The sequence below is a fragment of the Amphiura filiformis genome, chromosome 19, assembly GCF_039555335.1.
Source record: "Amphiura filiformis chromosome 19, Afil_fr2py, whole genome shotgun sequence".
Lineage (NCBI taxonomy): Eukaryota > Metazoa > Echinodermata > Ophiuroidea > Amphilepidida > Amphiuridae > Amphiura > Amphiura filiformis.
The window spans coordinates 31,999,404-32,143,582 of NC_092646.1; the positions used below are offsets into that span (position 1 = coordinate 31,999,404).

The 144,179-nt window shown below is 37.7% G+C and overlaps 4 protein-coding genes across 7 annotated transcripts in view; all 4 read left to right on the forward strand.

Moving 5' to 3' along the window:
• LOC140141184 (uncharacterized) overlaps positions 1-5,902 on the forward strand; it is an 11,600-nt gene extending 5,698 nt beyond the window's left edge. For 3 of the 4 annotated variants that reach the window (XM_072162979.1, XM_072162981.1, XM_072162978.1), the window contains exon 2: positions 2,287-5,902. In XM_072162979.1, the coding sequence (XP_072019080.1) occupies positions 2,469-4,394 (1,926 nt within the window). In that variant the 5' untranslated portion in view covers positions 2,287-2,468 and the 3' untranslated portion in view covers positions 4,395-5,902. The remainder of the gene's footprint in view (positions 1-2,286) is intronic. The other variant, XR_011857371.1, reaches the window with a different exon arrangement.
• Positions 5,903-12,468: 6,566 nt separating this feature from the next.
• LOC140140500 (uncharacterized) lies at positions 12,469-39,628 on the forward strand. Its single transcript, XM_072162257.1, is given in 5 exon segments — positions 12,469-12,562; positions 14,349-15,323; positions 24,579-25,577; positions 38,285-39,120; positions 39,214-39,628. Coding segments are annotated over 4 exon segments (2,793 nt in total). The 5' UTR covers positions 12,469-12,562; positions 14,349-14,528; the 3' UTR covers positions 39,377-39,628.
• A 7,507-nt stretch (positions 39,629-47,135) lies between these two features.
• LOC140141186 (uncharacterized) lies at positions 47,136-48,761 on the forward strand. Its single transcript, XM_072162983.1, has one exon. The coding sequence runs from the start codon at positions 47,207-47,209 to the stop codon at positions 48,344-48,346; it is 1,140 nt and encodes a 379-aa protein (XP_072019084.1). The 5' UTR covers positions 47,136-47,206; the 3' UTR covers positions 48,347-48,761.
• Positions 48,762-52,898: 4,137 nt separating this feature from the next.
• LOC140140501 (uncharacterized) lies at positions 52,899-115,133 on the forward strand. The gene is made up of 8 exons (XM_072162258.1): positions 52,899-53,085; positions 55,199-55,316; positions 57,377-57,540; positions 85,572-85,700; positions 86,204-87,659; positions 95,533-96,294; positions 105,776-107,028; positions 111,948-115,133. The coding sequence occupies exons 5-8, from the start codon at positions 86,331-86,333 to the stop codon at positions 113,257-113,259; spliced, it is 4,656 nt and encodes a 1,551-aa protein (XP_072018359.1). The 5' UTR covers positions 52,899-53,085; positions 55,199-55,316; positions 57,377-57,540; positions 85,572-85,700; positions 86,204-86,330; the 3' UTR covers positions 113,260-115,133.
• The last annotated feature ends 29,046 nt before the right edge of the window (positions 115,134-144,179 follow it).

Sequence of the window (144,179 nt, forward strand, 5' to 3'; positions counted from 1 at the left end):
CTATTTCTTATGCAAATCACACATTGCTTTAAGGGGTGGGGTATGAACTTTTGGACAGTATTTATTGTGGGAAATTAGAGCACATCAGACATATCGAATTGCATTTTGAATCCGAAGAATGTCCTTTTGATATCAAATAATTTTGATTTTTTGAAATTCGCAATGTAATACACAAATTGATATTTTTGATATTTAACAGTACTCGAAGTAAACTTTATAAATCTGATGATTTAAACTTAAGGTGTATGTAGGTGGGATGAAAAGCCGATGATCAATTGAAAATTTTGACGTTTCGTATTGAAGATATGGATTTTTTCCCCAAAACACCAAAAAAAATTAGGCCTTTTTGGGAAAAAAATCCATATCTAATAATCTTCAATATGAAAGGTCAAATTTTTCAATTGATCGTCGGCTTTTACTCACAGCTACATACACTTTAGAATATGTCATTAGATTTATACAAATTTACTTCGAGGACTGTTATATATCAAAAATGTGAAAAATATCAAATTTTAATAATTTGTCATAAAATTGGTATTATATCATGAATTTCAAAAAATGAAAATTATTTGATTTCAGAAAGACATTCTTCGTATTCAGAATGCAATTCGATATGTCTGACTCATGTCCCACCAAAAATACTGTCGAAACGCTCAAAACGCTCATTCCAGATCCCTTAAGCAGCTAAACTGATTTCACTTCACATTGAAAGACCTAAATACGATATTCTTTTCTTGACCTCAATTCACTTTACACCCCCAATGCCCCCCCCCCCCAAATTCCTGGCGGCGCCACTGCTTGACCTATACTAAGTACAATTTATTCTTGGACACAGAATGGTTTAGATTCATCAACTGTGAACTATGAAGGGGATTCCAGTCCCTGGGGGGGGGGGTACTCAAGTTTGGTTTTGGTAGGGACGTGCTGCTGAGATTTTGGAAGTAGACCCATAAATATACCAATTTTTCAAGAAATTTGGACCCATTGATATACCAAAAGTCAAATTGTCTGAATTTTTACAAATTTTCCCAAAATTTTGGAAAATTTTGGCTAGATTAAGGGAAACTTGGGCTGTTTTCCGAAAAAATTGAGACAATTTTGAAAAAAGGACCCATTCATATACCAAAATAGGCTTTGAAAAAGGGGTCATTGATATACCAGAAGGCTGAAAATGCTAGCCATGTTTGCGGCACGTCCCTGTATGGTCATTTGTACTGAGTACCCCCCCGGGTTCCAGTCGCTCATGTGTCACTTAAAAAGTGTGCTGTTACTCCCCTTTTTCAGGTTTACCTTGCTGTTGGAGAACTATTCGATTTCCAATTGCATCAGTTTAGGCACATTTGACACCCTGATCATCCTTTCAAAATTTTGGAATTAAAATTTTATTTGATTGGTGGAATTATTTTGTAAAAATATTAACAAAAAGAAACCAAGAGGAAAAACGGTGTAGGAGCTGCGATTTAATCCCTATTCCAGCAAAATACAGCACTAATTTTTTTGGAATTAAAAAAATAATTGTTCTGGCAAATTAAGATCCTAATCCCTTAGTTCTAACTGGCAATTTGGACAATTTGAGGGAAAATAGGCTTAAAAACATGCAAATTTGCATATTTTCTTACAATTGTAGTCACAAAATTCTAAGACTTGACACAACTTGAAGTCTAAGCATTCAGAATCTTGATTGTAGGCTAAGAGTGAGCTCAAAATTTTAATATTTTTTGTTATTTTTAATAATTGGTTATATGGTAAATATTAGACAATGTTAAAAGTGTTTCCAATCCATACTGTTTATTATACTGTAATATATTGAAAAGGTGCCCCATGAACGTGGGCTCATAATTATTGCACAGCCCCTTAGAAAGACCCACAAAACGTTCATCTGCATTTTATCCCTCCTTAGGTTTTGGTATTAATCTTCCAATCAAAATCTTTGATATCTATTAAAGGAGTATTTCGTGATCCTAGCATCTTCTATTTATGTCATTTTTCATTAGATAACCACGAAAAAACCTATTCCCAAAATTTCAGTTGATTCCGATTTTGCGTTCGCGAGTTATGCATGATTATGTGTATTACACTGCTCCATAGACAATGCGTTGTAATTTCGTTCTGGTGCACCAGAACAAAATTCAAATTTCACGATATCTTTGCTAAACGAATTAATCTGCAAGAAATATTTTGTACATAAACATTATGTAGCCATAGGTTTCCAGTGATATGGGCCTTGACGAATTCCATACAGACAAGTTATAATTTTAGAATATGATGATATTCTTTATCTTTCAGATGCTGTGATTATTATTAGTCAGTCTGCAGTACATTCGATCATCACCAGGATACAGTGAGGTACCAACCCTGATTTGTCTTGTCCGATTCTTTACTGAAGACGGAAAGAACTGACTTGGTCCCTGCTGAATATCGAATGATATTTAAATCTACCACAAGACAAAATATTGACCACATTTAAAATGAATGTAAGAGTTTTAAAACCATTGACTTGTAGATTTTGTGGAATCTACCTCTATTCTCTGAATAGGTTGAAAGGTCACTATGACAAACATATGATCAAATATGTTAATGCTGCCAGAAACAAAAAGACTAGAGAGACACTTTGCTGTAAATCATACACTAAAACTCACACTAAAGAGAAACCCTACCAGTGCGAGTATTGTAAAAAATGTTTTACACAATCTGGTAATCTTAAACGTCACATCAGAACTCACACAAGAGAGAAACTCTATCAGTGTGAATATTGTCAACAATGCTTTCCACTTTCTAGTCATCTTCAAAGACACATAAAAAAAACTCACACTAAAGAGAAACCCTACCAGTGCGAGTATTGTCAAAAATGTTTTACATACTCTGGTTCTCTTAAATGTCACATTAGAACTCACACAAAAGAGAAACCCTATCAGTGTGAATATTGTCTAGACCGTTTTGCACAACCTGGTGCTCTTAAATACCACATCAGAACCCACATGAGAACTCACCCCAAAGAGAAACCTTATCATTGCAAATATTGTCAGAAATACTTTTCACAACCTAGTCACCTCAAAAGCCATATCAAAACTCACAGTAAAGAGAAACCCTATCAGTGTGAGTATTGTCAGAAGTGCTTTGAACAAAATAGCGATCTCAAAATACACAGAAAAACTCACATCGAAGAGAAGACTTACCAGTGTGAGTATTGTCACAAATGCTTTGCATATCCTAGTAGTCTTAGGACGCACATCTTAAATCACACGAAACCAAATCAGTGCGAGTATTGTCAGAAATGCTTTGCACGCGCTACTTGTCTAAGGAGACACATTCTAACTCACAAAAAAGAGAAACAATATCAATGTGAGTATTGTGATAAATTCTTTATACATCTCGGTAATCTCAAAAGACACATTCTAACTTGCACCAAACCTCACACTATACAGAAGCCTCATCAGTGCGAGTACTGTGGGAAATGCTTTCCACATTCTTATAATCTCAAAATACACATCCTAACTCACATCAAAACTGAAGATAGAGTGAAACCTTATCAGTGTGAGTATTGTCAGAAGTGTTTTGCAGAATCTGGAGCACTCAAAATCCACATCAGAACCCACACTAAAGAGAAACCCTATCAGTGTGAGCATTGTCAGAGATGTTTTGTGCAAAGTAGTCATCTCAAGGACCACATTAGAACTCATAGTAAAGAAAAACCCTATCAGTGTGAATATTGTCAAAACCGGTTTTCACAGTCCAATGTTCTTAAATACCACATCAGATTTCACTGTAAAAAATCATTACCTCACACTAGAGTGAAACCATATCAGTGTGAGTATTGTGGGATTTTTTTTGCAGCATCTGCAAAACTTAAACGACACATCCTAATTCACACCAAAGAGAAACGATTTCGATGTGAGTATTGCCAAACATGCTTTGCACGAAGTAGTGATCTCAGAAGACACATCAGAACTCACACTAAAGAGAAACCGTATCGGTGTGAATATTGTCAAAACTGTTTTGCACGAGCTTCTCATCTTAAATGTCACATCAGAACTCACACTGAGAAATCCTATCAGTGTCAGTATTGTCGAAAATGTTTTGCGGAAAACATTGATCTGGAGAGACACATCAGAACTCATACTATACACCAATCGGAGAATATAAAAGGAAAACCGCATCAGTGCGAGGTTTGTAAGAAACGTTTTGCAGAGTCTGGGAAACTAAAACGACACATGATTACTCACACCAAAGAGAAACCCTGTCGATGCGAGTATTGTCAGAAATGCTTTACACAAAATAGTGATGTCAAAAGACACATCATGAGGAAACACAAAAGTGAAACCTTACCAGTGCGAGTATTGTCAGAAATGCTTTTCACTGCTTTGGATTCTGAAACAACACATCCGAACTCATAACTAACTTTTATTATATCTAATTAGCCTTAACGAATTCCAAACAGACAAGTTTGTTATGATTTCAGAATGTTATTCTTTATCTTTCAGATGCTGTGATTATTCTCGAATCTGCAGTATAATTAATTCTACAATCACGACCTGGATATAGGCACCAACTCTTGACTTCTCTTGTCCGATTCTTTACTGAAGATACCTTTAATGAACTGACTGTCCATCATAAACAAGACACAATGTTGAACACATTTAGAATGAATGTAAGACTTTTAAAACCATTTACTTGTAGATTTTGTGGAATCTGCTTCTATTCTTTAAATAGGTTGAAAGGTCACGTTGACAAGCATACGATCAAATACGTTAGAGCTACTAAAATTAAAAGAACTAGAGAGACACTTTTTCGGTGTAAATATCTTCAGAAATCTGTCAATCTGAAGGGACATACGTACACCAAAAATCTCAAACAACACATCAGAACTCACACTAAAGAGAAACCCTACCAGTGTGAGTATTGCCAGAAATGTTTTACGCTATCCTCTACTCTTAAACGCCACATCAGAACTCACACTAAAGAGAAACCCTACCAGTGTGAGTATTGCCAGAAATGTTTTACGGTATCTGCTGCTCTTAAACGTCACATCAGAACTCACACTAAAGAGAAGCCTTATCAGTGTCAGTATTGTCAGAAATGTTTTATACAATCTAGTAGTCTTAAAGATCACATCATAATTCACACAAAGAGAAACCCTTTCAGTGTGAATATTGTGGAAACTGCTTTGCAAACAAAAGTAATCTGAAAAGACACATCAAAACTCACACGGAAGAGAAACCATACCAGTGCGAGTATTGTCAGAAGTGCTTTACACAAAGTGGCGATCACAAAAGACACATTAAAACTCACACCAAAGAGAAACCTTTCCAGTGCGAGTATTGTCAGAAATGCTTTACACTAATTTGGAATCTTAAAGAACACATCAGAACTCACACCAAAGAGAAACCCTATCAGTGTGAGTATTGTCAGAAGTGCTTCACACAAAGTAGCGATCTCAAAAGACACATCCTTACTCACACCAAAGAGAAACCTTACCAGTGCGAGTATTGTCAAAAATGCTTTGCCCGTCCGTGTAATCTTAAAAGACACAGACTAACTCACGTGGTTTAGAAAATCTAGTCTTCTCTTAAAGATCACATCATAACTCGCACTAAAGTGACAACCTTGTCAGTGTGGGCATAACTCACACTGAAGCAAAATCTTAAAATTGTCAAATATTTTGCAAGGAATACTAATCTTGACGATAAAAAGAAACCATTAGTGTAAGTTTGGTAGACTGTCCTAAACTACCGGTACTAGATAAAAGGATCAGATAATGACAATCCTGATTTGAGTGTTTCTTAGTGTCATTGGACTTGGGTACCATTCAAGTGTTCCGTTGTTTGTAATAAATTGCACCCATGGCAATACATTGTGAATAAATATATCTTAAATAAAATACCATGCTTTTAATGGATTTTAACTGCAATTGACTAAATATTGGTAAATAGTAAAACACAGAAAAGGTAAAAGGACAGATTGTTATGGGGGTTATGGACATGATGAGTTAGTAAGTGGAAAATGTTGAATGTCAGGTCAAGGTCATCCAAGGTGAATTGAGTATAGATTGTCAGATTGTGGAAACCAAGGTCATATCAAGGTTAAAGTTCTGATAATAGATAGTTGGATTGTCATGAAACTTGGTTGATATGAAATCCCTTAAGCAGCAAACATTCTTAAAGGTTGTCTGAATATAGACTGTTGTATTGTTGTAAAACTCAGAGGATGATTTCAATTAAAGCCATTTGTTCAGGTATGAATTTAAATATGTAGACCTATTTAGCACACATTTTTCAATTCCGCTTTCAGCATGAAAATTTTGAGTATTTCCTAGTATGTCATTGGTGGTATTTACCAATATATGCCAATATTTCGCACCCGGTTAGTTGTACCAAACATTCAAATTTACTAGCATTCAAAGTACTTGCAATGTAAAATTATGAAACATGATCTTCATCCATGGCGTTGTCTTTTTAAAGACATTTCTTGTTGATGTATAATAGTAGCCTGGAATGTTCTTTACCTATTAAAACCAAAAGGAACTGTTTTTGGGTTACTATGTTTGAAAAAATCATTTTAATTAACAAAAGGTGTAGCTTTGGAAATACCCCAAAATGCCATTTTCCCGAAATAGATTAAAAATTCCATTAAAAAAGAGATATTTCAATTTTTCTTTTTGAAAGCATTAAGTTACATAAAATAGTGGAAACAAATGGGCTCAAATTTGATTGCAAAGGTAAAAGAGGTAAATTTATTTGGTTGCAAAACCCCTTACATCCACAAAAGGTGCGATATAAAATAAATAGGAAGGCTGGAAAATTCTTTTAGTTTCTATTCATCAACACTTTATCCAAACCCAAATTGAATCAAATCGAACAAGTAATACTTGCACAATTAAAAAAAAAGCTGTTTTTCTCAAAAAGTCAAAAGTGGATGTAAGGGGTTTTGCAACAAACCTCTTCATATATGTATGTGGTTACAGTTTTGGTTAAAAATGCTCTCAAGTGAACAGTAAATTCTAAATGCAACCAAACTTGGGTCGTAGCTGCACTATGTATTAGTGGTATCAAAGGTCACATACGGAAGGTCATTTTGAGGTCTGCTTAAAAATAGGCTTGAAATGAAAACCTATATACCAAACTTGGGTCATAGCTACACTGATGGGAACTCTAGTGTAATAGTGTTGTTTTTAAAGGTCACACACTTAGGTCTAAGGTCATTTGAGGTAAACTTGTAAAATAGACTGAAAAGAGAAAATCTGGTCTCCTGTGAACAGTTCAAATCCAATTGCAAAAAAAAAAACACGTTTTGATGAATCCAATAGCGTATAGCCAGCACTTTTGCAGAGGGTGGGCAAAGGGGGGGGGCAAACATTGATGGCTAAAAAGTACCAAAAGGCCTAAAATTTCAAATATATGGGCGGCCACCATCGAAAGACTATTGCCCGCGGAATAGTTCAGTTTTTTTGTAATTCTTAATAAGGAGGGCATAGCTAATTCAATGACTGCATTTTTACCAATCAGATGACGGGAATCTATAGGATATTAGGTACGGTATACGGTATATAATACATTATAATGGGGAGACGATGGGGGGGGGGGAAATATTTTGTACCAAATATGAGGTCAAAAAAGTTTTTGGTCAGTTAAGAGGGGGGTCAAAAAGTTTTGGGTTCACGAAGAGGGGAGGTTAAAATTCTTTTCACACGAACATTTTTTTCCATTCCTCACCAAAGTATTTCTGAACACTCCCTAATTATAGGCTGAGACCATTTCATGGTTCAGCAAAAATATCATAAAGTATAAGAAATTGTAGCTAATGTTTGGCCTTTTATATACTCAAAGTTTTGAATGCTTAGACTTGTGCCAAGTCTGAGAATTTTGTGACGATACATTTGTATGCAAAACGGGTTAATATTTTTTTAATCCAAAACGGAATGTAAGTATTCTGGAATTTGAAATTAAAAAAAAAATAATTGTATAGTTTGAAGAAATCGCAAACTGCCGGCGCCCAGTGAAAAAGAAACGCCATTTTAACGAAAAAGCCCTTGGTATTTGAAATTTAGAAAATAATTATCATGCGGTTTTGAAAAAATCGCTTGCAACCTCCAATTTTACCCTCCTCCCAGGGCTCATAATTGTTTCACAGCCCCCTATAATTCACCACCCCGGGGTACACGATATGATTGTTGCCCGGATTGTTGCACCACCCCTATAAAAGTAACCTGTTCCTCAGACCTAGTGGTGTACGCCCGTATGGTAGACGAGCTTGCACGAAGGGTGCACTACATACACTGAAGGGGGCACAACACTAAATCCTTCCGCATTTGGTGTAATTGGTAGTCTCAACAGACACATCAAAATTCACACTAAAGAGAAGCCTTATCAGTGCGAGTATTGTCAGAAATGCTTTACACAACGGAGTAATCTCACAAGCCACAGCAGAACTCATACTAAAGAGGAACCCTATCGGTGTGAGATTTGTCAGAAATGCTTTGCGCAAAATATTGATCTCAAAAGACACATCAGAACTCACACTAAAGAAAAACCCTATCTGTGAATATTGTCAGAAATGTTTCGCGGAACCGGGTACTCTCAAAAGCCACATCAAAACTAAACACTAAAGACAAACTATCAGTGTGGGCATTAATTGTCAGAAATGCCAGAAATGCATGAGTAGCGATCTCAAAAGACATACACCCACTAAAGATTTAAGGGAGTATTGTCAGAAGAACTAGAAATGCTTTATACTGCCTGGTTATCTCAAAAGACACACACTTACTCACGTGGTCTACTCTTAAAGATCATAATCAGAACTCTTACTATAAATAAAAAAGCCTATCAATGTGAAATCAAACTGAAGCCAAATCTTATAATTATCGGAAACATTTGCAAGGAATACTAATCTTTTATAGCGCCCTATGTTCATGAAAGGCCGGAAACCATTTTAGTGTAAGTTTTGTAGCAGAATATCGAGATCTCCAGATTGGTGCCACATACAAATGACTGTTCTACATTATACCGGTACTCAATAAAAGGATCAAGTGAGTGACAATCCTGTCAACCTCACACACAGAGCTGTGCATGGTATTTGGTCTACTCCAAGGGTCGATCGATCTACTGCACATTGCATAGGCCTCCACCTTTGCTGGTACAAAAGCCCTTCCCACCCATACACACACTAAGCCCGTACGCAGGATTCTTGGGGGGGGGGGGGGTGCTGATTTTGATAAAGTGTACCTAAAGGGGGAGGGGTGTGAAAAATGGACTTTCCAAAATTTTGACCTTGACCCAAAAATCATGTTATTGTGACACTGTGACTGCTGTATCGATGTATCCTTGGGTCCATCCTTTGAACACGCCACCAAATGGTGCTGGATTGACTATACTTCAAGATTTTTTCCAACTTCATCCCCCCCAATGTCAAAAAGAAATCTACGCCACTGGTCCTACGTGTGTGGGGTGGATGGGTGTGTGGGTGTTAGTAACAATAATATAATTCCATACTTTGATAATTCTCAGGCGCTACCTGTGTACAAATTCTGAGCCCGGAAGCTGCTTTCTTTGATGAGAAACGGCCCGCCCTTTGTTTTAACATTTGGGGCCATGGGACCCATAATATTTGACTTATGAGGCCCATGTACATAATTATGTTGAAGTATAATTCTCAAGTGCTATCAGTAGACTCAAGCTGGGCACTGTAGCTGCTTTATTTACTGAGTAACGGCCCCGGTCCCCGCACTCCGTGCATCCGCGGGTATTCATGCTCGTCGAAAATTTCGCGAAATAAGGGGTGTTTTCAGATGAAGAAACGCGATTCGCGAAACACACAAAAAAGGGGTGTTTTTTCAAACCATGTGTTCACGAAATTGAAAAAAAGGGTATTTTCATCGAACAGCCTACGCGTTTCTGCCAGAAATGGGTAAATTAGAAATAAAGTTCGCGGTCTAGCAAAAATAGGGGTATTGTCGAAGGGCAAATAATTCGCGAAATCGCTAAAAAAAAGGGGTGTTTTTCCCCTAAAAACTTCGCGAAATGAGATGCAAAAGGGGGTGTTTTTAAAGTTCACCGACAAGCATGAATATCTGCGGCCCTATGTTTTAGCGTTTGGGGCCCTGGGCCCATATTATGTGACATATGGGGCTCATATATGTACATATAACTATATAATTCTCAGGTGCAATCTGTTTTCAAACTCTGAGCCCTGAAGCTGCTTTATTTGATGAGAAACGGCCGGCCCTTTGTTTTAACATTTGGGGCCCTGGGGCCCATTTATGGGGCTCATGTACATATGTTGAAGTATAATAATAATTGGGGGGGGCAAGAAATTTTGGCGAGACGAAAGGGGGGGCAAGCAATTTTTGGCAAGCCGAGAGGGGGGGCAAGCGGGGGCTGATAATTATTGCACAGCCCCCTACTGAGTAACGGCCGGCCCTATGTTTTAGCTTTTGGGGCCCTGGGCCCATATTATGTGACATGTGGGGGTTATATATACATATGACAATATAATACTAAAGACCTATCTGTGTACCAAATCTGAACCCTGTAGCTACTTTATTTGCAAAAGGCACATCTACTACTTAGGGCCCATACATATGCCACATATGAGCCCTAGTCATCTTATACTTATAGAGCTAGGCTTGTCGATCTGTTGCACCATATTTAACATTTGGGCCCCTGGGGCCTATAATATATAACATATGGGACTCTTGTATATTTGTAAATATAGAGTACCCCTAGGGCTATCATGCAGTGTACCAACTCAGGGCCCTGAGGCTGCTTCATTAGATGAGAAACGGCGTGCTTTGTATTTTTATATTTGGGCCCCTGGGGCCCGTGACCTTTGACCTCTGGGGCCAAGATGGGCAAAAGGCACTTCTACGAGGTAGGGCCCATAAGTGTACCCCATATGGGACCTGGGGCCCTTGTAGTTTTAGCGCTATAGTCGGGTATCTAACAGGCTTTAATGTGCATCCCCCCATGACTCTACCAAACCAACTTTTTTAGCTTCCTTTTTTGGTCCTATAACACATTCAAAATGTTAAAAAAAATAATTCCCGGCACTCCGGCCATATTCAAGGTTAAAGGTCAACACAGTGGTCAAATTTCAAAGTTGCTCAAATCTGGTTAACAAGCACACTAAATTATTCCTCTCATTGCAAGGATTCAGAAAAGGTATAGTTTGACATACTAGTACCTGCGACTTACCGTTCTTGAGTTAGGCCTATAAGCAAAAAGGTCAAATTTTGAGTGCTGGTCAGTTCTTTTGGCCACACAGGGGCCAAAAATTAAAAATGCTCTGATTTCAACGCAAATGGTCTCAATTGCTCGTCATGCAAAAGCAAGTCAAAAAAGGAATCGTTTGCACTGTCTAAAATGCTTCGTTATTGACAAAATTGGCCATAAAGGTCAATCCCCCATTACAGCCTACCGGTATTGACCACAACCTATGTTGTGACATTTCCTAGGTAACGAAACATCCTACATGGTTACAACTATTCCTTATTTGACTTATTTTTACATAACAAGCAATTGAGACCAATTTCGTTCAATTGGAGCATTTTAATTTTTTGGCCCGCGTGGTTGTTCAAACTATACTTTTTCTGAATCCTTGCAATGAGAGGAATAATTTGGTGTGCTTGTTAACCAGATTTGAGCAACTTTGAAATTTGACCCCTGTGTTGACCTTTAACCTTGAATATGGCCGGATTGCCGGGAAATAGATTTTTGTTAACATCTTGAATGTGTTAGGCCTATAGGACCATAAAAGGAAGCTAAAAAAGTTGGTTTGGTAGAGTCCTGGGGGGATGCACATTAAAACCTGGTAGATACCCGGCTCACTAGTCTTGACAGAATATTGGGTTTGATGGGAGAAGGAGGAGGAGGAGGAGGAGGAGGAAGTGGAGGAGGAGGAGGAGAAGAAACCATAGGATGGCAATATACCCGTCCATGCTTCGCATGCGAGTATAATATCGTCCTGCGGGGTAGAAAACGCGCCGGGTAAAAAAGTTAATATTTTAATAGAAGCTTTTCAATGGAGAAGTTATTTGGTGGTTTACGCCCTTAACAATAAAATATAGAGCGCCGCCACTGTATGACCAAACAATATTAGGCCAAATAAAAAAATAAACATGTTTCACGTCCCCTCCCGCTTCCTTTTTTGAGGTTTCCTCAAATATATTTTTATTTTTTGAAATTCAGTTATAACTTTTCAAAACATATGTCTAGGAAGTTGGGATGCATTCTATAGCCTTGTTAAGATACAAGAAACACTTTAGGAAGGTTTGTGATCATTAGAGGGGTGTAACTCTCAGAACAACAAATAAAAAGGGCCTCCTCCTTTTTCCAGGCATTATTGTATACGCTAAAACAGCTCTAAGTATGGGTATTTACACCAATTTTGCGATAAAAAATAGAAAATAAAAAGCCCCCTCTTCCTCCTTTTTTTCAAAAACCCGGACGTGAAACATGTTTTATTTTTTACTTGGCCTTACTTGTTGAGAGTATCCTGGCAGCTTCACAATTTTCGCCAACTTCGTGATGCGGTAATCTTTTCTTTTCTTCATTTATACTTCTGGAGACAGGTAAATTGATAATAAATTAAATAATAATAATTGATCATGGTTGGGCTGGCTGTCAACATGGTCACCCGATATCCAGTACGTAAAAATTTGGTAAGCTTATCTGTAGTATAGCCCAGGCCCAGGGCATTTGATGTATACTGTACGATGTAATAGTCCGAATAATCAGACCCAGAACAAAATATTAATTTCTGACATGATCGTGTTCTGGGTCTGAACTGTTTCCATTCGAAATCTTGATGCCAAATTGTAGATATGAGAGGGAAACCTCAGTTAACACATTTGCTAGTCAGTCAAAATGGCCTAAACCGGCAATGTATGTTTACATTGAAATTTAAAAGAACCGCTACTAGCTCAAGGAAACCTACATTTGTTGTCTATACTTCACTTGACCCAAATACATGATTTTTTTTTGGTGATGAGACACTTGCACATGGAAGGGAATTTTAGAGGGATTTTGATAGCAGTTCCATTAAAAAAAGCTGCTGGGTCAGTCCATGTCAAAACAGACTGAGTGTACACCCACCCTCTTGGATTATGCTCTCCTTTGGCTCAGGGGTACCTTTCATGGACCCCTAGGTGAGGTCACAAGAAATAAATTCAAATTCAATTTCGTTTCCGAATGGCGGGCCATCTAAGTTTGGCGACCTTGACCAAAATTGGGAATTTAAGGTGTCCAAATGACAAAGCGCTCTCTTTGAGAGGCATTTTCTTCTTAATTAAATTAGTTGTGACCCTCTTTTTGAATGTGGTCACTCACTGGCTGTGTCTGAAATGCCTAATGCCAAAAAAGATTGATTTCGGAATTTCGTTGGGATTTCAGAGGGGGTCAAAATCAGCACTTCATACTGTTCAATCAAATTATCTTTGATTTTGAAGGACCCATGATAATGCTACAGTGCACTTATAGGTCCTAATTATGTTCAGAATGGATTAACCATGTGCCAATGTCTATGAGCAATTCAAAAAAGAGAAATTTCTAGACCCCTACAGAATTTTAGGCCCCCCTAAAGTGGTTCAGCCACAAATGGCGCTTAAAATCGGCAAATTTTGACACCTAATAACTTTAGGTGTACACCAGATATGAATTTCTAGTCTTTTGCATCTGAAAGAATGTAGTCTTATGTTACTAGGAACATAAGATTTGTTTTGTATTTTTTGTGTTTCAACCTGATTTCAACTAACCTCTTGGTTGAAATCGGGTTGAAATCAGGTTGAAGTCCATCAGGTTGAGGTCCATTTGCAAATACAACGTGATTTCAACCTGATTTCAACGTCGAAATTGATTTTGACGTCGAAATTTCAACCTGATTTCAACGTGATTTCAACGTTAGTTGTGCCCACTGGGTAGACTGTCACTCAGTCCATTGGCAAAAGTTTGCCAATGCTCAACCCTTCTGTCTGCAAGCTTTTTAATATTGCACTGTTGTATTGACTTTGAATATGAGATGTATTTATAACCAAGTATAATGGTTCTAATTGCCCTTCTTTGTATGCGCTCAAGATCACTAGCTTGTTATGTAGCTTTGCCAATGACATTAGACATTTAGAGCGAAAGGAAACACAAGGCAAGGCAAGTCAGGTTAAAAGATTTGGGAAAAATTAGTTTCGGAAAATCAACAGGAAAATGTGAACTTCAGTCACAGCCATTAGATAGGACCACATGAGTATCAATATGTGTATAAATAATTGTGTCCTTAGGTTTTGGTATTAATCTGTTAATCGAAAAAATATAACGAATTCCTCACAGACAAGTAATAATTTCAGAATATCATTCTTTTTCTTTCAGATGCTGTGATTATTAGTCAATGTGGAGTATAATGCTACTATCACCACCAGGATACAGGTACTTAATTTCTCTCGTCCGATTCTTTACTGAAGACATCTGGGAAATATTTGACTTGGTCCATGCTGAATATAGAACTATATTTATATCTACCCCAGGACACTATCATTGGACACATTTAAAATGAATGCAAGACTTTTAAAACCATTTACTTGTAGATTTTGTGGAATATACCTCTATTCTTTGAATAGGTTGAAAGGTCACGTTGACAGACATATGAAGTATGTCAGAGCTGATAGAATCAAAAAGACTAGAAAGACACTTTTTCGGTGTAAATATCCTCAGAAATCTGTCAATCTAAAAGGACACACGTACACCAAAGGGAAGGCTTATCTGTGCGAGTATTGTCAGAAAAGTTTCAAGCAAAGTAGTAATCTCAAACAACACATCAGAATTCACACTAAAGAGAAACCCTACCAATGTGAGTATTGCCAGAAATGTTTTACGCTATCCTCTACTCTTAAACGCCACATCAGAACTCACACAAAAGAGAAACCCTATCAGTGCGAGTATTGTCAGAAATGCTTTACACTATCTAGTCATCTTCAAAGACACATCGGATCTCACACGAAAGAGATACCTTATCAGTGTGAATATTGTCGAAACTGTTTTGCACACCAAAGTAATCTCAACAGACACATCAAAATTCACACGAAGGAGAAACCACACGGGAAACCACATCAGTGTGAATTTTGTCAGAAATGCTTTACACAATCTAGTACTCTTAAAGATCACATCAGAACACATTCTAAAGAAAAACCATATCAGTGTGAGTATTGTCAGAAAGGCTTCACACGAAATAGTGATCTCAAAAAACACATCCGAACTCATACAAAAGAGAAACCTTATAAGTGTAAGTATTGTCAGAAATGCTTTAAACAATCTAGTCATCTAAAGGTACACATCAGAACTCACTATTAAAGAAAAACCATATCAGTGTGAGGTTTGTCAGAAATGCTTTACACAATCTGGTACTCTTAAGGTTATTAATTATTTTAAACTGTTGCGATTTGGTAGTTCACAGCATCTTACGAATGGTAGTGAGCTTTGGCAAAAACTGCATTGCTCAATTCAGACCCTTGCTTGAATACGCGTGCTCCGTTTGGGACCCCCATACAGCATCGGATACTCATAAAATCGAGATGGTCCAACGTAGAGCCGCAAGGTTTGTTACCAGAAATTACAAAAAATCACCAGGTACAATGACAAACATACTGCACCAACTTGAATGGCCCACACTTGAACAAAGAAGACTGGAATCACGATTAACCGTTATGTTTAAATCAAACAAGGTCTCATTGCCATTCCCATACCGGATTATGTTCAGAATCAGACAGCATCCCAAACCCGCCAATATCATCCGGCCAAGTTCAGAGTCATGGGACCCAAAAGCAATGCTTTAAATTCAGTTTTTACCCACGCACCATTCTGGACTGGAATTCATTGCCAACTTCAATACTCAATATTCAAAATATCAATGGTTTCAAAAATGCACTTGTAGATCTAAGGGTGTAGAGTAAGGTAATTTAAGATTGTAGTTTTGTAGTGTAGTATTTGTTTTTCATCCAGTGCCATGTTATTTCTCAGCGTGATATTGCTTCGGCAACTTTACTGAGTATTTGTATAGAAATAGAAAATAGCGAGCGTGTAAAATATCACATATATGGTCGAATCCAACCAAAAGTGTCCACGGGCCAAAAATAAAAGTCCGAAATTAAAATGTCTCCACAATTTTTTCCTTTTGCCCATTGATTGATGACATATTGGCCTTATAGGAACCAAAAGTGCCATTACTAATCTTGAAAAATAAATCCAGGACGTGTGATAGTAAATGTGATATCAAAACCCAATGTTACCTACGAATACCACTAGGATGCTTTCACTATCGCAATACTAATCAACCTAAAACAAATGGAATATTCCCATTAACGCTTTTTTCGTGTAATGTAGACCACAGGGTGTCAGGAAAATGCTAGCTCAACCAGAAAATATTTGTTTTTATTTTTATAACGCGATCAATATGATCTTAGTCAATTTATGCTAGTTTATTTTTGAAAATGAAGTTTAGGTCAGTTTCTGTATTTTATTTATCAAATGAGTATGAATCAATTTACACATTGTATAAGAACGAGTAGGATATATGTTTTCAAGAATATTAGGAATTATAAGCATACACCTAACGCTTTATACAATGAAAAGGTGAACAAACCCGGGTATTCGTAGGTAACATGAGTGATTTAACAATATCTATATTGAGTTTAGAGATTTAAAGTTTGCTATTATGGTAATGAATTAATAAAATGGTAGTTTTAGATCTCTTTCAGATGGTACGTCCAAATGAATAAATGCTATTACCTTAGATCAACAATTTTTGATGCTTTTAGCAAGATTTTGACCACTTCATTTTGATATACAAGTAGTTAATCAGCAATTTTACATAATAAATAATTGTTGAATGAATCCGTATATGGGTAATAATAGTGTCCTGGGGTACCGCTTAAAGTTTTTGACAATTAATTTCCATTGGTAGCGACACTTCATTACACATGTCATGTATTATGCTGTATTCGTAAGTAACATTTCAGTATTTGTAGGTAAGAATTAGACTTTTGGTGGATATCCCAATCAAAACTTCATTTTATAAAGCACTTTGAATGTATCATTTTCTTTATGTGCGTTTATTGATACTTTAGACCCTATCATGTATTAATAATGTCGGTTCACAGCGGTTGAAAGAGTATTGAAGTAAGAAACAAAGGCACTAAAGTGACTTTAATTTGCTAATTGCACACAACTCGCTTAAAACCGTTATTGCAGACTTGTGAAGTCCATCTTGGAGTCAGTTACGTCTTGTGGCCTTTCGTTTGAGGGCGACTACAATTAGCTTTATACCAGGGTCCATCATTATGTTGTCTAGATCATGAGACAATGAGAACAGTCGTTTTTCCATGGTATTCGTAGGTAACCTTAGCGAAAACGTCAAAAGTTACCTTCGAATAAATCAATTTGGACACAAATTACTCAGACACCAGAAGGTCGGTAAACATTTAAAATGAAGCACACATGACAGTTGACAAATCCAAGTATTTATCCCTTCTAATCTTCTTTGAATCTGATTTTTCTTTCAAATGAGCAGACCGTCGTCTATTTCAGTACATATTTTTCAACAATTAAGCCGTATTCAGTTTTGCATGGTGGGCATGTATGTGAATTCGCAACTTTCATTGACATATGATTTGATAGCAAACATACAGGCCTTCGTTATGTACCAATATGGGCATTGGCATGAATGGCGGTGTTTCACAATACTGTCATGATGTCAAATTGTATTCGTAGGTAACATTCGGTTACCGAAATTTACCTACGAATACTTGCTTTTATTGTTGACATCTCAGAAATATTTAAACGCAGGCTATTGAAACTTGGTAGAAATAAAGAGTGTATTACCCTGCACCTATTGCTTAACTATTGTTTACTATTCTCTCACTTTGTGGAAATGACACAGCTTTTAACATGTATTCGGAGGTAATGCATATTTTTTACCAAACCTACCTTTGTGCCATTTAGAATTTCTGGCAGCTAAACACAATAATAAAGATGCCCGAATGCAATGCATTTCAGTATTGGACATATCAAAGCTTGTATCAATTGCGCATTTATTAGTGATTTCCATTTTTAAAGATATATCTAGTGCTATGAAAAATTGTATTCGTAGGTAATGTAAAAAATACCACTCAAAAATGATCACAAAAAATTCATAATTATGTACAAATATGTGAAAAATTGAACAGGCAATCTTTGAATACACGCCTTTCAGGAAATCAATTTAGATTCAATCCAATGACTTCTTTTCATAACTGATTTAGACGTTTTAAAAATACTTTAAGAAATATTTTGAAAAAATGGGTAAAAATAGCATGTTTTGGGGTCTCTGTGTCTAAGTTTTTCACAGAAGGGGTCTTATTATATATGGCGCGAAGCGTATATTCAAGGCGAATAAACACAATACAAAAATGAATGCCAATTGATTAATACTTTTAAGTTATGGCCCTGAACATGCCGTGTACACTTTTCGTTGGATTCGACCATATACTTTTATAGGTGCTACGGTTCTTGAGTTACGTTGTAAAGAGGGCTGAAACAACAACACTTTTGTAAAACGTACATAACTCATAAATTAAGCAAGTTTGCATAGTATACGATTTGTAGAATGAACTTTTGCAAAACATCAAGGTGTTAATTTTAATAATATATTGATCTAGGTAATGCCAATCGATTTTTACGGTTGCTTCGACCAACAATACCTCGTCTACCCTTAAAAATCACATCAGAACTCATACTAAAGAAAAACCGTAATCAATGTGAGTATTGTCAGAAATGCTTTACACAATTTAGTGAACTCAAAACAACACATCCTTACTCATAACTAGTCATAAAATTCAGTATCGGAAACATTTCGCAGAATTTTGGAAACTCAAACCACATATCGATATATCCTAACTCCCGGTCTACGAACTCGCACACGGTTGTTTGATGGGATCATTTATTAGTTTTTCAAACAAAACATGTACAACCAAATTTTAGGCCTGAGCAGCTAAATGTGATATCTTGCAAATGTATACAGATGCTTTTGAGTCATTCTCAACTTCAATTTTCCCTCTTTTACAAAATTATTCACTTTTATAGCATTTTTATAGCCTTTTCGGATATAAAATGTATCTATTAATGACAAAATTGGTGGCGCTATTTAGTGACTGGAAGTTACTCTTTCAAGCTTTTAATACAAATAACTCCTTCTTATCGGCTTACTGTATTTTGCGAAACGAAACAGATAGTTAAGGTGTCCCTAAACCAGTTTATAATTTGTATGATTTGTTATTATTCATGTGTTTCAATGACCTAGATTAAATTATTAAGGATTTTTGAGTTGATGTAATAAATTTACCTTATCCGGGTATTATAGTTGACTCATATCCCGGGCTCATATCATGCATTAATTTTTTTTTCAAATTTTTGTTGTTGTTGTGAAACGTGTGAACATAATGAAGAGCTTTGTTTCAAAACCCGTTACATCCACTTGCCCAATTTTGAGAACACGTCAAAAATCATCAAAATAATCACTGATATAAGGTGTTTTTCAACAAAAGCAGTTTTTGGCGGGATGCTCATCCTACCCAAGCATCCCGCCAAAAACTGCTTTTGTTGCAAACCCCCATATATCAGTGATTTTTTTGATGATTTTTTGATGTGTTCTCAAAAATGGGCAAGTGGATGTAAGGGACCGTTCACAAACACTTGTAAGGGGGGGCCTGATGCAAAAAGGGGGGGCCCTGAAAATTTTTCACCCTCCTAAGGGGGGCCCTGAAAAAAATGACCATAATTTTTCCTGGGAAAATGGAGTTTATATGCTTTTCTATGGGGTTGACCGATAATTTTCATGTCAAAAAGGGGGGGCCCTGAAATTTTCGAGGTCTGTAAAGGGGGGGCCCCGAAAAATTTTCGCGATAAAATTTTTTTGCATCAGGCCCCCCCCTTACAAGTGTTTGTGAACGGTCCCTAAGGGGTTTTGAAACAAAGCTCTTCATATATGAATGTGAAGAACTATCCACAGGAAAATGAGATATCAAATGAAACAGAGTTGTGTGTCATTACCGCGGATACCATCACCAACACCATGAGCACTTTGAATGGTAGCTATACGTACCGTTACTGTATACACAGAGATATTATTGGGTCCACTGAACCTTGGGGCACTCAACATTTGACTGGATGTTTCATTGATGTAGCTTTGCCAATATGGCATAATACTGATAATAGGAGAGTGAGAGGAAATTAGGGAAATATGGCAAGGCAAGGCAGGTCGGAATAATTGGTAAAAAATAAGGCTGGCATTTGCGGGCGGGGTATTTGAATTGAATTTGAATGCATTTTGAAATCATTAAATAGAGTATGACATGAATACAAAGTATCAATTTTCATATTAAAAATACAAAATATCTTTTTTTTAGGTCAACCATGAATGATCCTAGCATTTAGGTCTAGGTCCAGGGACACTACAAAACCGAAAAAATAAAAAAATTTGTGGCCATTTTTTCAGGTCCCTCTTTAGGAGGGCCCTCTTTTTGCATCAGGCACCCCTTACAAGTGTTTGTGAACGGTCCCTAACCGACAGAAAGTTGTAAACTGCAGTTATAATTAAGGGCCACAAGATGTGCCTTTCCCCAGGGGGGGGCACTTCAATTTGAAATGGATATAGGTGTAGGGCTGGCACTTTTGCACCCAGGGGCATTCAGTGAGAGCAAAATGTAAAAAATATGGGGTCAATGGGTGAGAACATGACCTTTTTTCTAAATGGAATCTTTGGGTGAGAACCGAAACAGCGCCACAAAAACCTCGAAAATCAAATTTCTAGTTCTAAATGGCTTCAAATTTCTTTGTTTTTTCAAAATAAGTAACACAATCAGTGATAAATGAAAGTTGCTGTTCAAATCGAACTTGTAAGGGTCTTTGGGTGACAAATGGAAAAATAAGGGGTCTTCGGGTGACAGAGCATGTGTTCGTAAAAAAATATGGGGTCTTTGGAGGACAGCGATGCTGAAAAGGGGGTCTTAACAGCCCTACATACGCGTCACCTCCAAAGTTGGAGTGTCTCCCCCGCGCTGTCCCCTCCTTGGGTTTTGGTATTAACTTTATAATCAAAACCTTTTTTGTCTAATTAGAGAATAAACGATAGGAATTTTTGTTTTTACTGTCCTCTACTGTGTGATAGACAACAGGTCCAATATTTTATTACGATAAAAATAATGGACATCTGCCTGTCGTCTGTCACACGATAGTATAAAAATTCCTATTCTTTATTCTCATTCTTAGTCCGTTAAATATTATTTTTATAACAAAACATGTTTTATTTTTCAAAAAATAATAAGTTACCACCATGAAAACTCTCTGTAATAAACAAAACATGTTTACCATTTTAGTACGTTGCACGTATGCGATCTTGTTCGCGTATTATTATAAAACCTGCAACATACTCTTGCTTCGACAAGCGTCTTCCACAATGACCCTGGTGCTGTCATCTACGATGTTGTAGACCGCATGCAGAAAACCAATAAAAGTTAATGCTAACAAGCTAAGCCAGTTGGGTAGCGCGTCATAGGGGCGGGGGCACGGCGATCTGAAATTTTAAAAAATCCCATAGGAAAATTGCCGAAAAATGGCTTGTGGTGCAACCCAATCAGACACGGTGCCACCCAATCGTGGTTGGTGCCCCCCCAATATGATGACCCATGCTACGCCACTGAACTAAGCCACTCCCACCTACTAAAAATGGGCCTTCACGAATTCCATATACAAACAAATAGTAATTTCAGAATATGATATTCTTCATCTTCCAGATGCTGTGATTTATTAGTCCGTGTGCAGTACAATTCGATCATCACCACCAGGAGAAAGGTACAACCCTGATTTGTCTTGTCCGATTCTTTACTGAAGACGGGAAAGAACTGACTTGGTCCATGCTGAATATCGAATGATATTTAAATCTACCACAAGACACAATGTTGAACACATGTAAAATTAACGTTAGACTTTTAAAACCATTCACTTGTAAATTTTGTGGAATATACCTCTATTCTTTGAATAGATTCCCTTACCAAACATGAATGCCTATTTGGCATTCTGTAGGCATTCGCCAAGCCCTCGAGTGCCAAGGATAGCGCTACTAGGTGGTCACTAGCACTCAGCAGCTAATGAATGCCTATAGAGCTGGTTCACAGGCATTCCGAATGCCTCACAAGAATGCTACCGAATGCCTATTTACTCATTAAGCCCTCGTTAAAGCTCAATACTATTAACTTAGGCATTCCTATAGGCACTCAGTGGCATTCGGATAAGTCATAGGCATTCGGTTAAAAAATTCTTAAGTAATAGGCATTCCACTGAAAAATTTCTAAGTATTAGGCATTCGGTTAAAAAATTCTTAAGTAATAGGCATTCCACTGAAAAATTTCTAAGTATTAGGCATTCGGTTAAAAATGTATAAGTAATAGGCATTCCATTCAATTAGGCATTCTGCTAATAGCCTTGACTAGCATTCCTTAGTGGTTGACCCAAGGGTCAAACAGGTGCATGATGGGAATATATTTCTAACTGCCATTTTGAACTGGTGTGAATGCAGAGATGATTGAATCTTAATCCTTTCATGTTTCCAGCTTTATTATAGGCCTTATTTTTCACTCTTTACATTTGGGATGTTAAATGACAATGCATATTATGTGGACAACATCATACATGTATGGGATCCATGTATAGTTATCTTTGTGTGCAATAATATGCCACAATATGGATGGTGTAAGGTAAGCTTAAATATGACTAGATGTAACTTTGAATATAGGTTTTTATGTAGGCAGTTTCTTGAAATATGGAATGGTCTGGTGTTAGGGAGGAGCTAGTTAGCATATTGGGGGATTATTAAAACATTAATAATAATAGTGTACATTTATACCACGCACAAATCCACTAAAAAAAGCACTCATATGGCGCAAAATTAGGGGAATTGTCTTTTTTTCACTTCATTTATTATGAAGGGAATAGTTTGGACCTCCACAGTTGTTGATTGTTATTTAATTTTTTTCCAGGAGTCAATTTGGAGAATTACATCAAAGAATAAAAAAGATAAACAATACTGAATTCTAAGCTGGTTTGACAATTATATCGTTCAACCAGAAGAACTTGGAGTCACATCTCCGGTAGTGTCTACACTAAAAATATCATAGACTTGACAAAGACAGACGCTGAACTAAAATGCCTCTGCGTCTGCCACAATGGATAAAAAATGGAGTATATTCTGGGCTTACCATGTGCGATTTTCTGCAGTGCAGTATATTCCTATTCGTCACTCTCGTATAATTGCTTAGCCAGCATAGCTATATAATAATACAGTGGTTCAAGTGCTTCACCTGTAAGTGGTTGGAATACCTATAAGCGGTTGGAATGCCTATAGGCAGTTGGAATGCTTCTGAGGCGATTGGAAATTTCATTGGCGGTTGGAGTGCTTCATAGGCGGTTGGAATGCCACTAAGTGGTTCGAGGGCCTAGCTCATTTACATATTTCGCCTCTGAGGAGGGCTTATGAACCACTTACGAACCACTAGTAGCGGTTGAGGGCTAAATAAGTGGTTCGAGTGCTAACCTGTAGGCGGTTGGAATGCTTCCGAGGCGGTTGGTATGCTTCCTAGCTTTTGGAATGCTTCCTAGCGGTTGGAATGCTTCCTAGGCGGTTGGAATGCTTCCCAAGCGGTTCGAATGCTTCCTAGGTGGTTTAAATGCTAGGCGGTTTGAATGCCTCCTTGGTGGTTCGAATGCCTCCTTAGTGGTTCGAGTGCTTAGCTCATTTACATATTTCGCCTCTGAGGAGGGCTTATGAACCACTTACGAACCGCTATAAGCGGTTGAGGGTTAGCAAACAGGCGGTTGAGTGCTAACAACCGCCTATTAACTCAATGTTATAGTATTGGAGGCATTCACCATTTAGGCATTCATTACCGGTTCTTTACCATTCAATGGAATGCCTAGTGAGTGCTAGGGGAATGCTAGTTTTTTAGGTAAGGGTTGAAAGGTCACGTTGACAGACATATGATCAAATATGTTAGAACTACTGGAATCAAAAAGACTAGAGAGGCACTTCGGTGTAAGGGGTGGTGCAATAATTATGTGTACCCCCGAAGTGAATTCTCAAAATGGTCTGCCAAAATCGCTTGCCCCCCTTTGGCCGTGCCAAAAACCTTTGCCCCCCCTTTCGACGTGCCAAAAACCTTTGCCCCCCCCCTTTGACGTGCCAAAAATCTTTGCCCCCCCTTACACATGCAAGATTTTGGGGAACCCGAATTTAAAACCTTAAATTGTCTTAACATATAATGCGAAAAGCAGCGAGCAGGAAATTTTGCATATTTGAACGTGTTAGTAACGTTTTCCTCGCCTTTTTAGGGCGTAATATAGAAACAGTGCCCAAAATATCTGTGCCAAAATTGCTTGCCCCCCCTTTCGACCTGCCAAAAATCGCTTGACCCCCTTTTGACCTGCCAAAAATGCTTGCCCCCCTTTTGGCCTGCCAAAAATCTTTGCCCCCCTATAATTCACCCCCGGGGTACACATAATTATTGCACCACCCCTAAATATCCTCAAAAATCTGTCAATCTGAAAGGACACCTGTACACCAAAACTCACACTAAAGAGAAACCTTATCAGTGCCAGTATTGTCAGAAATGTTTTGAGCGAAGTCGTTACCTCAAACAACACATCAGAACTCACACTAAAGAGAAACGCTACCAGTGTGAGTATTGCCAGAAATGCTTTTCACTATCTAGTCATCTTCAAAGACACATCAGAACTCACACAAAAGAGAAACCCTATCAGTGTGAATATTGTCGAAACTGTTTTGCACACCCAAGTAATCTCAACAGACACGTCAAAACTCACACAAAAGAGAAACCACATCAGTGCCAGTATTGTCAGAAATGCTTTACAGATTCGGGTACTCTCAAAGCCCACATCAGCAGAACTCATACTAAAGAGAAATACCATCAGTGTGAGTATTGTCAGAAATGCTTTTCACAATCTAGTCATCTCAAAGATCACATCAGAACTCACACTAAAGAGAAGCCTTATCAGTGTGAGTATTGTCAGAAATGCTTCATGCGAAATAGTTATCTCAAACAACACATCAGAACTCACACTAATGAGAAACCATATCATTGTGAGAATTGTCAGAAATGCTTTACGCAAAATATTGATCTCAAAAGACACATCAGAACTCACACTAAAGAAAAACCCCATCAGTGTGAGTATTGTCAGAAATGCTTTTCACAATCCAGTCATCTCAAAGATCACATCAGAACTCACACTAAAGAGAAGCCTTATCAGTGTGAGTATTGTCAGAAATGCTTCATGCGAAATAGTTATCTCAAACAACACATCAGAACTCACACTAATGAGAAACCTTATCATTGTGAGTATTGTCAAAAATGCTTTACACAACGGAGTAATCTCACAAGCCACAGCAGAACTCATACTAAAGAGAAACCCTATCGGTGTGAGATTTGTCAGAAATGCTTTGCGCAAAATATTGATCTCAAAAGACACATTAGAACTCACACAAAAGAAAAACCCTATCTGTGAATATTGTCAGAAATGTTTTGCGCAACCGGGTACTCTCAAAAGCCACATCAAAACTCACAACTCACACTAAAGACAAACCGCATCAGTGTAGGCATTGTCAGAGGTGCATCAAATTCACACAGTAGCGATCTCAAAAGACACCAACACCCACACTAAAGATAAATCTTAAGAGAGTATTGTCAGAACTAGAAATGCTTCATAGTACAGTATACTGCCTGGTTATCTCAAAAGACTCGGGCACATACTCATGTGGTCTACTCTTAAAGATCATGATCAGAACTCTACTAATAAAAACGCCTATCAGTGTGAGCATTGTCAAAACTCACACTGAAGCCAAATGTTATCATTTAATATCAGAAACATTTAGCAAGGAATACTATAATCTTCAGCGCCCCATGAAAATTGTTGATGAAAAGAAACCATTAGTGTAAGTTTTGTAGCAGAATATCTCCAGATTGGTGCCACAACTGACTGTTCTACATACACTACCGGTACTCAAAGGATCAGATAGTGACAATCCTGTCAACCTCACACACAGAGCTGTGCATGGTATTTGGTCCACTTCAAGGGTCGATCGATCTACTGCACATTGTATTGGCCTCCACCTTTGCTGGTACAACCGCCCGTCCCACCCATACACACACACACACTCAGGCCCGTACGCAATGATAATTGTTTGGGGGGGGGGGGGGTGCTGATTTTGATGAATTATACCTTTTTCCAAAGGGGGGGGGGGTTGTGAAAAATGGACTTTCCAAAATTTGGACCTTGTTTGGACCCAAAAATCATGTTATTGTGACACTGTGACTGCTGTATCGATGTATCCTTTTGGGTCCATCCTTTGGTTCCCTGCTGCAGGGATAACCCTTCATAGTTCAGGTGAAACATGTAGGTCGGTCGTGTATACAAGTTGGTGTCCGTTCAGGAGCAAAATGATAAGCTGTGATTGTTTATTATAATTAAAAGGATATATGCAACAATTAATCAATTTTCAGAATAACATAAAATGGTGTATTTTGATCTGGTCAACAAATTGGGTTACCGAAGTGCCGGGCCTGCAAGTGACGTTGTTCAAGCTTGTTGAGCCGGGAGGGGGGGCACACATTCTTGGGGCACTTTTTAAATAAAAAGCTCTAAAAAGGCTTAGGAAAACTGCATGGAAACACTTAAATATGCAAATTTTCCTGCTGGCTGCGCATGCAACATGTATATAGACCATTTAAAGTTTGCAAATTGGGATCCAACAAATTTGGTATAGGCCTACTATATGTATGCAGGGGGGGGGGGGCAAATATTTTTATCGGGCCGAGAGGGGGAAAGTGATTTTTGGACCGAGAGGGGGTGGCAAGCGATTTTTGGCGAGCCGTTTGGAAATTGGGGGCGCATAATTATTGCACAGTCCCAAGATCAAGTGAACTATACTTTAGCTTACTTTCTTTTATTTAGATCATGTGTATTTCAATAGGATGTCTATTTAGTGGCGTGTTCCCTTAATCTGCCCTTAAGGACGCATTAGACCAAATCACTGCACGAAAGGTGCAATGAACTGGTTAAAAGTAGGCCTACTACTCCGGGCTACTACTAGTACTAGTATATGGCTAGTGGAGGCAATGCGGTGTCCTTTATAGGGACCATGTTCTTCGTGAGGTTGGCGTGTTCTGATTAAAATGAAAAATGCTAGCCTATTAAAGTCATAATGTACGATCTTTTTTCAGAATTTACCTTTATTTTTTTCAAAACCGATTTTTTGGCATATTTGTAATACACATGTTCTAACTTAAATCTATGAGCAAACTGTCAAATTCGTCCCATTTGTAGTAAAACGGGACGATTTTCTGTTGGTCCGACATAAAGTCATAATTTTTTTAGATTATGACTTTATGTCGGCCACGATCGCAAACCGTAGTCTCCTACAAAACTAAGCTTGGTTACGCTCCTCCACATGTGGAGGGAGCGTAACCAAACTGGCCGCGTAGGAGACCAACTCTGAGGCCGCACTCGCTGTCCTAATCCAAATAGTGCGAGATGTTTCGAGTGATAGAGGTGAAGTTTATGATGTTGTTTCTTTGCAAATTCCCAATGTTTTTCGCGTCCAAATGTATTGGGAACTTTCATAATGATTGATGCATATTATCATTTTAGAAGAAAAAAAGAAAAATCCAAAAATTTAAAAAGATCGTACATTAAGGCTTTAATGACTAAAATAGATAAGAAATTATACAAATCGATTTCACAAGATAAGTAGGCCCTGTCCGAATTACTGCTAATGGAAGAAGTTTTAACGCTAGTTTCGGCATTGAAATAGCGGCGCCGCTTTTTGTAACTTTTTAATAAAAAACTGAATCTGTTAAGTTAACCAAAATTGAAGCTTAAATGAAAATTTAGTCCTTAGTTAATACAAGGATAAGAATTGAAAAATATCGTCCCGCGGGGGTAGAACGCCGGGTAAAAAAGTTAATATTTACGTGCTTTTCAATGGAGAAGTTATTTGGTGGTCTACGCCCTTAACAAGAAAATATAGAGCGCCGCCACTATAGACGAATCCAAATTCACGCATTCATATACCTTAATCAGTGGCGTGTCCAGGGGGGGAGCTTAATGGCTGCCAAAGTTGGGTCCCCGTCGGCTCAATCTCACATAAAATGTGAAATAATGCGGCCTTGGAGGGTATTTTAAACTGCATTCTATCACCTGTGTTACACGTAGACAAAGAATAAGGCCGTATAAAATTAATGTTTTGGTTCTCGTCCAGAGGATTTCCATGAATTGATGAGGGAGGAGGTGTTTTTTTTTTTTTTTTTTTTCAATGTCAAATTAGCATTGTCAGTTGTTTTCGTTATTTTCCAACAGTGCTCGAGGTATCGATGAGGCCCTTTTTTTTTTTTTTTTTTTTCAAATGTGAGATTCTGAGGATAAACCCCTAGAGTACCACAAAAAGACTTGGAAGTGATGCTTGTTCTCTAATAAACTTATTTATATGTATGAAGATTTCATAAATCATTCCAAAGTCTAAAAAATTGAAAAATCTAAAAAAAAAAAAAATCTGACAAATCCCAGAAATTGAGGAGGGAGGGACGAGAACCAAAATATTAATTTTACACGGCCTAATGACAGAATACAACACAAAAGAATCTAATTTTAAGCGGGATTTTAAGCGGCTTTAATCCACCCAATTGGGCAGTCACTACACCAGTGTGGTGCATGCGGGGACCCGTCGTGGCCGACCAAATCCTGACCATGACTTGGCTGAGGTATTTCGCTCCAGACTCACTTTCCATGCAAAATGGTCGTATTTTATAGTTCCTTGGCTCGTTGGATTCGTCTATATGACCAAACATTAATTGAACGAATCAGCTAGCGAGTTGAGGGCGCACACCACCAAATCAATGCGCCATTCAGGCGGCATAGAAGCGCAACACGTGACGTACGAGGCTGGCGAAGATACATGGCTGATTGCCCCATTCAAAATACACGGTTAGCAATTACAAATGGAAAATTAACATACTTGTAGTGGGGTACTTTGTCGAACCCCGACGGTTTTAGAGTAAGATAATTTTGCTTTGACACCACATAAGGGGCGCACCATTAGATTTCCGGGGGGCATGGGAGTTTTTGAAAAAAAAAACTTTGCCCACTAGTGAGAAAAAAAAAAAAAAACTTTGCCCACTAGTGAGACGAAAAAAACCAAATTGCCTTACTGATGAGTAAAAAAAAAAAATTTCCCCCACCCAACTTTGTATAAAAATATACATTAAAATTGAAAAAAAAATAACTTCCCCGCCAAAGGCGGCGAAAAAAAAATAATTTGGTGCTCTTGGAGGCGACAAAAAAAAAATTCTGCCTGACCCAAACTCCCATGCCCCCCCCTGAGAATCTAATGGTGCGTCCCTAACAAATTTAGAATTGTTTGTGAAGATTTCATGAAATTGGCGATATCGTTTCCATCACCGCCTGTGTAACCCTAATGAGTTCCGGTAAAAACAGAATAATTTTTGAGGTAGTTTGAGCCTCTCTGTGGATTTGTAAGGGGCTGTGCAATAATTATTTACCCCGGGGTAAAATTTCAAACGGCTCGCCAAAAATCGCTTGCCCCCCCCTCTCGGCCCGCCAAAAATTGCTTGCCCCCCCCTCTCGGCCCCCCAAAAAACTTTGCCCCCCCTTGAACATGCCAAATTTTTGGGATCCCAATTTGCAAACCTTAAATGGTCTAGATCTATGTTGCGAGCGCAGCGCGCAGGAAAATTTGCATATTTAAGCGTTTCCGTACTGTTTCCCTAAGCCTTGTTAGACCGTTTTATTAAAAAGGCGCCCCATGAATGTGTGCCAAAAATCGCTTGCCCCCCCTCTCGGCTTGCCAAAAATTGCTTGCCCCCCCCTTTCGGCTCGCCAAAAATTTCTTGCCCCCAATTTTACCCCCAGGGCTCATAATTATTGCACAGCCCCTAATCAAAAAGAGAAGCATGTTACAGCTTAAATAAAAGATTAAGACCTATACATGAATTTGGATCGCCCAAAAAGTTGCAAAACACAATTTTAAAATAAAGTAGGCCCGCGGATTGAAAAATGGCCAGAAACGGGTTTTCAGGGTATAGAAGGGGTCGAAAATGGTCATGGTGCTGTTTGAGCGCCCATATCTCGAAAATTAATCAGAAGACAACCCGTACATTGAAACATATATTAAAATTTCATCGATTTGCAATCGATTGGTAGTATTTTTATGGTCAAATTGTCAGTGCCGAAAAGGTCTGAAATCGTGCAGAGAAAAGGCGTGTTTTCATGTGTGTTTCAATGGGACGCTGCATTGGTGGTGTGCGCCCTTGAGAGTATCATAGCCTGGCATGCAGCTTCACAACTTTCGCCAACTTCGTGATACGGTATTAAATATTTTCTTTTCTTCATTTATACTGCTGGGGGCATGTAAATTGATAATAAATTAAATAATAATAATTGATCATGGTTGGGCTGGCTGTGAACATGTAGGTATCCCAGGCAAACCTTAGTTAACACATTTACTAGTCAGCGAAATTCGCCGAGACCGGGCGCAAACACAATGCATATTTACATAGAAATTTGAATTTTTTTCGAGAATAGGTTGGTGAAGGAAACCTACATAAATATGTTTTCTATACTTCACTTGACCCAAATATACGATTTTTTATGGTGATAATCAAGTCGCACATGGAATTTTAGAGGGATTTTGATAGCAGTTCCATTAAAAAGCTGCTATCGCCATGCGATTAAGATCTAGAAACACCCCTAATAGCCGTTTTGGGGAATTTTGCAAGCAGAATCTTTTGATGAAAGTCAATCTTTGACAAGATGTAACTTTGTTACGGAAAGTGCTATGACAAAAATGTTTTCAGTTTTGGCTTTGTTTACTCAAGGGCTTTAATTTGATATGTAAAATGATGCAGTTTGATGGCAAATTTGAATTCACCTAGGATACCTAGAACATGGTCATCCAGTAGGCCCCCTACGTTAAAATTTCGTAAGCTTTATACTAGTTTTCAATCGTGTGACTTTGTACTTTCGATGTGTTCGATCACCACGGACACCACCTTAAGGGCGTAAACCACCAAATAACTTCTCCATTGAAAAGCACGTAGAAATCCACTTTTTTAAGCGGCGTTTTCTACCAGGCGTGACAATTTTTTTCACTTTTTAATGTCATCCCTGTATTAATTAAGGACTGAAATTTCATTTAAGCTTCAATTTTGGGGAACCTTATAGATTCAGTTTTTTATTTAAAAATGTTGAAAAGCGACGCCGCTATTTCAACGCCAAAACTAGCATTAAAACTTGTTCCGTTAGCAGTAATTCGGACAGGGCCTACTTTTCTTGTGAAATCGATTTGTATAATTTCTTATCTATTTTAGTCATTAATAGGTTAGCATCTTTCATTTAAATCAGAACATGCCAACCTCACGAAGAACATGGTCCCTAAGGACACCGCATTGTCTCCAGTAGCCATATACTTTTAACCGGAACTCATCACCATTGCACCTTTCGCGCAGTGATTTGGTGTCATGCGCCCTTAAGTTAAGGGGACTCGATCTTTTGTGCGTAATTATAGAGGGCCAGGGGATTCACTCTATCATTAAAAAAATTATTTGAAGAAGTCAAAGAGCCCTAGGAATAAAAACTGTAGTGTAATTCACGCCAGATACAATTTCTTTATACAACAAAAATGAATTTTTGTAATCGATCAAAAAACAAACGTTTTATATCAATTTTAAATTTAGCCTGAAGTCGTAAATATGGTACCTCTCGCCCTTTTTTAGGTCAAGGCTATTTTTACCATTATGCAGCGAACCATTGTTGAAGCTATTTCACATACATGTGCAAAACATTCTAGAGAAAGAATGAGGACATATAGTGTTGAAATATCTTTTGTTGATTTCGAATGATAATGTCATGAAGTCGTAAATTTTAAGGTCAAATTCCTGAAACCAAAACAAAACATTGCGACGCAGATAATTCCCGACTTACGCAATTTCATCATCACATCAGTGTCTTTAATATTTGTTTGAAACCTTTCCCAAATGCTACAAAACGTGTCTTTTTTTAGTAAACAAAAGGCGAAAGATGGCATTATAAGATTTATCTTTTATCATTACACTCATCCGCTCAACTGCCACGGTGGCCGAGCGGTAAAGCGGTAGACGCGTAATCGAAGGAAGTTTAGAATCGCTGGTTCAAGTCCCAACGAAGCCTGTGGAAACTTTTTTTCTTCAAAATTCATGATTGCATTCCGAAATGAGTCACTTGTCCGTAAATTATGTATAGTATCCTTAAGCCCCAATTTCTATTTGTTCCTGTCCTGTTATGTTCAAACCAATTATACATGTATTTGTAGTTAAGGTAATCATGACCGCACATTTTATTTACACTGAACTTTTTAACATTTTCCTCATCATTTAGTATAATTTTATTGTTACCGAGTCTGTTTTGGATGGTGGATCAAATGAAGCGGAGTTGTGTGTCATTACAACGTATAACATGGCACCAACACCATGAGCTTTTCGAAAAGCAGCTTAGTATCAGTGACAAACTTAGTTTTCAGTTTTCTACTGGCCCTCGGGCCAGTGAAATAGCAAATCTACTGGCCCTGCAATAAATTTACTGGCCCAGCTTTTTCAATATATGCTCTACTGCAAAAAGTGCGGAACTACCAAACACCACATGTTACTTGTGTGTCCTTCCTTAATCTATTTCCAAAGATTCATCAAGTTTCAGGTATTCGGTATTGTTATCATCATAAGATAGAGCATGAAAGAGCTTGGAATTCAAGAATAAGAATTAATATACAAAACTAACTATAGGTTGCACACAGGTGACAAATGGAGCAGAAAGTGTGTCAAATTATGTCAATCACTGATTATATCTTGTCTCATACTCTCATATTATGAGAACTGTTATATCAGGCTCAAATATCTAGTGGCCCGTCGGGTCAGCATTGTTGGAAGTTTAATTACTGGCCTGACGCAAAATCCACTGTCGCATGGGCCACCGCTTAAATCTGTCCCTGTAGTATATGTTCATATACATACATATCCGGGGGGGCTTGGGGCAGTCAGGGCACTCACACTAGCACTAGACTTTGCACATACCGCCACCGCCTCAACCGCCACTGCCTCAGCCACCACCTCGGCCATTCTGAACTCACACAACTGTAACTCCACTATCTTAGCTAATAAACAATTCTCCTTTGGATTTCAGTTAAGGCACACATTTATAGATACAAAATGACACCAAACACACTACAATACCTTTTGTTTTTAGATATAACAATTTGAACGAGTCTCGATTTGGAAAAGCGTAACAAAACCACCTTTTTTGGGTGGAGAGTTCAAAACGTGTGGCCATAAATGGTCTGTACGCATCCGTGACCAAAAAAACAAGTAAAAAGGGGTGTTTTTTTAGGCAAGGCAAGTTACGCGCGTGGCGCATCTAAAACAATGATTTTCAAGAATAAGGGTAGTTTTCTGCAGCTGAACAACCTGTTTAAGGGTACCTTTTCAAATTTTTACATGTTTTTATTTTTACCAGCCAAAAACTCATTAAGGGGGTAAATTCTAAGTTTGCTGATAGGGTTAAATTCGTTTAGGGGGTGTTTGAAAAACATTTGGTAACGCATGCGTACACTATCATACTTGAGTGGCCCCCCTAGGGATATTATTGGGTCCAACAATAGAATTCTTAGCTAGATGTTTCTTTGATGGTTTTTTTTTAAATTTCATATCATTCATATCATTCATTTCATTCATTTCATATTTATTTCATATTTATTTCACATTTGTGGCCATAGGCCAAATTACAGAGAAATATTACAAATAATTATTAAAGATGCTTAGAATAACACACAAAATTAAAACCAATATGTAAAAATAAGTGTACATCCATAGCAAAATGATGCACCCGCCGGCCACCACATGCGTCCCACCCCACACAACAGCCAGGAACAAACACCAGACCCATCCCAAGCGGAGGCCACCTCAAATCATCCGCAAGTTACATGGCCAAGGAATGTTCTCTGAACTCATGTGACCATGCGACCCAAGGATGACCTAAAGCGACCCCCACCCGAGACAAGTCCGGCATCTACTCCCAGCTACCATGTGAAATGAGACCCCCCCTCCGATATGGATGTACACAAATTGAGTGGGGCAATTAATGCATGTTTAAAAGTGTGACATAAAAAGGGATAGGGCTCTGTTTGAAACGTTTTGTGTTGGCCCTGAGTTGTGTATGATCTTGAGCATTGCGCAGCATACTTCTGCCATGGACCGAGAATCTGGTGGGTGGTAATAAATGACTAGTCCTTAGACTGTCACTCAGTCCATTGGCAAACGTTTGGCAATGCAACCCTGTTTGCAAGCTTTTTAATATTGCACTGTTGTATTGACTTTGAATATGAGATGTATTTATGCACATATCAAATGCAACCCCGGCCCCTGGGGACCCGGGGATGGTCCGGGACTTGACATCATGTGACCCGGGATTGACTCAAAATGTGTCCCGGGGTGAGCCGGGTGTTGGCCGGGACTTGACGTCGGCCAAACCCCCGGGAAATTGGGCCGGGACTTTACCAGGTCGAGGGCCGGGATTATGTCGTAACTTACCCGGGGTTTTCCAACCAGTAAAATGAGCCGTGAACATGCCCGTGGGTTGCTAGTAAGGATGCCCGCATTTACGGGCCGGGGAATCCTATCACTTGGCCGTACTTGAGCCGTGGATGTATATTAATAATCCACATTAATGTTACTGTTCATATAAATCCATTCCAAAAACAAATCTTGGCTGTTGTTTCCAAATTTTGCAGTAGGCCATGTATCTGATATTTAGCGGGGCTCTAAAGTTAGCACGTTTAACCAGACCACACTGGCTTCTTGACATGCATGTGCAAACGAGAGCCTGCTTTTTTTATGTTATTTTTTAAAAGTTTTAACCACCCGCCGAGAGGAAAGTTTTAAATTATTAGGCCTACACTAAAAACAAAACTGACCGTGATACTTTTGTGACATCTGCGATCGACTGCTACATGGCCATAATACTTAATAGAGGACTATATAGGTAGTGTATACATGTCCTTTGTAAATTCTCCAGCTGTATTTTTCTTCTTTAAAAAATTATTATAGGTGTAGGGTAACTTGGGGCAAATTGGGACACAGGGTAATTTGGGACAGTGATTTCGGAAATACATTTATACCTTAAAATAGTCACATTTTGCCCATTTTTTCAACAAAATAACTTTGATATAATGTCTATTTATATTTCAAACCGTTTAAAAGTACCATTCTTCATTAAACAGGAACTTCTGAGGGCCGTAAGCTTAACACATCAAAATAAGTATTCCATTTTTTTGTCATGTCTAAGCAGAGGTCACGACTTGTGGCTCAATATCTGAATCAATGGTCCGGATTAGTGTTTCTCAAATTAAAAAAATAACTTCTAAGCTACCCTTTCAATTAAATAAGACAAAAATTTGAACTTTTTTCTTCGAAAATTATAAGAAAAGCTTTCTTTTAGAAATATGCCAAATTGGGGTAAAATGGGACGCCATTGATTTACTGTGTGCTAACTCAAACTGTCCCATTTTGCCCCAACAAAAAAAGTCCCATAGTAAATCAATGGCGTCCCATTTTACCCCAGCTGTCCCATTTTACCCCAGCCTCTGTTACAGAAAAATCTTGCAGTGGGGTAAAATGGGACGCCTTAAAGACACCTTAATAAAATAATGAAGCCGGAAGCCGACCGGCACCAATTTTTATGAAACGTAAGTCTACTAGACTCTTGGCGATGTACATTTTGTTTTGTAGTGGTCACTTGTCGCAAGTTGCCGGGTATTAGTATTATAGCCGAGTAAAATCTGGTGGGGCAAAATGGGACATTAGGTGGACCAATTTGCCCCACTTCCCCCTATGATATAAAAATTGAATTTAATGTCTTGTGTAAATATACAGCTTTTCAAAACTACATTATATTTTCATGATGGAGCGTTTAACAATATTAAAATCACAAATCTTTGAAAGGATGTTTTAAACAATATCCAAAATGGCAACCTCGTGAAACAAAATATTTAATAACTTGTGCGCCAAAAGTTTGATAGATGGTCATCATTGATTTTAAACAAGATACAAGGTAGACCTATATTTGGATGGGGTGTGGGCCTTTACAGAATAGCCTAATTATAATTGAAGTAATGTTGCATTTTGGATTGATATCAAAAAATTCATATATAGGCCTATAATATTATATGCTTAAAATGTTTATGCAAAGATCGAACATTCGACACTCCCGTATCCTGGACAGATGTAAATGTAGTGATCTGTTTCTTTCATATCTTTGATGTTTTAATCGTATAGACCTACATGTCGGCCCTATATCAATACGGTATTCCTGGTTCATTCCTTGCATTTTCCGACCCGCCATTCATGTATTCCTAAAATTGTGCAATTTGATATGTACATGTACTTAATGTAGTGAATTTTAATGTATTGGTTATTTGTTGATGTTTTAAATGTTTAAACGGTGTTTACACTGAGTTTTGTAACCCAGGCAAAAGAAGTTTTAATAAATAAATAAATAAAATATTTAAAACAAGCATGCATAATTATCAAATATAGTGATGGCACACAGGGATCCCCCTCTTGTCCCGTTCCCCCTGTCACTGTAAAGCATTAAAAAAATACACGAAATGACTAAGTGGGAAAGTCGGGTGACTGGGGTCCAACATTGATATATGCAAAGTAAAATTCCTTCGACGGTGTGCTCGTCCGAAAAGGGGTCGCTAGGCATAATAGACAGTTAGTCAGTCCGAAAGTGGAAATTTCACTTCTGAATGTTAGACACACTCTTAACTTCAATACTTATGTCCGAATCTGAAACATGGATATAGTTTCCTTCTAACTATACGTGTGTTCATAATCGGCATAGGGGTAAACTGTGCACGTTGAAGCCCGTGCATTAATACTCAAACAGTAAAGCAAGTAGGCCTAAACCTAATATATTATATAGGAAGGGAAAGAATTACGCTGCTCTGCGCTAGTGACGAGAATCTAGGTAGCCTAATTTCGTTTATCGTTTTAGATGTTCCGCAACAAGGTGAGTAACTGACGTATTTGCAATGGAACACACATGTAGGCATATATTTGAAGCGTGTGAATCCACCAGCATCATAATTATCCAGAGCTCGGCAGTCCATTGAAGACACACCTGCCAAATTTGGAGCCCGCATGACCAGTGTGATGACAAGATTGCCGCGATATTAAAACCATATTAAGATCCAGGACTATATCCGATGCTCAGGGCCGGGAACTTGGGCCGAGGAATACCCGGGGTTTGCATCGGTTTGCATCGGATATTTGCCCCGGGGGCCGGGGAGTGGCTGAGAGTTTTGCCCGGGTGGGTCCGGGACTGGCCAGGTGTTTACCCGGGACTTGAACTTTAAAACCCAAAATCCACGGCCCACGACCCGGCCATCCCCGGGTCCCCAGGGGCCGGGATTGCATTTGATATGTGCATTATAACCAAGTATGGTTCTAATTGCCCTTCTTTGTACATTTTGTGTATGCGCTCAAGATCACTAGCTTGTTTACATGTAGCTTTGCCAATGACATTAGACATTTCATTAGACAACTTCACAGCCATTAGCATGATTAGAAAGGACCACAGTAGCATTATGTTTATAAGGCAAAAAAAAAAGGTTCGTCTCAAAGCTTGCGATTTGACAAAAAAGAAATGCAGAAATTTTTTTTATTTCAAAAAAAAATTTTTTATAGTTTTTTCAGAAAAATCAGCGAAAATCAGACTTTTTTCTCAAAATACAATGAAAAAAAGTCAGAATAAAAAAAAAAAAAAAAAAATCGCATTTCGCATTTGTTTTAAATTTCTCGTGAGCTTTGAGACAAACCTTTTTTTGTGGCCTAATCAGAGATGCCACTCACTTTCACTCAAAAAACCTGAAAACCTGAAAAAAAAAAGGTGTGAATGCGGGCCAAAAAGCCACAAAATGGGCTGAAAGTAAATAAAAGCTCGGAAATTTTGACTCGCACCTGAATTCAGGTTAAAACCTGAAAAGTGGCATCTCTGATAATACACAGACAAACTATAATTTCAAAATATCATTCTTTTTCTTTCAGATGCTGTGAATATTAGTCAATGTGGAGTATAATCACCACCAGGATACAGGTACCAACACTTAATTTGTCTTGTCCGATTCTTTACTGAAGACATCTGGGAAATATTTGACTTGGTCCATGCTGAATATAGAATTATATTTATATCTACCCCAGAACACATTTAAAATGAATGTAAGACTTTTAAAACCATATACTTGTAGATTTTGTAAAATCTACTTCTATTCTTTGAATAGATTGAAAGGACACGTTGACAGACATATGATCAAATATGTTAGAGCTGATAGAATAAAAAAGACCAGAGAGACACTTTTTCGGTGTAAATATCATCAGAAATCTGTCAATCTAAAAGGACACACGTACACCAAAACTCGCATCAAAAGGAAGGCTTATCAGTGCGAGTATTGTCAGAAAAGTTTCAAGAAAAGTAGTAATCTCAAACAACACATCAGAACTCACACTAAAGAGAAACCCTACCAGTGTGAGTATTGCCAGAAATGTTTTACACAGAATAGTAATCTGACAGCACACATCGGAACTCATACCAAAGAGAAACCCTACCAGTGTGAGTATTGCCAGAAATGTTTTACGCTATCTGCTACTCTTAAACGTCACATCAGAACTCACACCAAAGAGAAACCTTATCAGTGTAAATATTGTCAGAAATGCTTTACACAATATTGGCATCTTCAAAGCCACATCAGAACTCACACCAAAGAGAAACCCTATCAGTGTGAATATTGTCGAAACTGTTTTGCACACCCAAGTAATCTCAACAGACATATCAAAATTCACACGAAAGAGAAACCACATCAGTGCCAGTATTGTCGGAACTGCTTTAGAGAATCGGGTGCTCTCAACAGACACATCAGCAGAACTCATACTAAAGAGAAACCCTATTAGTGTGAGTATTTTCAAAAATGCTTTGCACAATTTAGTCATCTCAAAGATCACATCAGAACGCACACTAAAGAGAAGCCTTACTAATGCGAGTATTGCCAGAAATGCTTTACGCGAAATAGTCAACTCAAACAACACATCAGAACTCACACTTAGGAGAAGCCCTATCAGTGCAATTATTGTCAGAAATGCTTTGCGCAAAATATTGATCTCAAAAGACACATCAGAACTCACACTAAAGAAAAACCTTATCTGTGAATATTGTCAGAAATGTTTTGCACAAATGGGTACTCTCAAAAGCCACATCAAAACTCACAACTCACACTAGAGACAAACCGTATCAGTGTGGGCATTGTCAGAAATGCTTTGCACAAAGCATGCAAAGTAGCGATCTCAAAAGCCATCAACGCCCACACTAAAGATAAATCTTATGCGAGTATTGTCAGAAATGCTTTATACTATCTGGTAATCTCAAAAGACACATTCTTAGTGGCTGTGCAATAATTATGAGCCCTAGGGAGGGTAAAATTTGGGGGGGCAAGACATTTTGGTGAGCCGAAAGGGGAAGCAATTTTGGCAAGCCGAGAGGGGAGGGGGGGCAAGCGATTTTTGGCACGCATTCATGGAGCGCCTTTTTAATAAATTAAAAAGGCTTAGGAAAACAGTACGGAAACGCTTAGATATGAAAATTTTCATGCGCTCGCAACATATAGCTAGACCATTTAAGGTTTGCAATTTGGGATCCAAAAAATTTGGCATGTTCAAGGGGGGGGGCAAAGAATTTTGGGCGGGCCGAGAGGGGGGGGCAAACGATTTTGGGCGTGCCGAGAGGGGCGGGCAAGTGATTTTTGGCGAGCGGTTTGGAAATTTTACCTCCGGGGGGGCTCATAATTGTTGCACAGCCCCTTAATACTCACGTGGTCTACTCTTAAAGATCATAATCAGAACTCTTACTAATGAAAAAGCCTATCAGTGTGAGCATTGTCAAAACTCACACTGAAGCCAAATCCTATTGCAAGGAATAATCTTCAGCGCCCCATGGAAATTGTGGAGGAAATTAAAACTAGATTTGTAGCAGAATATATACAAATTGGTGCCACTGCTGACTGTTCTATGCCATTTCTGGAACGCAATAAAGTTAAAAGGATCAGATAGTGACAATCCTGTCAACCTCATACACAGCTGTGCATGGTCTACTGGAAGGATCGATATACTGCACATTGTATATAGGCCTCCACCTTTGCTGCTACAACGGGAACCGAACTTCCCACCCATACACACACTCAGGCCCGTACGCAGGACTTTTTTTTGGGTGGGGGGGGGTGCTGATTTTGATGAAGTGTACCTTTTTCCAAAGGGGGGGGGGGTTGTGAAAAAAGTACTTTCCAAAATTTGGACCTTTTTTGACACAAAAAGCGTGTTAGGGGTGATGCAATAATTATGTGTACCCGGGTGGTGAATTATAGGGGGGGCAAAGATTTTTGGCAGGCCAAAGGGGGGGGCAAGCATTTTTGGCAGGTCCAAAGGGACACATAATTATGTGTACCGGGGTGAATTCTCAAAATGGTCTGCCAAAATCGCTTGTTCCCCCCTTTGGCCGTGCCAAAAACCTTTGCCCCCCCTTTGACGCGTGCCAAAAACCTTTGCCCCCTTTGACGTGCCAAAAATCTTTGCCCCCCTTACACATGCAAGATTTTGGGAACCCGAATTTAAAATCTTAAATTGTCTTATTATATAATGCAAAAGGAAATTTTGTATATTTGAACGTGTCCCTAACGTTTTCCTACGCCATTTTAGGGCGTAATATATAGAAACGGTGCCCAAAATATCTTTGCCAAAAATTGCTTGCCCCCTTTCGACCTGCCAAAATCGCTTGACCTCCCTTTGACCTGCCAAAAATGCATGCCCCCCTTTGGCCTGCCAAAAATCTTTGCCCCCTATAATTCACCACCCCTTGGTACACATAATTATGTGTAGGTGGGGGGTGAATCTCAAAATGGTCTGCCAAAATCGCTTGCCCCCCCTTTGGCCGTGCCAAAAAAACCTTTTCCCCCCCCTTTCGACGTGCCAAAAATCCTTTGCCCCCCCTTTTGACGTGCCAAAAATCTTTGCCCCCCTTACACATGCAAGATTTTGCATATTTGAACGTGTTCGTAACGTTTTCCTACGCCTTTTTAGGGCGTAATATAGAAACGGTGCCCAAAATATCTGTGCCAATTAACCGCACTTCCCACCCATACACACACTCAGGCCCGTACTCAGGACTTTTTTTTTGGTGGGGGGGGGTGCTGATTTTGATGAAGTGTACCTTTTTCCAAAGGGGGGGAGGTTGTGAAAAAAGTACTTTCCAAAATTTGGACCTTTTTGACACAAAAAGCGTGTTAGGGGTGATGCAATAATTATGTATACCCTGGGGTGGTGAATTAATGGGGGGGCAAAGATTTTTGGCAGGCCAAAAGGGGGGGCAAGCATTTTTAGCAGGTCAAAAGGAGGTCAAGTGATTTTGGCAGGTCAAAAGGGTGTCAAGCAATTTTTGGCAAAGATATTTTGGGCACCGTTTCTATATATTACGCCCTAAAAAGGCGTAGGAAAACGCTAGGGGGGGGGGGCAAAGATTTTTGGGCACGTAAAAGGGGGGGGCTAGCGATTTTTGGCAGACCATTTTGAGAATTCACCCCCATAATTATTGCACCACCCCTGGGTGGTGTAATAATTATGTGTACGGGGGGGGGGCGAATTCTCAAAATGGTCGGCCAAAAATCGCTTGCCCCCCCCTTTTGGCCTTTCAAAAAATGCTTTGCCCCCCCCCTTTTGACGTGCCAAAAATCTTTGCCCACCCTTACACATGCAAGATTTTGGGGAACCCAAATTTAAAACCTTAAATTGTCTTAACATATAATGCGAGCGCACCGAGCAGGAAATTTTGCATATTTGAACGTGTTCGTAACGTTTTCCTACGCCTTTTAGGGCGTAATATAGAAACAGTGCCCAAAATATCTGTGCCAAAATTGCTTGCCCCCCTTTCGACCTGCCAAAATCGCTTGACCCCCCTTTCGACCTGCCAAAAATGCTTGCCCCCCTTTTGGCCTGCCAAAAATCTTTGCCCCCCCTATAATTCACCCCGGGGTACACATAATTATTGCACCACCGCTTAGTGTGACACTGCATCGATGTATCCTTTTGGGTCCATGCTTTGGTTCCCTGCTGGCCAGTTGGAACAACCCCTGGGATAACCCCCGGGGGGGTCACTCCCATTGTGGCCTGTACACCATCCGTGATAATCAACTTTTGAAATATGATCACATATTTTTGGCACCAGGGGACCCCCAAAATGACAAAATCAAACTTCCGGTTGAATAAATGACCAACTTTGGGGGGCTCATTACTTAAAAAGGAAAACAGACATAAGGTTAGCTAGAATCCAAGATTGCAGCTTTATATCTGTTCAGAACAGGAAGTTACAATGTATGAGCTACCAAAGTTGGTAAAATCACCAATGACACTCGCGAGTGCCAAAAAGGGGGGGGGGGGCCAAACTTCAAATGGCCATTTCTTAAAAACGACATGGCCTATGAGGCCAAATTTTTGTATGGGTTCATTGTGGCCAGATAAGATTACTCTGATGGAATTTCATCAAAATCTGAGAGTGTCTCCTGGGGACCCCTGGTTGATTTGATATGGACTGACCCACATGTTTCTCGTCCGGGTTTTAAAAAAGGAGGAAGAGGGGCTTGAGGCCCATTTTATTTTATTGTTCTGGTAGGTACGCCACCGCTAGTGATCACAGAACCATTCAGAATTGTTTCTTGCATATTAGCAAGGCTATAAAAAACATCTCAACTTCCAAGAAATCTTTCTTCAAAAGTTTTGACTGAATTTTAAAAAACTGAAAATAAATTTGAAGCGGCCTCAAAAAAGAAGCGGGAGGGGATGACCCGGGGGGATGAGAAACATATTTTATTTTTATTCGGCCTTATGATCTTCCGTGCAGTAGAAAGTGAAAAATCCGAAATGTTACTCAAATTTGGTCCAACTTTGGCCTAAATGTAACACAAAACTCGAAAATGTAACATGGTAAAACTTGCACAGTGTTATACTGTGTAGTTTTCCGATGATGAAAAAAATCAAAGTATTCATCGAAAAAATCCAAGAAATTGTGAATCCTGCGATGAAATTTATACCTCAAAATGTTCCAGAATTGTCAACTTGCCTAAAAATTTCGATGATCAAAAACATGTGCGCTGAAAAATGTCATTATTTTCCTTATCTCTTCACCGATTTTCAAGGTTTAAAAAACTTCGTGTAGATTGCCATTTTGTCTAAATGCGAGTAGAAAGTTTTCAGATTCAAAACATCATTCAACCCTCAAAGACCTTTCTAAAATCCCCGTGCCGAACACACGAAGATCAAAAGTTCGGCTGGCCATTCGGCAAACATCGGCAGGATCTCGCTGAGTCAACTGTGATTGGTCCAGTGGCTGGAGCATGCGTGAGTATATTTAACAAGCATTTGGATACAGTAATATCAGTACGACAGCAACTTCGTGACCTCTTTTGTTCGACAGAAAATTTATACGGGTTGGTGAACACGGGTTACGTAACACAATGTTGAAATTTTAGCCGGCAAACGCTTTTTATCAAAAAGCTCCAGAAATGGAAGACACGGGTCGTATATTGCTCCATTTATGTACCATGACCACAGATAAGATATCAAACATTTGTGTAAAGCAACAAATAACGTGTAAAAGTTGAATTAAATGGAAAATAAAGAAGCTTGAACATGTCCAAAGTAGCTCGGAAAATGAGAAAAATTGCATGTCACGAACACAAAAATGTTCATATCATCAAGCAAGAAAAAGCGCCGGAATCAAAAATGGGTGTCATGTTATAGAATAACTAAAGTTAGCTTGCCTGAAAATTTCATGATTTTTGGTTGGGGTATATTTTTAGTCGCATATTGAACATGTTGAACATGTTGAAATGTTTATCTTTGTGCGTGACCACTGTCACGCCATATATTGTACGGCCGATGTTTTTCCTGCAAAGAAACTGTCATTGTCAATTGTCCATTGTTGGTTATTTAACTTGAAAATAATACTCCCAACGATCAAACAATTTTAAAAGTCAGCATAAAGTTTGTGTTACATTATTTGGACGGTGTTATTCATTCCAGAAATAGAATACATGAGTGAGCACGGTTGTTTGATGGGATCATTTATTATTTTTTCAAACAAAACATTATGCACAACCAAATTTTAGGCTTAAACAGCTAAAAGTGATATCATGCTATTGTATACAGATGATTTTGAGTCATTCTCAACTTTAATTTCCCCTCTTTAACACAGTTATTCACTTTTATAGTAATTTTAAAGCTTTTTTGGATATAGAATGTATCTGTTAATGACAAAATTGGTGGCGCTATTTAGTTACTGGAAATTACTCTTTCAAGCTTTTAATACAAACAGATTCCTTTTATTGTTTGATAAAATATGTTTATAAAATTTCCTTGTTGCTTGTTTCACCTATTCAGCTGTTTTAATGGCAGTATTAATCACCTAACCCTTGCAAATAAAGAAACATGATTTAGGATCAATAGCGCCATCTATAGTTTGCATTTAGTTAATAATGAAGCCAATTCTATATACATCAAACAGCCGTGTGAGCCACTGAGTGGGAATAACATTGCTATTATTGTCACCGAATTAATCATATCTCTGGTATGGCTTAGTGGTAAATACATGTATTTATAAGTTCGATCTCGGTTCGAACCCCGCAAGCACCTTTCTTTGATTTTTGATTTGATTTAACTCATATTTTTAAATCCTAGTTTTCATATTTTTATTAAAGCCATAATATACGATTTCGGGCAAATTTGAAGTTTTGTTATTCCAAAAATTATAACAATATTTATAATATTAGTAAATAAATGTCAGGAAGGTTTTCACGTTACATTTGAAGCAGAAGTAGCGAGATAAAAATGAAAGAAAACACTTAATATCTTGAACGCTTAACTGTGGTGTTCTATGGGGGAATAGTCTTAATAAGACATCAAAGTTAGTTGCTCTATCTAGACAATCTTGGCTGATTCCAATTAGGTGTAATCCGAGGTGTAAGTTGGACATTGTGTAAAAATTACAAATATGCCAAAATATTAGGTTTGAAATTCGTGCATCTCATGATTTGATATGTATGCATAAAAGCTCATAAAATATGTTGCCGATAGGGGAGGGGTCTAGTCCAATTAAAAAATCGTGAAAATCTGTGTTGACGTTCCTTTATTTGACATGTTTGATAGGCCTATATATATTCTTGAACTTTTCAAAATTACTTAAGTTTGACATGCTTTATTTGATTATTTCATATTGAAAGCTACTGAACTTAAATGCATTTTTTTATAAAAGATATGAACTCGAATGTAGGATTAGGCTTAAACATGAACAAGAAATAAATCATGAAAAAGGTGGGCCTTCAAGCTGACATTCATTAGGCCTATATTATTAAAGACAAAAGGGAGAGGAAAAAAGAAAAGAAAAACGAACTCATGGGAATCGAACTCTCAACCTTCCGCACTGCACACCTTCGCTCTGTCCACTAAGCCATCGCAACTTGTTCGAGCAAAGGGTATTCTTTTGCTGTCTTATTTCTCGTAAACATGTTCAAGGATCTCACTCAACAACAATCTTTTCAAAACTGCTTGTACTTCAGTTAAATGAGATGATACTACCTTCTTTGACAACTACAATATTTTGTTACACAATAGAGTATAAAATATATAACAATAGACGTTTTTAATTGCTATATTAATCAATATAACATGCCTAATAGACAGCGCCGGCTGGGATCCATTTCGTGAAGCATCGTGACACTTGCAACGTGCGCTTACGACACGAGGACTCAAAGAACGCAACTTTTCAACCTACTACTAGGTTATTCCACCGCTCATTTTCGCTGAAATTTTAATACAAGCTGTGGTTAATTAATGTTTATCATAACAGAAAAGCATTAGACCGGCGTTTCCTCAAAGCTATAGATATAACCATTTTAGTGATCGTGACATGCATTTTCTCTCATTTTTTAGGCTACTTCGCGCACCAAAAGCATTCATTTTTTCCACAATAATTCAACTTTTACACGTTATTCTTTGCCTTATACTCATGTTTCATATCTTATCGATGGGCTCAATATGGAAATGAAGGGAGAAACGACTCGTGTATTCCATTTTTTGATGTTTTCTGAAAAACCGTATTTGCCACCTGATTTTCAACATTGCGTTACGTAACAGCAGAGGTCACGCCGGTAAAAATTACCGGAAGTGAGCTAAGTTGCTGTCGTACTGATATTTGTAGTGCAGACTGTGCAGTGGGCACACCTGACGTTGAAATCATGTTGAAATTTCAATATCAAAATCAATTTCGATGTTGAAATCACGTTGTATTTGCAAATGGATTTCAGGTTGAAATTTCAATGTTGTATCAACGTTGAAATTTCAACCTGATTTCAACTTAGTAACCTCTACGTTGAAATCAGGTTAGGTTGAAACTTCGACGTTGTATCAACGTTGATTCAATGTCGAAATCCTAACCTGTGCCCACTGGGAAGGCAAGGCAAGTCAGGTTGAAAGATTTGGGAAAAATAGTTTCGGGAAAACAGACAGGAAAATGTGTTCTTTTACAGCCATTAGCATGAATAGAAAGAACCACAGTATCATTATGTGCATCTGTCCTTGGGTTTTGGTATTAATCTTTTAAACAAAAAAATACAAATACGAATTCCATACAGACAAGTAGTAATTTCAGAATATGATATTCTTTTTCTTTCAGATGCTGTGAATATTAGTCAATGTGGAGTATAATCACCACCAGGATACAGGTACCAACTCTTAATTTGTCTCGTCCGATTCTTTACTGAAGACATCTGTGAAATATTTGACTTGGTCCATGCTGAATATAGAATGATATTTATATCTACCCAAGGACACGCTCGTTGAACACTTTTAAAATGAATGTAAGACTTTTAAAACCACTTGCTTGTAGATTTTGTGGAATCTACCTCTATTCTTTGAATAGATTGAAAGGTCACGTTGACAGACATGATCAAATATGTTAGAGCTGCTAGAATCAAAAAGACTAGAGAGACACTCAAAAGACCTCAAAAATCTGTCAATCTAAAAGGATACACATACACCAAAACTCACACTGAAGAGAAACCTTATCAGTGTGAGTATTGTCAGAAATGTTTTGAGCAAAGTAGTTTTCTCAAACAACACATCAGAACTCACACTAAAGAGAAGCCCTACCAGTGTGAGTATTGTCAGAAATGTTTTACGCTATCTAGTCATCTTCAAAGACACATCAGAACGCACACGAAAAAGAAACCCTATCAGTGTGAATATTGTCGAAACTGTTTTGCACACCCAAGTAATCTTAAGAGACACATCAAAATTCACACAAAAGAGAAACCACATCAGTGCCAGTATTGTCAGAAATGCTTTAGAGAAAAAGGTGCTCTCAAAAGCCACATCAGAACTCATACTAAAGAGAAACCCTATCAGTGTGAGTATTGTCAGAAATGCTTTGCACAATATTGTCATCTCAAAGATCACATCAGAACTCACACGAAAGAGAAACCCTATCAGTGTGAATATTGTCAAACCTGTTTTACGCTATCTGCTACTCTTAAGCGTCACTTAAGAACTCACACAAAAGAGAAACCCTATCAGTGTGAATATTGTCGAAACTGCTTTGCACAAAAAAGTAGTCTCAACAGACACATCAAAATTCACACAGAAGAGCAACCACATCAGTGCCAGTATTGTCAGAAATGCTTTACAGATTCGGGTAATCTCAAAATCCACATTAGCAGAACTCATACTAAAGTGAAATCCTATCAGTGTGAGTATTGTCAGAAATGCTTCGCACAATTTAGTCATCTCAAAGAACACATCAGAATTCACACTAAAGAGAAGCCTTATCAATGCGAGTATTGTCCGAAATGCTTTGCGCGAAGTAGTCATCTCAAACAGCACATCAGAACCCACACTAAAGAGAAACCCTATCAGTGTAATTATTGTCCGAAATGCTATGCGCAAAATATTGATCTCAAAAGACACATGAGAACCCACACTAAAGAAAAACCCTATCAGTGTGAATATTGTCAGAAATGCTTTACACGAAATAGTGATCTCAAAAGACACACCAGAAACCACACTAAAGAAAAACCCTATCAGTGAATATTGTCAGAAATGTTTTGCGCAACCGGGTACTCTCAAACGCCACATCAAAACTCACAACTCCCACTAAAGACAAACCCTATCAGTGTGAGCATTCTAGTATTGGGACCCGCCATGAATAAAATTATTATCATTAATTGTGCACATCGTGATAATTACATTGAAGTTTGATTAATATTTAGCTTATAAGCTCCAATAAATAAGTTTCTGTAAACATGATACAGTAAATGACTCAGCTGCACACAGCCCAAGTACATGTGGTGGAAAATGTAGTTTTTATTTGTGCACTTGTGCATGTAGGGGAAACTGATCCTCCTTTAAAACATAAGACAGCGTTCAAGCTTTGACTTTCGTTTGGTGGCCAGAATGGTGGGAACCCAGTCCCCGCACTCCGTGCATCTGCGGGTATTCATGCTCGTCGAAAATTTTGCGAAATAAGGGGTGTTTTTAGATGAAGAAACACGATTCGCGAAACACACAAATTCAAACCACGTGTTCGCGAAATTGAAAAAAAAAGGTATTTTCATCGAGCAGCCTATGCGTTTCTGCCAGAAAAGTGTATATTAGAAATAACGTTCGCGTTTTAGCGAAAATAGGGATATTGTCGAAGGGCAAATAATTCGCGAAATCCATAAAAACTTCGCGAAATGGGATGCAAAAGGGGGTGTTTTTAAAGTTCACCGACAAGCATGAATACCCGCGGATGCACGGAGTGCGGGGACAGGGGGTGGGAACTTAAAGTGAAAGATATCCTACTTAAAGGAACATTTTCTAGGGTGAAATTTTGTGTAGAAACTGAATCTGACATAAAAAGGGATAATTATCAACTTGAAAATTTTCCCCATAGCACTGTACAGGCATATTTCTGCCCGAAGTCCTCAAATTTGAGTGAAAATTGGTGCAAAAAAAATAAGTCCTTCAAAATGGGGATACTCAGGCACAGTGTAATTTACCCATTACCAACTTCAAAGTAATGCGCCATATTGCCTTAGCTCCAAAGCTGCAGCACCCATATTTTTCCAACCGTCAAATATGTTGATAAATCACTCATGAACTTTCATGTTCATTTATTTTTCAGGTTCAAATTAAATTTAGGGGGTCAGGGGACGAGTATAATTATTTTGTTGTGGTTTTACTGGAATTTGGGGGGGGGGGGCAAAATAAAATTTCAGGGGCACAATCGGAAAAAATACATAATACCGGTTTTGTTTTTTAGAGAGACTCTATTTGAGCATTTCATGTATTTGAGCTTCCAAAAAAGGTTTTATTGGGATGATAAATTATGTGCGTGTAGCGTGCAAACATTTTGTATTTTACACTATTTTCACCCATGATGGGGATGAAAATGCCTTTATTGTGACAATGTTCGCACACAGTGCGCAAACGTTTGGTATTTTACACTTTTTTAGCCCATGATCGGGGTGAATTTGGGTGGAAAAGGGGTTCCTTTCCCCTTTTATTTTCCTTTGCCCTCCAGATATCGATTTTCTTTTATCTTTGTCATGGGGGCACTTTCACCCTGGCTATACGCTACTGCCGAAATAGTGTGTTTCGCTATTTGATGGGCCAGTTCGCGTGATCACGAAGCGCATAATTTTATAATTTTACCCTATTTGGGCCCAAAACACGATGCTTTTTGACTTGTATGATGTGCTAAAAAAGTTGCATATATAGGGCAATTTTTTTTCTCCTTATGTCCCCCATGCAAAAGGGTGGAAACGTGTACCCCCAGTTCTCCAAGCTTCCTCTGCCTGTTATTGTAAGTCATGATTTAGTTGTATATATGACAGCGTTCAAGCTTTGACTTGCGTTTGGCGGACAGAATGGTGGAAACTTAAAGTGAAAGATATCCTACTTAAAGGAACATTTTCTACGGTGAAATTTTGTGTAGAAACTGAATCTGACATAAAAAATGCATAATTATCAACTTGAACATTTTCCCCATAGCACTGTACAGGCATATTTCTGCCCGGACTCCACAAATTGGAGCAAAAATTGGAGCAAAAAAAATAAGTCCTTCAAAATGGGGATACTCAGGGCTAAACAAAAAACATGTTGCTCTAGAGGGAGGCATTGGTAAGGGCAACATGTCTTTTGTTTAGCCTCAAACCTCCCAATTTTGAAGGACTGATTTTTTTTGCAAAATCTGTGACTTTTTTCACGCCCTCAAAATCCGGTGGGGGTAGCATTTTGCAAGTTATTTTATTTTCTGTAGATCTAGCTTACTTGTTTGTTATATCACCATTTCGCTAATGAAATACTGAGCAAATAAACACTAAAAGCATCCCTATAGCTCATACCATTGTGGAGATATGGCGTTTTCAAATTGAAAATGATGCAAATATTGTATATTTTTCTAAATCAATTGTCACCCGAACCCTCAAGTTTCTACCCCTGCTACAAAAATAAAGAAATATATGGATCCCATTCAATGCTTTTAATATCACAACTGTACCCTTGTTACACAATTAGAATAGAAAATTAGGCAGTATTTAATAGTTTTCATGTTAAATTCATATACTCACAGGAAATCTGCAAGTCAAAATTTTTGTCACCCCAAAATGGCCATTTTCGGCCAAAATCGGACCAAAAAATGATTTTTTCTCAAAATCTATAAAAGATAGGGAGTTTTAAGTGCCAAAATCTGAAACTAGATGACATTTTACCCTGAAACATATAAACAATCAAGAATTTTGGTTCTTTTCATCCCTAAATACTTTTTTCACACGCGTGTCCGCCAAACGTAAGTCAAATCTTGAACGCTGTCATATAGTGATAATAAATTAATATGTAGGCTTACTCAGGGGGGGGCACTGTACCCAATGACCCCTTTTTGTGTTATTGTCCGGGGGGGTCACTCCCATTGTGGCCTGTACACCATCCGCGATAATTAAAACGCGTAAAAAGCGTAGTTTTTCGTGGGTAGGCACGATACGCGTGTACCGTGTTTAGGGTGTCAAAAACGTGAAAAATGGGGAAAAAGGGTAGCAAAATTGCAATTGCTAATACGCGAAAATGAAATTTAGGGTATCCCTGCCATTTAAGATAGGGAGTGCCTCCCCCGGGGGCCTACTGCATGAAACATTATTGTAAAAATTGTCAACACTAAAGAAGAACAAAGATATTGTACCTTTTTAATGATTAAATGAGCAGACCAGAAGGGACTGACACAAACCTCCATTAAGGGGTGGTGCAATAATGATGTGTACCTGGGGGGTGAATTATAGGGTGGGGCAAAGATTTTTGGCAGGTCAAAAGGGGGGGCAAGCATTTTTGGCAGGTCGAAAGGGGGGGTCAAGCGATATTTGGCAGGTCGAAAGGGGGGGGCAAGCAATTTTTGGCACAGATATTTTGGGCACCGTTTTATATTACGCCCTAAAAAGGCGTAGGAAACCGTTACGAGCACGTTCGAATATGCAAAATTTCCTGCTCGCTGCGCTCCAATTATATGTTAAGACAATTTAAGGTTTTAAATTTGGGTTCCCCAAAATCTTGCATATGTAAGGGGGGGGGGGTAAAGATTTTTTGGCACGTCAAAAGGGGGGGGGGCAAAGGTTTTTGGCACGCCGAAAGGGGGGGCAAAGATTTTTTGGCAAGGCCAAAGGGGCGGGGGGGCAAGCGATTTTTGGCAGACCATTTTGACTATTGAATGACTTACGGACGGTATCAAATTTACATAAAGGACCTGATCAAATACCCTTTTCTGGAATGAACTTTTATTCTGGTTTTACTGGAACATTTGCCCGTGTAGCGCGCGAAAAAAATTCAGGCTATTTTATATTTTTTGCTTCAGGACTAATGTTACTAAAGTTTTACCCCCCCACTCTACGTGCCCCAAAGCTTTTTAACCCCCCTTGTTCATACACCCAAAACTTTTTTACCCCCCCCCCCCCTATTCAGAACTCCTAAAATTTTATGACCCCCCTACATATTTTCCAGCGGCATCCAGCCTCCCCTACCAAAGTATTTATGAACACTTCCTTATATCACGTATATTTCAATAGGACGTATATTTAGTGGTGTGTTCCCTACCTGCCTGACGGCAGCACACCACTAAATCCTTCCGCATTTGGTGTAACCCTTGATAGTCCCGGTAAACATACTAACATAGGTCGGAAGTGCAAACAAGTGGGTGTCCCTTGGGAGCAAGATGAGTAGCCATGATTGTTTATTATAATTAAATTAAAAGATATGCAATTGGTAAATGTTCAGAATATCACAAAATGGTGCATCTTGATCTGGTCAAAAAGTTTGGCTCCCACAACTAATCCGCGTACGGACATGGTATGGGGGCATATTCGTGCAAGCTAAAAATAAGGGTGGCGCTGTTCAGGTCCCCGTAGCTTAAAAGTTAGTCTCAACTTGTGTCAAAACCCCATTTTAAATTAGATTTTAATCTTTATTTAAGACATTGATGCTACCAAAATATGAAAAATGGTTTTACATGGGGTAGAAAAACAAACTTACTTTCATGTATAGTTACACGTATTTCAATGGGAGTTTATTTAGTGGTGTGCGCCCTGACCTGCCCGTAACAGATAGAGCGCCGCCATTTGACCAAAATCAGCTAGCGAGTTGGGAGTTTATATATCCTGGCCCCGGGATCCTGGCACTATAAAGCTTCACAATTGTTTACATTTTGTCTTGCAAAATTACAGCCTAACTTTCGCCAACTTCGTGATGCGCTAATCTTTTCTTTTCTTCATTTCAGCCTGCTTCATTTATACTTCTGGAGACGGGTAAATTGATATGAAATTAAATAATAATGGTCATGTGGTTGTTGGGCTGGCTTTGATCGAAAAATCTATCTTTTATCCGGGTCTTTTATGCACGACGACACGATAGTTGCTGTGTGCATAATTATAAGCTATCGGTTGTTCATACGAAAGTTAGAACATTTCGAAGGCTGGCTGTCAACATGGTCATCCAGTACGTAAAAATTTGGTAAGCTTAGGGACCGTTCACAAACACTTGTAAGGGGGGCCTGATGCAAAAAAGGAGGTCCCTGTAAATTTGTGACCCGCCTAAGGGAGGGCTTGAAAAAATTACCACAAATTTTCCTGGAAAAATTGAGTTTATATGCTTTATGGGGTTCACCCATAATTTTCATGTCAAAAAGGGGGGCTGAAATTTTCGAGGTCTGTAAAGGGGGGATACAATTTTTTTGCATCAGGCCCCCCCTTACAAGTGTTTGTGAACGGTCGCTTATAGTTTTCATTGTTTTACAGCATCATATGTTTGATACTTGAGACCTCGATCTAGCTTCGAATTTGCACACAATAGTTACGCATGCGATGCTAGAGTGCTTTGCTATCGTTTTTTTGGTCGGAAAGCGGCGCAATTTTTTGCAACGGATGTTAATAAATTCTTAATTCTGTTTTGCTGAAATTTGCATGAAGGCGCTTGAACTGACAATAGCGATAGTATCAAAGAATAGCAACACTGACTGCTAATCAATGAGAATAACTTAGCGCAATTATGAACCACATTTTGAAATTAACACAATTATAATGAACAAAATGTTGCAATTATGAAACTTTCAAAATGCTCAATGAAAATAGTGCAAATTAGCGCAAGTATGAAGTAAATGTTGCAATTATGAAACCTCTTCACTCTAGTGGTAATTGCGCTATTTCGCTATTTTCAAAACTGGCTTTAAAAGTAATCGTGTTATCAACCACATTTGAAATTAGCGCAATTATGAACTAACTTGTTTGAATTATTGCAATTATCAAATATGACTTAATGGTAATTGCGCAATTTGGCGTGAAATTTTGTCATTTTCAGTTTACCTCTTTACTCTAGTGATAATTGTGCTATTTTGCTATTTTCAAATCTTCTTCAAAAGTTGCGCAATTTTTCGCTCAATTGCGCAATTTTGACATATTCACTTTTTATGCATTTGTCCTGATAGGGCCAAAAAAAAGTTGTTTGTTTGTCCTCCACCGCCCGCTCCTCAGATTAAGGCCTGACCAATTTTTTTTTTTTTTTTTTTTTTTTTTTTTTATAAAAATAAGTAAAATTCAATTTTTTTTTCAGATTTTTTTTTTTCACTGGTAAGTCTGTTTAGGAGATCACAATGATTCACAGTATCAAAGGCTGCGCTAACTTAGGTCCAGAAGGACCAAAAACACGCCTTCACGCTTGGCAAGATGTTGCATGATGTCACTCTTTACTTTAAATAGCGGTGCCTCCGTACTGTGGAGAGGCCTGTACGCTGACTGTAAAGGATCACACAGTTCATTGCTCTATAGCAGAGATTTGCTTGATGACATGTATCTCAATTACCTTGGACACATAAGGAATGTTTGAAACAGGGCGGTAGTTCTTAAGCGTTTCAGGGTTGAGAAATTGCTTCTTGATTTTTGTTATGATTGGAACAAATATGTCTGGATGCCGCTTAATAAACCATGTGGGTATGGGATCAAGACAACACGATTTGGCAGGTGATTTCTGAACATACTCAAGAACATCATTCTCACTTAGTATATCGAAATTCGTGAAAGAACAAGATACACTTCTTTTTCAGGGTCCACATTAGTGGAGGTCTCATTACACAACTCAACAACATCATTTTCAAGACACTTATATATATTAGAAACATTTTCACTGAAAAATGAGGCAAACTTGTTACAGTATAATGATGATTTCCGCAATGCAACTGTGATGTTCATTATTTCTATTCATAATGTAAAAACTTATTCAAGTGGTAGTGTGGTACAGAATTCAATATCTGTGTTTATGCCCAACTGAATACCAAATGAAACCTATGAAGAAAACAAGTACCTAGGTTTTTTGTTTGTATTTTAGGATTCTCAATTAAATATATCCGTCATTTTTTATTTGTTGCAGATGGTTATCAATCGTGTGACTTTGTACTTGTGTGATCACCACGGACACCGCCAAGCCCCAATTTCTAATTGTTCCGGCCTAGCTGTTCATGCTCAAAGCAATTACATTTGAAGTCAAGGTAATAGTCAATGATGACCGCATATTTTATTTACACTGAACTTTAACATTTTCCTCGTCATTGATCATTTTATTGTGTAAACCGAGTCTGTTTTGGATGGTGGATCAAATGAAGCAGAGCCATTCCATGTCAACTCCAGGGATGTGCACCTCTTCAATTTTTTTCTTTTTCTGTGTGGTGGTAGATATAGATGAGAAAGTAAAATCCTGAAAATTTGAGCTTCATACTCCATTTCGTTTTCCCGTTGCATCAATTTGAAATTTAGGGGGTCAGCGTAAAAACTGTGTAATATTAGCAAGCGAGCGATGTTTGGAGGTCCATAAATGTATAAAGGCACCCCAACAACTTTGAAAAGTATGTATCCTGGGGTACTTTTTTGTGTAGAATTCAAATCTGACATCAGAAAACTTATGACTCCTTTACTGTAAAAGATATAGGGCCCTCAAAATGCAACTTCGTCCATCCAGGACCAACTTCGGGGGGTCAGAACTCCAAAAGTAAAAATAATTTTTTGTCAATTTTTTTGCCAGTCAGAGCCCTTTGGTAGGACATTACTCGTATCCCATATTGAGCCTATTAGAATACTTTTAGCTGAGATATTACCCATGCAAAACTCAATTGCACATTTTTTGTACATTTTTATTTTCTTGAAAACCAATGTCAGACATTTTGCCCCACCATCAACTTCAGGTATGTTGAAAATATGTTCTTGGACAACATTTCTGAGAGATATTGGCTTTGGGACTCGATGACTTTGCTTTAAAAACATCAGTTAGGTTTGCCTATATATGTCATTCCAACCACATCAACAAAATGGGTTGGTTGGTCAGTGGTCATCCCCTTAAATTTTGCTGAAATTAAATCATTTCTAGCGTACCTCTATGAGCATAATGAACACATGGAAAAAATGAATGCTCAACTCAAAGCGGTTTTATAGATATTTGTCAGGGGATGATTTGACCCAACCCCCATTTTGTTCTCATGTTGCGTCGTTGAATGACATATTGTGAATACTCAAATTTTGACTGATGTTTTGAAAGCAAAGTCATCGAGTCCCAAAGCCAATATCTCTCAGAAATGTTGTCCAAGAACATATTTTCAACATACCTGAAGTTGATGGTGGGGCAAAATGTCTAACATTGGTTTTCAGGGGGGTCAAAATGTACACAAAATGTACAATTGCAGTTTTGCATGGGTAATATCTCAGTTAAAAGTATTCCAATAGGCTCAATATGGGATAAGAGTAATGTCCTACCAAAGGGCTCTGACTGGCAAAAAAATGGACAAAAAAAACAACTTTCGGAGTTTTGACCCCAAGTTGGTCCTGATGGACGAAGTTGCATTTTGAGGGCCCTATATTTTAAAGTAAAGGAGTCATAAGTTTTCTGATGCCAGATTTGAATTCCACACAAAAAAGTACCCCAGGATACATACTTTTCAAAGTTGTTGGGGGTTCCCTTTATACATTTATGGACCTCCAAACATTGTCTTCGCTAAAAGTGACAGTTGACACATTTTTATGCTGACCCCTAAATTTCAAATTGATGCCACGAAATAGAGTATGAAGCTCAAATTTTCAGGATTGTACTTTCATCAATATCTACCACCACACAGAAAAAGAAAAAATGAAGAGGTGCTGCGGTGCACATCCTGGAGTTGTCATGGAATGGCTCAGCAGAGTTGTGTGTCATTACAACATATACCATATCAACAACACCATGCTATTTGAAGTATGTTCTGTATATATATACATATTTTATTGGGTCCAACAATAGAACCTTGGGGCACTCCACCCTTCACTGGGTGTAGTGTAACCAATCACATATAAGACTGATAGAGTGAGAGCGAAGGGAAACATAAGGCAAGGCAAGTCAGGTTGAAAGAATTGGTAAAAAAATAGTGTCGGAAAACCAACAGGAAGTTGCGAACTCCACAGCCGTTTGAAAAGACCATAAGCCGTTTTAGGAATTTTGGTATTTAATCTTTTATACAAAAAATACAAAAACGAATTCCATACAGACAAGTAATAATTTCAGAATATGATATTTTTTACCTTTCAGATGCTGTGATTATTAGTCAACGTGGAGTACAATACAGTTTAGGTACCAACTGTTAATTTGTCTTTTCGGATTCTTTACTGAAGACAACGGGGAAAGAACTGCTGAATATAGAATGGTATTTAGATCTACCCCAAGACACAATGTTGAACACATTTAAAATGAATGTAAGACTTTTAAAACCGTTTACTTGTAGATTTTGTGGAATCTACCTGTACTCTTTCAATAGGTTGAAAGGTCACGTGGATAAACATATGATCAAATATGTTAGAGCTGCCAGAATCAAAAAGACTAGAGAGACACTTTTTCGGATTAAATATCCTCAGAAATTTGTCAATCTAAAAGGCCACACGTACAACAAAACTCACACGAAAGAGAAATCATATCAGTGTCAGTATTGTCAGATATATTTTGCAGAATCTGTAACACTCAAACGACACATCAGAACTCACGCTAAAGAAAAATGCTATCAGTGCCAGTATTGTCAGCAATGCTTTGCGCGAAGTAGTCATCTCAAAATACACATCAGAACTCACACTAAAGAGAAGCCTTACCAGTGTGAGTATTGTGAAAAATGCTTTGCACAAAATACTGATGTCAAAAGACACATGCGAACTCACACTAAAGAAAAACCCTACCAGTGCGAGCATTGTCAGAAATGCTTTACACAATTTGGTCATCTAAAGGAACACACCAGAATTCACACCAGAGTGAAACCATATCAGTGTGAGTATTGTCAGAAATGTTTTGCAGTATCTGGAAATCTCAAACGACACACCAGAACTCACACTAAAGAGAAACCATATCACTGTGAGTATTGTCAAAACTGTTTTGCACAATCTACTGCTCTTAAATACCACATCAGAACTCACACTAAAGAGACAAATTATCAGTGTGAGTATTGTGAAAAATGCTTTGCACAAAATTCTGATCTCAAACGACACATCCGAACTCACACTAAAGAGAAACCATACCAATGCGAGCATTGTCAGAAATGCTTTTCACAACCGGGTACTCTGAAAAGCCACACCAGAACTCACACTCAAGAGAAACCCTGTCAGTGTGAACATTGTCAGAAATGCTTTACACAATTTGGTCATCTAAAACAACACACAACTAGAGTGAAACCATATCAGCCTGAGTATTGTCAGAAACGTTTTGCAGAATCGGGGAAACTCAAACGACACATCCGAACCCACACCAAAGAGAAACCATATCAGTGCGAGTATTGTCGGAAATACTTTGCACAACCGGGTACTCTGAAAAGCCACATCAGAACTCACACTAAAGAGAAACCCTATCAGTGTGAGTATTGTCAGAAATGCTTTGCACAATCTAGTGTTCTCAAAGTACACATCAGAACTCACACTAAAGAGAAGCCTTATCGGTGCGAGTATTGTCAGAAATGCTTTATGCGAAGTAGTCATCTCAAAAGACACATCATGACTCACACTAAAGAGAAACCTTACCAGTGCGATTATTGTAAGAAATGCTTTTCACAAAATAATGATCTGAAAAGACACATCAGAACTCACACCAAAGAGAAACCCTAGCGGTGTGAATATTGTCAGAAATGTTTTGCACGACCCAGTGCTCTTCAATACCACATCAGAACTCACACCAAAGAGAAACACTCAAATTACTCATAACTCATAATTAACAGTGCATTGTCAGAAATGTTTTGTGCAAAATATTGATCTCGAAAGAAACCTCAGAACTCACACTAAAGTGAAATCTTACCAGTGCGATTATTGTAAGAAATGCTTTTCACAAAATAATGATCTGAAAAGACACATCAGAACTCACACCAAAGAGAAACCCTAGCGGTGTGAATATTGTCAGAAATGTTTTGCACGACCCAGTGCTCTTCAATACCACATCAGAACTCACACCAAAGAGAAACACTCAAATTACTCATAACTCATAATTAACAGTGCATTGTCAGAAATGTTTTGTGCAAAATATTGATCTCGAAAGAAACCTCAGAACTCACACTAAAGTGAAATCTTACCAGTGCGAGAAGTGTCAGAAATGTTTTACACAATCTAGTAGTCTCAGAAAACACATCATCATTATTAACACTGTCAGAGTGAGTATTGTCAACCCGTTCGACTCAACCGGTTCAACTCAACACCTTGCGTGCATTTGCGCAGCGATTGTCATGCACTTATCATCTTATGGACGCATTGTCAGAAATGAGCATTGTAAGTAATGCTTTACACAGGCTGGTCATCTCAAAATGGCCTTCCCCCACTTCAAAGTACAAATATCTCAAATACATCGTGTCGGCATTGCACACCATGCACGCCACATATAATCCCAACTTAACCGATACAAACATAATAACATTTCCAATAATTATGATGTAAATACCTATCATATTTGCACTCTCCCAATGACAACTCATGATATTTTTTGAACTCTCCATAAACCCTCCCACTTCAAATTACAAACACCCCCACTTCAAATTACAAACACTCCGAAGACATCAACAGTATACACCTCAACAACATTAGTAACACTTTTCACCTGGCTCAGTGTACCATCCATAAATGATATTAAATAAGTGCACAATGTAAGTATTGGTACAATGTACATCGATCATTGTCATTGTCATTGATATACTAAGGGAGTGTTCAGAAATACCTTGGGGGGCTGGAAAATATGTAAGGGGTTCATACAATTTTGGAGTTTTGAATAGGGGGTTAAAAAGTTTTGGGTGTGTGAACAGGGGGGGGGTTAAAATTATTTGGCACGTGGGGGGGATTTTGCAGCTATGTGTATAAATGTTCAGTACAAACAGAACAAACGTACATGGCAGGGGATTTGATCAGGTACTTGATATATTGACAGGATCAAGAGGAATGAGTCACATGTCGGCTATTTTCAAAAAAAGTTTTTTACATCATTTTCTGCAGGCAGTTTACAAAATAATGTTACATTTTGATGCAAACCCCATCAAAATCTGACATTTGGTTACCAAGTTATGAGCAATTTATCAATGGCTGAAAACAATATAAAACAAAAGAATTTGAACTCTGTTTTTGCCAATATCTCAAAAACAATATTAGCGACATCCGACTCGCTCCCCTTGATCATGTCATTTTGATAAATCGTTCGATACTCCACTGTCACAGATATGTAGTGTTGAAATGGTCTACTTAATTTTGAGCTATGTATCAGTTCTTTCTGGTCTGCTCTTTAAATCACTAAAAAGCTGCAATATCTTTGTTCTTCGTTCAAGTTTTGCAACAATGTTTCATGTAGTACAGATTATTATCACTGTATTTTTATATTCCAATCATAGACGGTGGTAGAATGGGGGTACACGTTCCCCTATTTATATCATGGGGGACATCCCGTAAAATCCTTGATATGAAGCAATAATTGACCTGTGAAGATTCGTATTTTAGCACAAAAAGCATCAATTGTTTTGGGCCCAAATATGGTAAAATTGCAAAACTGTTCCATTATTGGGGGGGTTGGCGGGCCGAGAGGGGGGGGGGGAGCAAGCGATTTTTGGCGGGCGAGAGGGGGGATTTTACTGTGGGGGGGCTCATAATTTATTGCACAGCCCGTAATTGGGCTTGGATAAATATCCTTTTTCATAGAGCAAGTGAACTATTATACTTTCTTTCATTAATATCACGTGTGATGGCCTCTATTTAGCCCGGGGGGGGGGTTCTCCCTGGTTGATGGTATACGGGGATGTGCCACGGTTTTGGGGTACCTTGGCAGCAATTTTGGTATATTGATGGGTGGGTTTTCAGTGGAGACCAATGCGCCCAATTGGGCGCATTTGGGAAAATTTGCCCCTAAAAGCACCCAATTAGGGCAAATTTGGGTGCATTTTGGGTGTTTTTTGTGGAAAATTGGTATACTGATGGGTGGCAAAAACAGCAAAAAGTAGGTATAGAGAAAGTCAGCGTCCGAAAGTCTGCGTGGCACATCCCCGTAAATTTTTTTTCGAAGAACCCCGGGCTATTTAGCAGTGTGTTCTCTTAACCTGCTCGTAAGGGCGCATTACACCAAATCACTGCGCGAAAGGTGCAAGGAGTTCCGGGTAAAAGTATATGGCTACTGGATGGACTCACTGTCATTACAACGTATAACATGTCAACAACACCATGAGCTTTTTGAATAGCTGCTATATGTTCATATGTATAGTGTCAAGTAGTGAGTGACCCCCCCCCCGGGATACAGATCTTATTGGGTCCAACAATAGAACTCTTCACTGGATGTTTCTTTGATGTAGCTTTGCCATTAGACATTAGACATTTAAAGGAAACATAAGGCAAGGCAATTCAGATTGAAAGATTTGGGGAAAAATAGTTTTGGAAAACCGACAGGAAAACGTGAACTTCACAAAAATGGCAAAAACTAAAAAAGTGATTTATATTTTAGTTTTTTCATCTCCTGGGAACTAAATACCACATAAGGTCATTTTTATGTAACTCATTGACCCATTTGTGTTATATACTGCCTCAAGCTATAAATGACATTCTTGTGATTTGGTCAACTCATTGACAGATACGAACCTCAGGAGGGAATGCAATTTTTGATCAATTCACTCCAGGTAGTGAAACGTAATGTGCTGAATTCTCTGCCAAACCAAAAATTGCCCCCCCGCCCCTTTACATACTAAGATTTTGGGGAACCCAAATAGTCCAGTCAAAGTGGGTTTTGACTCACCACTAATTGCAACAGAATTTTTTTCACTGCTATGAATGTCAGAGATGTCCCTGAACAGCATACAAAAGTATACTAAAATATACTTGGTGGAAAGGTAGTTTTGGCGGGAAAAGGTCATACAGGGGTCAAATTTCAAAATCGTTCCAATCATTTTAAAAACTATACCAAATTATTCCTCTAGTCATAAGGATTCAGAAAAAATATAGTTTGCCATATCTGTGATGTACGGTTCTTGAGTTATAACCGAAAAGGTCAAAGGTCAAATGTTGGGTTCAACAGAGGTCAAAAACTAAAATTGTCTGATTTTAACCAAAATGGTCTCAAATTGTTCGGCTTGCAAACATTCATTTAAAGAATATTTGCACTGTTTAGGTTGTTTATTACATGCGTAACATCGAAAACTAGGTCGGGGTCAATAGAGTTCAATGGTCAATGACCTCTTTTACCCTGCTACCTAGGTAACGAAACATCCAAGATATGGCAAACTATTCTTATTTTGGAGTGTTTTTAAAGGACGAACACATTGAGACCATTTTTAAGGAGATCGGAGCATTTTTTCGAAGTTGACCCACGTGGAGCCCAAAATTTGACCTTTGACCTTTTTGCTTGTAACTTGAGAATGGTACATCACAGATATGACAAACTAGACTTTTTCTTAATCCTTAAGACTAGAGGAATGCTTTGGTATAGTTTTTAAAAAGATTAAAGCAATTTTGAAATTTGACCCCTGTATGACCTTTTCCCGCCAAAAACTACCTTTCACCAAGTATATTTTAGTATATTTTTGGTATGATGTTCAGGGACAGCTCTAAAATATATAAAAGTGAAAAAAATTCTGTTGCAATTAGTGGTGAGTGACGCCACTAATTTGGTTAGATTGACTGGACTAAAACTTAAAACCTGAAATTGTCTTATAATATTAATATGCAAGCGCATATCAAGCAGGACATTTTGCATATTTGAAGTTTGAACATGTTCCTAATGTTTTCCTACACCGTTTTGAACTTCTGATTTCACTTCCATCCACATGTCACACAGTGTATGCCGTTTATCCCTCATACCATGTGTCATGAATAGCTATTGTAGCCCACCAACACTGTGGTTAAGAGGCTAGGAAATATTTCCTAGTATCTCATACACTCGTATGTCTAATTGGCCTAACGAATTAAGTTTGATTTTAGAATGTTATTCTTTATCTTTCAGATGCTGTGATTATTCTGCAGTATATATAATTCTACAACCACTACCTGGATATAAAAGGCACCAACTCGTGATTTGTTTTCTCTGATTCTTTACTGAAGATACCTTTAATGGACTCTCTTTGCCCATCATACAACAAATCGCAATGCTGAACACATTTAAAATGAATGCAAGACTTTTAAAACCATTTACTTGTAGATTTTGTGGAAACTACCTCTATTCTTTGCATATATTGAAAGGTCATGTTGAAAGACACATGATCAAGTATGTTAGAGCAGCTAGAATCAAAAAGACTAGAGAGGCACTTCGGTGTAAATATCCTCAAAAATCTGTCAATCTAAAAGGATGCATGTACACCAAAACTCGCACCAAAGGGAAGGCTTATCATCAGTGCGAGTATTGTCAGAAAAGTTTCAAGCAAAGTAGTAATCTCAAGCAACACATCAGAACTCACACTAAAGAGAAACCCTACCAGTGTGAGTATTGCCAGAAATGTTTTACGCTATCTGCTACTCTTAAACGTCACATCAGAACTCACACAAAAGAGAAACCATATCCGTGTAAATATTGTCAGAAATGCTTTACACAATATTGTCATCTTCAAAGCCACATCAGAACTCACACGAAAGAGAAACCCTATCAGTGTGAATATTGTCGAAACTGCTTTGCACACCCAAGTAATCTCAACAGACATATCAAAATTCACACGAAAGAGAAACCACATCAGTGCTAGTTTTGTCAGAACTGCTTTAGAGAATCAGGTGCTCTCAAAAGCCACATCAGAACTCATACTAAAGAGAAACCCTATTAGTGTGAGTATTGTCAGAAATGCTTTGCACAATTTAGTCATCTCAAAGATCACATCAGAACTCACGAAAGAGAAACCATATCAGTGTGAATATTGTCAAAACTGTTTTACGCAATCGGATACTCCTAAACATCACTTAAGAACTCGCACAAAAGAGAAACCCTGTCAGTGTGAATATTGTCGAAATTGTTTTACGCAATCGGATACTCCTAAACGTCACTTAAGAACTCGCACAAAAGAGAAACCCTGTCAGTGTGAATATTGTCGAAACTGTTTTGCACACAAAGGTAGTCTCAACAGACACATTAAAACTCACACAAAGGAGAAACCACATCAGTGCCAGTATTGTCAGAAATGCTTTACAGATTCGGGTACTCTCAAAATCCACATCAGTAGAACTCATAGTAAGGAGAAATCCTATCGGTGTGAGATTTGTCAGAACTGCTTTACACGAGTTGGAAATTGTATCCCCGGGGGGCTCATAATTATTGCACAGCCCCTAACATTATCATCAGTACATAACAATTTTCTATCTTTTTGCTTGTCTACTATCATTGGGGTGGGCTTATCCAGCTGGGAATGAATTAATTGGCCAAAGGGAGTAATTGCCAGTAATTGGGCTCAGATAAATATCCGGGGGGCACTCCTACTTCGGAGGTGACGCGTATGTGGGGCTGTTAAGACCCCCTTTTCCAGCGTCGCTGTCACTCAAAGACCCCATATTTTTTTACGAACATGTGCACTATCACCGGAAGATCCCTATTTTTCCACTTGATCTGTCACCTAGGGGTGGTGCAATAATTATGTGTACCCCCGGGTGGTGAATTCTGAAAATGGTCTGCCAAAAATCGCTTGCCCCGCCCCCCTCTGGCCGTGCCAAAAAATCTTTGCCCCCCCCTTTTGATGTGCCAAAAAACCTTTGCCCCCCTTTTGATGTGCCAAAAAATCTTTGCCCCCCCTTTACACATGCAAGATTTTTGGGAACCTGAATTAAAATTTAAAACCTTAAATTGTCTTATCATATAATGCGAGCGCAGTGAGCAGGAAATGTTGCATATTTGAATGTGTTCCTAACGTTTTCCTGCACCTTTTAGGGCGTAATATAGAAACGGTGCCCAAAATATCTGTGCCAAAAATCGCTTGCCCCCCCTTTGACCTGCCAAAATCGCTTGACCCCCCTTATGCTTGCCCCCCCATTTTGGCCTGCCAAAAATCTTTGCCTTCCCCTATAATTCACCACCCCGGGGTACACATAATTATTGCACCACCCTTACAAGTTCAATTTGAACAGCAACTTTCATTTATCACTGATTTTGATATTTATTTTGAAAAAAAAAAAACCAAAGAAATTTGAAGCCATTTAGAACTAGAAATTCGAATATTTCTGTGGTGCTGTTTTGGTGCCATTTAAATGTTCTCACCCAATGACCCCATATTTTTTACATTTTGCTCTCACCGAATGCCAAAAATAAAGCTCTCGCCCAATGACCCCATATTTTGTACATTTTGCCCTCACCGAATGCCCCTTACTGCGAAAGTGCCAGCCCTACACCTATATATTTCATATTCATCTCGCAAACGGCTCCTTAAACAACTTGGGCAAAATTACCCTCGATTAGAAAGAAGCGAGGGCAATAAATCTTGCTCCACTGGTTTCAGTTTCCGAAATAGGATATCATAATTTAATCTCATATTCCTGGCCAGTACTCGACACCTGCTGATGTTTGTCCTCTTGCGTGTCAACACATTCCAGATGTTCTGGAGGCAAGGTTAACCTGGCTGGCTGAGTCAAATCACTGAGAAAATTGAATTCCATAACATAATATAGTTCCAAGTATATTATATTATTTAGAGGATTTCTTTATTAAATTTTATGTGTGAAATATTCAGTGAGTATCTTTATTTGTAAATTGTAAATTTGTAAATATTAAATGCAACATCGTGAAATGTTTCAGATCTGATATACAAAATTATTTACTAATCACACTATTCATATTCATCCGCGTCACATGTGGTTAAGAAGTTTCACCTAACATATACAATTTCGTGGAAGCTGACCAGCTAAAGCACATGCACAGAGCCACAACAAACGACAGATCACATTAGGGAACAACCCAAAATTTGGATGAAGTCAAATATCGAAAATTCTAACCCATATAGAATACAGGGCTGTCTTTATGGTGGATGTGCAAGGGTGGGGGGGGTCGGCGATGCAATGCTTGGACATTGATCATGTTAATGGAAGAAATAACTGACTATTCCTTTTTTATTTTAAAATATTTTTCTTCATACTTTTTTTTGGCACGGAAAAAATAAGACTTGCTGGGTTTTTTAATAAAAAAATCAAATTGCGGTATAGGCCTAACTGTACAACTGCTTTGAAAATGAAGTTATATAAATTGCAGGTTGCGAATTACGAGTAGGCCTACGTCCTGCACTCTATTGATTTGAAATCATCTGAAGCGACCACTGTAAAATGTCAAACTCGTACTTCCAGAAAATACTAAATTTTAAAATTATATAAGGCCGTATAAAATTAATATTTTGGTTCTCGTCCAGAGGATTTTCATGAATTGATGAGGGAGGGAGGTGTTTTTTTTTTTTTTTTTTTTTTTCAATGTAAAATTAGCATTGTCAGTAGTTTTCGGTCTTCTCCAACAGTGCTCGAGGAAACGATGAGGCCCTTTTTTTTTTTTTATATTTTTTATTTTTAGGAATAAACTCCCTAAAATACCACAAAAAGAATTGGAAGTGATGCTTGTTCTCTAATAAACTTATTTATATGTATGAAGATTTCATAAATCATTCCAAAGTCTAAAAAATTGAAAAATCTAAAAAAAAAAAATCTGACAAATCCCAGAAATTGAGGAGGGAGGGACGAGAACCAAAATATTAATTTTACACGGCCTAATAAATCCTTTTAAAAAAGATCAACTTTGTCCGATGTTGTAACTACTTTTTTTTTTATAGAAATGCCCGGGTACAAACGTAATCGGACTTTTCGCCCCCTCCCCGGCCCCCTCCCTCCCTATTTAACGAAAGGACTTTCGTTTATAGGACTTCATCGAACTTTTGGGTTGTTCCCTTACAAGGTCGATCAATTTTGCTTTGCTTTAGTGCAAAGGTCACCTCGTCTAGGGTAGTCACAAGCATGCATAGCTAGTCTGCAGCAACACGTGGTGGCTGAGGCCCTGGATTGCTTGTGATATTTTCGAATGGTGGTAAATTTTTGTATTCCGTTATTTCACAAAAAACTTGACAATATAGAAACATTTAGTATAAAATCAAGAATTTCGAATGTTTTGCAAACGAGTTTGGGTATACATGTTAGAAATTAATAATACAGGTGCTGAAAATAATAATTTTAGTAAAATGTGAAAATTCGAAGTTAAAAAAAAAAAATTACAAGTGAGGCAGGGAAGTTTTAATTTGCCAAGTCCTGGAAGTATTGAAACCCCAGAACATGTGACTGCGGATATTTTTGAATGGTGGAAAATATTCGTATCTCGCTATTTCATGAAAATTTAGTTTTATTAAGTTTATTACAAATATCAAAAACTAAGAATGTTTGCAAATGAGTTTGGGTATGTTTGGAGCAGAATACAATGTTACTCTGTCGTAAATAGCACACTTTTCAGTACAATATGAAAATTAAAAGTTAAAAATATATGCATAGGGCCTATAGGAGAGGAGAGAGAGCTGGAAGTTTGTTTGCTCTGAAGAGCCCTGCATTCAAGCTAGTTGTTTTGTAGTTTATTGGCGTCCGATATTTTTAATGGGCAGTCAACTTTCATAGGCAAAACTTATGGACACTTGATAATATAAAATACCAAGTAGGCCTATAATAATCATGAACTTTAAATGTTGGTAATGAGTTATAGTTATGTTTTTTTTTTCATTATAAAAATAGTGGTTGAAAGTATAGTCCAAGCACTGAATTGCCGGAGGGCATATAGTATGGTGACCCAAGTCCACTTGGTTATGATGACAGGTGGACCACTATGCCCATGGCAATTGCCATGGCAACTAGCTGTCACAGCTGAAAATAGCTGGAAAAAGCATGCATTGAAAACTTTTAAGGACATGTACATATAATGTGAAGTGCGTGCCCCCCTCCCCGGAAATATCCTTTTTCATAGAGCAAATGATACCTCCATGAGTGAACTATACTAGTAGTTTCTTGTATTTAGGGAGTGTTCATAAATACTTTGGTGGGGGGCTGGAAAATGTTTTTTTCATGTCGAAAATTATTTTAATCCCCCCCCTTAGCTTCGTGAACCCAAAACTTTTTGACCCCCTCTCTTAATGGACCTAAAACTTTTTTGCCCCCTCCTGGCCCCCTCATATTAGGTTCAAAACTATTTTGACCCCCTCATTTTAATGTAGCCTAAAAGACAGGAAACATATTAAGGGATCTAAAATTAGCGTTTATTTCGACAGTATTTTTTGTGGGACATGAGAGCACCTCAGACCTATCGAATTACATTCTGAATACGTAGCATGTCTTTCTGATATGAAATAATTTTCATTTTTTTGAAAATCACAATATAATACAAATTTTATGACAAATTATAAAAAATTGATATTTTTCAAATTTTTGATATATAACAGTCCTCGAAGTAAATTATATAAATCTAATGATATATTCTTAAAATGTATGTAGCAGGGAGGAAAAGCCGACGTCAATTGAAAATTTTGACCTTTCATATTGAAGATATGGATTTTTTCCCAAAAAGACCTATTTTTGTGTGGTGTTTTGGGAAAAAATCCATATCTTCAATAAAAGGTCAAAATTTTCAATTGATCGTCGGCTTTTCATCCCACCTACATAGCCTCTACATACACTTTAAGTATAAATCATCAGATTTATAAAGTTTACTTCAAGTACTGTTAAATATCAAAAATATCAATTTTAATGATTTGCCATAAAATGTGTATTAAATTGCAAAATTATTTGATATCAGAATGACATTCTTCGTATTCAGAATGCAATTCGATATGTCTGATGTGCTCTAATGTCCCAAAATAAATACTGTCCAAACGTTCATACCCCACCCCTTAATGATACTAAAATTTGTATTGATGTGCAATGAAATTGTATGTCCATGTCATTGATATAAAATATGTGAAATTGTGGAATTGTTTTATCATTCTGTAAAAGGCCACATGTCACAGGGGAAGTTGCCCAAAGGTGTCAAAATTCTCCAAAAATGTCCGAAATTTTGCAACATTTTTTAATGTTACGTAAAGTTCCCCAAAAGTGTGTGAGGTTGCTGACCTAGTTGCGCTGCATTGGAAAATTTTTGACAATTTCATAGAATCCGCGCTCACTTTACGCAGCTTGCGCGGGAGTTGAAGCAATTTTGAGTAATTTTGAAAACTTTTGAGCATCTTTTCGGCAACTTTAAGCAATTTTGAGAAAATGTTAAGCAATTTTGTGAAATTTTGAATAACTTTACGCGATTTTGAGAAACTTAAAAAGCAACTTTGTGCAACTTACATAATTTCGAGGAAGTTTTAAGCAAGTTTGTGAAACTTTGAATAACTTTATACTATTTTGACAATTCTGGACCAATTTGGGCAACTTCCCCTGTGACATAGTTTTTGTAAAGTAGCTCATAAGTATGTTTTATGCAACCCATGCAGTATTATATAAAACCATTCATTTATGATTGGAATCAGTGGCGATGGAAGCATTGAAATTTAGGGGGTCAGGGGATGAGTATATTTTGTTGTGGTTTTACTGGAACTTTGGGGGGGGGGGGGCAAAATAAAATTTCAGGGGCACAGCTGAAAAAAAATATTGCAGTTGCAAATACATATACCTGTTTTGTTTTAGAGAGACTCTGTTGGAGCATTTCGTTTGCATGTATTTGAACTTCCAAGTAAGGTTTTATTGGGATGATATGTGCGCGTAATGTGCAAACATTTTGTATTTTACACTATTTTGGCCCATGATGGGGAAGAAATGCCTTTATTGTGACAATGTTCGCACATAGCGCGCAAACGTTTTGTATTTTACACTATTTTGGCCCATGATTGGGGTGAATTTGGGTTGAAAAGGGCTCCTTGCCCCTTTTCTTTTCCTTTGCCCTCCAGGTTTTATCTTTCATTTTTGTCAGGCAGGGGAACTTTTTCTTTCATCTTTGTCATGGGGTTACTTTCCCCCTGGCTATACACTACTGCCGAAATGGTGTGTTTCGCTATTTGATGGGCCAGTTCGTGTGATCGCGAAGTGCAAAATTTTATAATTTTACCCTATTTGGGCCCAAAACACGATGCTTTTCGATGTGGTAAAAAAGTTGCATTATATTATTGAGGGCACCGTGGCTCAGTGGTTACGGCCTTGGACTAATAATCTGAGAGCTTGCTTGACGTGCGTGGGTTCGATTCCCCGTCCCATCACCGTACGTGTCAGTGTGCCCTTGGGCAAGGCGCTTAATTTGCCTCGCTTGCCTCACCCCACCCAGGTGCAACGGGAAGCTGTTAGGGGTAGTCACAGTCGTTGTACTGATGGACCCTGCGCCACTTGTAGGCTGCAAACGTGGTTCCGACATATTCTAATGACGGCGTAATCAATATAAAGCGCTTTGAGGCTGTTTAGGCCTACAGCATAAAGCGCTATATAAATATCTACATTTTTTATTGTTATTTTTTCTCTTACTAGGATTTTTAGGGGGATGTCCTCCATGCAAAAATTAGAGGGTGGAAACGTGTACCCCCAGTTCTTCAAGCTACCTCTGCCTGTGATTGTAAATCATGATTTAGTTGTATAGTGATAATAAATTAATAATCTGTACTTCATGAAACATAGGCCCTATTATTGCAAAAATTGTCAACACTAAAGAACATAGATATTGCACCTTTTTAGTGTAAACAGGCATGCCTGTGTAAAAGAGCAGACCAGAAGGAACTGACACAAACCTCAAAATTAAGTTATAGGCAACAAGATAATTTTTAACACTTCATACTTTATAGGCTATATTTGACTATTGAATGATCAAATACCCTTCTCTGGAATGAACTTTTATTCTGGTTTTACTGGAACATTTGCATGTGTAGCGCGCGAAAAAATTTCAGGCTATTTTATATTTTTTGCTTCGGGACTAATGTTGCTAAAGTTTTTACACCTACCCCCCTCTACATGCCCCAAAACTTTTACCCCCCCCCTGTTCATACACCCAAAACTTTTTTAACCACCCCCTATTCAGAAGTCCTAAAATTTTATGACCCCCTAAACATTTTCCAGCCCCCCGCCAAAGTATTTATGAACACTCCCTTATATCACGTGTATTTCAATAGGACGTCTATTTAGTGGTGTGTTCCCTTAAACCTGCCCTTATTAATAGAGCGCCGCCATATGACCAAACGATTGTCAATTGATTGACTGATTCAGCTAACGACTAACGAGCCCGCTAACGAGTTGAGACTTTTGCACTAAAGCTTCACAATTGTTTACATTTTGTCTTGCAAAATTACAGCCTAACTTTCGCCAACTTCGTGATGCGCTAATCTTTTCTTTTCTTCATTTATACTTCTGGAGGCAGGTAAATTGATAATAAATTAACTAATAATAATTGATCATGGCATGGTTGGGCTGGCTGTTAACATGGTCATCCAGTACGTGAAAATTTGGTAAGCTTATTATAATAATAGTTTTCATTGTTTTACAGCATCATGTTTGATACTTGAGAACTCGATCTAGCTTCGAATTTGCACACGATAGTTACGCATTCGATGCTAGAGTGCTTTATTTTTATTTTTTTGGTCGGAAAGCGGTGCAATTTTTTGTTAATGCTGAAATTTGGAGGAAAGTTATTTTAGCTTAGACTGCGGAACTTAGTCCGAATAATCAGACCCAGAACAAAATATTAATTCCTGTTCTGGGTCTGAACTGTTTCCATATGAAATCTTGATGGCAAATTGGACAATAGAAGCACATGGTTCTACGTGACAACTTTTTACCCTATTCATGTTACGTGAATCACGCTATTGTGGACCATCCTTCTGATACTTGCGTGTTTGGACAAGCGGAACGGTCTTTTGTCTACCTCTCTGTTTGTAAACAAACCAGGAGGTCGAAATCGTCCTCCCGAATATGAAAGTCAGCGTATTAAAATAAATAGTAATTACAGCTTTGGAATATCATGACATACCCAGGCCCGTACGCAGGATTTCATTTGGGGGGGTGCTGATTTTGAAAAAGTGGACCTTTTTCCAAGGGGGGGGGGGCAATTTTGTGAAAAGTGGACCAAATTTGGACCTTTTTGTCCAAAAAAGCGTAAAAAGCCCCATTTTTTTACTTGCTACGCTCGCAAATTCTGAAATTTTGGGACCTTTTGTACATTTTTCCAGATTTGGGGGTGCTCCGCACTTCCCGCACCCCCCCTCTGCGTCACGGGCCTGGACATACCGTCGTTTTATCTTTTCAGTTTCTGTTTCCGTTATCCGTAATAGTTTTTGTAAGTCATTGTTATTCTGAAGTGGTAGTCTCCCAGGTATGACCAATCTTTTATTCTAGCCTTTTGTTAGTTACTGAAAATTTGAAGCTCGTGAATTTCAGTTTTCGTTTTGGTAAGTTATATTGATTTTTTACATAAAACCTCGAGATGTGCGGTTGGGTGCTAATCTAGACAAAAGAAGAGTCTAAATTTTACGGTCCTAAATTCGCGGAAATTGTACGGCTTCAATTGACTTGTGTTTAGTGTATATGCACTTACGCCTAGACGTAAGTGCATCGTAAAAATTGTCTTGCATTGAAATATGTACTAACCATATTGCCAAGTTATAAGCAAAAGTTTTTCATATTGGCGATGAATCGAGCGTCTAAAATAGTCAAATATCTCCCAATGAGGCGCGTACAACCCGGGGCACTCAACTTTGGAAGTGACGTGTGCCTACCGTAAGTAGGGGCCTATCGGGTACAAAGCGTTATTTTAAAAAAGGGGGTCATTGGGTACAAACAAAATAAAAAGGGGGTCATTGGGTACAACATTTTGAAAAAAGGGGGTCATCGAGTATAAGATTTTTAAAAAAGCATCATCGGGTAGAAAATTTTGAAAAAATGGATTTTGAAAATTTCGAGCAAAATTTGACAGTTTCGGTATTCTTTTTTGCATTTTGATGATGCTATTCTAGAAAAAAGGGGGTCATTCATGGGTAGCCGCAACCAAAAAAAGGGGGGGGGGTCATCGGGATGGCTTTAAAAAAGGGGGTCATCGGGTATAGGCGACTTCAAAAGAGGGGGCCTATTGACAGGCACATACCGTCACTTCCAAAGTTGAGTGCCCCCCCGGGGCGTACAAGTGGTGAGTTGGTAATCATGTTTTATATTGAAATGCAATACAAAGGAATTGCATTGGAGCAAAGATAATGTATTCTATTCATTCGTACCAATGGTAAGCTAATCTGATAATTGGTTAGGTCTATATGCAAGGCTCGGGTTTATTTTAAATGTTTATATTTTTACAGAGCTTATTTTCAGTCATGGATCATACTGATAAATTTCGCAAGGGATGGAGAGGGAGGGAGGGAGGGAAATACTTGAGACTGAACAAGTGAGAGTGGGAGGGGTGCGGAAGAAAGAGAGGAGAGGGAGAGACTGAAAGACTAGAAAGAGAAGAACTCGAGAGGAGTGAGTAGGGACCGGGGAGGGAGTGGGGAGACTGATCATGGGGGGGGGGGGGGGGGGCAGGAGGAACAAAATAGGGAGATAGACATTGATGGAAGGGCGACACTGGCCATGCACAAGTGCTTTGGGGCTCGACAGGCTCATAAGCGGACCTTTTGTGATTTTAGGGCTTATTTGCAACGTTTTTACAGAAAAAAGTGGATTTTGTTATTCGGATTGGCATGCATTTTGTGAAATTAATGTAGATCAATTTACCAATGTTAAAGAGAGAGGGCGCTAGGCCATTAAAAACACTGGTGTTAACATAATCTTTTCTCGCGGTTTTATTGACATATAAGCAATCACCTGTATTGAAATAAGCTGATTGGTACTACATCTTCTCTATTCAGAGTTAACAATGAAGTCAGATTACAGTAACTTACTGAATCCCTTGCGTTTTCGTATCTGAACAAAATACTTACGGAAACTGAAAAGATAAAAAGACCCATAGTGTTCACTATTGTGCAGATCACGTGGGGTAGAGCAGTAATGCCACACACACGTTCTAGAGCATTTGTTTTGATGAATATTAGGTAAGCTTAATTGGAGATATTTCCCACGCTGTCAGGTTGTTGACTGTCGATACATGTCGATTGTCGAAAGTATTTTCTTCCGACATGGCGATACACAAAAATCTCTATCGATAACACCACTAAGTACGGCACTATGCGGAACTCAGTCCTCAATGATAGTAGGCGCGTGAAAGTCGATTCCGAGTTTATCGTCCCCCGCCCGCGTCACTTTTTGGACACCAAAAACAACCGCGTCAAATTTTCAAAAATGCCAAAATCATTCATTATTTTCAAAGTATCAGTGTTTTCACCAGTTTGATCAATTGGAAACATATATTTTTGTTTGTAAAACATATAAATTTATAACTTGGAACCATAACCAGGCTCTTTTCTAACTTTTCTAGTCCATACCCATATAAAAGCATGTTTATAAATAACATGTATGAGTGTGGCTTTAAATCAACACACACTTTAGGTCGATAATGAAATCTGATGAAATAATGAAAAATGAAAAAGTCACCTCACCAATCTGGGGAAAAAAAGGGATGATAAACTCGGAATTGACTTTCATGGGCCTTATCTATTGTATTGGTCGTATATGACTATCATTTGAGGACTGAGTTCTTACCATACATCTTCCGAGGTTCAGTTTCAGACAATAGCTTGGGATTATTGGGGCAGAGGTTATCTTTTGAATTCTTTCATGACCACTGAAGCATAGTCAAGCCAAAGGACACTCGGCGTGAATTGAAAGATGATGTCACTCACCCCAAAAGAATGTCAAAGGTCATAAACACCAATTTGGTGTACTTCCGTGCCTCGGAAGCTAATTTTAGCTTATTTTGAACAGTCTAAAATATCAGACACATTTTTGATGCGATCGCCTGTGTTTACTTCTGAATTTCCATTGCTTTACACAGGGTCATGCAGTCATGCTTCAGCGAATCCGACTAGATTTTGAACGCAATGGTAGCTCTATAGCCTTGAATGTGAAGCTATCGGTACCGGTGAGCAAATTCTTGGCTAGACCTCTCAAGCAAGTATCGTGAGTCGTGACCTGGCCTTGAAATAAGAAAAACAATTCTAGGATCGTCATCCTCAGGACACTTGCCTTTGAAATTTCAAGGGTCCTCACCAATTTTCATGGGTCCGACCCCGGACCCTTGCCTTTGAAATTCCTCACTAATTTTCAAGAAAATTGATAACTTGGATTGAAAACTTGATGGGAAACTAAAATGAAAGTGTACCCAGGGAGCTGGACGTATTATGTGAACCAAATTTTCCAGTGGAACAACTAAACTAGGATTTTTTGCTCTTTGCTTGGTTCAATGTTTACGGGTCACGCGGACCCGTACCGTAGGAAATTTACGGGTCTGCGTCTACTTTCACAGGTATTTGACGCAAGGACGCACCTTATTTCAAACGCTGATCGTGACGATTATTCAGTAGAGAGATTGCTACAACGTAGGTATCGGACGGATGTAGATCTATTCAAAACCACTCTCCTGTATCGATGCGAGGTCACATATTTAGCCAGGTTTGATGATTATCCACGTGCCAAATCAATGTAGATACATCGTTGAAAATGCACAAAATTTGTCCATATGTTAAAGACAGTCAAGGATAATGAACATACGAAGGAAAGTCTGATTATTATAAATGTACCTTTTTGGACATAACAAATCATTATAATAAAGGTACAGCGGTCAGTGGTGCATTAAGGGGTTGTTTGGAATGACAGGTGAGTCAGGGGTCAAAAACAACATTTTTACCTTTTTGACCTCAGCACATGTGTATGTATGATCTGCCATACAAAAATTAAAAAACAATACCTCAAAGTATCATTTTTAATGTTTTTTGTCATAATCACGCTTTTCTACAAATTTCATCTGTTTGTACAGGGGGCGTGTCTGTTGCCAGGTAGGCCTACATGACAGCATAGACACACGTTACAACCTTGAATAATAATACAGAATTGTGACGTTATATTCTTCTTAACCTATCTTAGAACTGCCTATTATTTCAATTGTTATACTGTTCTGGTTGGTTTATTGCATATACTGTATAGAAATTATGCAATATGACGTCGAGCATGACAGAGTCATCTTCATTCAAATAAAATTCAGGTACCCGTAAGGTACCACGGAGCAATTCGCACGATAATACAATAAAACAGATGAAAGGTATGAATGGTTGTGGAATCGAATTGCAGACCTGTCCCTCTGTCACCTTAGAACTGCATCTCGTAGGCAATGGTAGGTAATAAACCAGCCGGAACGGTATAACAATTGAAATAACAGCATGTCTTGGTCTCAATTCAAGATGTGCAATTTGGACACACCTACTCGTTGGCTGATTTATACTTCAACAGTTCCTCAAAGCAATATCAGAAAAGCCACTATCTCATTGTTCATTGGCCCGCAGTATGCGCTCGCCCCGGGGCACTCAACTTTAGAATTGATGGGTATATGTGCCTACAAGCGTCGCGAAGTAGGCGCATATCAGTACAAAACGTTGGGTTTTTTTAATAAAAAAAAGGGTCATTATGTACAATCAAAATGAAAAAGGGGACATTGGGTATAATATTTTGAAAACTGAAGGTGCCTGGTCATCGGGTATAGTCGGCTTCAAAAGAGAGGCATATATTGACAGGCACATACCGTCACCTCTAAAGTTGATGCCCCCCCGGGTGCTCGCATTATATTTTGTTCATGGCTCGGCTTTTAAAACTCCCACACATCACAATAAGGCTATTGAAAAGTGTATAGAATAGCTAATGATAGACCGGTCCCTGCGATTAGTCGCGGACCCGAGCGACAATATAGTAAACACATCGAGTTTATAACACAAGTGACAGTAGTCGTGAATTATGGAGGGTTTCATTGAACTTCTACCAGCAAAATATGGAATAATACTAACACAAGACACCAATCGAGATGATGATACCAGCCATAATGGAAGGCTTGTATTTGACCTTCTTATGAATCCAATTTCGTGGCGAGAAGTTAAAAGGTAATGTATATTTCAAGAAATTTGGGTTCAAAATTCCGTATCAGCTCGTATCATCAATTCCGTAAATATGGCGTATAGAGGCACAACTTGACAATAAACTGAACTATTTAAACGTAAAGGACGCACTGGATACACATAAATTTGTGTTTCCTTGCTGGCGGAATAGTTGCAAAACTCTTTTTTGTCAAAAACGTTGGACAATTTATGAATTATGATTGGCAAAATAGCGAAAGGAAATAGACTTTTCCAACCATGTAAAACTACACTGGGTTGTTGACATGGTCGACATACATTAAGGCATACGCATGTTCCTAAAGTAGGAGGTAAGTACTATAATTAATTGTTTAAAGTGCTCAACATACCAGCAAAAATTCATAGGGTCATCAGAGTACAGGGACTTTGTGAAATACTGGGTTCAAAATAAAAGTGCGTCAGCCGATATGCAACATCAAATATAAAAGCCGATTTACATAATTTCCCATGACCTTACAGAAGTGATCGTGCTCAAATATAAAACTATAGAGTTTGGTCCTTGATATGCACCATCAATTGTGTACTTGTGATCAATATTGCTAGGCAAACAATCACAGCAAACATGCCAAAATCCTCCCATTTCTCCTCCATTAACACACATATAAACCCATCCCTTAAAAAATGACATTGCGATTGCACATTTTGGACTCAACATAGCATTAAAACGTACGTGCCACGTTACAATATGCTGATTTCACCTTGTGTCTAGGCCTAGTAGAGAACAAGTGTTTCCCTACGAATTTCTGAGGGGGGCATCCCCCCTCGGACACCCCCTCCCCTGTGTCGCACAACTTTATGGGTACATATAAAGCAATAATCTATACACGAAGTCAAAAGTTGTCCGCGAATGGCTTTAATTGGGCCGTCTTTTCGCAAATTTTAGGCTTTTTCAAACTAAAATTTTACACAATAATAGTGACAAAATGGTCCACCAAATGGCTTCAATTGGGTTTTCATTTTTCAAAAGTTGCTCAATTCTGAGTGGGCCACATCCCCCCCTCATACACCCCCCTTCGTCGCGCAAACGCTCCGGGATGCCCACTTTGCGGCCATTTCTTACATTTTTGAATTTTCAGGAGCATGCCCCCTCCTTTCTCGAAATCCTGGATCCGCCCCTGGGGAGGAGTGACCCCGGGCTGATTGCATGCAACACAAATCTCCAGATGACTGACTATATAGGACATAGCGTCACCACACAAGCGTTGGTTAGGTATGTGGCCCCCGGGATTTGGCCTCACACGATGCATAGGCCTACCTACGTATTTTAAAAGGTACGTAAAAATGTACGGTCTACGTCGGCTATTGGAAAATCGCAATTTCTCTATTGAACGGATCATGTCTGCCTGTTAATGCGTAAGGCGTAATGATGTCATACAGCAAGCACAAACCATAACAAACAGATAAATGGCTATTACTTTCAGGATATTTATCAGATAGATATCAAAGGCCCTTTCACAATTAAATTAATTCGTATTTTGCTGTCTAAGATTTTAAAAGAGGCATTTTAATTATTATTACCTATCATTTCCTTTATTTAGAGGCTTTAAATAACTGTGCATCGGCTATTTGGAGGGCATTGTGAAAAATTAAAAACATTTTGCCTTTGGAACCAAAGCGGGATATTCCAAGGATATACTATATTATAGGATATTCACCCGAAAGTCGCAGGCCAAAGTCACAAATCCAAAGATTGGTGAATAAATATGATTAAAATTTAGGACGTGGCACGTGTCCAGGTCCTTCGATATCCGCCACTAATAGGTTACCTCTTTTTATCAATTTAGACACTCGGTTCTGTTATTTTGCATTAGCAACCCTTTTTACATCTCACCCTGATACACTGGATGAAATTTAAATACAGGTTTACAAGTTTACAAACTGACATTAATTTACCAACTTTTTGCCAGTGAGCATTCTGTCAAAAATCATGGAGGAGAAATGAACAGAACAGATATTAGTTTATTCAGGAGCCTAGCCAGGGAAGACAGAGCAGCAAATTGTGACGTGTCATGTCAAAAGGAGACACTTTTGGGCAGGTTATCAATTTTGAGGTTTTTATACATATCCTGAATATAGAGATATTTTGCTGCACAACGCCGTTTTCCCCAATGAAATCGGACATTCCAAAACGAAGATATTGAGTTCGTAAGTTATGGTATTATTGGAAATTGGAAATTGAGGTATCGGCTTTTGAAAATATTATTGACAATGTTGAGAGTAGGAATCACCTTGAAAAATGTCTCAAAAAATACAAGATGCCAGTTATACTCCGGTTTGAAACTATCAGACAATATTTTTAACATTAATAACATCACAAATTTGCAACAAACCCAAATTGTGAAAAAATCATCCCCGGGCAGATTTTTGGCTATTTCTCCATTTAAGATCCTGCCCAAAAGTGTCTCCTTTTGACATGACACGTCACAATTGTCCCCCACCCCTAATCCCCCCACAACAGGGATAAAGTGTCATGAAAATGCAGGGGCATAGCCAGCTTTCTTGGTCAGGGGGTGCAAAATAAAAATTTTGGGACACAGTCGAAAAAAATTGCAGTTGCATCATACAATACATAGACTGTATATGTCTTCGAGCTTCCCAAAAAAGGCCTTATTGGGATGATGTGCGTGCGCGCGCAGCGTGAAAATTTTTTGTATTTTACACTATTTTGGCCCAGAATTTTGCTAGAAAAGGGGCTCATTGCCCTTTTTCTTTTCCTTTGCCCTCCTGATTTTCTCTTTCATTTTTTGTCAAAGGAGCACTTTTTTCTTTCATTTTTTTTGTCGGGGGGGCTGGCTACGCTACTGTGAAAATGGGACAAAGAATTGACAAATGCAGTGGGGACAAAATTTTTCTTTGCTTCTGCACTTGAAATTCCCCACTAAATTCCTGCCTAAGCCACTCAGTATATGATGATTTCCACAATGATGAAACTTTAATGCTCATTATTTGATTCATAATGTTTATTCAAGTGGTACAGAATTCAATATCTGTGTTTATGCCTAACTGAATACCAAATGAAACCTATGAAGAAAACAAGTAGGTTTTTTGTTTGTATTTTAGGAATTCTCAATTCTGTAAAATATATCCGTCATTTTTTTATTTTGTTGCAGATGGTTATCAATTGTGTGACTTTGTACTTTTGATGTTTATTGTACGATCAAAAGGAGACTTCTAGTAAAATCATCATTATCATAAAATATAGTACCAAGTGCAGGTACATATAAAGTATACTTGCTTTCAAGTCTGAAAGAAAATTATGTGAACTCCATTAATTGCAAGTCTTTGCTATGTGTTTTAAGCTGTATGGAATTAATATTTTGTTTAATTCCTAGTTAGCACGCTTACTTTTCAGAACGTCGCATTAAAAGCCAATAAGACATGTAACACTGATCTCTCACAAAGTTGTTTCGATTAATCAATATTGTTATACCATGTACACGGTAGAGTGAAGAGATCAGATGGTGTTTAACATGTTTAGATGTTTACAGCATGATTCGATATTTCGGGTATTTCTAGCCAGAATTACCTGAGGATTTCAGATAGAAATTCCTTACAAAAATGAGACTCTAAATTGTTCCATAGTTTTGGATATTTCTATGTTTTTCGTATTATATTTTCATCGCCCAATGAGATAGCTTCTGACTGGATTCAGGTTCTGTCCGGGACCTGCCGCAGTTATAATTTTGTTTGTTTCCACCCCGGTTTGTAGCGGTATCTCTTCGTGGTACGCAGCCATTCTGTGAGGGTTTGACAGGGGGGACAGGTAGTATTGACACACGATCCTACAGGATTGTGGATAGTCATCCCCTCGTTGAAAGTTGGACTATCTCATGGGCAGTTTTCATTGTTTATATGTTTGGAATAAACACGCAAGCCAAATTTTATATGTTCCATGAAAACATATCAAAAGTGTGTTTACTTTCCTAATTTGCGGAGTCTTATCCTCGCATTTCTTGATATGCCTAGACTTGGCATAGTTTTACTTCATTTATATGATCAAAATCTCTGGGTCATGCGTCGAATAATAGTTGGCAGAAGCGTTTATAAAAATTATATAAATTATTATGTAATTTGAATTTTGGAATTGACACACAAGGAAAGGGTGTTTATTTCCAATATGGCAAGTTTCATCTCCGCCATTTTTATTACGCCTAGATTTGGCGTATTTTACTAGTTAACATCGTCAGGTGGCAGTCAACGTACCTAATTAGTATAAATTATCGTGATGACTGTTTTTCCTAAAAACTAGAAAAGACAATTGCAAAGACAAGAAATTGCATTGGAGCGGAATTTTATCACAGACTTTTATGATAAAGTTAATTTATAAAAGTCAATATTTTTTCAGACAGAAAAAATTCCCACGGATGACTATAAAGGCGAGACTGTCTTTTAATCATGTCATAAAATAGCCAAGCATTATGCCTACTCAAGTGGGCGGCTGTTTTTGTCCATTCAGGAATACCATTGTTACTATATAACAGAGATGATTTTCATTTTGGACTTTACTAAGTCCAGATTAATTTTAAACTTGAAATTAAATTCACTTTGTGTAACAAGTATGATTTTGAATGTCCAATTTATTATCCATTCCAAAAGGAGCACCCCCTTCCAAGGCTATATGATTAGGATTTGGACTAAGGTTAGGAATTGATATAGGATTAGGGTTTGCCTGTTAAGGGTATGTTAGGGTTAAGGTTTGGATTAGGGTTAGGTTAGGGTTAGGATTAGGATTAGGGTTAGGATTAGGGTTAGGATTAGAATTACGGTTAGTGTTATGGCCCATGTTTAGGGTTTAGGGTTATAGGGTACCGTATGTAGGAGGGGTCTGCAATTACCTTGGATAAAATACAGTTGTTTGTGTGGGTGTGTGTACATCTGTACAGGTACATGTATGGCTATGTGAATATAGGCCTGTGATTCATATGAAGAATGTGCATGGTCTTTTTATAGTACAAGGACAAATTGGCCAATGCCAGAGGCTATATGCATACCAATGTGTGTACATCTACAAATGAGAAATTTTTGGTGGTTTGCTTTTCATTGCAAATTGCAGTCATTTGAAATTATCGCAGTTTTTTTAATTGCAACTTCCTACACACAAAATGGCGTTTAATTTACTCATAACATTACGCGTCTGGTAAAGCCGTGAAATTGTGCCTATTTAGAGGATATCTCATCATTTGTATAATGTACATCATCACTATACTTGTCCATGTTATCAAAGATATGGCTATATGCAGCTGTGAATTTCCAGCCCCCCCTTATGGCCAGGGTACCACGGGGATGGGTGGCTGGGACTTATACCAAAGCTAAAATTAAAAAATGTTAAAACTCCCGGCCAAGTCCCGGACCGACGGGAAACAACACATGGCCGGCCCTACAGGGACAAATTTTGTGTCAATGCCCGTCTGTTATAATAAACTGCCCGGCTATTTTTCCGGGTACTCTGCACTGCAGCCAGGGGTTGGAGTGGGTCAGGGACTCAGGGTTTCAATTGACAAGTGCATTATCAACAGTCTTCATTTTCACGTGCATGAAATCTATAAGCTTAACTACTGAACATACGGGCCTATGCACCCCCCAATCATAATTACTCACATCACTAGTATCACAGGGTCAGGCTTTCAATTGACAAGTGCATTATCAACAGCCTTGCATTTTCACGTGCATGAAATCTATAAGCTTAAATACTGAATATACAGGCATATGTACCCCCCCCTCAGCACACACACACAATCATAATTACTCACATCACTAGTATCACAGGGTCAGGCTTTCAATTGACAAGTGCATTATCAACAGTCTTCATTTTCACGTGCATGAAATCTATAAGCTTAACTACTGAACATACGGGCCTATGCACCCCCACAATCATAATTACTCACATCACTAGTATCACAGGGTCAGGCTTTCAATTGACAAGTGCATTATCAACAGCCTTGCATTTTCACGTGCATGAAATCTATAAGCTTAAATACTGAATATACAGGCCTATGTACCCCCCCCCCTCAGCACACACACACAATCATAATTACTCACATCACTAGTATCACAGGGTCAGGGTTTCTAGTGACAAGTGCATTATCAACAGCATTGCATTTTCACGTGCATGAAATCTATAAGCTTAACATACAGGTCTATACCCCCCACAAACACACAATCATAATTACTCACATCACTAGTATCACAGACATTCAAATTCCATCATGAAATCTATTCGCTTTCACAGTACACTGATTTTCAAGTTCAAACGCTAGCTCTTCAAAGGTGCTGAATTCGACCATCGTGCAAATCGCCAGATATCGTATTCAGGAAATTAACATAAGGGCGCACATCACTGAAAATGATGCCAGTTTTTCTCTATAAAAATGCTAATTAAAATCATTTAAACAATTTTTGATATCTGCCATCTGTGATACACTTGTAGGATTTAATATTACTAATCATTACCAATCCAAATTTATGCAAATTTCTGCTCATTTTAATGCTTACTTTTAGAATCTATGTTTTTTCTTAGAATAAAAATAAATTAAGATTTGTTCCAAGTCTACCATGTTACAATACTGATAATTCAATAAAAAAACTTTTTAGACTGCAACAAGTCTGTCCTAAAACATTGTATTTATTTGGATAATGAATTGGAAATTCAAAATCATATTTGCTACACAAAGTAAAATTATTTGAAGTTTGAAATATATAGTGGACAAAATAAAGTCCAATTTGAAAGAATTGAATGTTATATATACAATGCTAAAAGGATAACCTGAATGGAACCGCACGTGAGTTATAATAACGTGTAAGTTGTGGTCTTCACTATGATTGGCTGGCTTGTTTACAAGACCAGCCATGAAAACCACACTTGATAAAGTTGCACTGCACATTCGGCGTTGATGATACAGCAGCTCTGTACCTGTAGAGCTGGAGTTAGTATATACTAGAATGTGCTTTTAAGTTCAAGCTTGAGCTTTAATATCATGCTAACATGACTTCATTAATTTTGTTTTCATGTTATTGTCCTAACACGAGAGATCCGAAATGGATATTCGTGCCTAAGGACAGGAAGGTCATTTTTTAACAATCATCACACGAAAGACCAGAAATGGATACTCGTGCTGAAATTTGCATAGATCCAAGTTCGGAATCTATGGTTTCTTGTATGCTTTTATATGATATACCATATAGGCCTATATTATATAAGAAAAACGATATAATTCAACTATAGACATTCTTCAACTAAGTAGCATGTTACTAGTATAGGTTGTACTGCTATGAATAAGTAAAGCAGTAAGCCTATAGAGTGTCTGGAATTATTCAATATTACGGCGCAAGATGACATTGTCATGGCGCTGTAGTAATTCGTGAGAGCTTTAGTAAAAGCTAACCGATACATAATTCGACACATCGAATTTATGTTCAAAATCTAAACATGGGTCAGTTTTAGAACCATTCTAGACCTTCGCAGCGCAACTGATGACGGAGTGTAACTCCAGAAACGTGAATTTGTATATAAGCTTGCATACAGCTTGCAAATCACGTCTTGCTAGCTGTATGTTTAGTAGCAACGGATTTAGCTTGTTCCAATTTTGGTAGATAATCATGATATTGGAACAAAGTATAGCTAATTGCCGATATGAGTGGGTTTCGTTTGAGAATATGTTATGCGCAGAGTAGCATAACTTAGTACATTTGCAAGGCTCCAAAGAGCAGGCAAAAGAGACTTCTAGTAAAATCATCATTATCATAAAATATAGTACCAAGTGCAGGTACATATAAAGTATACTTGCTTTCAAGTCTGAAAGAAAATTATGTGAACTCCATTAATTGCAAGTCTTTGCTATGTGTTTTAAGCTGTATGGAATTAATATTTTGTTTAATTCCTAGTTAGCACGCTTACTTTTCAGAACGTCGCATTAAAAGCCAATAAGACATGTAACACTGATCTCTCACAAAGTTGTTTCGATTAATCAATATTGTTATACCATGTACACGGTAGAGTGAAGAGATCAGATGGTGTTTAACATGTTTAGATGTTTACAGCATGATTCGATATTTCGGGTATTTCTAGCCAGAATTACCTGAGGGATTTCAGATAGAAATTCCTTACAAAAATGAGACTCTAAATTGTTCCATAGTTTTGGATATTTCTATGTTTTTCGTATTATATTTTCATCGCCCAATGAGATAGCTTCTGACTGGATTCAGGTTCTGTCCGGGACCTGCCGCAGTTATAATTTTGTAAAATATATCCGTCATTTTTTTATTTTGTTGCAGATGGTTATCAATTGTGTGACTTTGTACTTTTGATGTTTATTGTACGATCACCACGGACACTACCAAGCCCCAATTTCTAATTGTTCCTGCCTAGCTGTTATGCTCAAAGCAATTACATTTGAAGTCAAGGTAATAGTCAATCTTGATCGCATATTTTATTTACACTGAACTTTAACATTTTCCTCATCATTTAGTATAATTTTATTGTGTAAACCAAGTCTGTTTTGGATGGTGGATCAAATGAAGCGGAGTTGTGTGTCATTACAACGTATACCATATCAACAACACCATGCTATTTGAATAGTAGCTGTATGTTCTGTATAATATATATACAGATTTAATTGGGTCCAACAATAGAACCTTGGGGCACTCCACACTTCACTGGGTATTTATTTGATGTAGCGTTACCAATCACATATAAGACTGATAGAGTGAGAGCGAAGGGAAACATAAGGCAAGGCAAGTCAGGTTGAAAGAATTGGTCAAATAATAGTGTCGGAAAACCAACAGGAAGTTGCGAACTTCGCAGCCGTTTCAGGAATTTTGGTATTAATCTTTTATACAAAAAATACAAAAACGAATTCCATACAGACAAGTAATAATTTCAGAATATGATATTCCTTACCTTTCAGATGCTGTGATCATTAGTCAACGTGGTTAGGTACCAACTGTTAATTTGTCTTTTCCGATTCTTTACTGAAGACAACGGGGAAAGAACTGCTGAATATAGAACGATACTTAGATCTACCCCAAGACACAATGTTGAACACATTTAAAATGAATGTAAGACTTTTAAAACCGTTTACTTGTAGATTTTGTAGAATCTACCTCTACTCTTTGAATAGATTGAAAGGTCACGTGGATAAACATATGATCAAATATGTTAGAGCTGCTAGAATCAAAAAGACTAGAGAGACACTTTTACGGATTAAATATCCTCAGAAGGCTGTCAATCTAAAAGGCCACACGTACAACAAAACTCACACGAAAGAAAAATCCTATCAGTGCCAGTATTGTCAGCAATGTTTTGCACAACCCGGTCCTCTCAAAAGGCACATGCTAACACACACTAAAGAGAAACCCTATCAGTGTGAATATTGTCAGAAATGTTTTGCACTAAATAGTAATCTGAAAAAACACATCAGAACTCACACCAAAGAGAAACCATATCAGTGCGAGTATTGTCAGAAATGCTTTACACAACCGAGTACTCTGAAAAGCCACATCAGAACTCACACTAAAGAGAAACCCTATCAGTGTGAGTATTGTCAGAAATGCTTTGCACAATCTAGTGCTCTCAATGACCACATGGACAGAACTCACACTAAAGAAAAGCCTTATCGGTGCGAGTATTGTGAGATATGCTTTGTGCGAAGTAGCCATCTAAAAATACACATCAGAACTCACACTAAAGAGAAGCCTTACCAGTGCGAGTATTGTCAGAAATGCTTTACTGTAAATTATGATCTGAAGAGACACATCCGAACTCACACCAAAGAGAAACCATATCAGTGTGAGTATTGTCAGAAATGCTTTACAAGATCTAGTTATCTCAAAGAACACATCAGAACTCACACTAAAGAGAAGCCTTATCGGTGCGAGTATTGTCAGAAATGCTTTGCCCAACCTGGTCATCTCAAAAGACACATACTAACACACACTAAAGAGAAACCCTATCAGTGTGAGTATTGTCAGAAATGCTTTACACGATCTAGTTATTATCTCAAAGAACACATCAAAACTCACACTACAGAGAAGCCTTTTCGGTGTGAGCATTGTCAGAAATGCTTTGCACAAGCTAGTGTTCTCAAAGACCACATCAGAACTCACACTAAAGAGAAGCCTTATCGGTGCGAGTATTGTCAGAAATGCTTTTTGCGAAGTAGTCATCTCAAAATGCACATCAGAACTCACACTAAAGAGAAGCCTAACCAGTGCGAGTATTGTCAGAAATGCTTTGCACAACCCGGTCATCTCAAAAGACACATGCTAACACACACTAAAGAAAAACCCTATCAGTGTGAGTATTGTCGGAAATGCTTCACACGATCTAGTAATCTCAAAAAACACATCAGAACTCACACTCTCTAAGAGATAAGCCTTACCAGTGTGAGTATTGTCAGAAATGCTTTATACAATCTAGTCATCAAAAAGAACACATCAACTCACAAATAACACTGCATTGTCAGAAATGTTTTGCACAAAATATTGATCTCGAAAGACGCCTCGACCGTACTCACATTAAAGAGAAATCTTACCAGTGCGAGTAGTGTCAGAAATGCTTTACACACTCTAGTAATCTCAACCAACATACATCCTAACTCATATATAATACTATCAGTGTGAGTATTGTCAACCCGTTCATCTCAAAAGACACATCACAATTCGCACTAAAGAGAAACTATTAGTGTAATATGTTAGAAACATTTTGCAGAATCTGGGAACTCAAAGACTCATCCTAACACCAAAGAGAAATCCCGATGATGCGAGTATTGTATGAAATGCTTTATTCAAAATACTAAAAATTGTAATCTCAAATGACACATCAGAACTCACACTATGAGATATTCAGACTGAAAATCACACTGAAACTGCAGAGTGACACTGGAAATTGAATACATGAATACAAAAGCCACCTAAGTCCATGCTAAGTTATTTTGAGAGAAAAACCTGTGTATCATTTTAATTCCTTCAGTTAGATTTACCTGGTCAATATGGTAAGTTTTACGTGCAAATGAGTGGATTAACCTGTTAGGTATGACGATTAGCATTTCAGGGACTTCGTGGGGTTCATTTTAAATTTTGGACTTAGGTGGTTTTTCTGCCTCCGCAGGAGGTAGTATGCTTTGAAATTTACACCTAAAATGCCGCACATTATTGGCGCGGCATGTAGGCCGATTAATACAAATTTATATTCTGACAAGTACTCTAATTTCCGCCCAATATCGAGAGCCCAATATATATCCCCACCTCTTTGCGCCATACATAAATTCGCCTATCGCCATTTCCGAATGTTCAAAAAGGTAATCACGCTTCCTCAGCATGTGCAATAAATTAGCATTAAAATTAATCTTATTCTATAGGGATTCTAGAAACGCCTAGCACGTGGCGCCAATGGCGTGGGTCTATCAAGTTAATGAATTATGCATTAGAATATTTTCAAACTCATATGTTGTATAATTGAAGACCGAATAAAAAAAGACTAGCTTGCGTATGCCGTCCTGTAAACCAGAACAAAAAATGCCATACTGCGCAGGTCAGCAACCAATCACGGCGCGCCTTTGTCATGACGTCAGACGCAAACTAGTCTTTTTAATTCGGTCTTTAATTATAGGTTGTAACCTCAGCGCTCATCAGCAGCCACACCACCTCAATGCCTTCGGTGTGATCAGCAGCTTTATCGTTGAAGACAAGTTGGAAAACCGTTATGCTGTGGCAATGGGAATACACCTCAAACAAGGTTTAATTTCATGATTACATGAAACCTGATTATTAATGCAAAAACTTTGGCTGGAGAAGTTGAAGCTGACGTTCATGGCGACACTTTGGATGTGATAATTTGACATCATGGATTGTTTTGTGCAAAATTGGAGGTATTTTTGTGCCACGGCGAGTCAGCAGACCGACTGGCATGCATGCTAGGCTCGACTAGGCCACCATGCCAAAATATCCATACACTAAAAGTGGCTCAAAGATTTTGTCAATGATTTACTGTATTATTTGTCATAATGACAAATCAAGTAGAGCAGCTAGCATGAGTTGACAAATATACCTGAACCATGGGGCAAGGGTCAGCACTATCTGTCATAGCTTGTCACCATCACTCTTTAGTCAATAAAACCCACCACTATCATAGCAAAGTATAGTACTAGCATGAGTGGCAAGAGAGAAGTTTCACTTGGGTTTTATTTTTGCTCCTTTTGCTTTTAACTTTGTAAACATAAAATTAAAATCCATATAAAATAGATAAAATAATTTAATAGGCAGATAGACAATGGAAAGATGCTGGAATTTGAAAACAGTGAGAATTTTATAATCAATTTATACTGCTCAGTCCAAACTGTGAAAATTTAACCCCAATAAAATATTCCTCTATACAGAAGCTATAAGTATGCCACAGAAATATGAAACCTTCAAGCAAGTTGTCCTGAACTGACCTGCAACAAATATGTACTTGTGTGTTAGCAAAACATTAGGTTCAAGGGATAAACTTTCATTTTCATGTTTACAGGCTAAGAGCTAGGCAGTTTTAATGACATTTTGCCTACCAAATTGTGTGTATATCAATCATAAGGCCCTTCCCAATTAATCGTTAGTTTACTGTTTAAGATTTTAAAAGGCATGAAGTAACTTTTAATTATTAATTGTTAATTACTTATTATTTTCTTTATTTTGAAATGAGCCGTCACATTTTGGCACTGTTATTTTGCAATTATGGTTGATTTCAGGCCTGTACGCAGGAATTTTTTTTTGGGGGGGGGTGCTGATTTAGACTTTTCCCAAACATTTTGGACCTTTTTGGAATAAAAAGGCGTAAAAATCTCATTTTTTTTTGCTAGCTACGCTCGAAATTGTGATATTTTGGGACTTTTTGTATACTTTTTAGATTTGGGGGTGCAGTTCCCCCCCCCCCTGCGCACAGGCCTGGTTGATTCTATACATTGATAAATGCAGGGGTGATATTTGTTTGTTCAAGATGATCAAAGTAAGACAGTATCAAATTAATGTAATTAAATGTCATTTAACTGAGAAAATGTCAAATAAAAATCAAATAATTACATATTTTCAATTTTCAATTCTCAATTTTGGAGGCCGAAACAGTAAACTCAAAATCAATTGTGAAGGGCCTAATCATGTAAAAGAGCTCAGAATAGCAACTACACTAGCTACACTCATATTTAATACACGAGTGAATGAATTAATTTTTGTTTTACAGGCATAATGTCATGGGGAAAATTTCCCTGTATGTGTAGATCGAAAATAACAATGTTTACAAATAAATATACTCATCATCAGCCTACATGTATCACTAGGATCCAGAACATGCTCATCTATCAGGGCATGGTTCTTTAACCTCAATATATCTGTACATTCATTGAATGACCTCTGAAAATTTGGGTACAAATACTCATACCCTGCAACTCGTGGCCAAAATTTGCACTCTGATTGTTTAATTGAGGTTATTGAACTATGCAATTGGAATGAGGCCATTGTGGTCCATAGTGTATACCCAATACAAGAAAAATATTCTGAGGTCAGCTGCCAGAGCTGAACTGCACTTCCACCTGTTCAGTTGCTATGGTTATTAACATATGACCCCTTTATTCCTAGGTGGGTCATTACAGTTTCTACACTTCCCACCATCCTTTGTATCATGGTACACAATTTTGAATAGTGACCTATGCATCGGCGCATCATCTTGATCTTCTGAACAAGTACAGAAAACTAAAATGGAAACAAGGCCTTGTGGGAAGTGTAAAATAATATCAATACTTGTACTTCAATCTCCAGATTTGGGACCATTTGAACAGTGTGTGTTTCGTAAAAGAAAAATAATAGCAACAGAAACATACTTTATTTGTGTGTTAACTAATTATCAATATCTCTGAGACTTGTACATGTAAGAAAAAAAATTATCCTTACAGTACATTTTTTTTTTTTTCAAAATTGCAAACATTTTAAATTTGTAGTAGGGCCTATTAGAAATACTATATTTCACAAGGAACCATAGCTCTTGTCCATCTCTTTTCAGAATCTACTGCTTCACAAGCATCTCCTATAGCAAATGTCTGTGATTCCATGTTGTTTTATTCCAGGGTTTTATTAAATTCCAGTTGGTATATAGAATGTACGTGTATTCAACTTGAAAACATTTAAACAAGTGAACAACTCACAGGACACTGACATGTGGTTTTAAATTTAAACTTGAACCAGGATTGACCTGCACATATGTATGGGGTAGTGAGTGAGTAAAGGCTGGTGCAATGCCAAGGGTAGATTCTTGAGTTCAAATTTATTAACCTATGCTTATAACCATGATAACTGTAATCAACTGGGGAATTCTGGTGGTGAAATATGGTGACAGTGATGACAGTTCTGCAAGTCACATGACCGGAAAAATTTTCCGGGTTGTCGAGCCACATTTAGTGTATTGGAATTCTCACATGACAATCATGATCCGATGCATTTGAACTGCAATGTATGGTATGATACGCCTAGCCGCGCCTATGGCCGGCTTCATTGCTGCCCGGGCATTGCTGTTCAAATACATGTACTAAATTATTGCAATTTTATTGCGTTGATATAATTCGGAATAATTCGTTTTAAAGTATTTGCTTCCCCAATTCCCATGCGTGGTTGTGTTTTATGTTCTACTGAGTACTGTTGCAATATTTTTGCATGCATACCCATGACCGTTTCAAGACTTTGACTGAGAATTTTGCTTTTTGTTTGTTAAGATAAAATAAAAATAAAATGCAAGAATCATCTTTCCCCACACAATACTTCTTACAAACAAGGTGTTGATATTGGCCCTTTCGATGCAAGACAAAGCACAAATGAAGGAAACAAAACAAAACAATAATGTTTTTGATTTTTTATTCAATTACACATACAAAAGAGTAATGACCTATAAAAAGACCCCCCTAAATATAATAATATTAATATTATTTTAGTCCTGAATACAAAATAGGCCCTATAATAAACAAGCATTAAAAAAAACTGAAACGTTACAATCGTAATTTTCAGTCAAAAAATCCACGAGAAATGACTCTTGATACAACTTGGGCATATATGCATTTAAAAAACAGAAACGGCTGCCTGCATCTGGAACTCTTCATATCTGAAAGTTTGAAGGTCTTATTTCATACATCAGAATTATCTGCAAGATTGCAAGATGGCTTTAGGTGACCGTGGCCCTATTGGCTAATGCACAAATTTAGATTTTCTTTCTATTTAAATAATATGTTAAAGCTTATGCCCTGTAGATTACATTCGGTTCTTGAGATATGGCCTGTCAAAATGGTGCGAACCCAAAACAAAAAATTGGCAACAACTTTCTTTTTATTTTCTATATTTTGACAAGTCCAGTTGCCAGATGATTTTCTAATTACATGTATGAATTATGCAAAGTAAAGATTTCAGATACAATTAAAAGAGCTATAGTAGGCCTACTGAGGCATGGTACATGGGTAGAACACACACTGTAGACCTACTACAAAATTACGGTTGCGTTTTGGCAAATTTCAATTTGCATAATTAATTTGGGCCACTTATTAGAAAAGTTGATTAGGGCCCTAATTAATTATGCAAATGGAAATTTGCATGGAAAAAGGCATTCATGGGTTTTATATCTTATTTTGTAGCCGATCTGAACATTCTACTTTGTACAATTCTTGCATATATAGGGCCTAATTAGAAAATAAGGCCTACCTGACATCATTGCATATCAAAAATAAAAGAAATTTGTTGCCAACTTCTTGGTTTCGCGCCATTTTGACAGGCCATATATTTTGGTAACCGAATATCCGATTAAAATAAAATTTTCAGTCTTGTAATCAGGAGAGAATGGACTCACATATTTCAATCAGACAAAAATCTATATCCAATAGCGTTACCTTAAAGCTAGCATTATAAGTGTCTCCTTAACTAATAACAAAAGGTGCCCACTGGTATCTTGGAGGCATTGTCTTTTTTAAAGACATTTCTTGTTTGAATCATATACAAAGACAACAATGTTAGAATGAGATTACCACTAGTAAGATAATACAAAATAAAGCACACAGGTATGTATAATGTTGATAAGCATTCTGCATGTAATATAAACCACACACTTTACTTTATTAAACCCATTTTTTGTTCAAAAGTCATTCTCTAGCAATGAATGTGTTACAAGTGGACTTTTATACATACTGGATTTCAATCAATGTGTTTCAAGACTCAAATCATGGAATTGGGTGATTCTTTCATACATGCTATTTTTCACATGCCCAATAGACACAGAGAATGAATTTGAGTTGTTCTTTCATGCATATGACAGGCCTATGTATAGCAACAATTTCCCATGCTTAACTCAATTTGGCCAAAGTATGGACTTAGGTGGCTTTTGTATTCATATATTCAATTATACAAAACTTTTGAAAATGAGTGGCCACTAATCCCACTGAAATGGTGCAAATCACACTGAAAGGTATCAGACCATGCTATTGTAATGAAAAATAATCCCTGGACCCCGGATTCTTGTTACTTTTGTGCATGTTTTCTTCAGTATCTGTATGTCTGCAACATCAAAAAGACACCTTGGGTATCAATTAAGCTCATTTCCCTGTTTACGCCACTTAGGGTATCAATATAGATATTTCTCAGTTGACGCCATTTAGGGTATGGTTTTTGCATGTGTTACGCCATTTAGGGTACGATTTTGCATGTGTTTCACGATTAAGGGGTGCAATTTGGTTATGTGAAAATTTGCCATTAAGGGTGCATTTCAGAGGTGTTCAGACGCGGGTGGGAGGCCCTTTTGTGTGAGAGTGGACCCCTCCCCCCCCCGGGCCCTGGACAAAAGTCACACTGAAGAGTAACACTGAAAATGGCTTGAGTAATGCTAAAAATGGGTTTCGGTGTGATTTTCAGTGTGAAAATTTCACAAGGAAAGAAATCTTACTAGTGCGAGGCTGCGAGCATTGTCAGAAATGCCATCTCAAAGAACACATCTTAACGCGCACTAAAAACACTAGATCAGTATATTGTCAAACATGTTTAACACAAACTAGTACATTTACTTTCAAAGATCACATTAGATTTCACACAAAAGAAACGGTCACAGTGTGATCGAGTTTTGTCACAAATGTTTTACATTAGTAGTACTCTTAAACATCACATTGGAATTAACTCATAAATGAAACCCTAAATGGTATGTATGAGTATTGTCCAAAATATTGTGCTTCTTCTTCTAAAACATATTAGATAATTAAAATAAAGAGAAAGCCTAACGATATTATGAGTATTGTCAAAATGTTTTGCTTGTTCTGGTACTCTTTAGACCACTAGGGTCTGTGCAATAATTATGAGCCCCCGGGGGGTAACATTTCTGAACGGCTCGTCAAAAAGTGGCTTGCCCCCCCTCTCGGCCCGCCAAAAACGGCTTGCCCCTCCCCCTCTCGGCCCGCCAAAAATTCCCCTTGAACATGCCAAATTTGTGGGATCCCAAATTCCAAACCTTAAATGGTATAGATGTATGTTGCGCGCGCAGCGAGCATGAAAATTTGCATATCTAAGCGTTTCCGTACCGTTTTCCTAAGCCTTTTTAGAGCGTTTTATTAAAAAGGTGCCCCGTGAATGCGTGCCAAAAATCGCTTGCTCCCCCTCTCGGCTTGCCAAAAATTGCTTGCCCCCCTTTTGGCTTGCCAAAAATTGCTTGCCCCCCCAATTTTACCCTCCCTCCAGAGCTCATAATTATTGCCCCTTAGATATACACTAGTCTGAATTTGGAAAACACATCTTCAGTCCGACACTGCACAGCTGTTTGATGTATATAGAATTGGCTTCATTATTAACTAAATGCAAACTATAGATGGCGCTATTTATCCTAAATCATATTTCTTTATTTGCAAGGGTTAGGTGATTAATACCGCCATTAAAACAGCTGGAATAGGTGAAACAAGCAACAAATAAAATTTTACAAACATTTTTTATCAAACAATAATAGGAATTATTTGTACTAAAAGCTTGAAAGGGTAACTTCCAGTAACTAAATAGCGCCACCAATTTTGTCATTAATAGATATATTTTATATCCGAAAAAGCTTTATCTTTCAGATGCTGTGATTGTTAGTGTGCAGTACAATTCTATCATCACCACCAGGATACAGTAAGGTACCAACCCTGATTTGTCTTGTCCGATTCTTTACTGAAGACAACTGGGAAAGAAGTCAAAGAACTGACTTGGTCCATGCTGAATATAGAATGATATTTATATACCCCAAGACACAATGTTGAACACATGTAAAATTAACGTTAGACTCTTAAAACCATTCACTTGTAAATTTTGTGGAATATACCTCTATTCTTTGAATAAGTTGAAAGGTCACGTTGACAGACATATGATAATATATGTTAGAGCTAGTAGAAACAAAAAGACTAGAGAGACACCTTTTCGGTGTAAATATCTTCAAGAATCTGTCAATCTAAAAGGACACACGTACACGATAGTTCAAGCGAAAGAGAAGACCCATCAGTGCGAATATTGTCAGAAATGGTTTACACAACTTGGTCATCTTAAAGTGCACATCAGAACTCACACCAAAGAGAAACCTTATCAATGTGAGTATTGTCAGAAATGTTTTGCACGAATTGGCACTCTCAAAGGACACATCCAAACTCACACTAAAGAGAAACCCTATCAGTGTGAGTATTGTCAGAAATGCTTTAAAAGAAATAGTCATCTCAAAAGACACATCAAAACTCACTTTGATAAAGAGAAACCGCATCCGTGCGAGTATTGTCAGAAATACTTTGTAACACGTAGCCATCTCAAGCAGCACATCAGAATTCACACTAAAGAGAAACCCTATCAGTGTGAAAATTGTCAGAAGTGTTTTACACACAATAGTGATCTTAAAAGACACATCAGAACTCACTCTAAAGAGAAACCTTTCCAGTGCGAGTATTGTCAGAAATGCTTTAAGCAAACTGGTAATCTTAAAAATCACGTAAGTAAGAAACACTAATCCTACCCTTCAGCGCCCCATTAAAATTAATGATGAAAAGAAACAATTAGTTTTGTATTAGAATGTCTTACTCTTGAAATACCAATCTCCAGATTAATGCCAAAACTGACTTTCCTACAATACCGGTACTGTACTCAATAAAAGAATCAGATAGTGAAAACCCTGCTTTGATTTTCATTTCGTGTTCTTTTGGTGCTGACTTAATTGTCAGAAATGCTGGTAATCTCAAAAGATGCATACTCACACTAAAGAGAAAAACCTTATAATTTGTCGGTCGCAACACATAGTGGCATACGTGATCGAAGGACAAAAATACGAGTAAAACGTTTTTACCTAGCTGGGGGTTTACACCCCCAGCTAGGTATTCTAATGCTATCCGATTCTGCTTCTTTCTGGCAACAAAACTTCAAAATGCTTCTCCTCCTACATGTTTCGCCCTGCAATTACAAATTGGGGTCAAATATCATTAAAGGGGCATATAACCAAATACTTTCAAAATGCTTCTTCTGCCACATTATATAGCACAATGACATCACTTGCACATATGAATCGGCTATACCCAGTGCCCATAACTTGTAAGCAGAATTGGGGTCAAAGGTCATTAAAAGGGCATTTCTGGTATTTGACCAAATACCTTCAAAATGCTTCTACCACATATTACATAGCACAATAACGTCACTTGCATATATGCATCGGCTTTACACAGTTCCTCTAAGTCGTACACAGAATTGGGGTCAAAGGTCATTAAAGGGTAAATCTTAAAATTGTATTATCTGGACATCTGTAAGGGGTACGGGCCCAAACTCAGTGACAACAAATCTCGTGGCCAGGGGAACATTTTGCTGGGGTCATGTCAAAGGTCATGCAGAGGTCAAATTTTAGAAATGCAATTTCTGGGGATCTGATAGTGGTACAGACCTCAAACTCGGTTAAAACAAACTTCATGACCAGGGGAATATGTTGCAGGGGTCAGTTCAAAGGTTATCAGGGGTTAAATCTTATAATTTCATTTTCTGGACATCTGTAAGGGGTATAGGGCTCAAACTCAGTGACAAGAAATCTCATGACCAGTAGAATATTTTGCAGGGGTCAGGTCAAAGGTCACACAGAGGTCAAATTTTAGAAATGCATTTTCTGGACATCTGTAAGGGTACAGGGCTCAAACTTAGTGACAACAAACTTAATGACCAGGGGAACATTTTGGAAGATTTTGCAGGATTCTGGTCAAATGTTATCTTGGGTCAAATCTTAAAATTTTATTTTCTGGACATCTGTAAGAGGTATACGAGGCTCAAACTCGGTGACAACAAACCTCATGACCACGGGAACATTTTTGGAACACAGGGTCAGATACCTCCAAAATACCAACATGCCCAGCTAGGTTTGTGGTCTATGACCACCATTTGACATGTTTGAACTATTAAACTGTTCCTTTAATGGTTATAAAGGAATAACTATTATAGGACATATAGCTATACGGAAAATGGGGCAAAATCACTCAAATATGTGTTGTGACCGACGAATTGTCAGAAATATTTTGCAAGAATACTAATCTTCAGAACGCCCCATGAAAATAATCGATGAAAAGACTACCATTAGTGTAAGTTTTGCGTATATTTGGCGAGCTTTTGGCCATAGGCCTTTTTCATTGCCATAATAAATGTGTTTTATTAAAATAATACAAGTAATTTTAAAATACACGTATTTAATTATGGCTATGACCTATGGCCGAAAGCTCGCCAAATTTTATATATTTTACAGTAGTTTCTCACTTTTGACTTTTATATTAAGGGCTGGGGTATGAACGTTTGGACAGTATTTATTTTGGGACATTAGAGCACATCAGACATATCGAATTGCATTCTGAATATGAAGAATGTCATTCTGATATCAAATTTTGATTTTTTGAAATTCGCAATTTAATACACATTTTATGGCAAATCATTAAAAATTGATTGATATTTAACAGTACTTGAAGTAAACTTTATAAATCTGATGATTTATACTTTAAGTGTATGTAGGTGGGATGAAAAGCCGACGATCAATTGAAAATTTTGACCTTTCGTATTGAAGATATGGATTTTTTTCCCCAAAACACCAAAAAAATTAGGTCTTTTTTTATAATTTGTCATAAAATTTGTATTATATTGTGATTTAAAAATAATGAAAATTATTTGATATCAGAAAGACATGCTTCGCATTCAGAATGCAATTCGATAGGTCTGAGGTGGTCTCATGTCCCACAAAAAATACTATCGAAACGCAATAAACGCTCGTTTTTGGATCCCTTAAAGGAGTATTTCGTGATCCTAGCATCCTCTTTTTTTGACATTTTTCAGTAGGCCTAGATGTCCACTTAAGGGCGTAATATAGCCAAACACGGCCAACGGGTGTCCAAAAAGCCCGCCAAAAAGGCCGTTTGGTGCCCCCTTCCGACCTCCATGATTTGCAAAAGTATTTAAAAAAGGGTTTTTAAAGCTTTTTGGTCCAAAAAAAGGTCAGATATGAGGAAGAAAGTCCACTTTTCACAAAATTGTCCCCCGGAAGAAAGTCCACTTTTTCAAAATGAACACCACCCAAAAACAATCCTGGCTACGAGCCTGCGCTTGGGCCCCGGGGCTTGGGCCTACTACAGTGGGGACTTTAGCCATGTGGCGGAGGGAGTCTAGGTACCCCAAAAAATCTGATGCAGAGGGGGGTGTCCGACGGGCGATTATTTAGTGGTGTGCTCCCTTATGGTAGACGAGCTGTCATTAACGACGCTAACCAGAGTGATCGATGTGATCAGTGATTGTGATGTCCTAATTTCCAGTTTGCATTGTGTGCTATTAAATTTGCGCGGTATTTATTTGCAAGTATAAATTCCGACCTCATCTTTTAGCTTTCGTCAACTTGAAGTCCACAAAAATTAATAAAATTTTCAAATATATTTGATCATTCATGATCATCGTCATCAATCAAGTAGTACTATGATCTGGTAAGCTTAAAGGAGGATCCTAGCATCCTCTATTTATGTTATTTTTCATTAGATATCCACGAAAAAAACCTTTTCTCAAAATTTCAGTTGATTCCGATTTTGCATTCGCGAGTTATGCATGATTTATGTGTATTACACTGCTCCATAGACAATGGCATGCGTTGTAATTTCGTTCTTGTGCACCAGAACGAAATTCAAATTTCACGATATCTTTGCTAAACGAATTAATCTGATCTGCAATAAATATTTTGTACATAAACATTATGTAGCCAGAGGTTTCCAGTGATATAAAAATCTCAACTTTTTTTGAGAAAAGTCAGGGGGGATGAGGCTGTGGATCACGAAATATGCTCTTTTAATGAACGTGTCGTGTAACGTCGATAAATATGGTGATAATATTTATTATAGTTGGGGTATAGTTAAAGCAATAATGTGTAATAATTATGAGCCCTGGGGAGGGTAAAATTGGGGGGTGGGGCAGCAAGAAATTTTTGGCAGGCCGGGGGGGGTGGTGAGGGGCTCATAATTATTGCACAGCTCCTTATTAACTTTTGCTGAGGAGAACGTCAAACAAATTTTTAAAAATTCTGGCTGGACTCTTGCATTTCAGCGGTTTCTTCTTTCTTTCTGTCAACATACAAGACATAATTGGCTCTACAGCTCCCTAATTACGGTATTTGACCGATTATAACCAAATTTGGGCAAAAGCTCCACTACCACAGCCTTTATATTTAGGATGACCCATTTGTGGTCAAACGTCACGCATGAGTAATTTTGACTGAAAATGCGATATTTACCAAAAATGCGATATTTACCAAAAGTGCGATATTTACCAAAAATGTTTCTTCTTCTACAGATTACATGGTAGAGTAATGAGACTTGGTCATCGGTATCGGCTATACTTGGGGTCTAAGGGGTAAACACAGATTTGGGGTCAAAGGTCAATAAGGGGGTATTTCTGGCACATAACCAAATAACTTAAAAATGCTTCTTTTCCTACAGATTATATGGTGCAGAGATACGACTGACACACATGCATTGACATTGGCTATATGGGGTAAATAGATTTCAAGGTCATGCAGGCGTCAAATAGGGTTGATTAGGGGTATGAAGGAAATCCTTTCCATCTTTACATGGAATGATTCCATGTTGTTCCATCTTTGTCAATTCCATGCTTGCCTATTGGTTTGCTTGTTAAAAATGTAGTAAACCAGGAACTTGTCGCTGTGTGCACTGGAGCAAGATGGGAGCCAGATAGCCAGCTTCCATGCAATTTTCTTGGTATTATAACACTATGCAACAATAGGCATTTGTCCTTGCATAAACACTCATTATTTGCGGTTGGTTAAATCAGGGATATGAGACAAATCATAAAGCTTGTTAAACACAATGGTTTACTGTTTAGTATCCTCTGCCAATATAAAACATAAATACAGTTGTAAAATTCTAACATTCTAAACATTAATATTAATAAATAATAGTGACATTGATGAAGCCTCTTAAAACAGTATTTTTCAGTTTCTGAAAACCACCTCACCACGCTGTCTATCCAATGTTATAAATATGGACTATATGGGGTAATATTCTATATTATATGGTACGGTATTTTAAAACCTTAAGATTTCTGAAGGTTAAAGTTTCATGTTTATCAGAGCATGAGAAGCTTTCAATTCTGATAATTATGCTTGTAGAATACCCTAAGTAGGTTTATATTTGCATGTTGTCAATTCATTTGTATAATGAAACATGATATTAGATTCCATTAACCTGTTAATCCTGGGTTATGATATTTGTAATTTGAGATTATTATGACCATGACACTGTATAAAAATAACATTTCAACCAACACTGGCTTTGAAATGTATGAAAATCCAAGCTAATATCAAAATCAGAAAAGTACATTCCTGAAGGTCTTAAGATAATCCCATAACAACTCTGGCCATTTATGAGATTTATGAGATGTTGGCACAATAGCATAGTACAATAGAGTAAAACCACAACCTTGATGAGCCAGCTTCCATCCTTATTCCATCTTCATAGACATGGGATACATATAACATATAATTCTAATAGTAAAAAGATGGAATGAAACATCGGACACAGACACATACTCCATCTTTTGCATGGAATTGGGATGGAATTGCTCCATGCAAAGATGGAAAGGATTTCCTTCATATCCCTTACTGAAAATTACCTTAAAATTCACTATTTGCTGGATAGTAAGTGCTGTGATTATCAAAATAATGCTTAAGTGACTCGGTGCATATATAGGGTTATAATCAGATTTGGCTTGAACGTGGGGAGGGGTCTGTTTTGAGGTCAAAAGGGGTACAATTCTAAAGTTTGTCCAATTTGAATAAAAATTAGTATATGTGATCACGATATAATTCAAAACATGATGAAGATCATTTTAAGGTCACCAGAGGTCAACAAAGGTTAAAAGGGGTAGAATTTCCAAAATTCGTCCAATTTAAATTTAAATTAGAATATGTAATATTGATATGATTTAAAACAAAATGGAGGTCATTTCAAGGTCAACAAAGGTCAAATTATTTTATTGTAATTAAACTTAATACCTACATGTTTCACGAAAATGCAATTGTGTTGCAAATCTTTTCAAGGTTATCAGAGGTCACTTTAAGGTCACGGCTGGACTTTATAGCCTCCGTAGGCTGCAATATATCTACAGGGCTATGACACTCAACTCATTTGCATAGCAAAATGACCTGTCTCCTCTGCAGCCAATTTGGTTCCGCTCCATCGAAATCAAGCTGGTCACGGAGGAGACTACCCTCCTTTGTGTTTGTTCATTTGTGTATGGAGAGCCCTTCTTGGAGTCCGTAATGACTTAGGCTACGCTCTCAGCTAGAGTCCGATGCTGCATTGCACTAGAAATACCTTTTCTGTGAAATCGCTATAGAGCCAACCGGGAACACGTATTCGTTTTGAAAATATAGCATTAAAATTAGTATCACCCTTGTGGCCCCGTTCAGTGGAAACCTTAATTCTTTCATTAAAAGGAAATGAAAATTTAAAAAAAAACACGGATCTACCTGTGCACCTATAAAATGGGCACAGCAATTTGTCTCAAATATGAATGAATTTTAAGAAACATACGGGATATGATGAACATTGACCTGACGCCATGATAGTAGGATCTATTAGTCGTTTTATATACAATGTATATACCGTATTGTCATAATACCAATATTTGTCATTATATTATAATGAGTAATATTTAGAAACATAAATGTGCAGTTCATATGCACAAACGAATACTGATCTTTATGATATTCAGGTTCTTGTACATCGCATATAAAAATGTCACATAGGAGGTCATACGTGTTGACCTTCATCTATTGTATTTGTTCATCTGTGTATGGAGAGGATTAACGCCATTAAACGCCATTAAAACTCCATCAGTATTAGGGCGTAGTTCAGTGAACTCACCGTTTGCTATTCCAAGTACTTTGATAATACAGATAATATGTACTAATGGGTCGAGACGATTGCATTGAAAAACCTAATAAATTATTCATAACAGTTACGTAATCAATCGATAGTGCGGACACTTTTCATTTGCAAACCACCAAAATTCGTGATCTTTAAGCGTTGGAAAAGAAACCGCGTGAATAGAGTGCCCTCTCAAGAATATCTTCTCTCTGATATCTAGTTACATGATTCTAACCCAGTGGGCATAGGTAAGGATTTTGAGGTTGAATCAACTTTGTTGATTTAACATCAACCTAACCTAGATTTCAACTGGATTTCAACCTAGAGGTTTATAGTTGAAATCAGGTTGAAGTCCATCGATCAGGTGAAGTCCATACAACATGATTTCAAGCTGATTTCTGCGGCTGCTTTCGACATCCAAATTGATTTTGACGTCAAAATTTCAACATGATTTCAACGTCAGGTGTGCCCACAGGGTATGCCCTTAAGTAAACAAAGATATATAAAAATCAAGACTTTGGGTGCTGTAGTTTTGTCAAAATCAGAGCTTTTGAATAGGACGCAGGAACCATCGTTTAATTTTTACAATGAAAATATTAGCCAAACATGTGCGATGTCCATAACACTAACACAGTACGTACACGGCGTGTGGCCACACATACAGAGGGTCGTACCGTATTGAGTAACGTGCATTGGTACTAGTAGTAAATTCCAATTTTCTTTGCTTTACCTCACTTGTTCGGATCAAAATTAAAAGGGGATATCTGACAGTAAAAGCTAACTATTTATGGAAAATAAATACTAATCTATGTTTACAGAAATGTTATAATATGGCTTTAAGTTCCCCAGTTATCTATTAATATCTATAATGGGCCTTAATGAATAACAAGTGATAACTCAGTATATGATAATCTAAATTAATCTTTATCTTTCAGATTCTGTGATTATTTAATGGTCAATGTGCAGTACAATTCGATCATCACCCCCAGGATACAGTGAGGTTTCAACCCCGATTTGTCTTGTCCAATTTGAAGACAACTGGAAATGAAGGTAAGACTTTTAAAATCATTCACTTGTAGTATTTATGAATCATCCAGGTAGATCAATTAGTTTCTTTCTTTCTTTCTTTGTGGTACTGCACAACGTCCCTTATGGAACTAAGCGAGCAGGAAAATATGGTGTGCGCGTGTGCTTGCTGTGCTTAGTCCTTGATGTTTCTTTCTTGTACTTTGATGAGGTTACTTGCTGCTGATTTGAACTGGATGGGATCTGTGATGCTTGTTATGTTGGGCGGAAGATTGTTCCAATCTTTAACTGTCCTTGGTACAAATGAAAATTTAAAAGAGTCTATGCGAGTGTGGTATTCTATGTAGGATGATTGACTAGATCTTCTGGTGATCCTCTGGGCCGGTTGCAGGTAGTTTTGGACTGGCAGCGCTAGGTGATCCCCCATGGCTTTTTGCAGGATGCATAAACGAGTTATCCTCCTCCTTAGCCTCTCCTTGTTGATAACATGTCCCAATCTAGCTCCCGTATGAGTTCATTTACACTAGTCTTCCAATCGTAGTTGTTATGCACCATTCGTGCAGCCCTTCTTTGTATTTTGCCTACTTGTTGTATTTGTTCTTTTGTGTATGGGTCCCAAATGGCGGAACAATACTCCAATGTAGGTCTTACTAAGGCAGTATATGCAGCCATTTTGGTTTCCTTGGTGCATGAGCCCAGATTTCTTCTCACGAAACCAAGGGTTTTGAACTAAATTATAATTAGTTCGACAGAACTTATTGTTTTACATGGCTACAGTATCACGTCATGATATCCATTCATTGCGCATTCAAGATCAGTAGGCCTTTTCAACAATGAGCACCGAATTGGGTTGCAATGTTGCCGGATCGTTTTCTAAGATTAAAGTTGCCAAACATACGTGGGTAAATAAATCACTAGATTTCGCGACAATTAGCAGTCATGTATTACTCATCATTATGTTTCACTGCCTGAACAAAATTGATCATGTCTCGCCTTCTTTTTCAACCAAATCGACGGTAATAACTCTTATAGTTAGGGATAAACATTTAACCACAAATTGCCTCAGGCAAAACTCACTTCCTGGGAACTAAATACCACACAAGGTCATTTTATGTAACTCATTGACCCATTTATGTCATTAACTGCCAATAGTAATAATGGCAGCCTGGTGATCTGGACACATCATTGACAGATACTAACCTCAGGAGGGAAAGTTGTGAGCAATTTTGTTCAGGTAGTGGAACCTAATGTAAATAGCAATATATAAATTCTCCATGGGGTACACGGTCGCAGTCATTACATAACATCGTACGTATCAGCAAAAAGTACCTAGATAAGCATTCACTCCATACAAATGAATAGGAAAACAAGATTGGGGATCCTGTAACTTACATAAATGCCAAACTATGAGACAGGTTACCGAAAGCATTCAAAAAGTGACCGAAAGCGTTCAAAAAGTTACCAAGCGCCATTCATTTTATTATGGTTTTTATTTGGTAAATCACACCCAATTTTGAGCGACAAGTTGCTGGAGTCAACTCCGGGAGTCAACTGCCTTACCATTGAAAAGTACAGAAAGACCACCCACTGTGCTAGAGGTCAACTCTCCAGACATACTGGCGCCCACACATAATGACAACCTCAAGTTCTCTCTATCACGAATTTATAAATCAGTTGCACATGTTGTTGGGTTGTTAACTTTGTAAAACCTGGTAATTTTATTTTTCATGCTGATAACCAGAAGAACTATTGGACCAGCCGCCAGTTTGCAAATTGGGGTTGACAATTCACAACTTCCGTTGGTTGAAAAAGCTCGTGCCCCCGTTCTGAAACGCTGGCAACGCCACTGCTGGTATATTAAACTAACACTTTGATTATTTCAGAATGTCATTCTTAATCTTTCAGATGCTGTGATTACTCGTCAATCTGCAGTATAATTCTACAATCACGACCTGGATATAGTTATTCAACTCCGATTTGTCCGATTCTTTACCGAAGATGACACCTTTAATGAACTGACTGTCCATCATACAACAAGAGATAATGTTGAACACATTTAAAATGAATATAAGACTTTTAAAACCATTAACTTGTAGATTTTGTGGCATCTACCTCTATTCTATGAATAGGTTGAAAGGTCACGTTGAAAAACATATGATCAAATATGTTAGAGCTGCCAGAATCAAAAAGACTAGAGAGACACATTTTCAAAGTAAACATCGTCAGAAATATTTTGCACAATCTGACAATCTAACAGTGAAGCCATATCAGTGTGAGTTTTGTCAGAAAAGTTTTGCACAATCAAAAACACTCAGAGTACACATCAGAACTCACACAAAAGAAAAACCCTATCGATGTGAATATTGTCAGAGCTGTTTTGCACATTCTGGTGCTCTTAAATACCACATCAGAACTCACACTAAAGAGAAACCTTATCATTGTGAGTATTGTCAGAAATGCTTTGTTTCAACTAGTAATCTCAAAGTTCATATCCGCACCCACACTAAAGATAAACCTTATCAGTGTGAACATTGTCAGAAATGGTTTCTTTCAACTAGTAATCTAAAAATGCATATCCGAACTCACACTAAAGAGAAACCTTATCAGTGCGAGTATTGTCAGAAATGCTTTGTTTCAAATTGGAATCTTAAAATGCACATCCGTACTCACACTAAAGAGAAACTATTTCAGTGTGAGTATTGTCAGAAATGTTTTGCAGAATATGGCACGCTCAAACAACACATGCAAACTCACACTAAAGAGAAACCCTACCAGTGTGAGTTTTGTCAAAAATGTTTTGCACAATCTGGTACTCTTAAATATCACATCAGAACTCACACGAAAGAGAAACCCTATCAGTGTGAATATTGTCAAAACCGTTTTGCACTATCTGGTGCTCTTAAAATTCACATCCGAACTCACACTAAAGAGAAGCCGTATCGGTGTGAGTATTGTGAGAAATGCTTTGCTGAATCTGTGAAACTCAAACGACACATCAGAACTCACACTAAAGAGAAACCCTATCAGTGTGAGTATTGTCAGAAATGTTTTTCAGAGTCTGGGCATGTCAAACGACACATACTAACCCACACCAAAGAGAAACCCCATCAGTGTGAGTATTGCCAGAAATGTTTTACTCAAAATATTGATCTCAAAAGACACATCCGAACTCACACTAAAGAGAAACCTTACCAGTGCGAGTATTGTCAGAAATGCTTTTCACTACCGGGTAATCTCAAAAGACACATACTAACTCACGCGCTGTACACAACCTAATCAACTCTTAAATATCACATAATTCGCTTTTAAAAGAAACCCTATTAGTGTGAACATTGTCAAAACTTATGACTGAAACAAAATCTTATGTCCGAAATATTTGATAAGGATGCCGATCTTGATGATGAAAAGAGATCAGTAGTAGTGTAAGTTTAGTAGTAGACTCTCTAATTTTAAAAACAAATTTGTAGATGAGTTCCAGAACCGACTGTCCTAAACTACCGGTACTCAATAAAAGGATCAGATAGTGACAATCCTGATTTGGTTTTTATTACTTTTGATGCTGATTAGCTGTTTTAGTGTCATTGGACTTGTGTAACCTGGTAATTACCCTACCGTAGAGGTCATTGAAATTTGTACTGGGGTCAAACTTCACACTTGCTCCAATTGTGTTAAAAGTATGCCAATGTATTCCTCTAGTCATAAGGGTTCAGAAAATGTATAGAAGAAAATGACAGCCTCTTCAAGCCATAATACATGATTTTGCCGCTGGTGAAAAAAACAACCCATAGTTTTAACCGTGGTTTTAACCACTTGGAAAAAACCCAGAAAAAATGGCAAGTAAGTTAAAAAGTTTAATACCAATTAAATGGTAGTTAAGTACCTAATTTAAGTTTAGGGGTTAAAGGTCACAATTTAAAATTGGTCCAATCAAGCTCAAATTCAACAGAAATTGACCTTTTCGGTAAATCCCATAACCCATTGCGAGTACACCTGAGAGACTTGCAATGCGCAGTAACGATGTTCGATAAACGATGTGCGCATCGGCGCAGAGCAGCGTGACGCAAAATGACGAGTTCTTAGGTGTACTCGCAAAGGCTTATGGGATTTACCAAAAGGTCAATTCTAAACATGTTAAAAACATGTATGACACCAAAAGGCAAAGTTTGGAGGTCAAAGGTCAAATTTCAAAGCTCAAAATTCAACAGGAATGATCATTACGACTTTCTAAACATGTTAAAACATCAATGACCACAATTTTCGAAGTATAGGGGTCAAAGGTGAAATTTCAAAATTGGTCCAATCAAGCTCTAATTAAACAGGGTTGATCCTTTTCATTCTAAACATATTGAAAACATTAATGACCCCAAAGGTCATAGTTGGGAATGATAATTGTTACATTCTTAATATATTAAAATATATTACCTCAAAGGTCATAGTTTAGGGGTCAAAGATCAAATTTTAGAATTGGTCCAATCGAGCTCAAATTCAACAAGATTGATCCTTACGACATTCTAAACATGTCAGAAATTTATTAAAATTTATTTTTGTGTGTTCAATCTAGATGAACTTCTGAGCTACAGTCACTTGAAGAGCGCCCTCATGAATCTTAGCCGACATTTCTACCTTTTACCTTGTTATTATTCCGACAACCTGTCACTAATTTACAATTGATTTCAAACATTTTTGAACAGATTTTTAATGTTGAAGTTCTGTTCGTGTATTAAATTTAGTTTTGCTTAAAAATTGTAAAATTCAAACATAGGGCGCCACAACATATCACGCTGTTTCTCATACTTTTGTCATATAATTTAAAATGTTCCGCACTATTTTATTAAAGAAAAATATTCTTTTGGGGCTGTGCAATTATTATTTCCCGTTCGGTAAAATTTCCGAACGGCCTGCCAAAAATCGCTTGCCCCCCCCCCTCTCGGCCCGCCAAAAAATCTTTCCCCCCTTACACGTGCCAAATTTTTGGCATCCCGATTTTCGAACCTTAAATGGTCTAGATATATGTTGCGAGCGCAGAAAAATTTCTTGCCCCCCCCCCCCCCCCCATGGGCCAATTTTACCCTCCCCAGGGCTCATAATTATTGCACGTACAGCCCCTTTATGTTTACATGCATTTTGAATGGAAGAAATAAACTGAACTAAACTGAACTCTATTGTTTTTATCAAAAATAAGCACGATTAACTTAAGTACCCTCGACTCGAGATGTTGATTATTTCGTTCATCAGGCGCTATTTTTAACCGGGACTATACAGGGTAACACCAAATGCGGAAGGCTTTAGTGTAGTGCCCGTTTACGTGGTGTACGTACTTATGGTAGACGAGCTGTCTTTTAACGACGCTAACCGATTGATTTGTCGGTTCCATTTACACATCATATGCAGCAACTCCGACGTCATCTTTTGACTTTCGGCTAAAACTCCCGGGGTACTTCAAGTGATGTATAAATGTTGATCACCGGGATTAGAATGTGACTGGCAATAAGGTAAGCTTACAATATTTTTATTAAGGGCAGGAGTATTTCGTGATCCTATCATTCTCTTTTTTTTTTAAATATTGAATTGCAATAGATTTAGATCCATGAAAAAATCTTTATATCCCCAATATTTCAGTTGATTCCGATTTTCATTTGCGAGCCTGTGCGATTTTATGGAATATGTGTGTAGGGCCTACACTGGTGATCATTACGTTCTGGTGCACCAGAATGTAAATTATATTTGGCGATATTTTTGCTAAACGTACGAATAAATAATCTGAAATTGCGAAAAGGTTTATTTATCTGCAAGAAATGTTTTGTAGGACTACATGTAGGCCTAGCCATGCAGAGGTTCCATTGGTATAAAGATCTCAATTTTTTTTCAGAAACTGTGAAGTGAGAAAGTCGGGGAATGAGGCCGTGGCGTGGATCACGAAATGCCCTAGCTTTTTTTGACGTACCGGTAGGCCTAAGTGTGTAGATTATTGTTGATCAGCTATCATAAACTGACCTCAAAAAGACACTTAAAATTTTCACAAGATCATACCTTAAAATCCTGTTCATAAAAATGAACACATTTTACACATAGGATTACTTTAATCATCTAATCTCTAGAAACACATTTCAGTATTCAACTCTTATACTCTTAAACTCACAACAGTAAAATGCACTGACACGAAACAGGCGAATAACTGGAACTCGGCAAAAGAAGTCTGTGAGAATGCGTACAAGATCCTTACACAGGTCAGGGGAGACAGGTGATATTTCTAAAGAATAAATGGAATAGTGTGGAACGGGCTGCTTCTGCTCTTGTTCCGCACTATTCCATTTACTCATAGATTTCTTGTGTTGGGTGCCAATTATTGGGCTGTGAATGTGGTCCAGGAAGCTGTTCCATGTCGGTGCATTTTGCTGTTGTGTCAGTTAGACAACTGTTTGGTTTCTGCCAGTGTTTAGAGTATAGTATTAAGGTAATCCTGCGTGCAAGTTTTGTTCATTTTTATGGAGAGGATTTTAAGATATAACCTTGTAAAAAATTATGGCCATGCGTTTTGAGTTGGGCCAGTAAATAGGTGGAGATGTTACATGCGCGCGACATTTTAGGGTTCATCTTTTTAATTTTCTCAGTTAATATGCAGCCTATGTAGTTAAATTTGGTGTCAAATTAAAGCTTGTGATGAGACCAATACAGTAAACCTTAAAAAAGTTGTAAAAAGTTATTAATATTTGAATAATTTGCATCTAGTTAGCATAATGTGCGGGGTGGAGGAGGATCAGGAGGAGGAGGATCAGGAGGAGCAAATTTAATAAAAGTGACCCCAGGGGTCATATGATGCAAGAGGTCCATTTCTTTTTCACATTTTCACAATTCACTTTAAACTGCATACTATAACATCATACAATCATATTCCAGGTAATTTAATTTGCTTTGAGAAGCAATTTTGCATATTTTATTTTCCGTTAAGGGTTACACATTGAAGTCAATGGGAAAATATGCCTTGAAAGAGGCTGGCGCAAAATCATTTTAATTTTATTGAACCCTATGATGTTATATATGTATTTAAAGCTCTGACTGAGAGGAATTCAAATATGGAACTTTTAAATATGTGGGGTGAAGCTAACTTTTTTTTTTAATTTGTCAAATTTTACATTTTTTCCCTAAAATATTTGGTATTTTCAGTTTCATAACTTCTTAGTGTTACACCCTATGTCATTTTAAAGTGCATTTTTGGATTCCATGGTTCATTTGCAGCCAGAAAATGTATACTTTTATCTATGTTGGGTATAATATGTGAAATATATTCATATCTAAATGAAAAACATGCAATTTTCATCTCGCGAAAACATGTAACGCATTACCGGCCCAACTCAAAACGCATGGCCTTATAAGTTTCTTTTTTGAGGCCAGTTAATCAAAATCACCCATCACTAGAAGCAGTTTTTGGTAAAGTTGATCATGCCCGGGATCACGCCTATAGTCCCAAGTTACCATTAAAATCGGTACAAGGGGGAGGGTAAAATGGAGGGGGGGATTTTTTTGGCAAGCCGAGTGGGGGGGGCAAGCAATTTTGGCACACATTTACAGGGGCACCTTTTAGGGCTGTGCAATAATTATGAGCCCCGGGGTAAAATTTTAAGCGGCCCACCAAAAATCGTTTGCTTCCCATTCTTGGTTGACAAATATTCATATATTTCTGTGAAAAATGTTTGGAAAATCTTCAAAAATCGGCGAGGGCGGGATGTATATGTTATTTATATTTTACTTGGCCTGTGTTGTACCCGTATAGTAAACCCCTGATTATCAAGCTTAATCTACATTGTATAGTTTATCTCAATCATCCATTATTTTATAGACAGGCCAACACCAACAGGCAAATGGCTGAGCAAACATTGAGGGTTGTCCCCGGGCTGGATGGAATGGAGGAAAATGACTCCTGAGGGACACATAATTGAAGAAAAATATTGGGGTAAAAATAGTATCGGAAAAGCCGACAGAAAGTTGCGCTTCCCAGACATTTGAAAGGCCACAAGACATGCCTCCACTAAAATCGTTTCAAACAAATATTAACCTTCAGATAATTCTATATCCCCGTTCTATATCTTTCAGATACTGTGATTATTCGTCAATCTCTAGTGTAATTCTACAATCACGACCTGCATATAGTTAGCTCTGATTTGGCTTGTCCGATTCTTTACTGAAGACAACTCAGCTCTGAAATAATTGACTTGGTGCATGCTGAATATAGAATGACATTTAAATCCAGCACAATGCTGAACACATTTAAAATGAATGTAAGACTTTTAAAACCACTCACTTGTAAATTTTGTGGAATCTACCTCTATTCTTTGAATAGATTGAAAGGTCACGTTGACAGACATATGATCAAATATGTTAGAGCTGCTAGAATAAAAAAGACTAGAGAGACACTTCGGTATAAATATCCTCAGAAATCTGTCAATCTAAAAGGACACGCGTACACCAAAACTCACACTAAAGAGAAACCCTACCAGTGTCAGTATTGTCAGAAATGCTTTAAATGGTCTAGTCTTATGAAAGAACACATCAGAACTCACACTAAAGAGAAGCCTTACCAGTGTGAGTATTGCCAGAAATGTTTTACGCAATCCTATGCTCTTAAACGTCACATCAGAACTCACACAAAAGAGAAACCCTATCAGTGTGAATATTGTCAGATATGCTTTACAGAAAATGGTTATCTCCTTAGACACATTAGAAGAACTCACACTAAAGAGAACCTCTACCAATGCACGTATTGTCAGAAATATTTAGATTCAAATTGGAATCTCAAAATGCATATCCGTACTCACACTAAAGAGAAACCCTACCAGTGTGAGTATTGTCAAAAATGTTTTACACAATCTGGTACCCTTAAACGTCACATCAGAACTCACACAAAAGAGAAACCCTACCAGTGTGAATATTGTCAGAAATGCTTTACACAAAATAGTGATCTCAAACAACACATCGTTACGCACACTAAAGAGAAACCCTATCAATGTGAATATTGTCAAAACTCTTATGCACTATCTGGCACTCTTAAGTACCACATCCTAACTCACACGAAAGAGAAACCTTACCAATGCGCATATTGTCAGAAATGTTTTGTTTCAAATTACATTCTCAAATTGCATATCCGTACTCACACTAAAGAGAAACCCTATCAGTGTGAGTATTGTCAGAAATGCTTTGTGCGAAAGAGTGATCTCAGAAAACACATCAAAATTCACACCAAAGAGAAACCCTATCAGTGCGAGTATTGCCAGAAATGTTTTGCAACACCTGGTTATCTAAAACAACACATCAAAACTCACACCAAAGAGAAACCATATCAGTGCGAGTATTGTCAGAAATGCTTTGCACGAAATATTGCTCTCAAAAGACACAACCTAACTCACACTAAAGAGAAACTCTATCAGTGTGAGCATTGTCAGGAATCTTTTACACTACCTCATCATCTCAAAGAACACATCAGAACTCACATTGAAGAGAGAAAAGTGTGAAATGCTTTTCTCAAAATGGTAATCTCAATATTCATATCCTATTCACACGAAAGAGACGCCATATTACTTGTGAGTATTGTCAAAATGTTTTACACGATCCTGTACATCAGAACTCATACAAAAGAGAACCCGACAGCGATATTTTAAAAAGTTGCTTTAGGCATGTGGACACTTGTAGAAACAGGAAGACCTATAAAGACTGGACGGGCCCAGGATGTCAGCAGCTGAAGACAGAGCGTTTATTTCAAGAGCTATCAGTAAGTTACGAGCGAGATATGCATGTAAAATCGGCTGTTTTTTTGTTGTCCAAAATGGCATGATGAGTTAGACGGAAATTGCTAATGTGTGCAAGTGTTCCGGAAGCCACCAAGAACCTTGGGTGTCGATAAAACTTAATGACATCGCACACGAACAAGGTTTGCAAGCAGGCGTGTCTTGCCATTAAAACATTGGCCGCATCGGATTCCGCGAACTGTCTTTGGTTTGGACTTTCAGATTATCAATTGGCTAAAGTACAACGTATCCAAACCATCGCTGCCCGCTTGGTGACGCTGGTAAAAAGGCACGGACTATAAATATCTCATGTCTTAGACGACCTGCATTGGTTGTCATGCAGTTAAACAGTGGATAGTATACAAACAATCACGAAGCCGTGTTTGGAATCTATTGGATTCCCACCAACTTACATCCAAGAACTTATGACCATCAAGAAACCTGCACGCACTCGGAGATCTAGCTCTGCCACTAAAATTAATTCGCCACTACTCAGTGAATATTGTTTGCTGTACACATACGGTCAACGTTCCTTTACTTACGCTGCTCCAATGCTGTGGAACGATTTCCCACCTCACATCAGGTCGAATGCTTCGTCACTGGACCAATTTAAGAAACGTTTCCCCGGGAACGTCTCAAGCCTGATTTATTTTTTCAAGTTGTTTGTTAATTATGCATGTTTTGTAGATTATTTATTTATGATGATTTGGTTTTAGACCGGAAGTGACCCTTTAATAACCATTGACCTCAAAGGAAAAAAAATACCACACAGTTGGTAACAACAATTTAGCTAGGTCACTGTGGTATGTTTTCCTTGGCTAATAAAAATGGTTGGAAAGTTTAGTTTTTTAGACCGGAAGTCACCCCTTAATGATCTTTGACCCTAAATCTGTAAATACACCCTTTGAGGCCGGTCGAGTGCAGATCCGTCGGAACACGCTTTTCAATACGGAATAAATGATAACCTCATCGTGACATCATCCAAGCAGCAAAGTTCATTTCCAATTGAAAAAGCGTTATATCCGACGGATCTGCAGTTGACCATTCTGCTATAGACACTGGCTAATGTCAATGCATATATTCAAGTAGCGTCATCCTGCTATATGTTGCTTGTGACAGAAGCATTTTGAAAAGATTTCGTCTCTGACTAGAAGACTACACATTCACATTATTTCATGCATTACAAGAGCACCATTTTGTCTTGGGTGCAGAATTCAACAAACTCTATGGTTTGATATACTTTTCCAAAATATGAACGGCAGTGTTCAATGTGGTGTTCTAGGTTTGAACATCGAGTGTTCAAAAGTGGAACAAACTTTGAACACCACATTGAACGGTGACATCCCGCTATCTCTAAGGTCCGCTATCTCTAAGGTTCGCTATCTCTAAGGTTCGCTATCTCTAAGGTTCGCTATCACTAACGTGTAAAGTCTATGGAGATCAGAATCCCGCTATCTCTAATAGAGAAAAAGGTTCGCTATACCTAAAAAAAGGTCCGCTACTTCTAAGGTTCGATATCACTAATTTAGAATAAGGTTCGCTAGTTCTAAGGTTCGATATCACTAATTTAAAATAAGGTTCGCTATCACTAATTTAAAATAAGGTTCGCTATCACTAATTTTGAATAAGATCCGCTATCACTAATTTATTGACGGTTCGCTATCTCTAAGGTTCGTTATCACTAATTCCAATAAAGGTCCGCTATACCTAAGGTTCGCTATCACTAATTTTGTTTAAGGTTCGCTATCCCTAATTAATTAAGGTTCGCTATCTCTAAGGTTCGTTATCACTAATTTTGATTAAGGTTCGCTATACCTAAGGTTCGTTATCACTAATCTTAAATAAGGTCCACTATCTCTAATTTTAAATAGGGTCCGCTATCTCTAATTTCAAATAAGGTCCGCTATCTCTAATTTTAAATAAGGACCGCTATAGCGAACCGTATTTGAAATTAGAGATAGCGAACCTTATTTAAAATTAGAGATAGCGAACCTTATTTAAAATTAGAGATAGCGAACCTTATTTGAAATTAGTGATAGCGAACCTTAGAGATAGCGAACCTTAGAGATAGCGAACCTTATATATAGCGGACCTTATATGGTCGAATCCAATGAAAAGTGTACACGGCATGTTCAAGGCCATAACTTAAAAGTTTTAATCAATTGGCATTCGTTTTTGTATTGTGTTTATTCGCCTTGATCATACGCTTCGCGCCATATATAATAAGACCCCTTCTGTGAAAAACTTAGACACAGAGACCCCAAAACATGCTATTTTTACCAATTTTTTCAAAATATTTCTTACAGTATTTTTAAAAACATCTAAATCAGTTGTGAAAAGAAGTCATTGGATTGAATCTAAATTGATTTCCTGAAAGGTGTGTATTCAAAGATTGCCTGTTCAATTTTTCACATATTTGTACATAATTATGAATTTTTTGTGATAATTTTTTGAGTGGTATTTTTTTACATTACCTACGAATACAATTTTTCATAGCACTAGATATATCTTTAAAAAATGGAAATCACTAATAAATGCGCAATTGATACAAGCTTTGATATGTCCAATACTGAAATGCATTGACTTCGGACATCTTTATTATTGTGTTTAGCTGCCAGAAATTCTAAATGCCACAAAGGTAGGTTTGGTAAAAAATATGCATTACCTCCGAATACATGTTAAAGGCTGTGCCATTTCCACAAAGTGAGAGAATAGTAAACAATAGTTAAGCAATAGGTGCAGGGTAATACTCTTTATTTCTACCAAGTTTCAATAGCCTGCGTTTAAATATTTCTGAGATGTCAACAATAAAAGCAAGTATTCGTAGGTAAATTTCGGTAACCGAATGTTACCTACGAATACAATTTGACACCATGACAGTATTGTGAAACACCGCCATTCATGCCAATGCCCATATTGGTACATAACGAAGGCCTGTATGTTTGCTATCAAATCATATGTCAATGAAAGTTGTGAATTCACATACATGCCCACCATGCAAAACTGAATACGGCTTAATTGTTGAAAAATATGTACTGAAATAGACGACGGTCTGCTCATTTGAAAGAAAAATCAGATTCAAAGAAGATTAGAAGGGATAAATACTTGGATTTGTCAACTGTCATGTGTGCTTCATTTTAAATGTTTACCGACCTTCTGGTTTCTGAGTAATTGGTGTCCAAATTGATTTATTCGAAGGTAACTTTTGACGTTTTCGCTAAGGTTACCTACGAATACCATGGAAAAACGACTGTTCTCATTGTCTCATGATCTAGACAACACATTGATGGACCCTGGTATAAAGCTAATTGTAGTTGCCCTCAAACGAAAGGCCACAAGACGTAACTGACTCCAAGATGGACTTCACAAGTCTGCAATAAAGGTTTTAAGCGATTTGTGTGCAATTAAGCAAATTAAAGTCACTTTAGTGCCTTTGTTTCTTACTTCAATCCTCTTTCAACCGCTGTGAACCGACATTTTTAATACATGATAGGGTCTAAAGTATCAATAAACGCACATAAAGAAAATAATACATTCAAAGTGCTTTATAAAATGAAGTTTTGATTGCGATATCCACCAAAAGTCTAATTCTTACCTACAAATACTGAAATGTTACTTACGAATACAGCATAATTCATGACATGTGTAATGAAGTGTCCCTACCAATGGAAATTAATTGTCAAAAACTTTAAGCGGTACCCCAGGACACTATTATTACCCATATACGGATTCATTCAACAATTATTTATTATGTAAAATTGCTGATAAACTACTTGTATATCAAAATGAAGTGGTCAAAATCTTGCTAAAAGCATCAAAAAAATTTTGATCTAAGGTAATAGCATTTATTCATTTGGACGTACCATCTGAAAGAGATCTAAAACTACCATTTTATTAATTCATTACCATAATAGCAAAATTTAAACCTCTAAACTCAATATAGATATTGTTAAATCGCTCATGTTACCTACGATTACCCGGGTTTCTTCACCTTTTCATTGTATAAAGCGTTAGGTGTATGCGTATAATTCCTAATATTCTTGAAAACATATATCCTACTCGTTCTTATACAATGTGTGAATTGATTCATACTCATTTGATAAATAAAATACAGAAACTGACCTAAACTTCATTTTCAAAAATAAACTAGCATAAATTGACTAAGATCATATTGATCGCGTTATAAAAATAAAAACAAATATTTTCTGGTTGAGATAGCATTTTCCTGACACCCTGTGGTCTACATTACACGAAAAAAGCGTTAATGGGAATATTCCATTTGTTTTAGGTTGATTAGTATTGCGATAGTGAAAGCATCCTAGTGGTATTCGTAGGTAACATTGGGTTTTGATATCACATTTACTATCACACGTCCTGGATTTATTTTTCAAGATTAGTAATGGCACTTTTGGTTCCTATAAGGCTAATATGTCATCAATCAATGGGCAAAAGGAAAAAATTGTGGAGACATTTCTATTTCGGACTTTTATTTTTGGCCCGTGGACACTTTTGGTTGGATTCGACCATATAAAATTAGAGATAGCGAACCTTAGGGATACCGGGATTGTTAAAATTAGAGATAGCGGACCTTATTTTAAATTAGTGATAGCGAACCTTAGAGATAGCGAACCTTCAATAAATTAGTGATAGCGGACCTTATTTAAAATTAGAGATAGCGAACCTTATTTAAAATTAGTGATATCGAACCTTAGAAATATCGAACCTTTTTCAAAATTAGTGATATCGAACCTTAGGTATAGCGGACCTTTTTCGTAATTAGTGATAACGAACCTTAGAGATAGCGAACCGTAACCCATTGAACACTGCCGTTCATATTTGGAACACCAGTGTTCAATAGTGGAACATATTAGGTGTTCAAGGACTGTAACTTTACAAAAAAAGGTGTTTAAATGTGTGTACTATAATTGAAGACAGATAAAAAGACTAGTTTGCGTCTGACGTCAATATGTCAATCAAATTCCTTACGATCCTTGATAGCGCGTAAAAGGCAGCGTTGGAGGACTCAAGTTCTGGACCCGGACTCGGGTCCTTTTTTCAAGGACTCGGACTCGGAAGATAAAGACTCGGACTCGAACCCCATGACTCGAGAACTCGGCTTTAAGTCCAACCGAGTCCTCCTCGAGTCCGGCAAAATTCAGTCTTTTTAGGTCTTTTATTTCAGTCATTTTAATCATTTAGGCTACAGTCAATGACAGTGAAATAGGGCCTACATATGATTAGGATGTTAAATCTGAAATCTTTAGCAATAGCAATAAACTACTTCTTATTAGTTTGATGATTAATTGAAGTATTTTGCATGCAAGTAAATTCAGTTTGTAAATAAAAGTAGGCCTACAACCACAAAGCAAGATTGCTTTCAGTTAGACCTATGTCTTCAATTGGTTAAATGGATTTTAATCATAATCGTTTGTTTTGACACGACTGCCTTTGTTAGGCGCAATACAGTGGCGTAGCATCATAGGGGCACGTGCCCCCAATTGATTTGAAAATTTTGAAAATCCCACAGGAAAATTGCAAAAAAAAAAAAACCGGGGGGCACTCAACTTAAAATGATGGTATGTGCCTGTCAATAAGTAACCTCTATTGAGGTCGACTTAACCCGATGCCCTCATTTAAAAAAATTCATACCTGATGATCCCCCTTTTGTAAATACGACTACCCAATGATCCCTTTTTCTAGAATATCATCAAAATACCACAAATTAATGCGGAAGCTTTCAAACTCTCTTATTTCAGCAATTTTGAATTGGGAATTTGGAAAAATTTGGAACAAGAAATAAACATTTGCTCCAATTTTTCAAAATTTTCTACCCGATGCCCCCTTTTTTGAAAACGTTATACCCAATGAAACCCTTATTTCAAAATAGTATACCCAATCACCCCCATTTTCATTTTGTTTGTACCCAATGAACCCCCCCTCCCCCCTTTTTTTTTAAAGCAACGTTTTGTACCCGATAGGCCCCGCCTTAGGCGCATACCCGTCACTTCTAAAGAGACGGGTAGGTCTACTCATGCACTACGCCACTGGTGCAACATGACCGTCTTTGTTAGACGCAATCATGTAGACCTAGTACCTACACATGAATTTATAATACTGCATACAGCCAGAATCACACCCCTTCCCAGAACCAACACCACTTCCTTCGTTATATGTGACATGATCAAGGGGAATGAGTCGGATGTCGCTAATATTGTTTGAAGTTTGAAAGTGACGTCATATTCTGATTGTTGTATTGCATCTTTTGCTGCTTTAAAACACACACACAAGTTACTGTTACTGTGATTCCAAAACTATCGGGGTGTGTGGGTGTGTGTGTGTGTGTGTGTGGGGGGGGTAATATATTGCCAACAAAAACTCTTGTCATGTTGTACAAATCTTTAATTATTCCACACTTTGATTATTGCGATGTAGTATGGGCAGGCCCGTACGCAGGATTTTTTTGGGGGGGGGGTGCTGATTTTGAAAAAGTGGACTTTTTTCCAAGGGGGGGCGATTTTGTAAAAAGTGGACTTTTTTCCCAAAATTTGGACTTTTTTGACCAAAAAAGCGTAAAAAACCTGATTTTTTTGCGCGCTACGCTCGCAAATTCTTAAATTTTGGGACTTTTTGTATACTTTTGCAAATTTGGGGAGGTGCGGTCGCACCCCCCCTGCGTACGGGCCTGAGTATGGGGTAATGCCAACAATACTCTTTTGTCTAAATTGAAAGTATATAAATACTGCTGGTAAAGTCATTCTCGGTCTTCCACGTCGTTTTCCAACTGATGTCTTATTAAGAAGACTGAGCTGGGAAAAACTTTGTGATCGTCGTTTGAAACACCTTAATATTATGGTTTACAAAATTCTTACTGGCAGTCTACCCTCAAATCTGTGCAATATTTTTAATACTGTTTCTGACACTTATAGCTACAGGACAAGAGCTGGTTCTCAGGGAAATTTGGTCCTATCTCTCTGTCACAACACATCGGACAGTAGAAAATTTAGTTATAGGGGGGCTTTAGCATTCAACACCCTTTCAACTGCTGCTAAAGCACCACTTCCAGCCAAGCTTGGAACTTTTAAAAGAATTGTATCTTAATGCTATTCTTATATTTTTTATATGTATTTGCTATCTGTACCTAAGTGTCTTTTAGTTCCAGAGTTTGTAATTTTGAATGTATTTTAATATATAATATTTATTATTTTTGTAAATTGTTAACCATTTTGATGTATTTTGTTTGACCCCTGGGCACCCATGAAAAACAGTGTTCACACTGATTGGGTTTTCCCAGGCATCTAATAAATAAATAAATAATACACGTCATGTGCCTGTCAATAGACCCTTGTTTCTGCAAATCTGACACCCTTCGCGCGCGCTTTTGAACAAATTTAACATTTTGTAAGAATTTTAGCTTCAAAATGGCAATGTTCGCAAAATGTTTGCACATTTTTGGCCAGAATGTTATCATTTCACGGTCAACGATACCCAATTGTTAGCGTTCCCACACACAATGACCCCCATTTTATTGGAGCCCTCACTGAGTGGCCCCTTTTTCGACAAAAATCGCCACCGATAGACCACTAGGTCCGTATGCACAAAAGAGTTAGACCTGGTCTTAAGGGGGTACTACACCCCTGGCCAATTTTGTGCCTATTTTTGCATTTTTCTCAAATATTATAGCGCATTGGTGACAAGTAAGATATGTAAATTATAGGGGCAAGGACCACAACTACTGCACTGAAAATTCAGCAACTCAAGGCAAGTCGTTATTGATTTATTGATCAAATATTGGTTTTCCCTCCTTTTTGACTGTAACTCCACAACTGTTGTCTGTGTTGAAATAAAATTTCCAGTGCAGTAGTTGTAGTCCTTGCCCCTATAATATACATATCTTACTTGTTACCAATATGCTATAACTTTTTAGAAAAATGCAAAAATGGGCACAAAATTGGGCAGGGGTATAGTACCCCCTTAAGGGGAATTTAGTTCCGTCAGGAATGGTCCTTTACTCTAAACTATAGCAAATTCTAACGATTTAAATGCAAAGTTCAAAATATTACAAATTGAAGCAAATGTAAAGGAAAGTGTCCTTTCTCCTGGTAATAAGTTCCACTTAGACCAGGTCTAACTTTAGACCAGTCTAACTCTTTTGTGCATGTCGTACTCCGCGGTAGTCACAGCGGTTAATTAACTGTTTTTTCTGCCGAAAGCAGTATGTATTGGAATTGGAACCTAAAACACGACTATTGGGCGGAATAATAGCCGGATTGCCATGACAAATCATTCTGTCAAGTACTCAAGGGTACATGCCACAAAATAGCTTTCCATAGACTTTACGTGCAAAATAGGGGTCACGTTTTAGGCTATAAGTCGAGTTACGTCTTACTTTGAAATATATATTTGATATCATCTTAATCAGAACAAAATTCTGCATAACATATCTGAAAATGACACCATATTTTAGGTCTACTTTTTGAGAAAAATAGCGTAAGAAATTTTGGGTTATTTTCTTTCATACTTTAGACAGGATGTCGATTTCAAGCACAAGCATGATAGCCGACAATTGCCATTTTTCGTCATTTTGATGCACATGAATGCACAATGGTTGCTGATTTGCTATTTTCATGAAGATATTAATTGATGTTAAGAGTAAACGTTCTTTAAACATCTTTTACAAGTGCATAACTTCAAAATTAAAACATTCTCAGTACCTGCAGAATATTTAAAAGACAAGAAATGTCAATCAAGTAGGCCTACCCCCCACCCGTCAGAGTGACTTTTAACCCGTTTTGTGCAAAAAGCAAATGTAATGAATGGCTATTTGAAATTAAATATTAATATAAATTAAACTTTGAATGTTATAACAATTTAAAATACTGGACAGTGGTATAAATAAAGCAAACTAGAAACTTAAATATCTTAAATCTAATATTTTATGTAATTTTATTAAAATTGAAGGCCAAAACTTGAGTTTAAATGACAAAAAAATTGGTTAAAAAATAACAATGAAATTGAAAAACTTCTTTGTAATTTAAACACCAATAAAACATGTTTTCAATATTTTGAAACTCTTCTTGATTCATATCAAAAGGTTTCAAACTTCTACCAAAATCGGAACTTTTGTTAAATTGGAAATAAAAGCAGGCCTATTCGCGGCAAACGCACATACAGCGAAAAACCTGGCGGCGTCCATGAACGCGCTTGTTGATGTCCCTCCTCTTTTCTTCGCGTGCATTTTAAATAGATAAAGACGCGCGGAAAACGCATGGAATTGCTCCTTAAAGGGTACATGCCACAAAATAGCTTTCCATAGACTTTACGTGCAAAATAGGGGTCACGTTTTAGGCTATAAGTCGAGTTACGTCTTACTTTGAAATATATATTTGATATCATCTTAATCAGAACAAAATTCTGCATAACATATCTGAAAATGACACCATATTTTAGGTCTACTTTTTGAGAAAAATAGCGCTATATAAAAAGACCCGATTTTCCCTTGTTTACGTCCGACTGTTAACCGCGTTTTGACCTCGTGTGTTCATGCGCTCCTCATCGTAAACATCACTCAAATTTTCGCGTTTTCTGTTCAAATTAGTAGAGATCACATTCACAAGTTCTAGCAAAACACGATTTGCAACACTAAAATTGTTAATATTGTACCGATTTTGCACATTTTTTATGCAAAGTTGGGACTATAGTCGTGATAAACTTTTACCGGAAACCGCTTCACACGCGGATTTAGTGGCATGCACCCTCAACTAAATATTACTAGCGCTCAGGTTTGGGCTACGTTTTCCATGTTGCCACGAAGTTCTTAAAGCAAGCAGAAATAGCTTGTCAACTTTCAACATGGGAACACGTTATGGAGTATCTATATATAATTAGTGAAAAGATATAGGCCTAGCTCAGCGGCCAACAAAAAGTAATTCTCTCTGAATTGGCCGTATTTTTTACGTGTAAGAAAATCAATCGCATTATCGTGTTCACTCTAGCGTAAGTTTGGTCCCTATTTGACTCATTGGAACGTTCGAAAGGACCCCCGCGACTGTAAAAATGAATCAAGTACATGTATTCGCTACTTGCACGGTTCCGCCATTATGCACTATGTGCGGGGAGAGCCTCGAACTGGCAGCATACATGAAAGGATGAATTATGTAACCTTACACAGAACGTTATGACTAGTTCAATTCCCATTCATGTATGCTGCCAGTTCGAGGCTCTCCCGCACATAGTGCATAATGGCGGAACCGTGCAAGTAGCGAATAGCATTTCAAGTATCTCTTATAATAAGCTAATAACAAATGGTGCCCGCTGGAATCTCTTGAGGCATTGTCTTTTTTAAAGACATTTCTTGTACTCAATATGTTGAGGAAATAAATATATGAATGATTTTGTAACTTTGATATTAGAATGTAGCCCAGCCTAATGTTGTCACACCACACTGTAAATCCCTAGCCGTAACACTTTTTAAACACGTTAGGCGTTTAGCCAAATTGTAATTATCATCTACATGTATACCTTTTCAGAAAAAGAAGTTCATTATAGATGTTGAAGCATATCATCACAAATCCAAAACACCATCCTTTTGGTTTACAAGTTATCACACTTTCAATTGCATCTAAACGCATCATTAGGGCCTAATGTGTTTAAAACGTGTTACGACGCTATACTGTTAGTGTTTAGCTAATCGACATGGTTAGATATTAAACATGTTACACATCAACCTGTATATAATCTAAACACCACTATAGCTTCTGTGTAAATTATACTAGGTTGATGATAATATATGTTTGATATCTAAACATGCAAGCTAAACATGGTGTTTAAGATTAATTGTTTAGGATGCGTTTAGATACAATTTCAAAAGTGCGATAACTTGTAAAACAAAAGGACGGTGTTGATTTTATTTTGGGTGGATTTGTGATGTTTAGGAGTAGGGGGGTTCCAATAATCGTTTCGGGAAAATGTGGAAAAAAATATTTTCAGTTATTCCTAAACAGTTTTATGTGTTTAAAAATTATGTATAATGTTTAAAAAGTGTTACAGCTGGAACAAAAACACATTAAATTTACAGTGTAGAGAAGATGTGAAGTCTTCCCATCTTACATGTTTGTTTCCTGTAGCAGGTCCAAAAAGTGAAATGTGAAAGGCGGGTGTTTTTTTTTTAATCCATGTCTTGCAATTAAAAAAAAAACCTTTTCGCTGCAAATTGAAATGGGAATTTACAATGGGTTCCTCCGACACACACACTAAAAAATCATATTTCTTCATATTCAAGAATATTTACCCTGCAGTAGTTTTTCACTATGCTCGTTTCTTGTGTAATGCGATTTTTCCGGGTTTTTTTTCTTTCTTTGTAAGTGAACAAAAATTCAAATGCGCACAATAAGCCGTCAAAAACGAAATGCACGCGAGCTACAGGAAACAAACTTGGGGTTTTTTTTGCCTATACTATAGTGCAATGTTTGATTTAACCGTAAACTGTAGGCCTAAACGGAACTGAGGTTTTTGAATTTTGAATGATCATGTACACAAAATGTGAACATGTTTTAAATAATAACCACTACTAAGTATTATGTTTGGACTGCGGAACCGACAGTAGGCCTACATTGGTCAAACCTATAATGTTTGCGGGGGGGGGGCAAGTGAATTTCAGCGGGGAGGGTAAAATTGACCAAATTTCCGCAAAAGTGCCGCAAAAAGTGGACATTTACGTAATTTTACCGCAAAAGCGAGGGAAATGGGGGGGCATGAATAATACGGGGGGGGGGGGTCCCCGGGGGGCACTTCCATGACAGATGTACATCATGTGCCTCGGATAGACCCCTTTTTCAAACCGGCTTGTACCCAATGCCCCCCTTTTTTGTGTTATGGTCCTATCTGTTACCCAATGACCCCCTTTAAAAAATTCATCTCAATGACCCCCTTTTTCTATTTCCTGCCATACCCGATGACCCCCCCCCTTTTAATTCCCAAATTTAGGTGGTATTTGTGTTCACTTCCAGAAATAATGAGATTTTTCACATTTCCAAGGTGGCCAAGTTGTTTTTACGTAGTTTGGCACTTACTCTTTTGACAATCCTGTACTCAATGACTCCCATTTTACTTTTTGTTACCCCAATGACCATCCTTTTTTCAAAGTTTCATACCGAATGACCCCATCAGGTTGTGTACTGAATGACCCCATATTTTTGTTATTGTACATTTGACCTGAATACTGAATGCCCCTACTTTTAACATGGCCGAGGCATATCCCTGCCATTTCAGATAGGGAGTGCCTCCTCCCCGGGGGGGTCAAACCTAAATAACATTATAACAGCCTTGAAGCCTTGAAGAATATCTATGTAATATTCTTCAAGGCATACGAAAACGTTTTATAGCTACATGGTGTCCCATACAAAACAAACAAACAAACAAAAAAAACACCAGAGTCCTCATTGCGCCTGCTTTATCTCCTTTTTTTTTTTTTAGAAAAGTTGATCAAATATATTTTGAAATGTAAGAAAAGCTTGATTCGTTAGCTTTAATAAACCGAAAAAAAAATTTCATTCGGCTCATAACTTTTTAAGATTATGTTCTTTTTAAGAAATGTACCCGTTTTTCACTCTGTCCACGAAGGGGGTGGGAGGTTTGGCTACTATACAAAGATTGAAAAGGAGTAGGCCTACACGTACCACGCATGAATATCAAACATTTCTCAACTTTATTTAGGGAATACACTTGACCGGTAGGCTTATGGGCAATGAATTTTGTTTATTGAGACAGCGGTGGTGGCATCAGAATATTTTTTCAGGGGATTGGAGGAAAAGTGAATTTCAGGGGTCACAAATCATGAAATGTCCACTAAAAATTGGCGCGATTTAAATTTTTGGTGTTTTTTTGGGGGGGCAGATCTTTGACTGGGGGAATTCTCTCTCCCCTCCCGTGAAGCCGACACTGGTTGTCTACCAGACTATTTTGAACTAATAGTCCGAGCCGGTAAAGACCACATTTTGAATTTGAGCTATGATAGTGAATGCCTACACATTTTTCGCGTGCAATTGTAGGCCTATAATAATAGAACCGGTCCGAACATGCACACCAGGACAGGGGCGTAGCAAGCGGGTGGACAGGGTGGACGAAGGGTTCAGGGCCCCGAGCAAAAGCGAAAATGAAATTGGCTGATAAAGGAGATGTTAAAAAGAGAGACGTAGGGGAGGGGAGAGCTCGGGAGGGAGAGATAGAAGGAGGGGGATATTATAGGGAGTGAATGACACAGAAGATAACTGCTCGGGATTTACTGTAATGGTCTAAATCAACCAATAAAATTTAAGAATTAAAGACAAACAAAATTGTTTTGTTTTTAAATCTTTCCACAGAGTTACCCTCGGTACAATGGTAGGCCTACAAGTGAAATAAATTAGAAAACCAATACAACATTTTGTATTGCATGGGCCTAATTAAAAATATTGATAATTAAGTAAAAATAGACAATTAAAAATACACGATAACAAACAATATAAAAAGTTTCATAAATGAACTATACTCAATTGACTGTTTTTATTTGTAGCTTCTCTGTCTTCTTTCAATTGACGTGAATGTGTAATCGTATAAATAAATAAATAGATAAATAAATAAATAAATAAATAAATAAATAAACACTACAATTTTATGAGATAAGATGAGCTGTGGCATCAACGCACGCAAATCTGAAAATGCATCTGGCAAAGGCACGCGCGCATGCCCGTTTTACGCGAAAACTGCACGCGCGCATTGCTAGCGCGCAATTGTGACGCAACAAACGAAGCCTTGACGCCCATGACTGCATTGTTGTCGCGCATTTCCAATTCACGCACTGATGTAAACATTTTCGAATCAGCGTCCATGGGATATGGACTTATATTGGCAAGAAAACTTACAAATTATGAACCTTGAATTATATGTCTTTGGAATATTTTACCTTTTCGGATGCCTCATTTTTTTCTTCATAATAAATAAATACGTTTGTGAGATTTAATCGGGAATACGGCAATTTAAAATGCCTTCTTCTAGACGTTCGGCAGAGAAGCGGCCAAGTTGCGGTTGCGCAAGTGATACGGTGCGAAGGTTGGCGGTACAAGCGAGACTTTGGAAAATGGCACCGGATGAGATGGACACACGCTACGAAACATTGCTGAGACGATGTGCCTCAACCGATGAACGATTTCGTGTGACGACGGTTTCAGATGTTTTAGCGGGAATATCGGACACATTACAAGATACAGTCACGCACAGGTTGGTGTATTTTATTCAGAGTTTTGCTCTTTTTCAGTTAATTTGATTTAAATTTAAACCTTCTAAAGATGGCGATCCTGACTTTTAGACCACCCGCGCTATATAGGGCTAAAATATTACTATTTCATCAAGGTAAGTTTCATCTAAGGAGTCAAGCTTTAAACTATTTAGCAAAAATATCCAACAAGCTTACCCGTTTTTAACAAGCTAAAACCAATTTTTGAAAAGAAGCTTAAAACGTCCATTTTTTCATCGTAAAAATCATCCAAAATAATCTTAAAAAGAAAGGAAATTTCGGGGTAAAATGTATCACGTTTTTCGAGAAATTCGCCATTTTGAATAAACAATGTAAATGCAGAATTGCGTCACGCAGTAAAACGATGTCAAACGCGATTGAAAATGCATGATACGCTAGCGTAAATTACCGTCAAAACGAGCGTACATCACCGGTTTTGTTAAACCAGCTCTTTTACGTCAAAAATAGCTATAAAAACGTGAATTTTGGAACAAAATAAAGCTTGTTCGATGGAATAAAAGGTATGTTTGTACAGTTGAGAACATGTTTAACCTTGTTGCAAAAGTTTAATATGATAAATTTGCAATTTGTACCTTATATAGCTCGGGTGGTCTAAAAGTCAGGATCGCCCTAAAGATCGACATAAAATATACTTAGCTATTCCGTGGATGGTCCTCAACCATGCAACCTTCGCAACTGTTGCGGTGAATAGGAACCCAGCAAACACGAACATGTTTTTAAACATTAAAAATGTGTTATAATAGGCCTAAACGCGTTTTGGTTTTGATTAAAACGTTTTTATAACATTTAAATATCGGGTTATAATTATTATAAAGTCAAAGGAGATGAAACATTTTATAGGCCTAGCCTAAAGCCATGATTTTTCCGTGTTACAAAATTTAAATTCCGTGTTACAAATTGGACGATTCCGTGATTTTCCGTTTTACATTATAAAGCACTGAGAAGTGCATACATTCCCATACAAGCATGTTTTTAAAAGTGTAATTTGTCTTATATAATTATAATTATATGTACCTTTTTACTGTAGTCTCCCCTCAACATCCCCATTAAAATTAAGCATCATCAATTGTCTTGTGTGTATTTCCGATAGCTGTATCGAACAGAATCGTGCATCGTAGGCCTAGAATAAATGCTAGAATGGATTGTTTAATGGTTGATTACTGCTAAATTATCACTTTTCTTTGTTGTTTTTTTGCAAATCAACACAAAAGTTAGACATTTTACACAAATTTTCACTACTTTGTGGCATTTTCAAATTTCCGTGAGCAAACCCCGAATTCCGTGAATTTTTCCGTATCACGGAGAAATCATGGCTTTATGCTGGTTTCATACTACCCTGCCGCTTGCCGCTGAGCGGCGTGGCGCACGCGTATTGCAGACAAACGGACACAATCAAGGCTTGTCATTGGTTGAAACGCCCTGCCGCTTGCCGCAGCGGCAAGCGGCAGGAAAGTATGCTGGAGGCTTTAGCCTAGCCCTATGAAAAAACACGTTTCAAAAATGTCAAAATATTTTTGAACCATTTTTTTCGGTCAACTTATAATAATTATGTTAGAATATTAATTTTTACACCAAATTTACAAAAATGTTTTCTGAATGTTATTTGAACGTTTTATACCTTTTCTTTTTAGCCCTACCCGACATTTAAAAGTTTCTTGTTTCCTGGGAAGTTAACATAATTTAGAAATAGCAGCCTCGTCGTAGTTTCTAACTACGTTAGAACAGTAATGTACACTCCCCGCTGTCAAGTTGCTCATTCCTGCTGTACTGCAGGTCCAGGAGTTAGGCGTAAGCATGCATCAACGTCCGACACTCCCTTGCCAAAACTTTATAGGGCCTAGTTTAATAATCAGGGATGTAAATTTTCAGGCTTTTGTCGGAATTCAGGCCATTTAGTAGTCCAGATTTGCACAATTTCTTTTATTTTCCGCCCGTTTTAGGGCAATAATTTTGCATCTGGTCTTTTTCACGCCGTTTTTCAGGCTTATTCATGCAGGCGTTTTGTCAAAAGTAGACTTTTATCCCTGATTAATAAACTTTAGACATCGTCGAACACTTTCTGACCATTTCCCTTCCCACCACTTTTCCCCGGTCACAATACCATGATACCAAGACTTGTCTTTATACATGCAAAATTTTTGTAATATTTTATATTTTACACGTGCATGGAAACATCACCAAAAATTCGTGTCTTTAGTTTAGAGATGTTTTGTGCAGAGACGTGTATGGTGTCTTGCTGTGGAAATGTCTCTAACCGGCTTCACACATGACCCCGTTACCTGAGTCAATGTACAGACCAAAAAGGGTCGAACTTAACCCTTCAGATATGGTCAACTATTTTGATTCCAAATAACACTATCGGGGTTAAAATGACTAGGGGGGCGGGGTAAATCTCTAAAACAAACCTATTGTTGTCAAAAATGACTGTTTAAGAGTGCAGGGTAATTCTATACGGGCCCTGTTTTTTCTTTTTCATGTTTTCTGCTGTTGACGAGATGCGTAGGCCTATAGGCTGTAAACTTTAATTGCAAGTCTCATTTGCTATGAACGATTCTTACATCAAAAGCACGTTGACTCCTACCAGTGGTGTAGATTTCTTTTTGACATTGGAGGGGGGAGGGATGGGTTGGAAAATTTTGTTGAAGTAGGCCTATAGTGAATTCCGATCCGACACCTTTTGGCGACATAATAAGTTTATGGTACAAATGCGCGCGAAGCGCTTGAAAAATTCTACCATTTTGAAGCTAAACTGTTGAAATATGGTGCAAAAATGGGATTAATTCGCACATTTGGGGCTAAAATGGCCAAATATGAGGTTAATTTGGTAAATCCCCCGCCCTCCATCCTCACGGAATCTACGGCTATGACTTCTACAGAAAACACATTTTTACACTTTTGCATTATTTCTCTCATAACAGGCCACCGATTCACTCACCGCGATTTGTTCCGTGTGATCTGGTGATGGATGCACCGGAGACATCACTGGTGGCACTTGAAGAGGAAATCACCGTTGATTTTAGTCAAGAAAGCGGTAATGGAATTCATGAACTTCATGGTCAGAGTCCGGCCTTGATTACCTTGGTCTCTCCCTCGTCGACTTCTCTATCATCATCAGCTGAAGAGTCCTATCGGCGTGACAGATCTTCCGTCGAAGGATCTAGTCATGGGGAGAAAAGTTCTTCCACACAGCCCGACTCTACCGCGAAAAAAACGAAGACCGGTCATTCGACCCCTACAAGACGGGAGCAGAAGTCTCGCCGATTGAGGCGTACTCCCACATCGTATTACCCGCAGATGTCGTGGAAGAGAGCCCACGAATTGGTGCAGACACGGCAACGGGAGGCGAAACGTAGGAGATCTCCGTGTCCGTATCGACCGCTGGAGAAAAACCCGGGATGGACACCACTGCAAAAGGCTATAAAAGTAAATACGATTGTGACGTGCCCAGAATTTAATATAGATTACTATATAGTGTTCCCAGTCAAAGTGTTAAAAAATATATATCGTGATGTGTAAAAATTATATAGGCCCATTCTAATTTAATAATTAATCCAATCTAGAGTATGGAAAGTGTAAATGGCGTGACGATGAACTCATAAAAATGATCATTATTCATAAATAAACCCGGGGCACTCAACTTTAGTAGTGACGGGTATCTGCATGTTATTACCCCCCCCTTTTTTTTTTTTATAAATCAAATATACCCGATGACACCCTATTTTATTGTCATTTCCGATGACACCTTCTTTAACTTCGGCTACCCAATAACCTTTTTCTTGACTATCATCAAAATGCCATAATGTAATGCGAAAACTTTCAGATTATCTTATTTCAGTATCATTTTGTATTGTGGAAAAGTTGGAACAAAAACTAGAACTAAAATTTTTTTCTACCCGATGACGGTTAAAAACCTCTGTAATATGCTCAATGACCCCTTTTTTATTTTGTTGTACCCACTGACCCCTCTTTTTTTAAACAACATTTTTATACTGATATTCCCCACTTCGACCCGACATCGGTAGGCACACATCCGTCACTTTTAACGTTAAGTCCTCCCCGTGTAAATAAGTCATCGCAGTTATTGCATTTTCTCATTTTCTTTGTCATACTTATTTCAGCGAAGTGGAATTTTGACGTCTCCCGCATCACTTGAATTTGTGTTTCCCGACTCCTCCTCTGACGCCGTTGACGAACCGAATACTCGAAGAAATCATCCATGTAATGAAATTTCCTCACCTCGTTATCAAGACGACCAAGATCCACACCCAAAGCTGCAAGGAAGTCCTCAAGAAGCGGTTCATAGTTCCCCTGTCGTAGAACGCGATGGAAGAGTCAATGAATTGGAAGATACAACAGCAGCACACCCTAAAACCCCACCACCTGCCGAGCGATCGCCGCCGCATACTCCAGAAGTAATCGTCACTAATAGATCATCATTTGCTCACAATTCATCTCCTTTGGCTGGCCGAAGTATTTCAGTGTTCAGCGATTCGTCATCTCCGCGACGTCTTGGCAAGGATGACCACGATATTGAAAGTCTGGTCGACGACGATTTCCCGTACGGGTCACCCAACGGAGCTTCCACGCCGATCTATTCGACAATGGAGCTGTTTCTAAACGCAGAACCATTCGTACCGCGATTGCCTGACAACTTGGACGAGTCCACCAAATCTACGGTGGATGATCCCTGCTGGCAAATTTGTAACCATGGTAACGAGAGTAGCTCGTGTAATTTTCCGGTTCCGGTTCAAGAGACAACAGAAAACGATGAAAAGAAGACTCCACGAGTTGACACTGATAGTCACGTGTCGGAGAACCACGAAGCTGAAATGAACAAATCTCCGGAGATACGCCCTTCAGAAAATGACGCGCCAACCCTCCCTGTTTCAACGATGGAATTAGAACAAAAAGATGACCAACAGCTATCGCAGCAGTACCTCATCCCCGTAATCGAGGGCGGAGTGGTTAAACCACGAGAATCAACTACCGAGAGTCAAAACAAAGCGGATTCGACGCAGAGCAAGATTGTCCAAAGTCAAGCAACCGAATCGCCTATGACGTCATCAGTACAAACCCAACCCATCATTTCAGAGACACAACGTCAAATGCAAGGTGCACAGAAAAAGGTAGTACCTGACGGTTTTGTGCGTCCACATGTCGAAGCTCAATATAATGGACACGGAGCAGCTCTGGGTCTTCTTGGTACAGCTCCAGGGATTCACCAACCGCAATCGGGTCTAACCTCTGGACATGTATTTTCACCAAACGCAGCACAGATGCACCATATTCAGCAACAACAGCAGCGGATAGGGGAATTGCGTATAATGCAACGTCAGCAGCAAATCGCAGCGCAGCAAAATAACCACACTATGCAGCACGGTGTTCTACAGCATCAACTTATTCAGAACGGGCAACCAAATGGAGCCGTTGTGATGTTCCGAAAGGCTATTGCAGCTGCTTCAGGCAACCAATTGCAGCATCAACAGCAGCTGTATCAGCAACAGCAGCAGTACCAGCGACAGCAACAGCAACGTCAATATGGAGAGCTCATTGCAAATGGTAATCAGTTTCAAAACAATCAGACCTGGGGAATGCAATCGCAGCAACAGGAACAACAACGACAACAGATCCAACGTATACATGTACAGCAACTGCAGCAAGCTCAGCAACAACAACAATATCAGACTCTACAACAGCAACAGCAGTTCAACTATCAGCAACAACAACAGCAGACTGCATATCGTCAGCAACAGCTTCTTAACGCAGCAGGCGCAGGAGCACCTGTTAATACATAGTAAGTGTTACGACTTGATCAGCCAAAGAAAGTCAATTTACATGTCATTGTGGAGGATCAAAAAGCGTACCTCCGGATTTGGTTCATTTGAGTGACAATCCAATAGGGTGGATTTCCAATAGCGTGAAGCAATGAACGACACTGACCTCGAGTTTTCAGAACTGAGGTTTTCTTAAACATTTTCTGTGTACACATGTTGCTGGAAAATAAAATTGGCCTTAAGAATTAGTGTTCAAAAGAAAAACAATTTCAAACAGTGGCGTCCTTCCACCGCAAATAATTCGTGGTTTTTGTGGCGCCCTCTACGGAGGGGCCACATATAGGCATGTACTTTGTGAAAAGCTTCTAATTTCAGTCTTGCTAGATTTACTCCTTAATTGTTTTGCTAAAATTATGCCCAGCTCAGAAATAAAACCACCATATGCTAGGATTTTATTTTATTATTGTTTTCTGATATGCACGGGATAATGATGTGTGCATATTCTTTGTTTAAAATACAAAATTAATGGACTTATAAAAACACCAAATAACCCGTGACCTTTGTATGGTTTAAACCAGTTTACCGCCTCTTAGAACCCGATAGACGGTGACATTTGACCATTCTAATTATGTATGTTTTGAACATGTTTGCACATGAACTAGTTGTTTACAGTGTGAAGAATCTACAACATGCTCATCTATCAGGGCACAGTTCTTTAACCCCAATACATTTGTGCATTCATTGAATGACCTTTGAAAATGTGAGTACAAAACTCATACTTTGCAAATTAAGGTCAAATTTTGCACTATGATTGTTTAATTGAGGTTATTGATAATATAGTGATTGCACACAGTGCACCTAATCCTTAAACAAACACCAATTAATTATAGTTGACCAACACAACCACTGACCAAACATGAAATCACTAATGGTTTATGTGCTTGAATACAGCTCAGTATCTTTGTGGTGACTATCTCTGATAAAAAACAAAACATTAATTAACGAAAATCAACCCTGGTCAGCAGAGAAAGGAATAAATTTGGAAGACATGACTGTGTTGAAGGTCAGAAGTTTATTTGCAAAAATAATATTTATTGTAATATGCCTAACTGCTGGGATGGGTTCCTAGCAAGGTAAAGTGAAAGAAACCCCAATGGCTATTTTGTCTGTTTAAAATAGAGTTCTATGGCCGACTTAAAGTCATAATTATGACGTAATTTTGTTATTTATTAATTAATTTTTAGCAGAATTAATAACATAAAAATGGGCTGTGCCTGTTTCATGAAGAATAACGATCGATCTTACCCTTGATTTAACAGGCCTGTCAATTTCTTGGTATTGTTTGATATGAAAGGAGGGTATGATTGTTTTGTATTAGTTTAAGTATTTCCTAGCCTCTCTTAGCCACATGGTTGGCTACAAAAGACACAGAGTAGCCTATACCTTATAAACTGGCATGAGTGCGCCGACCCCAAGTTTTCAACATTTCAGGATTGTTTCTGGACGGAGGTCGGGTGAAAAACGAAATTACGTTTACATGACTTTGTCGAAATTCGTCGTGTGACAAGAATGAGTGTATAGATGACTAGGGGAAGCTTACTTATTTGTGTCTTCTAGTTATCCATCATATACCCTAGGCCCTGATAACGAAATTCAACAATATTCAATATCCAAAGCAATATCCTCACTACAACGGCCCCCAAAACAGAACTCCCACCCCACATAATCGCAAATTGACACGAAAGCTTCATTCCATGAAGCATTTCTCTCGTATTTGATCATCTTCTACTCTTCCCTAAAAAAATCATTATAATACCAAATCTAATCACCATGGAATTCACCATATCCCGTCCAGCTCACATTGGGCGCCACATTCCTTTTTTAAAGGAATTTTTATTTTTGTTAATCTACATTTAAGTGGTTGTTGGAAGTGCATGGTAGGTGACATCATCAACACCCACCAATGCGAATCTATTCGCCGTAGAAGTGACCCTGTTACGTCATCACTTCCACGGCGAATAATTATATCTTTAAGTAATTTGCTCACATGTTTATTGTGACTTACTCTCTTATTTTTGTTTCTATAATAGTGCTAACCAACACGCAGGTTTCAACAACAATAATTACGGTCATCATCAACACCATCAGCTCCACTTCAATGGCGGTGCATCTTCATTTAATCGCCAGCAGCACCAAACAACAAGCAGACTTGGATATAATCAGCCATATGGTGGCGGTAACAGATTACAACCAGGCCACACATGGCAAGAACGATTCTAAAAAAATGATGTTTGAAATGTCATTGCTATTAAAATTTGTAAAAACAATGGTTCTATGAATGATGATGATTAAGTTATTGATGTGTCCATTGTGGTGTTATAGTGGCAAATAATAATTAATGTAAGAGCTCACGACTTTTTATTGTTTCTTTATTTAAACTGATGTTTTATGTGTGTCACGTACAATGTGGCACCGACAGAAAATACACTATAATTTGGTTTACCTGATACACTATAATTTGGTTTACCTGAAGTTCGGTGACGTCAATACTTTTTCGTGACGCCGCATACACACTCAGCGCCTTCCGAACTTGAGGTGAACCAAATTATATGATACAGTGAATACTTTTCAGATGATGTAATGTAAAATAACTATGACAAAATAATCATAGGGCGAGTCATAAAGATTTGGGTTCCTGCAAAGTGTTTAGATTAATTTGTTTGGTTACCACCATGTATGTTTTATTGTTGTGATGCATGTGTTTCGCTCTGACGTGTTTAATGAAAATCTATCATCGACGTAACGTAACCACAATCTTGATCGTTTGGAAAATTCAGGACACCCAAATAAGTTATCATATCCTGTCAACAAGCAAACAAAGGCTAACAAACAAACAAACAAAACAGAGTGTTTGATACGTTTAATAATGACCATAATAATAATAATAAAATAAATTTTGGGGTGGGATGATGTATGTATTCAGTGTCTTCATAAAATAAATCCGGCATTTGCAAACAAAAACCCTAAAACACAAACTAAACATTTGAGGCATATATTTTATTAAACGCTGTTTCTTTTATTAAAATCGATAGGGCGAACAAAATATCGCAATGTAACCTACTATGGGACGGATTTGAGAAAACGATCTGTACACATAATATGGGTTAGAGTTAGTAAGGTATTGTTTACAGGTGATTGATAACTGACGGTAAGATACCGCATATTCTGATTAATTTTGACACTTTTAGGACTGATCCATTTCCAATTTAATAGTATAAAATGAGGATACATGTAGTTCAAGGATTAATAATGATCACGCCCTCGTGACTACTATTTTACCTTTCTTTGACCAGAGCACCGAAATGTGGCGCCCTATAAACGCCACCGTCATTTGGCAGTGTTCTCTGTGGTGTTGTAAAATCAGTTTCAGGCTAGTATTGCAGCGCGGAAAATCGTAATCGACTTATGCCTATCCATTTATATAACTTTCTCTTCAGAAATGGTGGCAACATTCGCAAGAGATTGTGATTAGGGATTATGTTTTAGGGTGAGGATTAATGGTTTGGGTTTTGTTTGTTTCAGACAGGGTTATGATTAGAGTACGGAATATTATGGTTCATAAGAATAAAATCATAATTATGATAAGCTGAGGATTATTAGGGTTAGGTTCAAGATTATGATTACGGTGCAAACCATTGTATTGTTTCCAATTTGGCTATTCCTGAAAATGGATGCACACCCTTATAAAGGAGTTCGAATTTCCGGACTTTTTGTCTAGTCGTGATTGTTGGAAATCCAGACTTTTAAAGTGTCCAAAGGCAAAAAATAAAATCAGCAGATTTACAAATTGGAACTAATTATTCATACAAATTAATAGACGAATCGGAAAATGTTGCAAAGTGATTTTTTCGGTAAAATGTTTGGTCTTACCGCCATCGTGAAGAAGAGGAAGAAGGAAAAGAGAAAGGAATAAGGAGGGAGAATAAAAGAAACAAATATAATTATTATAAGAGAATGAAGAAGAGGTGGAGAACAACACCCATGCACAAGTATTTAACGCAAAGGTTTAATGGAAATGAGATTCAAGCAATACCTCTCGGATAACATAATCATGTGGCGTGAAATTAAATCGGATGGATTTCCTTCAAGATCAGCTAGTCATGATACATCATTAATACTGATCCCTGTTCTTTCAAGATCTAAAAGTGGAAATTTCCCAGATATTTAAAACTTACTAAACGCGAACTGAATGGATCAAAGCAAGATCATCGTGCTCTGCATGCTAGCCATACAACATAAAAAGGTCAACAATGGTCAAGTTTTGAGATATTTTCTCAAAATATGAAGAGCCATCTCAAACCACTGAACCAATACTAGGCTTGTTTGTACTCATTTTAATGCATATTTCATGCTGATGCCAAATATGGTTATGACAATGTACAATTCTAAAAGTTAAAAAAATGAAACGTGTCGTCTGCAGTCCACACTCGTGTGGAGAGAGTGTGGAAGGGAAGCTATAATGGTGCCTTTAAATAGGCCTACATCTTGCACTTGGAAGTTGAATTCCTTCATCAATCTAATAATGTGCCTTTTACCTTGCTGTTCTATAGCAAAGTAATAATATCCTTCGATATGCGATCTTCTCTTTTCGGATATTTTGATTTATATGTAATTTTGTTTCATGAGAATTGTTTGTTGCATAATTATTATGTAATCGCAATCAGTTTTCGCAAACTTCAGCTTATTGCAAAAATAGATACAAACGTATTATGTAAGGAAATGGAATTATGGTTAAACTTTTCAGAAATATTGATATTGTCAGTATACCAAGAGGATGCAGATTTACCTCAAAATAGATCTATTCCTCCTGAATTTCCTCATAGGATTTTCGTATTTTGGATTTTTGCGAGCTCTTAAAATTTACATGTACAGTTAGCAGATAGAGGTCAAAATATTATGGCCCTATATATATAGGTCATATGGGTAGAGGAAGGAATACGTGTTGTGTCATAATATGTGTGAAGTTCTAAGATCATATAAGATAATGAATATTTGTCACCATAATGTGGTGTGATCAGCCTGAAGTCGCTAAAAACACACCCTTCGGTGTATACCAAAATCTATGAAAAGGTACCCCAAACCGTGACACATAACTTTAACAAGGGACAACTCCCTTCGTACACCCACAAACAAACACCCATTACACCCACCTACCACCCCCCACCCACTCGCGCGTAGGCAGGAAAATGACGAGCTCATTCTGCACATGATTTAATACTATCTAACCGAGGACTCACACACACACACACACGTTCTTAATCGACATACCGTGGACCACACACCAGACAACTTACTATCAAACCGTGGCCCGTCCATCAATTACCCCCAACCCCCCATTGGCGGACCCGTTTCAAATGCATTTTTACGTTGTTTGTGACGTCCTGGCCATATCCAATAGACGTCCACGGTGGGAGGTGTGTCCTCATTTGTCATGTGTGTATCCTTATTGTAGGTCCTCGTTTGCCTGGCTACGTAAGCGTACTCACACCAAAGGCTTCCAAGGTCTAAATCACTATAGAAGGGCAAGAAGAGTGTGACAATTTTGAACCTTTGCCAAAGTCTTCCTCGTTTCTTGTTGTTTTCATCCGTTCGTTGTCCATATGGATAAGTTGACAACAATTTGACGATTGCAAATGCCGTGGATTTTAGGGATTTCTTTCCTGAGGTAAAGCATGATTCATAACCGGTGGATAACATAAAATGTCATAATAAACAAATAAATAAATTAAAGCACTTCAAGGTTGCAATATTTCTTGCATCTGTCTTGTATTTTTGTTCATGGTTGTTTGAATTTGTTACTTTAGCATGCACTGTTTAGTTATTTGTATAACTTGTTTTTATACAGGTATCGCGAAATCAGGTTTTTCTAAAACCTAGCTTATCGAATTTGATAAACCTGGTTTTTCGATTTGAAAAACCAGGTTTATCGATTCGAAAAGCAAAGTTTTTGATAAACCTATAGTTTATCGGTCTAGAAACCTGTTTTTCGAGTGAAAAATCAGGTTTTTCAAAAATATAGCTTATCGAATTATGATAAATCTGATTTTTCTATTTAGCTGGATTTGAAAACACAGGTTTTGAAAAAATTGGTTTCTCGAACATGAAACTTGATTTGTCGCCGATAAACCTGATTTATCGCTAGAAAAACCAGGGTTTTCGCCGATAAACCTGGTTTATCACCAGAAAAACAAACAAAAAACAGTTTTTCTCTTCTTTTGTGCAATTATACCTGCCAAAGTCGTCTTGCTTATTAAACTGCGATATCTACATTACCCAATCGCGGTTGAATGAAATATACAACAAATTTTAATTTTCCAAGTTTTCGTCACCAGTGGTAATCTATTTCAATAATTCCGTAATGAAGTTATATCCTGCATGCAGTAAATTATAAGGACATAAAGGACTTATCAAGTTATGCAGCGACCTTCAGTTCATCATTCCATCACAGCAGATAATCAGAACTTCCCATCATGCCGCGCGCCGTATTCCAGTATCTCTATAAACCAGCACATCGAATATGGCCGAGTAAAAATAAAACCCTTCTCGTCCGGGTTTTCGAAAGCAAGAAGAAGATCAAGAGGGACTTTTTATTATATATTTTCAAATTGAAAAATATTATGTGTCACCTAGAAAAACACAGCATCCTTTCAAATTTCCAACATGGTTTTAGATCCGGGCAGTCTTGCGAATCTCAGCTTATCATTACGATAGAAGATCTTGCACACAACCTAGACAATCATTGGCAGACTGATGTTCAAATATTGGATTTTCAGAAAGCCTTTGATGTTGTTCCTCATCGGCGATTGCTGCAAAAATTGAATTTCTACGGCATACGAGGTCCCCTTTTACAGTGGGTTGAAAAATGGTTGACATCAAGAACGCAGAGAGTAGTCGTAGACGGTGAAATTTCAGACGCAGCACAGGTTAAATCTGAGTCCCCAAGGAACTGTTCTAGGCCCCTACTGTTTCTCATTTACATTAATGACATAGCAGACCATATTGACAGTTTTACCAGGATAAGATTATTTGCAGACGTTTGTCTCTTATACCGAGTTATTCAATCACCCCGAGAAACAGAAATTCTTCAGAAGGATCTTTCCTCTCTTTGTATCTGGGCCGAAAAATGGCAAATGAAATTTAATACCGCCAAATGCAAAACTGTCAGGATTACAACCAAAAAGCACCCACTAATCAAATCGTACAAGTACAACATGTGTAATGATCAACTGGAACAAGTCCCTTATCATCCCTATCTAGGTGTTGAAATATCTCATAATCTTAAATGGACTTTCCACCTAAATAATATAATTGCCAAAGCAAATAAGGCTCTCTGGTTTGTTCGTAGGAACCTTTGGCGATGCCCGCAGAAAGTTAAGGAGCAACTCTACTTCGCCCTTGTAAGACCTCATTTAGAGTTTGCCTGTGCTGTGTGGGACCCACATACAACAACAGATGTCCAAAGATTAGAAATGATACAGCACAGGGCTGCTCGGTTTGTCACCAAAAATTACAGTAGAGCCAAGGGTTCCATGACAGAAATTCTCAACAAATTAAAATGGCCAACACTGGAACAACGTAGAAAGCAATCTCGTTTAACCACCATGTTTAAGATACAAAATGAAACCATTTTCATACCCATACCGGATTATATTAATCGCCAATCAATGAAAATCACAAGGCAATACCATCCTGCCAAATTAAGAGTTGTCAAAACCAACAGCAACGTTTATAAATACAGCTTTTATCCTCGTACAATACAGGACTGGAACGACCTCCCTTCAAATATCCTCAACATAACCAGCACTGAAAGTTTTAAGACAGCTATTTCCGACCACATTATGAAGTAACCCATTTTCTTTCTTTTTTTGTATGTGTTTTATTCATCCACATCCATCATTCCTATCTCAATTAGATATTGCTTTTTGCAACGTTATTGAGTATTTTGTAGATGTAGATGTAGGAGGAAATGTCCATGATGTGGTTGACTTCGTTAAGTTCCATGAACAATTAAGGACCATCGTATTTACAGAAAATAAAGGAACATTTGAGCAATGCATCATGGGAAGGCATGTTTTGTGCTGTGGATTCAACTGAAATAGACAACCTTCTGACCTCTAATATTAAAATAATTATCTACTGAATCTGTTAAATGTCAAATTTCAATTTATTCCAGTTTCAATTTAATCATCATGATCATATTGTGTTAATTTTCCTCTTTTTAGGCTATTAAACATGTTAAATGAAATTTAGTTTTGGGTTCATTGTCACTTCATTGGCTCATCTTTCTTTCCTTCCATTTTATTAGTTCAAGTGAGTGCCATTAAAAATTATGTATTAACGTACCATATATAATGAAAGTCTTGTTCAGAAATAAGTATAGTGATCATAGCATCTAGTTCTTTTGTCCCTTTTATAAAATATTCCCTGAATATAATAGAGAACCACAATATAAACATATATGCTAAAAAATCTAATTGATTCTGACAATTCTTTTTCCATTTTATGAGCATTTCTGTATATTTCAGGTCCCATAGGCAATTGTGTTGAAATTTCTTGATCCGAATTGGGGGAAAAACACACACAAAAAACAACCCCACAACATAACAAAACAATGTAAAGCTAGCTGATCAATTTCAGGAGTAAGTTACTATATTTGTAAGCTTTAATTGCATATGCAAAAACTCGGAAAGTTTGGAGAAATGTTGATTCCGTGCCATTCAAATTGACCGATCTCGGCATTATCCAAGTTGTGTCCTTTTGATGTGAATTGCAATCAAACCTTTTCATATATGCTGAGTAAAATAGTTACGTCTCGCGAATGGTGCTGTAAAATGGTGCTTTGGCTCTTACTGTGAACATCGTTTGAATATAAAATTTCGTTTCGTTACAGTACCGAACATCTATTATCTTTGTGAACAAATATGTAACTCATATTGCATTCCAAGTTACTTGAAAACGGAAGAATGTTTTCAATTGGAAAAATTTGAAATAGGAAACATAATTTTCTATTAATAAATTATACATGTAAAATGCCCGTAAATTCACATGCAGGGCACGTGACGGTGCAAAACGATTCTATCCGCTTCATACCTTCGTGTGTTCTCAAATAACATTTACTTTTCCGGCTTTGAGGATTAGATCTATAATATTAGATCAATATGAATTCCGATGTTATAAAGTTCTCCATGAACAAGATTAAGTAACTTTCACATGATGTACTTTAGAACCATGATAAGTGTAAATAAACTGGCCTCAAAAAGAAACTTATAATTTTTCACAAGGTCATATCTTAAAATCCTCTCCATAAAAATGAACAAAAATTGCACACAGGATTGCTTCAATACTCTACTCTAAACACATGTCAGTAACCAAGCAGTTGTCCAAATGACACAACAGCAAAATGCACTGACATTGAACACCTTTCTGGACCAAAATTCACATCCCAACAGATTTCCTTTGTTGGGTTCCAATTATTCGCCTGTGAACGTGGTCCCGGAAGCTGTTCTGTGTCAGTGCAGTTTACTGTTGTGTCAGTTGGACAACTGCTTGGTTACTGACATGTGTTTAGAGTAAAATATTGAAGTTATCCTGTGTGTAATTTTTGTTCATGTACAGGCGAATAATTGGAACCCAACAAAAGAAATCTGTTGGGATGTGAATTTTGGTCCAGGAAAGTGTTCCATGTCAGTGCATGTTGCTGTTGTGTCAGTTGGATAACTGCTTGGTTACTGACATGTGTTTAGAGTACAGTATTGAAGTAATCCTGTGTGCAATTTTTATTCATTTTTATGGAGAGGATTTTAAGATATGACCTTGTGAAAAAGTATAAGTTTCTTTTTGAGGCCAGTTTAGAATAAAATTATATTCGCTTGAAAAATAAAAGTTTAAGTATGTTAAATACTGCTGACTTACATATTTTTGGGATAAAATTTAATTCATTATTAACACTATAGCGGGAGTGTAAATATGTTTAAATACTTTAAAAAAATGATATGAATATGCAGCATAACTCGGTGTATGATTTGCTTTGCAAAAATATAATTTGCAAATACATCACCACCGAGTTTTTATCACGAAAAGTTTTCCAAATCGGTCATTTATTATAGACATTTGTCTTCCTTTTTAGGTAAACATTCGTGCTGTCAAAATCCCAATATGAATCTCGATAGAACTGAGTTAAAGGTACTTGAACTGATTGACAGCCTCACCGACCCATTTCACCCATCAAAATGCTGAATTTGGTATCTATTAGGCGAAATCTTGTACTTTTTTCATAATCCCAGTGAAATTTTATTTATAAGAATGATTGAATCTCGCACGAATGAAGCAATGGTTGGTATAATAGAACTTGAAAAAAGAAAGAACTGGTAGAGCAGATGTTTTGGTACACCAAAAGGAAGAAAGCAATATTGGTTATACTGTTTAAAATGTAAACACTCCCCGAACTCATAACTGCAATAAAATTATTTTAAAAAAATGATCTCTTATGATGCGATATGATTTTATTTATATACCGTGCAACA

Coding starts and splice junctions, on each gene's coding strand:
- LOC140141186 (XM_072162983.1), top strand. CDS start 47,207: ATGATCAAATATGTTAGAGCTGCTAGAATCAAAAAGACTAGAGAGACA.
- LOC140140501 (XM_072162258.1), top strand. CDS start 86,331: ATGTTGAACACATTTAAAATGAATGTAAGACTTTTAAAACCGTTTACT. Junction 96,295..105,775: donor ATCACGTAAGTAAGAAACAC/TAATCCTACCCT, acceptor ATGAACTGACTG/TCCATCATACAACAAGAGAT. Junction 107,029..111,947: donor CACGCGCTGTACACAACCTA/ATCAACTCTTAA, acceptor AAGACAACTCAG/CTCTGAAATAATTGACTTGG.